The 144,179-nt window shown below is 37.0% G+C and overlaps 5 protein-coding genes and 1 non-coding gene across 7 annotated transcripts; 3 read left to right on the top strand and 3 right to left on the bottom strand.

The window, feature by feature from the left end:
* Window positions 1–11,841: 11,841 nt before the first annotated feature.
* LOC131151814 (uncharacterized) lies at window positions 11,842–37,731 on the top strand. 2 transcript variants are annotated; one of them, XM_058103235.1, is made up of 3 exons: window positions 11,842–12,053; window positions 12,361–12,568; window positions 37,168–37,731. In XM_058103235.1, the coding sequence occupies exons 2-3, from the start codon at window positions 12,377–12,379 to the stop codon at window positions 37,522–37,524; spliced, it is 549 nt and encodes a 182-aa protein (XP_057959218.1). In that variant the 5' UTR covers window positions 11,842–12,053; window positions 12,361–12,376; the 3' UTR covers window positions 37,525–37,731. The 2 variants fall into 2 exon arrangements, with proteins under 2 accessions (XP_057959218.1, XP_057959219.1); XM_058103236.1 differs by having other exon boundaries at window positions 11,873–12,053; window positions 12,365–12,568.
* Window positions 37,723–46,732, bottom strand: LOC131151815 (guanine nucleotide-binding protein subunit gamma 1). Its single transcript, XM_058103237.1, has 4 exons — window positions 45,981–46,732; window positions 38,177–38,229; window positions 38,021–38,065; window positions 37,723–37,937 (listed from the first exon to the last, which is right to left on the bottom strand). The coding sequence occupies exons 1-4, from the start codon at window positions 46,113–46,115 to the stop codon at window positions 37,853–37,855; spliced, it is 318 nt and encodes a 105-aa protein (XP_057959220.1). The 5' UTR covers window positions 46,116–46,732; the 3' UTR covers window positions 37,723–37,852.
* An 8,894-nt stretch (window positions 46,733–55,626) lies between these two features.
* On the bottom strand, window positions 55,627–55,734 carry LOC131152490 (small nucleolar RNA R71). The gene has a single exon (XR_009135989.1). It is a non-coding gene; the product is annotated as a small nucleolar RNA R71 (small nucleolar RNA).
* An 18,754-nt stretch (window positions 55,735–74,488) lies between these two features.
* Window positions 74,489–75,171, bottom strand: LOC131150538 (uncharacterized). Its single transcript, XM_058101310.1, has 2 exons — window positions 74,674–75,171; window positions 74,489–74,617 (listed from the first exon to the last, which is right to left on the bottom strand). Exons 1-2 carry the CDS (start codon window positions 75,169–75,171, stop codon window positions 74,489–74,491), a joined length of 627 nt encoding a protein of 208 aa, XP_057957293.1.
* Window positions 75,172–95,538: 20,367 nt separating this feature from the next.
* Window positions 95,539–101,152, top strand: LOC131151816 (protein LIKE EARLY STARVATION, chloroplastic). The gene is made up of 4 exons (XM_058103238.1): window positions 95,539–96,225; window positions 97,855–98,489; window positions 99,899–100,089; window positions 100,536–101,152. Exons 1-4 carry the CDS (start codon window positions 95,676–95,678, stop codon window positions 100,909–100,911), a joined length of 1,752 nt encoding a protein of 583 aa, XP_057959221.1. The 5' UTR covers window positions 95,539–95,675; the 3' UTR covers window positions 100,912–101,152.
* Window positions 101,153–101,802: 650 nt separating this feature from the next.
* LOC131151818 (2-methyl-6-phytyl-1,4-hydroquinone methyltransferase, chloroplastic-like) lies at window positions 101,803–105,974 on the top strand. The gene is made up of 3 exons (XM_058103239.1): window positions 101,803–102,870; window positions 103,809–104,115; window positions 105,618–105,974. Exons 1-3 carry the CDS (start codon window positions 102,311–102,313, stop codon window positions 105,771–105,773), a joined length of 1,023 nt encoding a protein of 340 aa, XP_057959222.1. The 5' UTR covers window positions 101,803–102,310; the 3' UTR covers window positions 105,774–105,974.
* The last annotated feature ends 38,205 nt before the right edge of the window (window positions 105,975–144,179 follow it).

The raw sequence follows: 144,179 nt of genomic DNA on the forward strand, positions 1-144,179 counted from the left end.
CCTCGTCGACGAGTCCTGTAGAAAGTTCGTCGACGAACTTCAACCCTTGTCGACGAATTTCAGGCTTCCAAAAATCCTCTCTCGGTATCTTCTCATAGGCGAATCCTATCCTCGTCGATGAGCTCCTATTATACCCTTGTCGACGAGTTCCCTGTATTCGTCGACGAGGAGCTGAAAAATTCCTCGGGATTATTCTTTCCAAAATGCAACGTCGTTGATGAACGCAAAGCGTTCGTCGACGAAGTCGACTGCCTCCTTCTGTTTTCGGTTTTCATTTCCCTTTCTTTTTATTATTTAAATACCATTATTCTTCGGGTTGTTACATTCTCCCTTCCTTATAAAATTTCATCTTCGAAATTTGCTATTCACGTAACTTGTCATCCCTTAACAAGAAAATGGTCTACTTATTTTATTACTTACCCTCACTTATGACGGAGGAATACCGTGGTTACATTCCGAGTCCTGGGAGATTACATATACAAAAGGAAAATTCTCCCAAAACTAAAATGCTACACTAATTAAACCATTACATGTACCTGCAAAAGAAATACTACCTAACTACTTACATTTTACCCAATCAAACTTTTTGGAATAAATGTGGATACCTCTACCTCATCTGCTCCTCGAATTCTCAGGAAGTCTCTTCAATTGTATGATTCCTCCACAAAACTTTTTGTGACGCCCCGATTTTTGCACAAATTTTTTTTCTTTTAATAAATAAATAATCACCTCATAAATCCACAACATCCACAAATCGGCCACGTCAACAATCCTAGTACCATTCATACGACCCAACCCGCATTGGATACCGGGTAAAAAGTATTTTATTAAACAACCTAACAGCAGAAGCCAGTATATACACATAAGTCAGAATATAATACCCAGAGTATCAACATACATAAATACACAACACTATCTCATACCCAAAAATAATACAATCCTAGGAAACCACACCTCCCTAGTCAAAACTCACCCTGTATCTCAGGGTCCCAGCTCCCTATGATCACAGAGCTCTACCACCTGGCCTATCTCTGTTCCCTGAAAAATTCAGATAATTTGGGTGAGACACATCTCAGTAAGAAGGAATAGATTATTTACAGTGTGTGGCCAAATGAGTAAAATTATAATACACTTTACTTTTCAAATCACCATTTCATTTGAGAAAATACACTGATATTCACAAACACATAAGCATATAAATATACAACACAAGCTTTTATAAGCTTAAAAATCATTTATCAAATTTAATGATTTCCAACACATATTTACACGCGAAGTTCCTGAGAATAGGGAAGATTACCCGCCCATACAGGTAGCTTCCCTCTGCCCTAACACGTTATGCAGCCGAGTATAGCCACATCTGATACCCATCAGGGCACTCACCTTACTCAGTAAGCCTTCAGGCGGAGAGTTTCACTTCGCTTTAATTATTTATATTATTAACTCACACTATTCCATTTCTCAATTTTATCATTTTTTATTTCTCAATTTCCATTCTTTCTTTCATTTCTCATTTTAGCCAATTTTATCATTCTTTCACTTTTCATTTCCACTTTACTTTCCGGCTCATGAGTATCCTCGGTATCAAATACCAACATCGTGTCTGTAACTCATGGCCACCCTGAGGATCTTTCTATACACGCCATGCTTCCCCCCATGGTCAAGGTTGTGCGGCCCGAAGGCTGGATCTAACCGCGGTTGGCCGACCCAGTTAGATCAAATATCATATCACATATCGCGTCTGTAGTACGACTGGCCGGCCTAATACCCTGATCCGGACTCAGGGGGCCCAACAACCCTACACAATGGCACAGTCGACTGTCACGCCACACGCTCCAAGAGTCCGTGTGGTTGCACTAACACCACTCGCAACGGTACCGTGCTAAATATCATAATCATCCAACAGGGTTTACCACCACATACCCGCAATCATTATGCGGTATTGGCATTTCATCAATTATATTCCAGTATATCACAATTCAGTTCAATATAAATATTCTCATCATTTTCTGTGCACATTTCATCATCTCGTAATATCATATATCATATTTCATGTATTTTTCACATTTTCCCAAAATACTCATTTCTCATGCAAATAATTTCCACTCACAAATAAATACCACATTTCATTATTTTCCAATATCAATAATTCACAAAATCCCATTTTCCAGACAAAACATTTCTACTCATATAATAATACCATTTTACATTATTTTTCACTAATCAGATCAGTAATTCTCATTTCAATATTTTCTCAGAAATTATACATTATTATATTTTATACTCCAAAATATCACAGTTTACAATTACTCAAATGCCACACAATTTATCTGATATTTATATCATAATAATTTTCAAACAAAATATCATATGCTCAATTTCACATATTCATTCAAATAATAATTCTAAAAACACTGCTATAATTTATTCCCCTTACCTAACTTACTGAGAGTCTCCCTAGAATCCCAAATTCTACACCCTTGGCATCTGAAATTCAACTCCTGCAATTTAAATTTTTCCCAAATTAATTAATCTATTTCTCCAAAATAATACCCATCTAGCCTTCCCTAGACTTCATATACCTCAAATTAATATTTAAACTATTATTTAACACCCCCACTTAATTTTCTAAAATTTTCTTGCGGGTCCCAAAATTACACCCGCGGTGCTCACTCGGACCCTAAATTCCAGAAATCCTACTTCAACCCAAAATGCTCAATATTTTAGCATTTCTAAATTAATGTTAATTAATTAAAAATAAGCCCCTTAATAATCGCCGCACCCCAAATTTGGAGTTTTGGCTCGACACCCCCACGAGAATTTCGTCCCACTAGACTTGTAGAGAATCATCCCTAGATTCTCGTGGTGGTGTCCGTTCGTCAATTGGGCTTATATTTTGTAAGAAATTAAAGAAAAAGGGGGAAATGACTTACCCCAGGGAATACTCTTACGCCGCTCCTACCACCGATCCGCTCCGGTAGAATGACGGCAGCGGCGAATGGAGTCCAGTGGTATTTTCGAATTTTCGATCGGGCGAAAATCCGTCACGAAATCGAGGAGAGAGGGAGAGAGAACGTGAGGAGAGAGAGAGAGATGCAGAGAGTTACAGAGAAAAGAAAAGAAAAGAAGAAGAAGAAGAAGAAGAATAATACTAATAATAATAATAATAATAATAATAATAATACTTGAATCTCCTGAAGCTTTTGAAGCTTCAGGAGGATAAATATAATAATAATAATAATAATAATATTTAATTAATATTAATAATATTTTTTTTAATAAAAAAAATAATTTTAGTTAATTAATTTTTTTTCTTTTTCTTTTAAAATTCGTTTAATTAATTAATATTTTTTTAAAATTTTAATTTTATTTTTTTATTTTATTTTTTTATTTTATTTTTTATTTTTTATTATTTTTTTGGAATCATTCTATTAATCTTTTATATCTCTTTTTGGGGTTTTTACACTTTTATCTTAGGAATCTTCTTGTTACATAGTTCCTGCACTTTCCTATCCAGAATCTGCATTGGTACCTCCTCATACACCACTGAATCACTGAGCTCTAATTCATCATAACTGATGATATGAGAAGATCTGGGACGTATTTCCTCAACATAACAATATGGAATATGTCGTGGATCCTAGACAACACAGGTGGTAAAGCTAGCATATAGGCTACCGGCCCCACTTTCTCTAAAATCTCAAATGGACCTATAAACCTAGGACTAAGTTCACCCATCTTTTTGAATCGCATAACCCTTTTCATCGGAGCTATCTTCAAAAATACATGATTACCCACATCAAATTCTAAATTCTTGCGGCGATTATCAGCATAACTTTTCTGTCGACTCTGAGCTGCACTGATCTCGTCTCTGATAAGCCGAACCTTATCACACGCTTGCCATACAAGCTCTGGTCCCACTACTCACCGCTCACCCACTTCATCCCAAAATAAAGGAGAACGACATCTCCTACCGTATAAAGCCTCAAACGGTGTCATGCCAATGCTGGTTTGATAACTGTTACTATACGCAAATTCTACTGATGGCATGAACTGAGTCTAACTACCCCCAAAATCCAATACGCACACACGAAGCATATCCTTTAATGTTTGTATCGTTCTCTTAGTCTGCCCATCTGACTGAGAATGGAATGTCGTGCTAAATGACAATTGAGACCCTAGTGCTTCCTGCAGACTCTTCCAAAAACGTGATGTAAAATGTGGGTCTCGATCTGACACAATCGATACTGGCACCCCATGAGAATGAACTATCTCCTGAATGTAGATCTCCACTAAACGGTTGAGGGAGTAGCTGATCTTGATAGGTATAAAGTGGGCGGTCTTAGTCAAACGGTCAACAATCACCCAGATGGCATTCTGGCCATGTAATGCCATTGGCAGTCTTGACACGAAGTTCATAGATATATGATCCCACTTCCACTCTAGGATAAATAACGGCTGCAATTGGCCTGCCGGCCTCTAGTGCTCAACCTTTACCTACTGGCATGTCAAACACTGGGCTACATACTCGACAATCTCTCTCTTCATACCACTCCACTAGTACGACTCTCGCAGATATCTGTACATCTTTGTATTACCAGGATAAACTATATACAAAGATTTGTGAGCCTCCTCTAAAATAGTCTTTCTTATCTCTGTATCGGCAGGAACGCATAATATGGAATGGAACTGCAAAGCTCCGTCATCTGCAATACTGAATTCCTCCCCCTAACCATTTTGCACTTTATCCATCACCTCTGCTAATTTTAGATCTTCCTTTTGAACAGCTTTAATTCTTTCTTGCAGAGTAGGCTGCACTACTAAACTGACAATGTGAGCTTGAGAACTACTCTCAACTAATTCAATGCCGAAACTCTCCAGATCCCTCATGATCGGATACTGGATCTCCATTGTCATCAACGTTGATTCCTTGTACTTCTTGCTCAATGCATCAGCTACCGCGTTTGCTTTCCCTGGGTGATAACAGATGGTACAGTCAAAGTCTTTAATAAATTCCAACCATCTTCTTTGCCTCATATTCAGCTCCTTCTGCTGAAAAAGTACTTCAAACTTTTATGGTCGGAGAAGATCTCACACCGTTCGCCATACAGATAATGCCTCCAAATTTTCAATGCGTGTACCACTGCAGCTAATTCAAAATCATGCGTAGGATAGTTCTTTTCATATTCCTTCAACTATCTGGACGCATACGCCACTACCCTGCCATGCTGCATCAATACACAGTCAAGTCCCTTAAAGGACGCATCACTGTAAATGACATACCCCTCACCCCATAATGGGATAACCAATACTGGTGCTGTAACTAATCTTTGCTTCAATTCTTGAAAACTCTGCTTATAGCTGTCGTCCCACTCAAATCTGACATTCTTCCTCGTCAGTCGTGTCAAAGGTCTTGACAAAGCTAAGAATCCCTCAACGAAATGGCGGCAATAGCCAGCTAGCCCCAAGAAACTCCTGATCTCCTAGACATTTCTTGGTCTAGCCCAATTCACTACCGCCTCAATCTTGTTAGGATCCACATAATAATCGTCTCTAGATACAACATGCCCCAAGAACATGACCTTCTCAAGCCAGAATTCACATTTACTGAACTTGACATATAACTTCTTTTCCCGAAATTTCTGCAAAACCTGCCTCAAGTGCGTCTCATGCTCCTAATAGCTCATTGAATAGACCAGTACATCATCAATAAAAACAACAACAAACTAGTTTAGGTATTGGTGGAAAACTCTGTTCATTAAGTCTATAAATACCGCAGAAGCATTCGTCAAACCAAACGGCATAACAAGAAACTCGTAATGCCCGTAATTGGTCCTAAAGGTCGTCTTCAAGACGTCTTCTGCTTTCACTTTTACCTGATGGTAGCCGGATCTAAGGTCAATCTTCGAATACACCCGTGTTCCCTAGAGCTGGTCAAACAAATCGTCGATATAGGGCAGAGGATACTTGTTCTTGATTATCACTTTATTAATCTCCTTATAGTCCATACACATCCTCATAGTCCCGTATTTCTTCTTCACAAATAAAACTGGAGCTCCCCACAGAGATACACTAGGTCGTATGAAGCCCTTATCAAGCAGATCTTGCAACTGATTTTTCAATTCTGCCAATTTTGCTAGCGCCATCCAATAAGGTACTTTAGAAATTGGCGCTGTATCGGAAGGTTGATCAATAGGGAAATCTACCTCACGGTGGGGTGGCAAGTCTGGTAACTCGTCTGGGAAAACATCTGTAAACTCCTTTACTACAGGCGTGCTAGCAAGTTTTAGTTCATTCTCTGACATCTCCTTCACAACAGCCACAAACCCCTAACAACCGCTCAACAATAGTCTTCTGCCCTCCTCAACCCATATCTGATGGGGAGCTTGTCCACGCCAGGGCACTATATGATCGACCTACTACCACGTATTATCTGAATAGGTGGTTGCACTTTGTAAACTGTATGTAGCTACAGTACCGTGCTCTGCTGTATGATACAATAAGGTATGATACTATATAATATATTTCTATATACAACTAACTGTTTTACCATGATTTCGTAATAACTGTATTAACCATGACACTGTAATAAACTGTAACAGTATCATCTGTATTTCTGAACTGAACTGTAATCTGTAAGTCATGGTACTGAAAATTGTAGAATCATGGTACTGTAAACTGTATAATCATGGTACTGAAAACTGTATAATTATGGTATTCTGTAATTACTATAAAACATAATCACTGCCTGTATATTCTTAAATCATATCCTGAAAATACTGTAAACCATTTTTCTTTACTATACCCGTATCCTCAAGTCACACAGAAATTTTAAACATACTATACATAAATGATAAACTGTATAAATTTCTATCGTGAATAATCATCTGATAAAAAACGTATAGTTTATATTGAAACATAGTAAAATTGCCTAGCATAGCATATTTCCCTTACCTGATTTCTGTTAAAACTCTCATACTGTAATGGGTCCTACACCCGCAGGGTTCTCCACTCAACACCCTTAAAACCACATTTGTCAGAATAGAATATCAATATTTCTTGGCCTACATTTCCTACAACTGCCAGAAGGCCAAAAACTACATAAAAGACCTTACCCTGGATTTGGGATGAATTCCAACTTTGTCCCACTGATGATTCGCTCCGGCAGACTTGTAGAGAACTCCACTAGGAGCGTCGTGGTGGTCTTAGATCGTCGATCCGGCGACTGACGAAGCCGAAATCGAAGAGAGATGGAGGAGAGGCCGTAGGAGAGAGAGAGAAGAGAGTGGCGATGATTTTTTGTGATTAAAATAAGTTTAGGGCTATTTATACTACGGGCTTCATCGATGAGCCATGTCATCTTGTCGATGAGCCACGTCATCTCGTCGACGAGTCCTTAAGTAATTTCGTCGATGAACCTTACCCTTCGTTGACGAAATTCAAAGTAGCCCAGATCCTTCTCTCGGTATCTTCTCGTTGACGAGTCATAGTTTCGTCGACAAGGTCCCCTTATGCACTCGTCAACGAAGTCGATTGCCTCCTTCTGTTACTGTTTCCATTTCTCTCCCTCGTTATTATTTAAATACTATTATTCTTTGGGTCACTACAGCGTGTTTGTCACAGGATGTGTCTTATATGCATATCTGTTAATTTATGTGAATACGGTTAATTAATAAGATAATTTCGAGGGCTTACTGAGAAAAGTGAGTGCCCTGGTAGCAATAATGGTACTAGAGTAGAGGGAAGCTACTTGTATAGGCGGGAAATCTTCCCTATCTTCGGCTAATTGTGTGTGTGAGTGTAAATTAAGAATGTTTTCATAAATGTGTTTATCTATTTAGTGAACTGGTTATTTTCTGTACACTAAATGCATGCTGGCCACACACTGACATTAACTTAGTATTTCCCTTACTGAGTTGTGCCTCACCCCTACTTTACAAACTATCTTTTTAGGAAATCCTAGAGATCGGGTCTAGCGGGTTAGAGGAGCCGGGCTAGAGGTGTAAATTCATGTAGGTAGTGTGTAGATAGAGATTTTATTTTTGTTTAGTTTTATGGGATGTAGTTATGTAAAAATGGATACTTTTGTGTATACAGATAGTTAGAACTCTGGTAATGTAATTTGAGGAATTTATATTTTAAATTCGTTGGGTATGTGGGTTTTATATTTGATGAATAAGGTATCAGGTACACTAACGTCACTAAAGTAGCACTCCGGGCCCACGTGGCGGATCGGGGTTGTTACACGTTAGATTTATGAATCAGGCGACAAACGGCGAAGAAATCAAGAGAGAGAGAGAGACCTACAAGTTCTAGAGAGAGAGGGAGAGGATATTTGAGATTACTTACCTCCAAAGCAACCCATTTGGATATTTATAGCCATTTGATTCAGTTGGACTCGTCGACGAGGCCGCCCTTGTCGACGAATTGGTGTCCTCGTCAACGAGTCCGCCATTACCTTCGTCGACGAAGCAGTGACCTTGTCGATGAGCTCGAGGTTCCAGATTTTCCAAAACCCCTCGGGATCTCCTCGTCGACGAGACACTAAATTTCATTGCCGAGAAAAAAAGGGACTTCGTCGACAAACTCTGGCTTCGTCGACGAAGCTTGTCCAAATTACCACTTTACCCTTTTTCGAATACTTAATCCACATATTATGGTTTAGATTCTTACAGGGTGATTTCGAATAATCAGTGTTTCATTCGATACATTGCATGCAATCTCCATCCACAATCGTGCTCCTTACACCTAGCAACCCATAAATCTAGGGTAGATCGCACGACGTGGAAGTCATGGTGAGTTCGAGCGTGATACATTCGCACTGCCGCGATCAACTGATCCTTCGACCCGAAGAGCATCCCCCTACTCAGCTCAGAGGATTCATCCCAATGAGTCACGCGTATAGGTAGCTCATCCACCACAGTTAGATCTGCAGCATCTAGGTCAATATAACCATACATCGGCGGCTCGTCCATAAATTGGGCATCGAGCGTTGCATCATCCGTGTCATGAGGGGGTGGGTTAACATCATCGGGGGCCTCATTTAACCCTTCACCCATTTCCTGCTCGTACGTGTCTTCATTTTCAAGATGAACATCGTTCGTAATGTTCATGCTCTCGTCAAATGCGTCATTCGCAATGACAAGCAACGATGCTGGACCCTCTGTTGGGTTTTCTTCGCAACCTTCCCGCGGATACGTGTCAGGAACAGGTGCTTCGTACACCGGAGGCTCGAACGAAGATCCTGGATATTCGTTAAGCTCGACACTAGGCATACCGCAAACCTTCGCACTCACATTGAGATGACGTGTTTGTTAGGTGTTTTCCTCGACTTCATCCAAATGCTCGGTAGGCGCCTCTAGCTGCGTAGCCGTAATTACACCCATTTAAGAAATGGTTTCGACATATAATTGCACCGTTAAATATGTCGAGCCTACGCAGTGTGCATCCAACACAATGCGCAGACCATAATCATCAGATATGTGAACAACCTCGTAGAGGACTGTATTATTGAACCCTCATAAAGGGTATCTTGCGGTCACCCGCAATGCATATTGATTTAGATCAATATGCAAATATTTATATATTTTCGTATATAATTTATTTAATTTACACCTATGACCAATTTGAATTGGTCAAACTGGCGGATTACTATAACTAACATCATCTGCTCCAGTTATGATGTCCCTCCTATGTACAACAATACCGTCACCGGAGCACTGCTTGAGTTTCCTGCCATTTAGATCGGCACTCGAGAAATAAAAAAAACTTATGCAAAACAAAATTGTATGTATAAGTGCTACGTCTTACTAATAGTAATCAATAATTAATTTTATTAAGTTTAGTCATCTTATAACTCTATTATGATCATCAAACTCTTTTATAGCTTTTAAACCTTTGAGTACATAGATTTTGAATAAAAATAATGATACTTTTATAATTAGAAACTTAAAAGCTAATTATTGTAATTTTTAATGCAAATTTAATTATTTTCTATTATTTAAATTAATATAATATTATTTAGTAATTAACAATAATCTTATTCATTAAATTAGTATTTATAATTTTGTAAATATTAATTTAAATTTATACATAATTCTTATTCATCATTACATACTTGAATTAAGTTTCATTGATAATTAATACATTATAATATATAATAAAATAATATATAGCAATTTTTAAATATATTTTGAATAAAATTAATAATTCTTTTACAATTAGAAACTTAAAAGCAAGTTATTTTAATTTTAAATGAAAATTTAATTATTTTCTATTATTTAAAATAATATAATATTATTTATTACTTAACAATAATCTTATTAATTAAATTAGTATTTTTAATTTTTAATATTAATTTAAATTAATAAATAATTCTTACTATCATTACATAATTGAATTAGGTTTCATTAATAATTAACAAATTATAATATATAATAAAATAGTGTACCACTATCTTCAATAATATAATATATGATTTTTAAAGTTCTATATATTACACGCAAAATTCTAAGCAGTTTCATATACAAAAATGGATACATCCATTTTCAAAAATTTTTGAATATGCTGCCTTTTTTTTTTTTTTATACAGATTCTGAAAAATTTCTACAAGAGTATAATTTTTGAAAAAAATGTTGCAATTTCAGCAACAATAATTAAAATTCATTACTATTCCTTGAAAGTTAATGAAAAAGGTTGCGCACAATCATAACAATTAATGAAATTCTAAATAATTTAAAAATATGCAAAAATAAATAGAAGTTCATGGCAGGAAAGGATTCATACTTAATAATAAGTATGGATATTAAATTCATAACAGAAGTTCATGGCAGGAAATAATTCACGGTAGGAAAGGGTTCATAAACAGAAATTAATGTCATAATTTCATAACATTATAAACATAATTATAAATAAAAATGTTCATATTTAATAATAATAATTTAAAACTACCTCTTGTTCTTCCATGTTAATATTCTTGCACAAACAATATGCACAAAATAAATTACAAAAAATTTACATAAAATAAACAAGAAATACATATGAAATACATAAATGAAATACATGAAATACATGGTAGGAAAATCAATATTAAATTCAAGGAAATAAAAAAGAAAATCAGAATAATCCTAACCTCAGTGTTGGGAGTTTCCGGTAAATGCTTCCAATCAATAATAAAAGAATTAAAACTTGAATCAAAATAACAGATTCAACCAAAATAAAAAATATGAGCAGGAAAGGGTTATCTATGAATCATATACCTCTTCTCCTCCTTTTATGCCTTCACCCCAACGTTCGACAAGCAACGGTCGGAGTCCAACGGTGACCTGCTCTGCTCTCCCATCCAATCATCCGGTAGCACTACAAAGTGAAGTCGCCTCTGCAAAGTGCTGCTCCTCTCTTGTTGGTTCGTCCGCGAGCATAGACAAGGAAGAAATTTAATAGGCAAGCAAAACTCGTTGGATGGTCCAGCGAGTTTTGCCACACGTTAGAAGACGGATGGATCAACAAATCCAAATTCAAAGCAGATCTTGCTGGTTGAACTAGCAAGATTTGCCACGCGTCAAACGCTAGATGGTTGAATAATTAATGTTCTCAAGAAAATCTCGTTGAATGAATCAGCGAGATTTGACACGTGTCCACTGCACCATCTTTCATGTAAAGTAAATCTCGCTACTTGAAATAGTGAAATTTAAACAACTCTCGTTACTCAAATAGCGAGATTACGTCAAGATTATTGAGAAATATTTGTTAGAATTAGGTATTATTTAATATTTAAAAAAAAAAAAAAGTTAAAAAAGGAAAAAACTCTAAGTACACGTCAGCTGCCACGATGGCGCCGACAACACAGGTTTCCACCACTTGCTCCGACTCCGAGGCCATTTTTCAAATTAAAAAAGCAAATGGAACCACAAAATGTACATATAGGGCTTCTCTGGTTTTAATTTCTTAGTTCTATCAATTCTCGCAATTGCAGCCAGATTAAATCGTCCTTTGTTCAGCGAACAACATCACCCTTTGTTCAGCGAACAGCATCACCCTCGATCTCCTTCCTGGTACTACCTCTCACCCTTGGTCGATTCCTTTTCTCCATCTTTTTTCTTTTTGTTCTAATTCTCTGTCAGATCTGCAAAAATCGCCAATTCTCCTGTTTTTGCCCTTTTCAGCTTTAAATTAGATCCCTATTTGCACCACTTCTTCTGAAATTATAGCTAATTGTGTGTGTGTATATACATATATATATATATATATATATATATATTATGCTTACGTAATTATTGGTTGTGTTTCTTGATGTGTTTTGATTTGTTTTGTTTTTTGTTTTTTTGTTTTTTGTTTTTTTTTATGCTGTGATTGAGTTAGGTAGGTAAGGTAGGAGATGGGAGCGTTGATATCAAAGTTTTGGTTCATGCTGTTTCCTGCAAAGGAGTACAAGATTGTTGTTGTGGGATTGGATAACGCGGGGAAAACCACAACGCTTTACAAATTACACTTGGGAGAGGTTGTCACTACGCATCCTACGGTGGGGAGCAACGTTGAGGAACTTGTTTACAAGAACATTCGATTCGAGGTGAGTGAAAAAGCTTTGAGCTTCCAACGTTATTATTTAATTTTAATCCGATTAACTTTTGTGGGGTGATTTTATTTTATGAACTTTGTGTTCTTGGGAATTTATGTCTGGCCAGCTGCTCTACTAGAGAGGAGATTTCCAAAACTTGGGATTGGGCGTTCCTTTTTTATAAAACATTTTTATCAATCAGGGTTATGTTGCAAAGATGGAAAATGATGGAATTATTAGTGGATTGTCAAAAATTTATGATTCTGTGTTTTACGCCAATTATGCTTGTTGCTTGCTGTGCATATGTTTATTTTGCTGGAAGTCTGTTGTGAGGTAAAAAAGTTTAGAAATTTTGCACCATAATGCATTAGAAAGTAGAAATTAATGATGAACTTTGTATATGTCCACTTCGTTGCAGCTTTCTACCTTATATATGCAAATGTGAGACATATGTAATGAAGGGAAGTAGCCCTTATATGCTATGATACATTTAACTGGAAATTGCACTCTCCTCATCATCATGTATACCGCTTGTAAATTATCAAGCAGCCAAGGAAGGCTTTCATGTTGGTTTGAAGCTGGCTTTGTGCATCCCATGATAAAAGTATAGATTGATATGAATTTGTTTCTTTAAACATTTTTTTCCTACACGTGTTATTAGTTATTTGCTAAAATATAAATGTCCTATTCATGGAAATAACTAAAAAAAGTACCATTCTTTTACAAGCAGAGTATATATATATATATATGTATGTATGTATTGGTATGATGAAGATAATAAAACTAAATTTGAATTTTCTTGGATACAATAGTTTTTTAATTTTTTAATTTTTTAATTTTTTTAGGGTATAAAAATGATTCTGTGCACTTCAGTTTGATAAAAATGTGTTGTGGCAGCATAAGTAAAGTTGGTTTCAGGATACTACAGTTTATCTAAATACTGTACTGTCTCTTGCAGTACACATGGTTTCAGAGTATATATATATGTATGTATGTATTGGTATGATGAAGATAATAAAACTAAATTTGAATTTTCTTGGATACAATAGTTTTTTAATTTTTTAATTTTTTAATTTTTTTAGGGTATAAAAATGATTCTGTGCACTTCAGTTTGATAAAAATGTGTTGTGGCAGCATAAGTAAAGTTGGTTTCAGGATACTACAGTTTATCTAAATACTGTACTGTCTCTTGCAGTACACATGGTTTAGTTTGGTTTATGTTAAGAACTAACCTGTGAAAGACATTTGGTTGGTTCAGAACTTAGAACCGAAGCATGTGTAACTTAAAACGGAAGCAGTAGTCAGACATATTCTTCCAAGCAAGGACTGAAAAAAAATTTCTGCAAAAATGACCCAACAAGTGTACAAAGCAAAATAGAAGTTCAAAGTTGGAAGCAAACATTGATCAACTAAATCAATGAAACAGGAAATAAACAACTATAAAACCAAGCCTTAGTCCCACTAGGTGGGGTCGGCTGATGGCTATATGAATCCTTTTCCGTCAATTTATGCGATCATGAACCATTTCTTTTGATAGATTCAAGGATATTAAATCCTACTCACTATCTTCTCTCAAGTTATTTTAAGTCTACCCCTACCCCTTCTATTGCCCCCATCAATAACTAAGTAACTCTTCTTCATAGGTGCACTATGTGGCCTACATTGCAAGTGTCCATACCATCTTAGTTGTCCCTCACTTATCTTATCTTCTATAGGAGCTACACCTAACTTACCATGAATATGTTCATTCCTTAATTTATCTTTCAATGTTATACCATTCATCCATCTAAGCATTCTCATCTTGACAACTTTTACTTTTTGGATATTATATTTCTTCGTTACCCAACATCCGATCCATATAGCATTGCTGGTCTTATAGCTGTCCTATAAAACTTCCCTTTCAATTTTAAGGATATTCTACGATCACAGAGCACACTTGAAGCATTTCTCCATTTTACCCAACCTGCTTTAACTCTATGCATTACATCATCTTCAATTTCTCCTTTAGCATGCATAATAAATCCAAGGTATCGAAATCTACAAGTGCTATTTTCTTCTTCATCATCAAGTTTAATGTTATCCCCAATATTCCTCCTATCATTACTAAAATCACATTTCATAAGTTCTGTCTTATTTCTACTTATCCTAAAACCTCTAGATTCCAAAGCTTATCTCCATAATTCTAACTCAATCTCTACTCTGTTCGTAGTTTCATCAATTAATACAATATCATCTGCAAACAACATACACCATGGAACCTCTTTTTGAATACTCTCAGTCAATTGGTCCATCACTAAAGCAAAAAGATAAGGACTGAAAGTAGATCCTTGATGCAATGAAACAGGCAATAAGGTTTTTAAATAACTTCAAAATGCATCCATTTGATTCATTAATTTCACATACTAATTTGCTCACAAGAAACCCTATAATCCAATCCATTTTCCTTTCAAAAATTAGCAATGTCCACTCAAACATAAATCAGAACTGAGCTCAGGAAACAAAATAGAAAAAATAGACTTAAAACGTGGAAGTAAAATGATTTTTTAGATTCCATACACTGGAGAATGGGCTGTTTGGTCAAATTGGTTTGATTCACGTCCATTGTTCATGGTGGCTACAGTCAGCTAGTAGTGGTTCTCCAATATGCAAGAGCTATCTTCCCTCTTTTTTCATTAATCTGTCTCTCTTTATTTTAGAGCGGCAGCAACAAATTTCTTCCCCTCTCCCTCAAAAAAGAAAATTTTTTCTTATGGTTCTGCTACTCTAGCTGCCTTTATTGCAATAAATGAACTATTGTTCCCCCTGCTTCTGCTATTGTTGTCCTCTTTGCAGCAACAACAAATTTGTCTTTTTTTTCTCTCCCCTCCCTCCATCAGATTGAAGTTTGGGTTGTGATCAATGGGATTGGAACTGGATAAAGAGCTCTGCATCGGTGTGAGATAGCAACGGGAAAGGGACAGGGATGGGGATTACTGTAGTGGTGGCAACAGAGGATTTGTGCTGGAACAAATTTTGCTTTATACCAATTTATGTAGGATAGTGAAGAAAGAAGAAAAGTCAGAGAAAGCTAAGACAATTCAATTAATCCAAAATACCCTAAAGAAAACAAAAAAAAAATTACAAAATAACCCCAAAGCAATTAAAAGATCAAAATGAACTCCAAAACAAGTGCTGGCACCGGGGGAGTCATTGTGGAGGCTTGGCATACATAAGTGGGCAACATGTTATTAAATTTTGTTAATCTTGGTGATTCAAATTTTGAGAGGCGAAATAGAAATTCAACTTCAATTTCATTTTTTTTTGGGAATTTTGCTAATTTCTGCTGAAATTTTGGATATTAAAATTAAAGAATTAGAGAAAATGGCAAAATGGGGCTTTGCATTGGTTCTAAGTTATCCCAAAGTTTCATTCATAATTTCTATAATTTACTATTAAGTTTTTGTCATCCATTTAAATCAAATAAATTTTTTGCAATATTTTTGTAATTTGAGACCTTAAAATTTATGTTGAAATTGAAATTTTAGCGGGAGTTTGATAAAATAACTGCTAATTACAAAATTATGAATGAATGTGTTTTCTATTTTAACCAAATGAACAAGAGTAAAGTTGTTTGTTAAAAATTAAGAGGCATTTGCACAAATGATTTTTTTTTTTTTAAATTTTAAGAAAAATTGTGCCTCTCAAATATAAAACATAAAAACCTTAGCTAAAAAGCATTTCCTTTTAATACATTGTTATAAAATATAAAATATTATTTACCATGAACAAATTTAAAAATTACTATTTCTAATTAACCATTCAACTATCTTCCCCAAAACCCCTCTCCATCTTCCGTTGTTTGTGGTGGTAAGCCCTTGGGGGTGGTTCTTACTTTGATTACATTCTTTTAATGGGTTTTCTTAGGGAAAATAGAAGAAGAGTCAAGGAGATCCATGCACCCAAAATTCTTAATCATGTTTATGAAATCAACATCCAAAGACAGGCATATTTGTGGAGGCCATGTGTCATGAGTCAAGCTTGTTAGGGGCATTATGCTTGCCTATGACCACTAGTCTTGTGTGCATGGGATGGGTAACCATCATATAATAGCAGTGTAATTTTGATTCTTTTTGGCATTTTAGAAGAAAACTGGGCTTGTCTTCCCTTGGTGGAAGACCTTTTAGAAATATCCTTTGTAGGTTTTGGCAGAAGAAAGGATAGGGCAACTTTGTGGAAGTGTGGCTTATTCTCTGTACTATGAGGTTTATGGATGGAACGTAATACCTAGATATTTTGTCGGAAAAAAATAAATTAGATGTTGGTTTGGGAAAAATAAAATGTTTGGCCTCTTTGTGGTGTGCTGGGTATGGATTTTTTAAAGAGGCAAGTTTTCAGGAGTTGCAAAGAGATCGGAGGAACAAGTTGATTGGATGATTTTTTCTTGAGCATTTTTATGTTTTTGTTTAGTCTTGGAGGGTCTTAGTTTGTCTTGAGAGATTTCTCATTCTCGCTCTTGTAAATTTTCTTTCTATTAATGATATCTTCTTTTGATACATAAAAAATAGGATAATTCCTTAGTCAAAAAGGGGAATGACTCCTCAGTTGGTTTGATGTTTCATAAACCTAGAGTTAGAATAACATAAAAAGCTCTTTAGGGATTGTTCATCAATTATTGTAAAATTCACTAGCTATTGTAACTGTGTTTAGCCTATTTGCTTTCCTTGTAAAGTGCACGTTGCCTACTGAGGTGTGAATAATGAATTACGTTGAATTACGGTTTACTTTGTATCCCATTGCTCTCATGATTGCTTATTTCGTATTTGGTGATTGTGTATTTGTTCATGTGATGAAATCGTGATTCACTTTCGGTTAAATAGTTAAACTAGCGTGCAACAACTAGTGCTGCTCAGCCGTTCGCAAGGTGTTATAAGTGTTCTGTTCGTGATAGTTGATATTAGAGTTTGGTTAATTGTGCTTCATGATTTGGTTGGCTTCGGATTGTGGGATTGTGTGAAGCATCGGTAAGAGAACCATGTCACACGCTAGTATTGAGAAAATTGATGCACTAGATGGTTAGGTTGAGATAACCAACGATGTGGTTGTAGAGATTGCCCGACTTCTGGAGCATATTGATTTATTGGAGGGATCCCAAAAGCAACAAGGTTCCATTAAGGAATTGACTAGAGATTTCTGTGGTACGATAAAAGCACTACAACACTAGATGGGGAGCTTACTATCTAGATGAACTTGATAGCTTCAGTTGTCAAGAATTCCAATTTTGTTTGCTATCTAGATGAACTTGATAGTTTCAGTTGTCAAGAATTCCAATTTTGCAATAGTAGAATATGGAAGAATAAGGGTGTAAGAACCTAGAGCATATTGGGGTGCTTGTGATGCTAAGAAGTTGGAGAGCTTATTTGACATGGAGCCTTACTTCTAGGTGGCAAGGACTGATTCAAAAAGTATCCAGGGCGAATGTGTACTTGAGTGGTGACGCTATACTATGGTGGTGTACCAACTACAACGAGATTCAAAACAAATTGTGTGTAATTTGATGGTTGGAGGCAAACTTGAAAAGAGATCTCAAGGCCCAATTCTGTTTTGAGAATGTACAGTGCAATGCTCTGTGCAAACCACGAGAACTTAAGCACAAGTATAGTGAGGAAGTATGTGAAACAATTCTCTACTTTGATGTTGGATATTCGGGAAATGTTTCCTTAAAGGATTGAAATCGTGGGCAAGGGTTGAACTTCATTGGACTTGTCTGCGGCAAAGGTCGTTGCGGAGCGCTTGACTACACTGAAGAGAGTTTCACCACCCAAGGAGAGTTGTTCGTCAAGTGGAAATAGCAAAAAGTCTTTAAAGAGAAGACCCAAAAGTAGGGGATTCGACACTAGGGCATCAACTTTAAAGGAAACTTGATCAATTTAGTCATTTAGTACATCCAATGGTAAGGGTAGGTAAGCATGCTTCTTGGCCCTTACTGAGTTGCGAAATGTCCTCAGAAGTTATCACTTAATGACTTGCAAGCTTCCATTGCGGAGGGGACATAAGGTCAGGATAAGGACGAGGGGAAAACCCAAGGATGGGTGTAATGTGGTTCAATGCCTTGTAGAGGCAAATGAAAGAATCGAAAGTTGATTACGCGTCAAAGTTGCATAATTAGGTGTTTAAATGCGTTAATTAAATATTGAATTTTACTTAAATGCCTAGTTATGTGCAATATTTTAACATTGAGTTCAATTGATAATATTAAGATAATTATCCTATCTTTGCCGTAAATTTATGAACATTCGTGTTTAATTATTGTAGGGCAATTTTCAGGAATTAAAGGAGAAACAAATATGCAAATAAATTAAGGTGGCCGTGCACAATAAAACAAAGGAAAAAAAAAGTGCTTTGAAGGACACAAAAAATACATGCATGCAGGAGATTGAAGAAAAAGCAACTTTTGAATTATTAAATTATATTGCAAGTTGCATGGGCCATGCAACTTTGGCCCATAAACACATGTAGCCCAAAAGAAGAAAGGAAAAGCCATGCAATTCCAATGAGGCTAGGGTAGCAAGTTAAAAGAATAAAGAGTGGGCCAACATGGAAGACTTTAAAATGCATGGTTTTAAATTGGAATTGGAGTGGGCCAATTAAAGGGAATTTAAAAAGGAAGATACAGCCGTGCATATGGGATATATATTAAGAGGATAGGATTTTAATTGAAGAGTGCAGCGTGCATATGTGTCACAGGGAGGCTGTGCAAAATTAATAAAAAAACAGCATGTGTGCTGTGTGCATTTTTGAAAGTGGAAGGCAGCAGTTGCTTGGTGGGAGAGGTGTTGTGTGCATGATTAAATAAGGACAGCCACTTGGAAAAGAGGCAGCAACATGGGCCATTCGGTCATGCAATAGATGGCCCATGCGCATACAAGGAAGACCCATTCAGCTAGGGGTATTTTCGGCCAGCCTCTTTGGGAAATTAGGAGGGTTTTAAGTAAGGAGCCCGTAGAGTTTTGGGGGTTGGAGGCCATGAGTTTGAGAGCAGCAGCAGCTGAGAGTTTTGGGGCATCCTTGTGTAATCACAAGGATTAGAACCCTCTTCTCTATTCTTCTCTCCTTCTTCCCTCTCCATTCTTCCATTCGTTGTTCTTGTGTTCACCATTTTGGAGTATATTTTGAAGGCTATTGAAGGGAGTTTGCAAAGCTGCGGATTGGAGTTATTGGGGCAGCTGAACTTAGAGAGGAATCCCCTCCATTCGGCCACACCACGAAATCTTCTCTCCTCTCCTTCATTCTTTCAACTTTTGCCCTTTACTTGCTTTAATTTCATGTTTATTTCAATTCCATATTTTGATTTATTGTTGGATTAAGTTTGTTTCATTTAAGTTGTTGGTTTGAGTTTGTTTTATTTAAGTTAATGTTGGATTGAGAATTTTATGGTTGAATGTTTTATTTGATTAATAAAGTTCTCATCTTTGGTTTTTGTCAGAATGTTTAAATGTAGGATTTGGTTCTTTGTTTGAATGTTTAAACGTAGGATTGTTTTATTCGTTAAATTTTGTTGTCATTTATTTTATTGTTTGGATGAATCATTGAGTGAGTAAGATTGGTTGTGTTGGTTTTGCGTAGTTGTTTAGGTTTTATTTGCATTCATGAGATGTTTTAAAACACAAAAAGACTAAAATTTGGAAGTAACAAGGTTGCACACAAGATGTTTGATCAAATGCCCGTTAGAGCATGAACACTTATTTGGCCATTTATTGTTAGAAATAGTGGATTAGATGATGTTGTTGAATGTGGTTTAACTCCTTGAAGCAAGGATAATCACTATTCATTGAACACACAACCTTAATTTCTTATGATTTAGGGACAAAAATAGTGTTGGTGACACGGACATTAGCGCGTGAATTTTTGAACTTGTTGTGTAACTATATTTTATGTCTTACTTGGGTTATGAACATGCTGCGTTTTAATTTCATTTAGTCCATTGATTAGATAACTTACCATCTCATACAAAATCAAGAAAAAGAACCATCTTTGGATCATGTCCGAAAACCCCATTCCATTGCAAATACCATTTTAGTTAGTTGTAGTGTATTAATTCCTTTCATTTTGAGTAATAGTAAAATTTGGAATAAACATACACTGTTCCTTGTGGAGATGACTTAGGGACTTCCCTTAATTACTACTTGTTGACGCTCTTATACTTAGGAGTTAATCTCTAAGGTGTTTTTAGAGTCAAGTCAAGTTTTTTATTAAAGCAAGTAAAGGGGAAAAGATGGAAGAATGAAGGAGAGGAGAGAAGATTTCATGGTGTGGCCGAATGGAAGGGATTCCTTTCTAGGTACGGTTGCCTTAATAACTCCAATCCACAGCTTTGCAAACTCTAAGCCTTCAAAATAAACTCCAAAATGGTGAACACAAGAACAAGGAATGGAAGAATGGAGAGGGAAGGAGGAGAGAAGAGTAGAGAAGAGGGTTCTAATCCTTGTGATTACACAAGGATGCCCCAAAACTCCCAGCTGCTGCTGCTCTCAAACTCACGACCTCCAACCCCCAAAACCCTACGGCTGTTCCTTAAAACCCTCCTAATTTCCCAAAGAGGCTGGCCGAAAATACACCTAGCCGAATGGGTCTTCCTTGTATGCGCATGGGCCATCTATTGCATGGCCCAATGGCCCATGTTGCTACCTCTTTTCCAAGTGGTTGTCCTCCTTATTTAATCATGCACACAGCACCGCTCCCACCAAGTAACTGCTGTCTTCCACTTTCAAAATTGCACACAGCACACATGCTGTTTTTTTTATTAATTCTGCACAGCCTCCCTGCGACACACATGCACGCTGCACTCTTCAAATAAAATCCTATTCTCTCAATATATATCCCATATGCACGGCTATATCTTCCTTTTTAAATTTCCTTTAATTGGCCCACTTCAATTCCAATTTCAAACCATGCATTTTAAAGTCTTCCATGCTGGCCCACTCTTTATTCTTTTAACTTGCTGCTCTAGCCTCATTGGAATTGCATGACTTTTCCTTTCTTCTTTTGGGCTACATGTGTTTATGGGCCAAAGTTGCATGGCCTATGCAACTTGCAATATAATTTAATGATTCAAAAGTTGCTTTTTCTTCAATCTCCTACATGCATGTATTTTCGATGTGTCCTTCAAAGGCTCTTTTTTTTTTCCCCTTTGTTTTATTGTGCACGACCACCTTAATTTATTTGCATTTTTGTTTCTCCTTTAATTCCCGAAAATTGCCTTGCAATAATTAAACATGAATGTTCATAAATTTACAGCAAAGATAGGAAAATTATCTTAATATTATCAATTGAACTCAATGTTAAAGTATTGCACATAACTAGACATTTAAGTAAAATTGCATTATTTAATTAACGCATTTAAACACCTAATTATGCAACTTTGACGCGTAATCAAAAGTCAACCTGACTAAAGGGTTAATATTTGTGGATTCGTATATTAATGTAAAGAGTAACCATGATATGGTGGATACTGGGGTTACCTATAACTTTGTCTCACACTAGAAAGCGCAGAGACTTAACTTAAAGTTGGAGGGCTTAGGATGCATAAGAGTGAGTAAACTCCATTTTGGTCAGCCTACTTTGGAAGTGGAAAACAATTGACTGTGCAGCTTGGACAGTGAGCAGGACATGCAAATTTCATGGTCATTCCAATAGATGATTTTCGCGTGATATATAGAATGAAATTCTTAAGAGAGACTAAGGCGGTAGTATTGATGCTTTTGTTGATTCCTTTACTTGGTAGGAAATCATTCTCGCATGATTGTTGCTAAAGAAAGGGGATGAAGACAAGTTCCTCTTAGTCATGCAACGCAAGAAGGGATTGAGAAGGATGACATATCTTGCCTTGTTGGTGGTTGATGAAGAGGTTCATGAAGATCGAAGACAGCAGCAAGTGGCCACTGCCATCTAAGATGTGTCGGAGTAAAAAATTGTAATGGCAGATAAGCTACTACACAACTTGCCTCCACAATGAGGTATCAAGGATGAGATCGAGTTGTTACCAAGGGTGGAGCTTCCTGCTAAAGGGCCATATAAGATGACACCTTTAGAGTTAGTAGAGTTGAGGGAACAACTTGATGAGTTATTGGAAGTGAATTATGTTCTTACAAAATGAAAGCATCGTTCGGAGCATTGGTGTTTTTTCAGAGAAAACATAGTGGAAGCATGTTTATGTGACCATTCAATGTGTCTCAATTTTGTTTCAACGCCTAAAACGAGCTTAACGACCAAGAATTGTCCTTTTGAGCTTGTAACAGGGCACTACTGTTACCTCACGCAGAAAGAGTTTGAGAGCATACATCTTCACCAAACAATGGAGACAGGACGTCGCCCAAGTCTACCTTGAGAAAGCTTCGAAGTGGATGAAGAAGTGGGCATATTAAGGGAGAATAATGTTGTGCTTGAATGTTGGTGACTTGGTGCTTGTTACGCTCTACTTGTAATAGATGAAGTCACTATGAGATTAAGATAAGAGACTATTTCACAATTATGAAGGTTGATCCTCTGGCTTGGATGAAGGTGCATCTTGTGCCTCAAGCTATTCATCGCCGATATTCAACCATAGCACCAGTGAAGACCTACAAACTGACAAATGAGAGATTGAAGATATCCTTGTAAACAGAGAGTTCACATCAAGAAGGAAGGAGTTGCACGAGTTCTTAGTGAAGTGAAAAGCCTAGGAGATGAACAAATGAGCTAAATGATAGTAGAAGGCATGGAATTGTTTGTGGACAAATATGAAGAGTACTTAAAGAGTTAAATTCTATGATGACACTGATCGCATTAGTGGGGGAAATGTCATGAGCCAAGCTTGGTTAGGGCATAATGCTTGCCTACGACTGTCTAGTATTAAAAATTGGTGTGTAATGGTTGTTATGAACCTTATGTAACGTTATTGGTGGCTTTCGAGACCATTACAGGGCGATATTTCGGAGGTACGCTAATTCACAGCTAAATGGCCATGATGGAACATTGAGCCGTTACAGTGCCAGATTAGCTGTGAATGACTAAAACAGGTTTTCTAGTCCCATTTTTGCATTTTCCCATCTCTTTTCCCTTTGTTGAAGCTTAGAAACTCAATTTTAGGTTGGTTTATTTAGTTGGTTTTAAAAAAAAAAAAATCATTTTTTGATTTATTTTCCGTGACATTTAGTATGCATTTTTTCAATAACTACCATCAAAATAAACCCAACATTTTCTCTTATTAAATTACATATGTTCGTATTCTAAGTTCTTTCAATTTTGTTTATTTTTGTTTTTCTTACACCTAGTTTGGAGACAAAAATAATGATCTATTGTCTACATTTTTGTTCTTGTTTTGCATGTGAACATTCTATATTTTATTTTTTGGATAACAAAAATTCCATTGAAGACTGAAATAGTATTAAAATGACATTTTATTTTATATTTATTTATATTTATGATTTCTTAGTTTGAATTTCACTTACAATCAATAAAGTAGTGAAAAGTAGCAAATGCATGCTTCTTCTCACCAAAGGGTGTCCCTAGGCCATAGGACCCCCTGCTTTGTGAGGGTAGGGGAGGGTCGTGGTGGTTGTCATAATGTATGCAGCTTTACCCCTACTTTTTTGCGCAGAGAGGTTGTTTCCTTAGACTTGAACCCGTGACCAATTAGTCACAAAGGAGCAAAATTACCGTTGATCCAAGGCCTGCCCCATGTTTTGTCTCACAAATAGCAACTAAAACAACCAAGATGACATGCAATACTTGTATATGTTACATTTTTTAAAAATTGATTAAAATGTACTAAAAATCATTTAAAACATTAGAATATAGGTTTTTAGGATAAAAAATATGAATCTATATGTTTTTCAGAAGTTTGCTAATGCAAAAAAATGAATTCATGGACTCAGTGATCGTTACCCATTACGTAATGTCTGTGACCGTAACTATTATGTAGACTGTTATTGTTATTTGAAATTAAAACCATCCATCTGACCATTTGTCTTGTGTGTGTGGGATGGCGAATCGCCATCTAAATGGTAGTGCATGTTTTATATTTTGAGTAGGATAATGCCTTGGTTAAAAAGCGGAGTGTGACTCCTTGATCAATTTGATGTTTCTAGTCTTAAGAGCTAGAATAGCATAGGCGAAGGTGAGTGTTCATCAATCATTGGAAAACTCATTATCTATTGTAAACGTGTTTAGCCTACTCGCCTCTCCCACTAAACACACATTGTCTACGAAGGTGTGAATAATGAATTATGATGCATTACAATTTTCCACGTGACTCTTGTTTAGTTTCATAATTACTTAATGCTTTTACTTAATTTGCATTTGATGGTTGTCAATTGTTTATGTTGAAACAACGTTTACTTTCAACTCACTAGCTAGTCTGCTACAACTAGTGCCACACGACCCTTCACAAGGTGTGAAGTGTTCGACATATTACACCATGGATGACTATGTTGCTACAGCTTCCGCTTGTGGGGGAGGTGGGGCTTCCACAACCTGAATATATTGGCCTTGGGTGTGGTGGTGGCTCTCCGCATTTTTAGTAACGTCAAATTTGAGGACAGTTGCTTGGATGTTTGTTGAGGAAGAAGAGGAATATGCTAGTGGGTTGAATTTGGACATGTAGAGAGTTCATTAGTGCTAGAGCATAGAAAAGGAGGAGGAGGAAGACATGCTTGTGAATTTGGGAAGGGTGGGGTGGAAATTGCCATAGAAGATGGATAATTTTTATAATTTGTGTTTTTTTAGGGGCAAACTTGCCCAAACTCACCATTGAATTACATGCTAACTAAATAAGTACTTAGCTTATGTTTGGTTTGCGGAATGCCTAATCTTAGGAATAGATTAGTTTCAGTAGGTTAGTTACAATTAGTTATACAAGAAATTATGTTGTAATTATAAATAAAATAACAGTGCGAAACATTTTACATGTCCACAATAAGGAATAGATGAGGAATAACTATTACCAAAATTTCATCATGGGGATGTTTATTCATTTATTATTATATGTTGAATGAAATAATTAGGAATATACAAGGAATAGCTATTCCCTTGATTCCCAAAATTTAAACTATATTCTATCTTATTTCAAGGAATAACTATTTCGTTGAACCAAATGAGCCATTAGGGATTGGCTTCGCTAGAGGCAGTTAAGAAGACATACAAAGGTTAACTAGACAACTCCAATTCACTTAATTTTAGACTATTAAGAGCCTAAAGTGCAAGCAATCCTAGTCTTTGGTGGGCATCAACTTGACCCAATAATGTAAGTCATTAGGCCTTTCGACTGGGTGGAATTTTTTGACAGTATCCCACTCACTTTTGAGTTTCAACCATCCGACTTCAGACAGAAGCCATTCTTAGTTCTTGCTACGAATCATGATCCATTTCTCAAGAATGGGAAAGCTCATGAACCATGAGAGTTCATTCATCTATGGGAATAACATTTGTTGGATCCAACACTCCTTTTTTATGGGGCCAATGCTTGAAGGATTGCGTGTGTGAATACTCAAGCCCAAGTCAAACCATTGGCTCCTTGCTTCTGATAGTAGGGGAGTCCTCATAAGTGGATTTAGCTTTATGCCATTAAGTTTTGGGCCCATCTATGTATATAAGCCACTTGTCCTATAGTCAATTTTTTTTTTTAATTTAAAACAATCTCACAAGTGTAATTTCTCAATAGTAACACCTTAACTATAAAAAAATCATAAAAATGTCATTTACCTAATTAAAGCAAAATTCCTGATTTCTAAGGGTTTGTTTGATATCATTGTTGTTTTCTATTTCTGTTTCTGCATAATGAAAAAATAAATTGTAAAAATGTATTTGTTTTTGTTGCCATTTTTCTGTTTCTATTGTTGGTTTTTAGCTGTTTGCGAATAAATTGAAAACTAGATTTATGGTTTTCAGTTGTTTTGACAACCTGGCAATTTTACTATCTAGAAATAGTTATTTTGGATTAAATCAATCATTTTATACACTTTTAAATAAAAATAAAAATAAAATGATCATATGAATTTAAATATAATTAAAATAAAACTGTGCATAAATTTCAAAAAATAATAATGATAAAGTCAGTTACAAAATATTTTTATTATTTTTCAATTGTTTTGTCCAGTAAAATTTTTACTGTCAAGTAAAATTTGTTTGTATAACAATTAAGTTAAATAGTTATAATAATTTTAATTTTAGTTATTTAATTTTTTAATGTGTATTTTTTTAAAATTTTATTATTTTAATCATATTGTTAAAATATTATTTGATTTAAAGATGAAAATGAGAATTTTTCAATTAAGCTTTTAATTTGTTTTAATTTTATAAATATTAACCCAACAAGTTGCTGGTTTTTGGTTTTTAGTTTTTAGTTTTGTTTTTGATTTTTGGTTTTCGCTTTTGGTTTCGGTTTCGGAAATTTTGGACGGTGATACTAAACGATCCATAAATCTTTGAGTAGATTGTGATCCCTAAAAATTATCTATAGGCAGTTCCCCATCAGTAGCTTTCTATTTTCAGAGAATTGGTTTTGTAGTCCTTTTTACTGCCCAATCTTGGTAATCTATGAAAAGCAATTCTTCGTCTAGGAGAGCTGTAATCTGAAGCTTATTTTTACAATGGGAACCTTCAACTTTAGTCGTCTTTATTTTTTGTTACAATTATTATTGTCTTTAATGAATTAGGAGTGCATACTTCTATGATATATATATATATATATATAGTCTGATAATCAAAGAGGGAAATAAATGCAACCACGTCTTCTATGATATGGCAGCAGATAATTGGGCAACATCTAGACATCTAGACAAAAGTATGTGGTTATAAATATTGTGCTTCAAATATGAAGGATGACAGCACTGTCAGACTGATTAAGTTAAGAGGTATTGGCTGTTATCTGAACAATATGCATTAAAGTTGCACATCAATGCATTACTTAGAAAGTTACTTGCTAGCAAATAAAGTTCCAATTTTGTAATGGATTTTATAACAAAAGGGCGTATGTGGTGGTTATTTCGCATATTTTAGAAGCAAGGATGATTGAACACTCAATGCTACTATTGTTACTACTTCAGAGGTTTATGGTCCCTTTGCAAAGATTGGACAGCTGTACTGTACGATAGCAGCCTCTGAACTGGTATGCTCTACTGCCTTGAATTTGTTTTCTGGAATTGGGACATTATAGTGGATCTTGAGGTAGATACATTCCGTCAACAAAAATAATGTTAGGAGGAAAGCAAGCTATTCAGGTCTCTCTTGTTACTTGGGATTCTCAACTAATCCTTGTTGAATTTGCAGCATGTGGTCATCTTGTCTTTGGAATCTTGATGATATCTATATGAAGGCTTTATGGAAGACGCAGTGTCAATTTACGGGAGAAGTGCTTTCTGACAGAAAAAGTTAAGAGGTTTTGCATGTGGAGAATATTCTGAGGAAGATTGCAGCTAATTGAGAATATTTGTCATGCTCTTGAAATTGCAATGAATCATTTTTTGTAGTGGTCATCTTCAAATATTCTAGTAGAATATGCAGCTTGAGTTGGGTCATAGTAAAAAAGTGAAGTTTCCGTACTGATCTCCATGGGAGGATTACATCTCTCTTTAATGTTTCCTAATTCTTCTCTTAGTTGCTTATTCCAAGGTTATCTAGTGCAAAATCTAGAAGAAACTTCATTAATTGGGACATGGATGAACTTATAAGCCGTCTAGGCTACCTAATAGGTACTTTTTACATGAAACTTCATTCATTAGGACATGGATGAACTGATAAGCCGTCTAGGCTACCTAATAGGTACTTTTGACATTCTAAAAGGGTTTCTAGAGCCAAATTCCCATCCCATTCATTTTTTTTTTCCTTTTGTTCCTGTTAAAGATTGAAAATCTTTGTGCAGTCAGTTATATTTCTCTTTTAAAGGATTGAAAATCTTTGTGCTTGCATAAAAATGATCCCTATAATCTTTTTGCCTTTTTTGCATTGTCAGATGGACATGTGTTTGTAGTTTCAAATGCAAGCAATTTTTTAGAAAAATATTTGAATGTGTCGAACATATTGGTCTCAATGCATTTATTACCTGGTTTCTAAGTTGCAGAACTTATACGAAGTTCCCTTAATACCAAGGAAAGGTCTTTACTTAGGCAATTTGTTAGTGAGGATGGAGCATTGGGCATGGTCCCCTTTTGCTAGAAGAAGCTTGTTTCCTATGAAGGGGTCAACGCCATTATTTGGCCTTTTATTTTCTTTTGAAATAGTTTTGGATGCAATACAAGTACTTGTTATAATTAACCATGTTATGTAGAGTATACACCAATACACAGCGGAAACACAAATTGAATCAGAACGTGCAATGCAGCAATCAATGATGAACAATACGTAAACACTCAATCACAAAGAGAATAAAGGAAAGCAATAAAAACACACAACACAAGAATTTACATGGTTTGGCAATGTGCCTATGTCCATAGGAGCAAGCGGCTGATTTTCACCATCAATCGTAAAAAAAACTACAATCAAGGATTACAAATATTGTTTTATATATTAACCCTATGTGTACAGAAGACTTAGAATGTATCTAAAACATTTCTGTAGTAATCCCCGGAGGAAAATCCTCCGAAATCCTCAATCTACTGATCTTTGTGATTCAAATCTTGTAGATAGCGCCGAACAATACCGTTGAGCAAACCATCGATCCAACTGTCGATGGTTTCTTCCTACAGCTCAGCTACCTTGATCTTGCTTCACCATGCTTTTCCTTGAGACGTATTCCACTCAATATGAGACACATACTCCAACAATCTCTACCTTGGCGAATATTCACCACTTAGGAGAAATACGAAAGCATTACTTGAACTTGTTCGTTGTAACATACTTTGTCAACATATCAGCTGCATTTTCAGACGTGTGAACTTTCTCAAGTAGTAGCTCAACAGAAGCAACCAATCCCCTGATCCTATGAAACCGTACATATATGTGTTTTGTCCTTACATGATACATCAAGTTTTTTGCCAAATAGATGACACTCTGACTATCACACTGCAGCCGAACTTCACCTTGTTGGATACCTAGCTCCTTGACCAATCCTGTAAGCCACAACACTTCCTTGGCAGCCTCAGCCACTGCCATGTATGCCGATTTAGTAGTAGATAAGGCAACGAGCGACTACACCATAGATCTCCAACAAATAGGTTCTCCCGCAAGGGTGAATACGTACCCTGTGGTAGACCTCCTGTCATCCAAGTCCCCTGCGTAGTCAGCATTCACATAACCTAACACTGATGGATCACCCTGTTGTCTATTGAACATAATGCCATATCCAGTTGTACCCTTTAAGTATCTGAGAATCCACTTGACTGCATCCCAATGCTGTTTACTCGGATTCGAAAAAAAACTTGCTCACCACACTGATAGCATGTGTCAGTTCCGTTCTTGTACATACCATAGCATACATCAGACACTCCACTGCACTGGCATCGGGTACCTTTGACATGTCATGAACCTCATCGTCCGTCTTTGGGCACTGCCTGAGCGGTAGACAACCTAAAATGATTCGCTAACACGATGTACTCATTGGTTTAGCATTAATTATGCTAAACCTCTCCAAAGCCTTCTCCACATAACTACCCTGAGATAACCACAATCTCCCTGCAGCTCTGTCCTTGTGAATCTCCATTCCAAGAATTTTCTTGGCTGCACCAAAGTCTTTCATGTCAAACTCTTTACTTAACAGAGTCTTCAACTGATTTACCTCAGTCATATTCCTTGCAGCAATCAGCATATCATCAACATAAAACAACAGAAATATGAGTGAATCGTCCTCAAGACTCCTCATATAGACGCAGCAATCGTACTCACACCTCATGTAGCCAATACGGATCATGTAGGAGTCAAATCGTTTGTACCACTACCTCGGAGACTAATTTAGCTTGTAAAGTGACTTCTTCAGTTTACAAACCAAGTGCTCCTGTCTAGGTTGGCAAAACCCTTCTGGCTGTGACATGTAAATCAGCTCCTCCAAATCACCATGGAGGAATGCTGTCAATTTTGCTCCAAATGCATGTCGTAATGCGCCACCAATCCTAACACTACCATGATGGAAGTGTGTTTGACCACAAGGGAGAAGATTTCATCATAATCAACTTCTTTCCTCTGCGAGCAACCTTTTGTTACCAACCGAGCCTTGAAACTTTTTTTTTTCCCTGAAATCGCTTCTTTCTTCCTGTACACCTATTTGCATCTTATCGCCCTTTTCCCTGCTGGAAGCTCCACCAAATCTTAGTTTGGTTCTTATGCAGTGATTCCATCTCCTCCACCATAGCGCCCATTCAACTACTTTTCTCCTGGTTGTGCATTGCCTCCTGAAATGTAGTAGGATCCTCGCTACTAGTGATAAGTGCATAAGACGCCAGATCATCAAAACCGTACCTGGGCGGTGGCTAGATAGTGTGTCTGGGTCTATCTATGACTGTACTATGATGCCACTGCTGGTCTCCCGAGCTAGAACTCTCTACATTTTGACCATTGTCATCTCCACTTTGAGTCTCTAACTTCACTTGCACCACACGCTCATTGCTGTTGGAGTTTTTTAGCGCCTGTTTCTCTTCTTCTCCTTAAGTACGCTACAACATGACTTTCTCATTGAAAACCACGTCCTTGCTGATCACCATTTTTTTTGCCACCGGATCCCACAGCTTGAACCCTTTTACCTCTTTTTGATATCCTAGAAAGATGCACCGTCTATATTTTGTCTCAAGCTTTGATCTCTCCTTACTACAAATGTGCACATAGGCAGGACACCCAAATACTCTCAAACTAGAGTAGTCTACCTCGTTACCTATCCACACCTCAGCAACTTTCCCATCTTGTGATGCCCTTGGTGATTTGTTAACCAAGAAACAAGTCATACGCATCGCCTCGGCCCATAAATTTTTAGCAAGCTCAGCATTCAACCTGAGACACCGAGCCTTTTCAACTAGGGTTCGGTTCATCCTTTTTCCACACCATTTTGCTGTTGTGTTTTGCGTACTGTAAAATGTCTCCTTATGCCATGGTGCTCGCACAACTCTCTGAAGCTCAAATTTGTGTACTCAGTGCTATTGTTTGTCCTGAGGCACTTAATCTTTCTCTCGGTCTGGTTTTCCACCTCAGCCTTCCACAATTTAAACTTGGCAAACGTCTCCAACTTGTGCCGCATGAAGTACACAAAGACCTTTTGTGAGTATTCATCATCGCCCCCCCGCATGTAATCGAGGATTCCTTCCGTCTTGTGCGTGGCTGCCAAGAAATGGACCCTAATTGTTTCCCAAGCACACAATACCTGCAGAAATCCAGCTTGCATGATTCGACCACTTTCAAAAGATTTCTCTTGCGAAGCTCCTTCATTCCATGCTCACCCATATGCCCTAACCGCATATGCCATAAGACAGTGCCGACTCGAAACTTTGCAGCTGCGGCTCCACCTACAATTGTAGTACCTAGCAATGTATAGATATTTCCTGGTACTTTTTGCCCCTTCATTACAGTTAGAACTCTTTTACTCACCTTCATTACGCCACTTTCAAATTTGTAACTAAACCCCGTTACAATCTAAAGTGCCTATAAAAATCAAATTCTTCCTTAACTTCAGTATGTGCCTAACATCAAATAACATCCTCACCACACCATTGTACATCTTGATTCTGATGCTCCTCATTCCGACAACTTTGCATGAAGCATTGTTTCTCAATAGAATAGTTGCAGAATTCACCAATTTGTAAGTGGTGAACTAGTCTTTCTTGCACGTCATATGATAAGAGCACGCCGAGTCTAAAATCCAAGAATCTGAGAGACCATCTAAATCGAATGAAATTGAGAGCATATCACCATCACCGCTCCCAGAGTCTCCTTCTTCCATGACATTTGTCGTGTTTGATGAACCTTCTTTATTTTTAGCATTCCACTTCTTCCTTTCTGTACAATCCGGTTTTATGTGCCTCTTTTTCCCACACTTAAAGCACCGTACATCCTTCCTCTTCCTAGAATTCGACCGAGCCTTATTGTTACTCGGTCCACCCTTGAACTTGCTTCTCCCACGATCTTGATTACCTTTCACCACAAGCCCTTCACCTTGAGAATTCTCGTTACTGACCTTCTTCCTCTGATGGAAACTTAACAGGACACTTGTGTATCCTCCCAACTCCAACATTTCTTTACCCCAGGTCAGAGTCGTAACCAGATTCTTATACGTAGGAGACGTAGGTAGAGAACTCAGCAACATGAACGCCTTGTCTTCGTCCTCGAACTTCACATCAACCCGCTTCAGATTGTTGATGATATGATTGAATAAGTTGATTTGTTGATTCAGATCCAAACCGTCTGCCATCTTAAGCCTATATAGTTTCTGTTTAAGATACAATTTGCTCATCAATGACGTGGACATATACCGACTCTCCAGTTTTAGCCAAATTGCTGCCGGCGATTCCTCATCCATGACGTGATACATCACGTCATTAGCTAGACAAAGCTTGATAGTAGTTACAATCTTCGCTTCCAACTCCTTCCAACTCATGCCGTCCATGCCTTCCAGTTATTTTCCATATAGTGTCTTCACCATACCTTGCTGCATCAAAAAGTCCTTAACCCTTCTCTTCCAAAGTCCGGAATTTCCCGTTCCATTGAACTTCGTTGAAGAGATCCTAGTTATTGCAACCAATAGCCTTTATACCAATTTGTTGTGCAGAGTATATACCAATGCGCAGTGGAAACACGAATTGACTCGGAACGTGCAATGCAGCAATCAATGATGAACAATACGTAAACATTCAATCACAAAGAGAATAAAGGAAAACAATAAAAACACACGACACAAGAATTTACATGGTTCAACAACGTGCCTACGTCCACGGGAGTAAGTGGCTGATTTTCACCATACATTGTAAAAAAAACTACAATCAAGGGTTACAAATATTGTTTTATATATTAACCCTATGCGTACAAAAGACTTAGAATGATACTTCCGTAGTAATCCCTGGAGGAAAATCCTTTGAAATCCCCAATCTACTGATCTTCGTGATTCAAATCCTGTAAACAGTGCCGAACAATACCGTCGACGGTTTCAACAAACCGTCAATGGTTTAATGCTGAGGATGAAGGATGCAGATTGAAAACGTTGATGGTTTCCTGAGAGCAAATCGTCGACCAAACCGTCGACCCAATTGTCGACAGTTTCTTCCTGCAGCTCAGCTACCTTGTTCTTGCTTCACTATGCTTTCCCCTGAGCACATATTCGACTCAATATGAGCTACATACTCCAACATTAACCATCCAATAAGCCTAACTCTTGTAAGTGGTCATGACGGTTAATGTTTATATAACCTAGTGCTCATTCTGTTTATTTATGTAATATATCAACAACATTGGATGTTAAAATGAGGATTGTAGGTTGGTGTGAAATTGATGATCCAAAGTAAGATTTTTCAAGGTAAAGTATTGCTTGTTAATGTTGAGTTTTATTGTTTCCTTCACTTAAAAAGTACTAGAGGCAGTAGCAGGTTATGTGTGTGCAGGCAACACGAGCATGATCAAAATTGGCAAGAGAAACACTGGTTATTGGCAAGGCTACAACATGAGGGATTGCCTAGTTTGGGTCTTGATATTGTTCTTGATGTCAAGTATTTAAGCTGTAAGTAATATTGTGAGGTAAAAAACTGAAAAAAAGAAAAGAAGATAAAGATGGTTATACCTTAGGATGCCTGATGCGCCCATGTATGTTAAGTTCTATATGGAAATCTTGTTATATATTTTAGTAAGATTAACCTTAATCATAGTGAGTGATAATAATGTATTATAAGATAAAAATACCTTTTTATATTATTTTATAAATATATTAGCTTAAAATATACAAATATAACATAGCATATTATATATAATATATAATTTATGCTAATATATACACATATAATGGAATATATTGTATAATAGACGGATATAATATTTTTTTTAATAAAAAAAGAAGATGTTTTAGAAAGAAATAAGGTTGTGTTTGGAGCATAGATTTCTGGCATTGGATTTGGATTTTTGTGAATTTGGACAGAATACACCACAGAAATCCAAATCCAAGGCTTGAATTCCAAGCTCCCAAACACAAGGTAAGAGAAATTACAACTTAGGCAAGGATATTATAAGTCCTCCAAAAAAATTGAAAAATCAAAATAAGAAGAGGAACAAAGAAAAATAATAATAATAAGAAAAAAAAAACTTACAAGACTTGATCAAGAAAATCCTTCTTCATGCCTTTCCATTGTAGCTGACTGAGCACTTCAAATTAGCTAGTTCTTTGTGGCCCTTCTCCTTGTACCATCATTGACCTAAACTTAGTTCCCTCCAGGATAGAACAGCTGTAAACCATTCTTATCCATAAATTGTTGAGTTTCTAAATCCTTCCCAGGAATTTCCTCCACAGGATAGGCAGCAGATCCGTCCTTACATGCTTTTTATTCATCCCATCATCCTCAAAAATATAAATCCTCTATAATCCTTCCATCTGTAGATGGAGGTACGTATGAACTATCTCTGAGCATATCAGGTGAGTTAGAACCATATCCATATTGTTCTTGAATCTCATCCAAAAGTAGCCACCCCTTCCCCCTCTCCCTCTCCCTCTCCCTCTCCCTCAGTGAGGTTACATTAAAACTCACTGACGACTCAACTCTCATTGTCCAAGAGATCTCATATCTTCTCCTTATCTTTGCTAACCTTCTTGCCAGTTGCACCGTCCTAAACATTTGGATCTTCCACAAAATGCAACTTTTCTTCTGTATCTCTCCTTAAAATCTTCAGTACTATCCCACTAGAATACCCTCATTTCTCTTCAAGCCTTTCCCTTATTTCCACATGCATTTGTACCCCCTTCCTATGAGCATAAACCTTTTGGGCCCTAATTTCTCCCCCTCAAAACCATCATTTTTCCTCTGAATCTTGTCTAGACCAGATTCTAGGTCCTTTGTGATGCTCCCCTTCCCCAGTCAACAGCCATAGCTGGAGATTTCACTTGTTCTCTCCTCTACTTGAGTTTCTTCTCCCAATAAGTGACCATGCATATAATATGTTATATTAAATTATATTATATAAAAAAAGGTGCCCTTGGGCCATAAGGCTCCATGCTTTGCGAGGGTAGAGGGAGTGTCATCATAGTGTATGCAACCTTACTCCTGCTTTTATGTAAAGAGGCTGTTTCTTTGGATTCTAACTCGTGATCAACTGGTTACAAAGGAGCAACCTTATAACGTTCATCCAAGGACTGCCCTCATTATATAATACCATATATTGGCATATTTTTATTCTAAGTAGCTCAATATTGGGGACATTCTGGTTCCATAAAATTGGATGCTGATGGGAATCAAATATTCCATAAGCCTGGGGTTGGGTATTGGATTCTACATTCCTATAATCCTCTAGAAGATTCCATGAACCAAAGGACCCTAAGAGTATTTTTAGATGAAGAATGACTTCACATCTCTTAATGGCTTTAGATGGAAGCAGCAATAATGGAACTGAATACTGGTTGGGTAGGTCATTCATCTGTTACGATTTTATTAGTTAAAAAGGAATAAATCTTCATCAAAAGTAGAAGCCCTGTGAGGAGAATACCTGTACATTAATTTTGTACAAAAAATTCGTTCTTCTGTTATTCCGTTATGCTTTTCCCTTTGTCAATTATGTTGTCCTCCCCGCAAAGCATCAATAAGGCAAAATGATGAAATTCAGTGTGTTATTTTATCAACATGTTGATTTATGTGCATAAGCTCTACCAATGTACAGGATGTGGAATGTTGCTACAAGCTGAGTGGTAAAAAGCCAGCATTTCAAGACTCATAAAATTGTTGAAGCTCTTTTAGGGTGTGTTTGTTACTTGTAGCCTAAAGTTTGGTGTATTGGAATAGGATGGATTGGGAGTGGAGCATGATGAATTAATTATATGGCGAATATGTAAAATTGTGAACACCAATTCCACTCCATTCTTGCATGCCAAACAAATCATGCAGGAAAGCTGTTGAGCAAGTCTGAAATTAGTGTCAAAGACTTGAATTCTAGGAGATTCAAGAAGTGGACCATGTAATGCAAAACTGTTTGAAGCTCTTTATGGTGAGTTTGCTTCTTGTAGGAAGCTGAAGGAGTTTGAAATTAGTGGCAGACCCAATAGTGCCCTTGGTGTATTTTATCCGAACTCTAATGATTACCTGGACTTTAATCTTTGTAAATTGCCCTGACATGGCTTATTCTACTGGATATATAGCCGACTTCATTTCTGTCAAGATATCAGAGTTTTGAATGTTCGTTTCCTCCCTTGACGTACTAGCCTGTTAACATCTGCTTTTAGTGTGATGAGGGCCTCAATGGGAGTATGAACCAAAGTATACGGAAGGAAATGGCATCAAACTTGTCAGTCTCTAGTCATTGTCTCATTGATGACCCTCAACTCTGTAGCTGCACCCTGGCTTTTCTTCCACGTTTTAAGATTTCATTTTTTTTCCCCAGTGTATATGCTAATCATACTTCATGGTTGTAGAAGGCATGCCACTCGGTTGCTTTATTGTTTTATTCCTGGGCTGTAGGCAGCTGACTATTTTTGTTTTCCATTCATTTGTTTCTATCAGGTTTGGGATTTGGGTGGGCAAGAAAGGCTCAGGACGTCATGGGCAACATATTATCGCGGTACTAATGCCGTTATTGCAGTGATAGACAGCACTGATAGGGCCAGGATCTCCATTATGAAAGATGAACTCTCCAGGTTGCTCCAACATGAGGATCTTCAACACTCTGTCATACTGGTATTTGCAAACAAACAGGATCTTAAGGATGCCATGACCCCGGCAGAGATCACCGATGTCCTCTCACTTCACAGTATCAAGGATCATGACTGGCACATCCAAGCCTGTTGTGCCCTCACAGGGGATGGGCTGTACGATGGTTTGGGATGGATTGCCCAGCGGGTTACAGGAAAAGCAAGTTGAAAACACTGAAAAGATCAATCTTTTTTTCACATTTGTTCATGGGTTGGAGGGATGCATAAAATGGAAGTCTTTTGTAACATTTGACAATTATTTTAAGTAAATTGGGAGATTGTCCGTTTAATTTGCACGGGAGAACAGGAAAACAGTCCAGCCTTCTGCACAATGAATCATTTGATTTGCATGAAAAAAAAAGGTCAATTTTATGCACAATGGAGCATTTCATTTCACATTGAACAATAAAGTTTGCTCTAAAATGGCAAGTGTAATGTAACAATAGGCATAATTGCATAATTTGTGATGGCAGCTTTCTTGATATCTTGGCGAATCATTACAGTATCCAGCATTGGCAACCTTTTGAATCTTGTGGACCTTCAAACCATCGATCCCAGGATGGATTTATAGGGCTGACCGTTCTGTTAAACCAGAGTGAATTAGAAAGAAGGTATAACCATTAAAAAAACATCAATACAGATAAATGGCAATAAAAGAGATTTACACTGGTAGTAATGGGTCAGGCTTTGTTTCCACATTAGCCAACAATCTGATGAGCACCAAACAAAAACGAGGTTTAGTTAGTAGGTTGTGCGGTAGTGATATGCATTAGTCTGATAATTACAGCATCATGGATGTTCTCATATTTTTGGTAACTTACTCCTTGCATGCTGCAGATGCTTTTTCAGTTTTTTCAAGCTGTTCCAGCTCTTCCTGTTCATAAATAAAATGCATTACAAGAAATTGAAACTTGGAAATTACACTTATCCAAACTAGGTTAGCTGAAACTGCCTATATATCTCTTGAAGCTAAAATTCAAAATTGGTGTCTTCTGGTCCTAGCTGTGCAATTGCTGGAAACACAAAAGAAACTGACAGTTCACTGGAAAAAATGAAAACATGGGTTCCCAAAAAAAACCATCAGATATAAGTACAGGGTCTCCAAGCTGATCTTTTCCTCCAAGAGTTCTACTACATATGATTAAAACCTTGGTTACTGGAAACTGGTTTTCCACTATGAAACTTGGTGCTAAAGGCTTTGTCTATTGCATCAACGATTCCCTAATCACTTATAAACCATTGCCAACAGAATCTCATAGCACGCCAGCTTCTGCTAGCATCAATTGAGAGATGCAAGTGTCTTCTCTTCACACTGGACAGCAGGGATGAAAACAACCATACTGCAATTTTGGAAGAAATTTGATTGCGTAAACTAACACGTATGGTATCATCCGGAAAAGATATCCCCATAAGGTAAGTTTTAGCAGCCACTCATTCTTTTTTTCATTTTTCTCAAACCCTGTCGTGAAAACAACAAATGGGGTTGTTTTAATGAGACATTCGATCTTTTACCAGTAAAATGACTAGTAGCAAAACAACCAATTGCTGGAGGAGCACATGTCCAGGAGAAGTTGTCTATGAAAATGGTACAAAACCGGTAAAATGTCCCCAGGGAAATGTCTTGACAGCTATTCAAAGCATCTGACAAATATGTTGCCCCGGTGTAACAAGCAAAGAGATGTGTAACTGAAACAAGACCCGTGAAACAGAGGTGGATAAAGAAATTAGAGAAACCCAACAAAAATTCACCTGAATGCATGAAGAACCCCCTAATTTTCTTCCCTTCTATTATAAGCACATCAAGAGCCTAAATAAGGAAGCATTTCACCTGAGTTTTATGGTTTTTTGACAGAATGGCTTCCCTATTTCCGGGAAGCCTTTCCATCAGAAAACATCACAATATTTTAAGTGTTGTCACAGTCCAGAAATGCTTTATGCAATTTGAAGTATATGTGAAATTTCATAGGGTTTTCCACAAACTGCAGGCCTCTGAGTATCCACAAAATATGATATAGATTTAACTGAAAAAAAAGGCCGAAAACCCATGCCATACTATGAGGAAAGTTATCAAATATATAAAGAAAAAAGGTTTCCTATTATATCCTTATTGATTTAGTCTTCACAGTTCATACATTAATCCCAACACTTTATCTGCTCCAACACAAGGAATCAGCCTACATTTCCCTACAACAACAAGGGGTGGCATGCATTCAGATGAAGGAAATTGACATGTTCAGAAATGGAGAGAAGGCCCCCCATCCACCATATGCTACTATAACTGGGAGCTTCTTGCATTGGTCTGACCTTATCTGCTCCAATTTAGTTTTGTATGATAAACTCCCTCCAAACTGGATATACCCACAGGAACATAACAGGCGGGAAGCACTAAAGCCGTCACAAGTCTCTGAAGCTGTAGAATGCAAAGTTTATTAAGAAAAACGAAGGCTGCAATTCCTGAGGCCATTTGAAACATGGCAATTGTCTAAGAAAATCCTAGGTAGTCTTATATAAGCTTAAAGCTTGTTGACCGCCAGACATAGTCAACTATCCTACTGACTCATGGAAATATTTAAAACCCATGGATGAATGGCTCCACTTTAGTTCGAAGCTCTCCGCTCCCAATAGGGATGGTATCCAGTGTCCAAATGGATAGAGAGAATTACCAAACCCAGCTATTCTACTACCTACATAATTCACGTATACAGCAATTGCTTTGCCTTCTGATTTCTGGGCACATAAGCAATGTAACCATATTTTAAGATCCAAAGTAGTTCATATATTAAAAAATCAACTGTTTCCTTATTCATTTCCATTGTTACATGGGCAAGATTCAAGAGAGACTCTAAAGACCATACTGAATGGTCATTGTCATTGTAGTATCAAAATTTTGCACTACATTTTTTGGAACAAGAATTATTCCGCTTCTTGGTTTCAAGAGCATGAGGAAATAAAACAACACCTAAATTGGGATGATGGCCATGGTCAATTTTGTTCATCTAAAATCAATTTACTTTAAAAAATGTTAACAGAAAAATGTATCCAAGAGGGTATAGTTGCACCTGAAAATTGAATAAATCAGGATAATTTTACTTGATCTAACAAATTCATAATGATAATAACATTTATTCCAAATCATCCATAATATAATCTATAAATAACTAGGGACATAAGCATAAGAAAAATTGTGAAAATTGAACACCATCAAACAACTGCAGAAACTGCAAGCAAAAATTCCATTAAAACTAGAACAAGCGGTCAGCTGATTAATAAACTAGAACTACCAAAACATCACAAGCAAAGAATGTGTTCCAGCTCATGAGAGACGAACCTAGTTTGGACATGGAATTCGCACGTAGACCTTTAAAACTATATATAACTTCTTAGATTACCACTTGACTTAAAGGCACAATCTATTAGTTTGCAGGCTTAACAATGCATATGAAGTCTTTACAGTGCCATCCACGTGCAGCCTGATAGCGCGCCGAGAGGTACACAAGCAATGAATAAAACTTATTATGGGGAATAAGATCATTTCAACAAACAGATGGACAAAAAGAGACCTAGAATCATTTGGCAAGCATGGCTCTGGTACCATGTTAGATTAACACTTCACCTGAAAGCTGAAGCTACTATTTTGTGGTCCAACAATGTACATCAAGCCTTAACATGACTTTCTAGGAACTGCTAAGGTGTTTTAAGTCTAGATATCCCAAGTTTATACTTCTCATCTCTAACCAACCCACCTGGAGGGACTTAGGACTTCTTGTTTGTTGTTGCCATTGTTCTTTTTTAAATCATAGTGTTGTATTTGCACACAAGTCACATGTGCACAGCCTCAAGTACTATATAAATTCAACCAATTTCTTTGACCTATAATTAATCCTACTGGTGAAACCTGTTTTATTTGAACCTAAGAGGCCTCATACATCCATGCTAACCTCTACAAAAATAGAAACAACAATCAGGCCTTAAGTCCAACTAGGTGAGGTCAACTACATGAATCCAGTCCCACTATTCCACAAAATCTAAGGACAGAATCCTCCAAAAGTTGGAGTGTGGTTAAGTCCTTACTATCTCGGTCCAAGGTATCCTACGCCAACCCCTCTCCCTCAAACTACTATCAATAGAAGGCCATAAATTATGCCTTGTTAATAGCTATTAATCTAGGCTGTATATATTTTCTTAAATAGGAGAGGATATTTAACTTACCATGTATAGCTTCCTAAAATCACTCTATGTAAATTAGCTGGCTTACCATATATAGCTTCCTAAAATCACTGTGTAATTAACATGTATAGATTTAAGTTTTCTTGTATAACTAGCAGTCTTGCCTATATAATGAAAGACCTTCCCAAAAGAGAGGACAATTCGAACCATTCTATTAACCACCACTAACGTTAACTAGTTCACTCCTTATTGGCACGTTATTTGGCGGACGTAGAACATAGCAAGTGCCCAAAGCCCATGACCATCTTAACCACCATTCCCTTATCTACTAGAGGTGCTAAGCCTAACTTAGCATGAATGTGTTCATTGTTAATTTATGTTTTGAGTTATATCACTCATCTACCTTAACATTCTCATTTCAACTTTTACTTTCCATGCTAACATATACTATTCATCGTTATTTAGGAGAATCCCTTATTGATAATCATCCGTGAGATGGTTTTCAATCATCTTTTTGTTTCCTTACTATTCCTAAAATGTTTTTTACTTTTAAAAATTTTGAAATTAAAAATAAAAAATTTCAACCAATTGGTTACTTAGTAAATTTCTGTTCCTTAAAGAACTGCCCATAACCTTTAAAAAGTGTATATAATTAGCTATTATAAGCCTAAACTTTTTTAAAAAGCATCTATAACTACCAAAACTGTTGAGCACATGCAAACGCATGTGCTTGCAACTAGCCAACTAGTGTTGAATTATATGACCACATCAGTTCTATCACCCACCCCCTCTAAAATAATATCTGTGCAGAATATAATTTATATTACGCCAAATTTCTAAAGAAATTATATCACGCAAATGCATGGTCACTTATTTGTTGCCAGCTCAAACTGAATTCAAACTATCCCTCCCTCGGAAATTGTGAACAATTTAGACTTTTAGATTCCAATAAATTAGGCATTATACCCAGCATAAAAAATCAACTGAAATATACTTTCCTCACTGACTGATCAGGTTTCTCTAAATTTTGATAAAGGTTGAATTAGAAACTTGAAAACTGTAATAAGCGATTTTTAAAATGTGCTTGTAAACTTTACCTCAAAAGAAAAACATTATTTCTAACACTGAACCGTTTGGAAATTGAAAAAAAAAATCTAAATTTTGTTTGGAAGAAAATTTCAGTCTTTTAAGAAGAGAAATGTTCTGCATCAACAACTTGCAAAAATTTAGAGAGAGAGAATAACTTTGAGATCATGAAGAAACATTTGGAACTTAAACAGAACAAATTAAATGCGAAGATATCTGGAAATAGGCAGTAATAATGATAAAAGTGATGCATTAATATATATTTAAAAAAGATTGCTACCAATAAAGTAATGATGTACTATGGAAACAAATGAGCATGCAGAGAGCTTGCCAATTTCCATCTAAGTTTCTGTCTCTGTTTTTTTAAAGTAAAATCTGTGAGCTAAGATAAGAATAACTATACAATGCAACTACCAAATATACAACCTAATATGACTCCAGATGTCCACGTTGTTAAAGTTACAAATTAAAACAATAAGAATATGGCTGTCAATATTCTGTGCTTATCAAGGTAGTTAGAATCGGGATTCTAAGTGGGATCATTGGAGGGGTCTGCAGGATCAAAATGTAGAATTGGATCGAGAATTGTAAGATTCTACTTTCGATGTAAAAAAAAAACTAAAAGATTATATATGTGGAACTTTAGGACAAGTCTTAATACTAAAAACTTGGTTAGTAAAAGAAGTTAAAAATATAATAAAAAGTTCAAACAATAAAAGAGTAAGAAAAGGAGAAGGAGAAAAAAAACGCTCACTATTGAGCCTTTTCAAGAAGCAAAAAATCTGTTTCAAAGCATACCTCTGCAGCTCTGCTGGGCCTGCTGGCTTGGCTCTTTTCTTGGCTGCCGCTGATCAAACAAGAACTGTGTGTTGAAAAGGACTGATGTGTTCTTGTCGAACACCAAAGAAGGAAGAAGACTGAGGACTGAGGGCAGAGTTTTTGTCAATCCCAGGAACTCTAGTTGTTGAACACCAAAGAACTGTTGATCAAACAGCAACACTGCTAGCTGCTGCTGATCAAACATCAGTTACTAGATGGAGGGCTCTATGGTTGTCAAACAGGAGAGAAATTCAGGTGCTGGGTTGCTGAATTTCAATGAGTAAATGACTGAGGTGTCGCTTAATTTTTTCGTTGATGAGAGTTTGGGAGCCACTTTGCCCCAATTCTAGAAGACTTTGGACTCAACATAAGCCTTTTGAGGCCTTTGGGCGAATAAAAACATGTATTGGGCCCCATTATTGAAGCCCAAAAAGGAAAAAAAAAAATCCCAATCCAGGTAAAAGAGTGGGATCTGTATGATTCTACTTATGATTCTACGATTCCGATTCCAGATTCTACCAATTCTTTTACAATTCTACTTGATTCTGATTTTTGTTGTGACTTGGATTGATTGGGTGAATTCGGATCATAGTACAATCCTATGATCTAGATTGCGATTTTAATAACCACGGTGCTTATTACAACTGAGAATGGGTAAAATATACATTGAAGATAGTTTCTTCTTGCTTTCAATTACATAAGCAAAAGCACAGATGTCTATCATCCAATAAAATGAATGGACTGATTATTTTTTAACAATTGCTGATTTTAACGGCTGAATTTGGATATATGATTAAAACATTAAATCATGATTACATTTCATTTATACATTCTTTATAAAAGTTTTTCAATAAGATATTTGGTTGTTAAAATACAAATACTAACATGCCCCATACAACATTTAGTAGAATTCTGAGACTTTTAATGCTTGTGCATAAAAAAAATATTGCAAACACGAAGGCTTAGTTCGACTAAAAGCCCTAAAGTCAACCGAAACGTGAAGTATTACACATCAAGTTGTAAGGAATTGCGGAGAATATGCTTCATGCTCTAAGTCTTACCTTACAATTAAACATGCAACACAAACATTGGCCAAAATTTTGTAATTCTTACCACAAGCTTGGTGCCTAAGACTTTATTATAAACATTATAAATTGTTACTTTCATTAACTACAATTCATTTCTTTTTCCACAGAACATGGAGAACATGTCATATGTTTGAATCGAAAATCAATAAAATGAATAAACAGAGATTGTTAAAAACTCCACCAAGAATCCAAGAGTCGGGAGATAAGAAAATCACAATTTTCAAGTTGATGACCTAACTCAGATCCCACTAGGAGCCAATCCAAATCTGTTCTCAACAGAAGTCTCATTCCTCAACCCTCTCTCCCTCAACCTGACCCCCTATTTTCATAAAAGGAATTTTCTTCAATGTAATAGAAATCTAAATCAGTAAATTGCTCATCCAAATAAAAAAAACAGTAATAAAAAAATATGCATCATCCATGTGATCAGATCCATACTGTTGTTGCTTCATAAAACCTAAAGAAACAATGGCTATTCAATAGCTAAATTACTAGAAAATTGGAACCCCGTTATGTACAGTGACAATATACCTCACCTCCAGGTGAACTACTTACCTCACTACTAAACAATTGAGTCCGCTTCCCCAGAAAGAACATGGCCAAATAAAATACACAACAAGTCCTTCACATGTCTCTTGCAATCACACAACTATGTATTCAGAAAACAATACCTGCTGCCACACAAGCGCACACAATTGAACTGTTCTTACCACGAAGAAGTAGAGCTACAAGGCCAAAAGCTAAGCATCAAAATCCCTCCTTAAAAAGCCTGGCCTGAAACCAGATCAGAAACATCATGTAAACCTAAAGTTCACAAAACTTCCACCATAGGACCACTTGTCCCATATACACCAGAGAATACCTATAGCATGGTCCACACAAAGTTCCAAATCTTGAATTCTGGTAACCATAGCAATGCACTGAAGGACTGACCAGTACCCAATTACTGCACCAGTACAGCGGTGACCAGAAGTACATACACAGCTATGTAGATGACCCCAACAGTGTGCAACTTTGACCAATTCATTGATCTTTCCACTTCAAAAAGGACTTTAAAAACTTTATAAATTCAAACACCAACTTCATACAAAAGAACTGCCCAATGCCCATCCTCATCTCACAATTCGACTAATGCAACTTGGTATCCAATAAAGTTAATAAATACCCAAAAATTTACAAAAATCATACTGCAGGCATACAGAGACAGGCAGACAGGAGATGACCCACATCAACAACATAACCATCACAACATTTAATTCAAGATAAAGCGTTAAACCAATGCACAAACCATCTCGATTTAAAATTCGATGAGGGCTGACCAAAATTCTAACAAAAGCTACAGAAAACCAGCAGAACACGATAACTTAGAAGATCAAAACAAGTACAAACCAAAAAGACAAAGAAAAACAGAAGCACAACACCTCGACACCATCAAAGTCACAGACAAAGATGGAGTAGTACTAACCTCCAAGAACCGAGCCTCCTGCTCCAAACGCTTGACCTCGGCCAGAATCCGATGCTTCCCCCGCGTATCGGCGGCCGCCAGGGATTGCGCCCGGTGGGTCATCGGACTCGCCGTCTCGGACCCACCCGATTCCATCTCCGCAGACAAAACCCTAAACCCCTCTGTGTCACCCACCAAACCCAAAAATAAAAAAACACAGAAGCAACACCCAGATGATGATCACCACAACCCCATTAAAGAACAACAAACAGAAGAACCCAAAACTGTGATCTTCATGGTCCCCATCTCACTCCTCCAACTTTACTCCATTCCACAGTTGAACGGATCTGTCAGAGCGAAAAATTAGAGAGAGAGAGAGAGAGAGGGAAATTGGAAAAGAGAACTTTATTTTTTCCCTACGGAATTGTCGTGGGGTGCACAGTTGTGTGACATCTGAAATGAAAGATTGTATTCTTTTTTGTTCTCATTTTCTGCGACTTTTTGTCTCTGCGCTGTGTCCGTCCTTTCAAGTGGTCAGTCCATTGGGTGCTTCGGAGCGTGATATTCAGGCGTTGACGGGGCGCGTTACGTTGCGGCAATCACGCCACGGCAGCCGCCGACCTGTTGGTGCGCTGCGGACGCTGTTTATTTCGAGTCGCCGGCGTGGGATGTCTGACACGTGGTGGCGTGTGGGGAGGACTGCGGTGGCGTGCTGTTCTCAAGCGGGATTTGTTGGTTTCTTGAGTAAAATTTGCGAGGAATGTCCACGCCCCTTCTACAGATGCCACCTTGAAGCTTTTGCCCGCGCATTTGTTAGAAAATATTAAGAGAAAAACTAAAGAAAATTGTTATATATTTATTTCAAAAAATGGAAAAATAAAAGATGAAGTAAATTAATATAAATATATTTAATAATTTTTTCATTTTTATTTTTTTTAAAATAATAATTATAGAACAAAATCAATAATTTTCACCTTTATATAGTTTTTTATACAAAAATAAAATATAATAAAATTCAATTCTTTCTTATTTTTCTATTTTTATTTTCTCAAAAGATATTAATAAAAAATATATCGCGTGCATGAAGACAGTAGACATACTATTTTATTATTATAGTTTGTAATAGTAATCTTTAAGATTTTATGTTTAAATATTTTCTTCTGACATTTGGATGGATGAGATAAAAATTAAAAATTATAGATTTGCAATATTTGGAAAACATGCAATAGAGACTTCAATAGTTACATCCTTTTGTGCTAGTTTTTAAATGAGCTCGTGAAAGTGGAATGATAATTTTACTAATTTAATATTTTTTTTACCCTCAGTTGTTAAATATAAATATAATTATTTATTATTATTACTATTGTTGTTATTATTTTTATAGTGTTAGGATTAGCTACACCCACAAGATAACTTATCATTAAGATCAACATACAACTTGAACATTTTAAATTTACTTAATTGTTTGATTAGATATTCATGGTAAGGAGTTGTTGTTGATGTCGTAAAGATAAATAATCAAGGCTAAAAGATACTAACTTCTCCTGAGGTTTGGCAAAAAGATGGCGACCTCCTTTGAGGTTTCAAAAATTTTAGAGACTTGGCCTGAGGTTGGTTAAAAAGATACAAACCTCTTTGATATCTTATAAAAAAGGAGCATCGGGGATTCAACTCTAGGTAGATAGACTCACGGAACCAGCGGTACCTATGGATGGTGAGAGTTTACTCTGTGAGCCTGTGGGAACCATGGATGGTGAGAGTTCGCTCTGTGAGCCAGTGGAGACTGTGGATGGTGAGAGTTCTTAGTGAGCCAGCGGGGATCGTGGATGGTAATGGAGATGTGTCCCAGGGGTCGGGTTGGCCGAATGTCCAACTGATGCACATAAGATGTATCCGCATCCAGACTTTACCTTGATCAGTGAGATTTGGGGGCGTAGGATGCTGCTCCGTAGGTTTGGTGCCGCACCAGGGGGTCCGAAAGGCTTGTTGGTGGTTGGAGTTTTTATGTAATCCAAAAAAAAAAAAAAGATAAGTTTTTTTCAGGGGAGGTCCGTGACATTTTTAAAATCTCAGGAGAGGTGAAAATCTTTTACCCTTAATTATCAATTTACTATTAGACCCTCTACTTTGAAAACACATATTTATTATATCATTAGATTGAAAAGTTATGAGAAGATCGAGTTAGAATCATGAATAGTAATACTTAAACAAAATTGGCAACTTTTTAGTTTCATTTCTTTTGCTTGGTAAACTAGCAAGTTGATTTAGAACAAGATACAACTTGAACATTTTAAATTTAATTCATCGTATGATTAGACATTCATGGTACTGAGTTGTTGTAGATGTTGTAAAGATAAATATTCAATTTACCATTAGACCCTCTACGTTGACTACACACATTTATTAATTAAAATATCATTAAGTTGAATATTTATGAGAAGAGTTATAATCATGCATAGTAATACATGAAAAAAACTGATAACTTTTTATTTTTATTTCTTTTTCTTGGTAAATTGGCAAGGTGATTGTATAATGTCTATAGATTTTCTTGAATACTTGTACAATGAAATTGGTAAATTGAATGAATAAAATAATATATTAACTATTTAATAAAAAATTAAGCACATTTTGAAATAATGATGTGAATTGAGGTGGGAAGATGGTGAATTGGGTGAAATGAACTCGTTATGTCAGCCTTTGTTAGAAGTATAGGAATAGTTATATATCCTATTTCACAGAGTGCCCAGTGAAACAAGGGGTAGGAGAGAGTCGTAGATACCATAAAAGGAAGGAGAAAAGAGGGAGGTGAAAGGACTTAGATTAGAAGAGGGAGGAATGAGATAGAGAAGAAACCGATTGAGGAGATATTATGAAGATAGGAGAGAGAGCAAAAGAGGGATAATGAGGCACTACAACCTATTTTAGTCTTAGGCTATTCTAATATTGATGTATGAAATTGATTGAGTTCCTTTTACAATTGAAAATAAACACATATTTATGCTGTCCTCAAGTCAAATTTGGATTACAAGAAATCCCTTGACAATAGCTCCTTTAATAAATAAAACAATAAAGGTGCATACGGTTTGATAATAAAACCTAGCATAAATAGTCACTCCTATATAGTTGATTTTTTATTGTGGTTGACTCTTACATCCTTCCCTTTTTTTTTTTTTTTTGGTGCAATCCTTGTTTAGAATAGTCTTGACTAATTTTTTGCATGATATCCATTGTAAGGTGACGCATTTTGTTGCGGACTTGAAAGTTGTACTAATCTCTTATAATCTCATAGCCTATAGAGCCTAAACTTCAACCTTCCTCATTATGACATTATTGAATAAGGCAATATTCGCCCCGATGAATGAGATTTAGGCGAATGCATGTTTCTTTTGCGCCCCACTATGGCGATATATACTCCAATAGGTGAATGGATTGGGAAATTAGTCTTGCCTAAGTTGGGCGATGTTTAACTTGTGTCTTGTTTGGGTGACCATTCACTTAGTCACTAGGGCGGTTAGGTGACTTCTTAAGTGACTAGGGGATCTCTGTCACCTGATAAATTAATCATCATATTGCAAAGAATTTTGGCTTTTCTATGTTCTATTTAAACCCCTTTCAAATAACTCCATTTTATTTATTTATTTTTATTTGATTTTCTATTTTCCAAAAATTGGTTGGAGAGAATCTCCAAATTGCATTTGGTTTTCCATTATTTTAGGTTTTTTTTAAAGAGAAATATGAGATGATCTCATGTGGCAAAAAGGTTAGATGGATTATACTATGATTAAAAGAGAAGGGGGGGGGGGGGGGGGATATGGTGTGGGTGAGTGAATGGAAGTTTGGGTGAGAGCTTGAGGGAAAAAAGTGGGTGTGTGCACTGTGCATTTTAATACATGTGTGTATGACTAATTGGTGAAATGGGGGCTTAGTAGAGTGTGGTGAGTTTTTAGGTGATTAAATGTGCTAAAAATGAAATTGGGTGAAATTAAAAATTGTATGTATTGCGAAATTGTGTGAGTTGTGGGTGCATATTGTGCAAGAAATGAGTGAATTGGGTTTTAATTTGGTGAATATGGTCTTAATTTGTGTTCAATACACTAGTATGATGTCAAATTGAGTTTCAAATATAAATATTTTTTTAGGTTTGATTTTTGGGATTCAAGGTTCATTGGAACTCAATTTGAAAAAAACTGAAGTTCAATTGGGCCTTAATTTTAAAAATTGTGGTTTAGTTTACCCTAATTTTGCAATTAAATGGTTATGTGAGCCCTAATTCTGAAAATTAAGGTTCTATTGGGCTACAATTTAAAATTTAGAGTTAAGTGGAGTCTCAATTTTAAAAATTGAAAGCAAATTCTATGAAAGTGAAGTTCAGTGCTTTGAGTTTGATGTTTTTATGCATGTTATGTTGGTGAAAATGTCATGAAGGTGAAGTTAATTGATTTTGTGCTATTTAGGCGTAGTAGCATATGCACACAATGGAGAATCACACCCCTTTGCCTTTCATATTTGGGAAAAATGGGAGGATGCATGAAGAGAATGACGCTTCAAGGGAGGCTGAGTATAGAAAGACTCTAAAAGAAGCTACTAAAATAGAGGGAAACAGGGAAAACTAGAAGACAAAAAGGGATTTTTTGTGTTTTAGTACTCAAGAAAGCACATTTTGGTTTTCTAATCCCTTAAGAATTAAAAAAAAAATGAAAAAGTTATGAAAGTTTTTATTCAATCGGAAAGAGACTAATTTACTAAAAAAGAAAAAAAAAATGCAAAATGCAGGCAAGATGCAATGAAAACGACCAAGAGGGCTCACCAACCCCTTAAAAGGGATGGAAAGACCCTGAAAGGTGTCATTGAGGACTCAAAGTAGATCTGGACAGAATTAGGTGTATGCACTAACCTTTAGCCCTTCGATTCACATGAAACATGAATAGGTTGAAGGCATGAAGTTGAAGCTCTAGATCTTTAGTGTAATTGGCCTTTCAACTCTTCGAACATGAGCATGAACTTCAAATCTTCGATTGACCATCATGTTGAGGATATTGAGGATTCTATGTCTTAATTCTAGGAGGATATTCTATATATACTTTCCTTTTGTCTATCCTCTAATTAATAGGACATTAATATGTAATTACTCAGTGTAATCCTTAATTTATTATAAATACACAACACTCACCACTTCAGAAGAGTGTGGTAGTTTTCAAACCTTCTCATGGTATCAGAGCCATAACGGTCAACCCTAATTTCTTATTAGGCGCTGTTGCCGCAACCCCACTTGTCTCCCAACCCCAATCTCTTTCCCCTCTACACTCCTAGTGTTGCCTTCCCTTCAACAACCTCACAACCCTAATCTCTTTCTCCTCGACACTCCTAGTACCGCATGTCCTCCACCAATATCTCGTGCGCGTGCCCAACTGCTGTTCATCAAGATCTCTCTCTCTCTCTCTCTCTCTCTCTCTCTCTCTCTCTCTCGTAGTCAATCTTGAAGCAAATCCCTAACCCCCAAATCCTTAATCTTCTGTGCACTGTCTCTTTCTCCAGCATCCTTCGACCGACCACTGTCCCCCCTTTACCCTGCGTGCAGTTGATTTTCTGGTGCAATACCCTGGTCTGCAAACTCTGTCGCAGCCGACAACCTCTATCGAAACTCCATTTGGCCCCTCTTTTTCCCTTTATGCTGACGATTTTCAGTGAAACACTCTCTGTTCGCAACCTCTATCGCGACTTGCAACCTCCATCGTGGCCTACAACTTCCATTGCAACCCTGCCTCTCCGTCAACAGATCTTCCAGCCACCTCCCTCCACTTCTAGCGTTGCAACCTCTGTCACGACGTCAACCAAAGCTTGCGGCCAGAATGCGGTCAGTGCAGTGGCCTATACCCCCTTGTTGTGTTGCCATTGTCACTACCCCTTACTATCGCCAACCTATCACTCATGGCTGCCGAACCCTCCTCCACTCTTCTTCCTTTCAACACTATAATCCACATGGTTACTATCAAACTCTCCTCTTCCATCTATCTCATCTGGAAGAGTCAATTGCTCCCTTTATTGGAGAGCCAAGAACTAATCAGCCATGTAGATGGCACTTTTGAGCCCCCACTCCGTTTTGACCCATGTAGACTCTCAGACACCATACCTTAAACATGCGGTGTGGAAAAATACAGACAAACGTCTCCTAAGCCTTCTTTTATCCTCCCTTAATAAGGAGGTCATGGCTGAAGTTGTGGGTTTATATACTTCACGTGAGGTATGGGTTACCTTGGAGAACACCTTCAGCCATCGCTCCAAGGCTCTTGAACTCCACATCAAGGATGATTTGCAGCTAATGAAATGCGACACCAAGTCCATTTCGGAGTATGCCCAAGCTTTCAAAGCTCTCTGTGCTCAAATTTGTGCTATCGGAGGACCCGTTGATAGCACAGACAAGGTACACTGGTTCTTCTAAGGTCTCGACTCAGAATTCTCGAGTTTTTCCAAAGCACAAATGGCTCTCACCCTATTACCTTGTTTTGCTGACTTGGTACCCAAAGCTGAGAGCTTTGAGCTCTTTCAAAAATCATTAGAACCTGCTGCCCTGCCCATTGCGGCTTTCACTACTACCCATCATCACCCTGTGAAGCCGAATCCAAGGTCCAATTTCTCCCACACTAAACCAGGCCGAACTGGTGGCTATGGATGAGGTCAGGGACACTTCTCCTCTGGACGACGTTCCTCGCATTGCCAAATATACCGCATGGAGGGTCACTATGTAGATCGATGCAGCAAACGATATAATCGACGTGGTCATGCCTCTGAAGCTCAACTTGCCGAAGCCCTCACCTCCTCGTGTTCCATCTCCAGATATAAGACCTCAGATTGGTATTTAGATATAGAAGCTTCGGCCCACATGACTCCAGCTCAATCCAACTTGAATCAGTCCACTTCTTATACAAGTAAGGGTTGTGTTATTGTCAGAAATGGTGCTTCCCTACTTATCACCCACATTGGTAAAATTTCCCCTTCCTCTAATTTTTAACTGTTAGATGTTTTGGTTCTCCCTCACCTCACTAAAAATCTGTTGTCCATTAGTAAATTAACATCTAATTTTCCATTATCCGTTACATTTACTAATAAATTTTTTATTGTTCAGAATCACCAAACGGGATGGGTGGTGGCAACTGGTAAACAAGATGACGGCTTATATGTGGTAGAACGTGGAAATTCCTTTTTTGTTTCTGTCCTTCACAATAAATGTCTTCATACTTTGTACGATTTATGACATGCTCACCCTAGATATGTGAATCATTCTGATTTCGCGTCAAAATTACGTAATTAGTTGTTTAAAATCATGTATTAAAGATTATAATTTTAATTAAATGCTTAATTATATTCAGTATTTCAATATTGAGCTCAATTTACAAAATTTGACTTTCTCAATTTACAAAATTTGACTTTTTATTTGATAATTTATGGATTTTTGTATTTAATTATTGCAGGATTTTTTTTTTTGGAAATTTAAAAGATAAACAAAAAGAAAAAAAAATTGTGTGAAGCCTTGCCATGCATTAATGGAGCTAAACAAAGGAGAGGGCATGGGCCATGCAACATGTAAGGAGTAATCGGGCTGTGTACGTGAGCATGGGAGCTACTAGGCCGTGCCATTCACGTGGCTACATTCGCAAAATCCAAGGTGGGCTGTGTGAAATGTGGAGAGTCGTGTGCTATAGCCTATGGGCTGCCATGTGTGCATGCGTGAACAAGGAAGGCCCAAGGAGTGGAGGACGTGCATGGGCCATGCATGTAGGCCCATGCATGAAGAAGCAGGGGCTGGCTGTGAATTTCTTGGGGGGCTTTTTGTGTGTGCCTTTGCAAGAGAGGAGGACATTTATTAAAAAGGTGGGGCTAGGGTTTTAGATGCTGTTTTGGGGAGTAGGGTTTAAAGGCGCAGTGGGTGGAGTCTTCTTTTGAGGACTTGGTGCACCGCACATAAGAAAGAAGGGGCTCTCTCTAGGGAACCGGGCAACAGCTGTTCCCGCTGCAATTCTTCTCTTGCCTATGGCCTCTCCTTCATCTCATCTCTCTCTCTCTAATTAATTAGTTTTATTTACTTGTTATTTACTCCAAAGTTATTTCAATAAATATTTGAATGTTTAGTCGGGTTTATCTCTCTCTCTTTGTGCTATTTTAACAATTGTTAGAGTATTATTAAATTCAGTTTGTTGTTTTTTATTTAATGTCGTTGTTGGAATGAGTTCTTGTTTGAATTATTTTCATTATTAAAGTCAGTTTGCTTTTTTTATTTATTTAAAGTTACTATTGAAGTTAATATTTCTTTGAGCATTTTTATTATTGAAGTTTAGCTTACTTTTATTTAAAGTTTATGCTGAAATTAAATGTTCGTTTAAATTGCTTAATGTGTTAAGCTTATTTTATTGTTGAGGAATTTTTTATTTAGGTTAATTTTTGGTTTATTTCTTTCACTCTCTCTCTTGTTCTCTTGTCTCTTTAATTAATTAGCCTGCTTAAATTTCAATGTCATTTTAATATTTAATGGAACTTATTATTGTTAGTTTAATTTTCATGTGAGCTCATTTTAATGTGGATTTAAATTGTTAAGCACTAGGTTGAGTTCATTTTCGTTTAAGACTCTGTTTAAGTGTAGTTCATTTGCTTGTTTAATTTCGTACTATTTATTTTATGTTCTCATTATAGGTTTCATTTTGCTTTAATTTCGCAAGAAACTTTCAAAAACCCTAAAATTTTGAATCTGAATTATGTTCAGTAAAATGTTTTCTCATTTTATTCTTTATGTTTTACACGAGTTTGAAATTGATCTACATTTCTTAAGGAGATGATTTGACCTTTTGGGTTAATTATTACACGACCAAACTCCTATACTTGGGATAATTTTTGCACTGCTCATTTTAGAGTGAGTTAAGTTTTTGGCGTCGTTGTTAAGGAATCTCCAAATTCAGTTTCAAACTAGTGTTTTTTCCTTTATTTTGACTTTTCTCATAATCTAAAAAAAAAAAAAAAAAATTATAATAAAACAAAGAAAAAAAAAAGAAAAGAAAAATTTCATGAGTAGCTTTACCTCTGTTGCATTTTTGTGTGTTTTCTGCTGTGTTGGTGAATGACTGCTGTTTGGATTAATGTTTGATGTCTTGGATTAGAAACATTTCAAATAGACTGTACAAAATTTCACTTAACACTAGTAGTGACACACACAACACATAGTCAGATAGTTCTTCTGTCTATTTTGCAAGTGAGGATTCTAAACTTGATTTATACAATCTTTTTGTGGAAGAAATTTTTGAAGAAATTATGGTTGCACTTGCACCACACACTCTTAAAGACTTTTTATAGCCTACGTATCACTACACCATCTTGTATTGCTTTGCTTAATGATGCACCGAATGTCACAATTAAGCATGAGATGTTGTCAGTGATACCTTAGTTCCATGGGATGGATTCTAAGAGTCCTTATTAGCATTTGACAGACTTTGAGTTGGACTGTACCACTTTTATTACTAGAGCTGGAACTGATGAGTATATCAAACTTCGTTTATTTCCTTTCTCTTTAAAGGATAAGACAAAGATCTGGTTTAATTCTTTGACGCCTAACTCTATTTCTAGTTATATTGATATGCAGCATGAGTTCTTACATAAATTTTTTCCTTTTCAAAGAACCCAGTTCCTATAGGAGAAAATTAGTCAGTTTTATGCAGAAAGATGATGAGACTTTCCAGGCTTGTTGGGAAAGGTTCAAGGAGCTCATAAATATCTGTCCACATCATGGGTTTGAGTCTTGGAGGCTGGTTAACTATTTCTACACAGTTTTTACTCCTGAATGTAAGCAGTTTGTTCAGACTATGTGTAATGGGGAATTCTTTAACAAGGAACTTGATTAAGAACTGTCATTTTTTGATTACTTAGCTAAAAAGGCCCAACAATGGAATACACGATCTGATCAGGCACCAACGGCGGTACAACCTCTCTGAACAATTGGTGGTGGAAGTAAATATGAAGTCAAAGAGGAAATTGATGTCCAAGCTCGTATTGCTGCTTTGGTTAGGAGGGTAGAGGTTATGAAATTAGAGAAGGTGAAAGCTGCGAAACCAGTTGAGGTGTGTTCTCTTTGCGTTGATTCTAGCCATAAGAATTGGGATTGTTCGATTATGCCAGTGTTGGAGGAGAGTAGGTCTGATCAGATGCAGTTAGAGAATTGGGTTAATAGAGCACCAAATCAACATTTCTGGAACACTTACAATCTAGGATGGAAGAGTCATCCAAATTTCTCATGGAGGAATGATTAGTCTAGTCAATCTTCTTTGTAGTTTCAACAATCTCCTTGGTCTTATGTGCCACATTAGCAATCGACATATGATCCGATTGCTCCTCAGCACCAGTATCAGCCACATCCAATTTCTCAACACTATTCACCTCCAGGATTTCAATCGAATATAGCAACCGCTCCACCGAAGAAGTCTTTTGATGATTGTATGACACAAATGGCCAATACACTTCAGCAATTCATGAAGATTAAGGTCATAACTTCCAATTAGAACACTCAGGCCATAAATGAATTGCGCAGAACCATTCATAAGATGAGCACACAATTGAGTACCCTAGAGAAAGGGAAATTTCCAGCACGACCTCAACCTAATCCTTAGGTATACCGACAACAACAACAATAGGTACATAATGTCTCAAGGGATTCTATTAAGACATCGAAGGCTGTTATTACTTTAAGGAGTGGAAAAGAAGTTCCTTGACCTGAGATATCCATTGAGAGACAAACAGCTGTCCCGACACTTGAAGTTGCAACTGAGACAGATGAAACCAAAGAAAAATAAGAGGAAGCAAGCCTAGAATTGAAGAAGTCAATCAATGTGGAGGCCGAGACTAGTAAAGAGTACCGACTTATGGTACCTTATCCTCAGAGGTTGACAGTTGGCCAGAATAAAAAATATCACATTGAGATTCAAGAAATCTTCAAGCATGTGAAGATTAATATTCCACTTTTGGATGCCATACAACAAGTTCCTTCGTATGCAAAATTTTTGAAGGATCTGTTCACAGTGAAGAGGAAATTGAATGTAAAGAAGAAGATTTTCTTAGCAGAGCAGGTCAACGCATTAATATTGAGTGAAACTCCTTAGAAACTAAGAGATCCTAGTTCTCCCACTATTTCCATCATGATCGGTGAATCTTGCATTATGAGAGCTCTACTTGATTCGGGGAGTAGTGTGAACTTGCTACCATTCTCGATATATGAGCAGTTGGGATTGGGTGAGCTGAAGAAGACGACTATGATGCTATAGTTGGTCGACAGATCAGTGAAGGTATCGCGGGGTGTTATTGAAGATCTATTGGTTCAGATGGACAAATTATATTATCTAGTGGACTTTGTAGTTTTGGATATGCGATAGTCGGTCTCCACCATTTACCAGGCACCTATCATTCTTGGATGCCCGTTCCTTGCTACCTCCAATGCATTGATCAACTTTTGGAGTGGAGTACTAAAGCTCACATTCGGGAATATGACTCAGAAGTACATGCAATTGATGTGATAGATGACTTTGACATTTCAGACCTGTTATCGGTACTTGATTCTAATAGTGCATTTGAGAATGACTCTTCCGAGCAGCTTGATGTTTTTGATGAGACAGTTCCTTTGTTTAGAAAGTTGATAGAATTAGAGGGGCAATTCACAGAGATAGATGGTCACTTTCAGTTGTTAGATGCAAGTTACACGAGTAGTTGGCATAAGCCAACTTTTGAAGCTCTTGACTTACCAGAAGTCATGAAGTCATTGAAAGAAGAAGTCCCTACACTTGAATTGAATCCATTACCTGAGGACTTGAAGTATGTCTTTCAAGGCCCAGTTGAGGGCATATTCTCGGTGGTCATTTCCTCTCATCTTACTTCGAAGCAGGAAGTTGAATTATTATAGTATTAAGGCAACATTGAGGAGCAATAGGCTGAATTATTGCAGAATTCAAGGGTATTGACCCTTCAATCTGTACCCACAACATCTTTCTTGAAGGAGATGCAAGACCAGTTCATGATGCATTGCAGAGATTATATCCCACCATGAAGGAGGTGCTGAAATGGTTAGTTGCAGACATCATTTATCCTATCTCCGACAGCAAGTGGGTAAGCTCGACACAGGTAGTTAAAAAAAAATGGTTTAACTGTCATTGAAAATGCTAGTGGAGAGTTGATCCCATCTAGGAAGGTGACGGGTTGGATAATGTGCATTGATTACTGTAAGTTGAATTCGGTTAGTCGAAATGATTATTTCACGTTACCTTTCCTAGATCAGATACTTGAGAAAGTAGTTGGTAATGCTTTTTATTATTTTATGGATGGTTTTTCTGGATACTATCAAATTATCGTAGCACTAGAGGATAAAGAAAAGACCACCTTCACTTGTCCCTTTCGTACTTATGCTTTCGTAGAATGCCATTCGGTTTATGTAATGCACCTGCTACTTTCTAACACTGTATGATGAACATTTTTTCTGACATGCTAGATGATATGTGTAAAGTTTTTATGGATGATTTTTCTATGTTTGGTAAATCTTTTGATGTTTGTTTGAAAAATTTTACTGCTATTTTGAAAAGATGTGAAGAGAAGAATCTATTGTTGAATTGGGAAAAATGCTAGTTTATGGTAAGTAGTAATTTGGTACTTAGTCATTCAGTTTCTGAGCGCGGTATAGAGGTTGACAGAGCTAAGGTAGAGTTGATTTCCTAATTACTGCTCCCCAAGACAATAAGGGATATCTGGTCTTTCTTTGGCCATGCTGGCTTCTATAGGCGTTTCATTCAAGACTTTAGTAGTATTTCTAAATCATTGTGTGCTTTATTGCAAAATGATACTAATTTTTTGTGGATTGATGAATGCCAATAGGCCTTTGAGACCCTTAAGAAACACTTGACAGTTGCACCCATTATGCAACCTCCTCGATGGGACTTGCCTTTTGAAATTTTGACTGATGTTAGTGATTTTTCTCTTGGTGTCGTTCTTGGTCAAAGGGTCGATAGCAAGCCTTCTATTATTTATTATGCAAGTCATACTTTAAATGATGCTCAGAAAAACTATAACCCCACCGAGAAGGAGTTGTTAGCTGTAGTGTTTGCTTTAAAGAAATTTTGTTTTTATATTATTAGGTCACATATTATTTTTACTGACCACTTAGCTTTGAAGTACTTGTTGGCAAAGAAGGATGCTAAGCCCAGATTGATCCGATGGATTCTCCTTCTTCAAGAGTTTGACATTACCATTTGAAACAAAAAGGGAGTTGAAAATGTTGTAGTTGATCATCTTTCTCGTTTACAGCTACTTGATGTATCTTTATCTCTTCATCCCTTAAATGATGATTTCCCCGATGAGCATCTTTTTGCAGTGTCACACGCTCCTTGGTTTGCGGATATTGTGAATTATCTTGTCACTGATCGAATGCTAGAACACTGGGCAGCTCAGGACAAGCATAAGTTTCTTGCAGAGGTATGACACTATTATTTAGACAATCCTATTCTGTTTAAATATTGTTCTGATCAATTGGTGTGTCGATGTGTGCTTGATGATAAGTTTACCTCTGTGGTGCATTTTTGCCATAGTGGAGCATGTGGAGGCCACTTTGTCTCAAAGAAAACTATTTCAAAAATTTTGCAAAGTGGACTCTATGTGTCTACTATGTTTAAAGATGTTGAATATTTTTGTAAAACCTGTGAGCCCTGTCAGAAACTTAGAAAAATTACAGCAAAGAATGAAATGCCTCTTTCCCTTATTTTAACTCTTGAAAATTTTGATTGTTGGGGAATTGATTTTATGGGTCCCTTCCCGAACTCCTTTGGGAATTCTTACATTTTAGTTGCTGTAGACTATGTGTTAAAATAGGTGGAAGCCAAACCTTGTAGGACAAATGATCATAGGGTTGTCATCCGATTTCTTAAAGAATTGTTTGCACATTTTGGCATGCTCAAGGCGATCATTAGTGATGAAGGGTTGCATTTTTGTAATAAATATTTTGAAAAACTCATGCAAAAATATGGAGTGACCCACAAGGTCTCTGATCATTTACCCTCAAACTAATGGTTAAGCTGAGTTGGCTAATAGAGAGATTAAGATCATACTTGAGAAGACGGTCCATCCTAATCGGAAGGATTGGTCAGAAAAATTAGTTGATGCACTCTAGGCCTATAGAACTGCATTCAAGACAAATTTAGGGATGTCTCCCTACAAGTTAGTTTACGGTAAGCTTGTCATTTACCTGTTGAGATTTAACATCGTGCTTTATGGGTTATAAACATATTAACTTTTCACTTGATGATACCAAAGGTTTAAGAAAGTTGTAGATTTGTGAGCTTGAAGAATTCAGGAGAGAAGCCTATGACAATGCTTGCTTAGCAAAGGGTCGGATGAAGTTGTTGCATGACAATAAAATCAAAGACAAACAACTTTTCCCTAATTAGTAAGTGCTTCTCTATAATTCCAGACTGCTTCTTTTTCTTGGGAAACTGAAGTCCCGATGGGGTGGCCCGTACATCATTAAAGAGGTCCACTCTCATGGAGTGGTAGACATTGTAGATCCAAAGAATGGAAACAGCTTCATAGTCAATAGACAACGTCTCAAGCCATTTATGACTCCATTCAATCCACATGAAGAGGTCTTGCTTCTGCAAGACCCTAGGGGAGTCCTCTAACCTTTCTCTTTTATTGTCTTTCTTTTTATTTTTCTTTTCGTTTTATTTTTTCTTATTTGCATCTTTATTTTATTTTTCTGCTGCATTTGTTAGTTGTGATTTTTTGTTGTTTTTCTATTGGTTTACTTTCCCAAGCACATATTTTCTATTTCCCCTATGCTTTCACATTGAGGACAATGTTTTATTTTAGTTGGAGGGAGAGAATTTGCATGTGCAATTGTGTGTTGCCTTCTGATGAGTTTTAATGTGACATTTGCATGTTATGTTTGCATATGTTAGGTAGTTTGGTCCTCTTTGGGAAATATTGCTATTGATCTCAGAGCATGCTGAATTCCTTATTTGTGAACGTTATATGCCAATTTTTTTTTTTTTTTAAGGATATGAAACATGTAGGATGTAGTGCAAATCAGAGTTTAAATCAAAAGAAAACTTTATCCATTTCACTTAGTTTTAACCAAGGGAAGGATGTTGAAAGTTTTACTAAACACACACTACACATGTCAGAAGACTTAGAAAGACTACCTTAGATAATTTTTGGTTGACATATACTTCAATTGTTTGGACTCTAATGAACCAAATCCTAATGGCTTAGAAAAGAAAGGGAAAAAGAAAAAGTTTGAAGCAAATGAAAATAAGAAACAAGCCAAAGATCAATTGTGAAAAGAAAAGAAGAAAAAGAGAGAAAAGAACAAAAAAAAAAAGAAAAGAAATAAGAAGAGGGAAATAGCTGTATATTGGAAAGAGCTACCTATTACCGAGGTCCTAACTAAATAACAAAGTGGGTGCCTTCTAAAGTGTAGTAGCATGAAAGCTACCATTGTACATTCATGCACTGGAAATGGCTACCTGCTACCAGGGTCCTAACTAAACAAGAAAGTGGGTGCCTTTTAAAGTGTAATAGTGTGAAAGCTGGCAATTCAATGGTTTTGAATTAGAGTAAGACCACGTGGTTGTCTCAGATTAACTATTGTGATTGAAACCGTTAATGTCTATTGGTAGTCAATCTTGAAATTCTAACCTTATTCTCATGCACGCGAGCTTTGTTACACTCTATTACTTTGGTTGATTTACTAATTGGTGTATAAATCTCCCAATTGATACTTAATTTGGATGAATCTATTTCTTGTGTTCCTAAACTCATTAAGCATATTTCATGGCATGTGATTTTCATAAGTATTGAAATTATGGTTGCTACTCCCCTAGTTTGATTACATTTACGTTATTTGCTAGAGACTACCAAAACGTTAGTTGGGAGGGTGTGATTACGCGTCAAAGTTGCGTAATTAGGCGTTTAAAATCGTACATTAAAGATTATAATTTTAATTAAATGCCTAATTATGTTCAGTATTTCAAAATTGAACTTAATTTACAATATTTAACTTTTTATTTGATAATTTATGGATTTTTGTATTTAATAATTGCAGGGTTTTTTTTTGGAAATTTAAAAGATAAACAATAAAAAAAAAAAAAAAATTTGTGTTAAGTCTTGCCATGCATTAATGGAGCTAAACAAAGGAAAAATATAATGCTGTAAAATAATAAATAATTTCATGGAAAATTCTAACTTAGTTTATCCCCTTACTTGGCTTACTAAAAAGCCCACAAAACACTCCGTCCTACACCTACAGTGTTCCTAGCACAACACCCTGAAATTAATATTTTCCCAACAAAACTTCAGTATTATCTTTCCTAACATATTCTCCTCAACCAATAAAACTAAAATTAACTAACTTACCAAAATTTTGGGATGGTTTCCAAGTTAGCTTAACAAACGATCCACTCCCGCAGAAATAAAGAGAAACTTCCCAGGAATAGTATATGGTAGCTTCGGATCATCAGTCTGACGAATAATCAGGCTAGAAAATTAGAGAGAAGGTGAGGAGGGAAAAAATTTAGAGAGAGAAACTCCACATGCAAAATTTCTTGCCAAAAACCCAGGTTTAGCATATTTATAAAATGCAGACTCGTCAACGAGCCACGTCATCTCTTCAATGAGCACAAGAAGGAGTTTCGTTGACGAGCACTTATTCCTCGTCGACGAATTTCAAGCCCTGATATACCTCTATCCATAATTCCTCATCGATGAGACACGTGTCCCCATCGACTATCCCAATAAGCTGATTCTGAAACCTTTTAAAATTTCCTTTTTCTCCCTCTTTATTATTTAATTTATATAATTTTTTGGGTCTCTACACATCACTCTTTGTTTTTCATAAGCAGTCTGACCTGATCTATTTACTTCTCTATGTTGATGATATCATTATTACATGCAACAACTCCTCTTTTCTTTACAGCTATACTTACAAGCTCAATTTTGAGTTTGCTACTAAAGACTTGGGTTCTCTCAAATACTTCCTTAGTCTTGAAGCTACATCCACCATTGATGGTCTTCTTATCACTCAGCTAAAATATGCACAGGACATTCTCACGCGAGCTCAGTTACTTGACAGCAAACCAATTCACACCCCCATGATTGTTTCCCAAAACTTCTCTGCTGATGGTCCTCTGTTTTCGGATCCCACGCTCTATATATCTCTCGTTGGTGCTCTTCAATACTTGACTATCACATATCCTGATATTGCTCATGCCGCCAACTCTGTTAGTCAATTTCTACATTCTCTGACTAAATACCATTTGCTCGCCGTCAAACGCATTCTTTGGTATATTAAAGGGCACACACTGCATTTTGGCCTCATTTTTGGTCCATCTGCTGCTCCTAGTGCTTTAGTTGCTTACTCTGATGCAGATCGAACAGGATGCTTTGACACTCATCACTCTACTTCTGGTTATTATATTTATCTTGGCGACAATTTGGTGTTTTGGAGTGTAAAGAAACAACCCACTATTTTTTCGCTCAAGTTGTGAATCTGAGTATCGTGCCTTGGCTGAAACGTCCCTCAATTTCTTAACATAAAATATCATATAATAAATAAAATGGTCAACCCGAACCCGTGGGTAGCGGGGACACCTGTCAAACACAGCGGAAAACCTAACAGCAGTAAACATAAAATCTCAAACATCCAATCATAAAACATAATACCAGAACTTTCTATAACATCAAAATACTATTATGATATACAACCTCCAAAAGTCAAAATAACACTAGGATTAAATAACAAAAACTCCCGATCCTAGTTCAATGCTTACCCTTCTAGTAGGGAAGCTCCAATCACTCAATGGCGGCTCTAGCCCGCCGGTCTCACTGGATTTCTTGAAAATCAGTTAATGTTCGGGGGTAAGACACTTCTCAGTAAGGGAAAATAAACTAAATACAGCTGTGTGGCAACATGAATATTTAATGCATTTATACGTATACAGTACATTTCATAATTCTACAAACATCATCATATCGTACTGGGTAAACATATATTTTCACATCTGTTAATAATTCATATCATACATAAAATCATTTGTTATAACTGTAGTACTGAAGACAAACTCAGGATGACTAGCTAGCTGGTGTCATGTATTACCCCCCATGACGGGTTGTGCAGCCCAAGGCGGGACTCGACAATGGCTGGCCGACCACTGCCGAATCAAATATGTCTGTAAGTACAATGAGCCCGCCACACCCTGGTCTGGACTTCCAGGTGGACGTCCACACTCTACTGAAAGCCACATCGACTATCCATCTCCCATCCCCTCGTGGGACGGTAGCACTAATAAGGCCTCGTGCCAAAATGAATCCATAGCTACGGTACCGAGCTCCTGGTCTAAACTAAACTAACATCCTGGTTGTGAAAACATATAATACATGATCACACGTAACATCATTACGGCCTCGTGCCGAAAACATAGATACGGCCTCGCGCCGAAATCATACATATGGCCTTGCGGCAATAATATAAATACGGCTTCGTGCCAATAACATAAATACATGGCCTCGCGCCAATAACATAAATACGGCCTCGTGCCGATAACATAAATATATGGCCTCGTGCCAAAATTGTTTCAGGTATATATATACTGAAAATACATCATTTATTACATAATCGTCAAAACCATCACAACATAACTCATATTTTCATAATACCTGAAATCATGCTTGGTTCGTAAAATCTTTCACATCATAATACATTTCATATAAAATAATATTCATGCCACACATATGCTGTTAAAAGTCATACTTCATATTCTAAAATCGTGTATTCCTTACATCTCATACATACATATACATTTTAATCATCATAGCAGTATTTTCCCAATCGTACATTTCATTTGTAATACACAATATAACATATGCTTTTCTGAAAATAAATTTACTCATAATCAATAATAATTTGTATGGAAAATTACTGCTTTAGTTTATTCCCTCACCTGGCTATTGAGAAATTCCTTAGAACCCAAAATTTCACGCCATTGGCGCCCGAAATCTAATTCCTGCAATTTACATTTTCCCCAAATTAATTAATCTATTTCTCCAAAATAATACTAATCTAACCTTTCCTAAGCTCCATATACCTCAAATTAATATTTAAACTATTATTTAATATCCCTATTTAATTTTCTAAATTTTACCTGCGGGTCCCAAAATTACACCCGCGGCGCTCACCCGGGTCCTAAATTCTAGAAATCCTACTTCAGTCCCAAATGCTTAATATTTTAGCATTTCTAAATTAATGCTAATTAATTGAAAATAAGCCCCTTAATAATCGCCGCACCCCAAATTTGGGATTTTTGCCCGACACCCCCACGAGAATTTCGTCCCACTAGACTTGTAGAGAATCATCCCTAGATTCTCGTGGTGGTGTCCGTTCGTCAATTGGGCTTATATTTTGCAAGAAATTAAAGAAAAATGGGGAAATGACTTATCCCAGGGAATACGCTTACGCTGCTCCTACCACCGATCCGCTCCGGTAGAAATGACGGCAGCGGCGAATGGAGTCCAGTAGTATCTTCGAATTTTCAATCGGGTGAAAATTCGTCATAAAATCGAGGAGAGAGGGAGAGAGAACGTGAGGAGAGAGAGAGAGATTGCAGTTGCAGGAAAATAAATAAATAAATAAATAAAGAAGAAGAAGAAGAGGATAGAAGATAAGGGGGGGGGTGAATAATTAATTGAACTCACCTGAAGCTTCTCAGGTGAGTTTGATATATATAATAATAATAATAATAATAATAATAATAATAATAATAATAATAATAATAATAATAAAAATTTAATTAATATTAATAATAATATATTTTATTAATAAAAATAAAAATAAAAATAAATTTTTAATTAATTAAAATTTTTTTCTTTTATCTTTTTCTTTAAATCTGATTAATTAATTAATTAATTTTTAATTTTTTAATTTTAATTTTTAATTTTTTTTTTTTGGGTTTTTACATCGGCTCTCACTGTTGTCGAAATACTTTGGCTCACACATCTCCTTCGTGATCTCAAAGTCCCTCTTACGTAGTGGCCTCTTTTACTCCGTGACAACAAGAGTGCAATCTACTTGAGTTTCAATCCCATTTCTCACAAACGATCCAAGCATATTGAGCTCGACTAAGACTTTCTTCTTGAACTTGTTCTTGCTAGCCAGCTTTGCACCCAGTATGTGCCTTCTCATTTGAAAGTTGCCGACATCTTCACCAAAAGTGTGTCCAGACCTCTCTTTGACTTCTTCTGATCCAAGCTTCACATTCGTTCCAATCCGACGCTTAGCTTGCCGAGGGGGGGGGTGTTGAGGATATTGGGGATTCTATGTCTTAATTCTAGGAGGATATTCTGTATATACTTTCCTTTTGTCTATCCTCTAACTCTTAGGACGTTAATATGTAATTACTGAATGTAATCCTTAATTTATTATAAGTACACGACACTCACCACTTCAGAAGTGTGGTGGTTTTCAAACCTTCTCACATCACAAACACAAACATTTGAACATGAATGTAGCAACCTGAAAATTCTACTGCTCTGATACCACAACCGTAGCAACTTGAACCAGGTGGGGCCCGGAGTGCTATCCTCATAACATATCTCTCCTATACCATATATATAACGACCCGAACCCGAAGTGGGGTACCAGGTATTAAAAAAAAGCATGCACTGGAAAACATTTTATAAAACCTTAAAAACTATACCAGAGTTCTAATACAATCATAATTACACCTGTAACCCCAAGCATTCGTATTACATCCCCAGTAAATCAAAAAATATATCTACACATAACCGTGTCTCACCAGCACTTACTTTAAACTAAAACTATCTAGGTCTCGTCCTAAAGCTTTCTAAGCTTGATTCCTCGTATTTCCTGAAATGTTAAAATTATTGGAGTGAGACACTCCTCAGTAAGATGGAATAGATTATTATCAGTGTGTGACCATATGAGTTATGATACAGTTAAAAACACATCCATTAATTAATTTAACTTTAACTGTGAAATCATGTAAAACTGTACTCACAACTATATATTTGAGAATACTTACATTTTTCCCCAAAAACATGCTCTGACTTAATAAATTTCTTTGTGTACATAAATTCACATATATGCATAAAAGAACCTTGCTGAATGGATAATCATATAACATCAAGTATTAACCCCACATGATCGGGTTGTGTAGTCCGATGACTAGACTTAGCCATGGCTGACTTATCACTTGGCTAAGTCAAACATACTATACTCTTAAGTACGATTTGCCTACCCAGCTCGTCCGGACTCTAGGGGCTACTATACTCTTCTCTAGCCAAATCGACTATCAATCGCCTACACTTTTACAGCAGTGTTGCTGCACTAACATATCTCTATAGCTATGGTACCAAGCGTCCTTTACATCTCTGGTCCATCTGTGACGCCTCGAAACCCGCCAAGTGGGGCCCGAGTGCCACGTGTTTCAATCACCTGCATCTGATACCATAATTATCATGCACGCAGCGGAACATAAATAAATAACCTCAAATAAATACCAGAGTTCTATATAACAACCAAAAACCAACACTACAACATCCAAATATCTATCTCCACAACTAGTATTTAAAACATAATTTCGTACAAATATATCTATACATATATCAGTATCTCACAATGCCCCAAAAAGAAACTACCACAAACAGTCTCAGCCTAGGCCTTCTAACTCGGTCTTTAGAAGAACCTGAAAAATTGTTAATCCACTAGGGTGAGACACTTCTCAGTAAGGATGGAATAAATTATAACAGTGTGTGAAAAATGAGTTTTAATATTTACATATCAAAATAAACTGCTTCTCATATAATATCAATAACAACTGAGAAAATGTATCATTAATAACATTCCCAACATCTAATATCACACACATCCAATATGCACAAGTACATAATTTTTATGCAGGCGAAAGTCCCCAAGAATAGGGAAGATTACCCGCCCATACAAGTAGCTTCCCTCTGCTCTGGTACTAAAAACTACCTACCAGAGCACTCACCTTACTCAGTAAGCCCTTAGGTGAAGTATTACCTCGCCGCCAGTACACACATCTTTATTATTTTAAAGGCAAAGGTTTTCGAGGATCGGGATGTCTACCCGCCCATACAAGTAGCATCCCTTTGCACTGATACCAAGAAACTACCTAACAGAGCACTCGCCTTTCTCAGCAAGCCCCTGGTGGTATGTTTATCTCGCCGTGCATTCACAATATGTTATACCATTATTTTTATGCTATAATTAAATTCACATGCGCACAACACATCCACACAGGAATCGTGCATCTCATACTTCATTTTCCAATGTCCTCAGTACGTGACCCACACAGAGCAACTGCGTACATGTTAGTACGTGGCCTACACAGGCACCTACGTACTTCTTATCTACACGTGGCCCACACAGGCACCACTATCCACACAGGGTACATAGCATGGCCCACACAGGCGCCATTATCCACACAGGATATAACGTGGCCCACACAGGCACCACTACCCACACAGGGTATATAACATGGCTCACACAGACACTATTATCCACACAGGATATAACATGGCCCACACAAGCACCACTACCCACACAGGGTATATAGCATGGCCCACACAGGCGCCATTATCCACAAAGGATATAACGTGGCCCACACAGGCACCACTACCCACACAAGGTATATAACATGGCCTGCACAGGATATAACGTGGCCCACATAGGCACCACAACCCACACAGGTTATATAATATGGCCCACACAGGCGCCATTATTCACCAGTATCCAATCTCCATGACCTACCCGTTATACATCAGTAGAACAAGCTCCTCGACCTGCCAATATCATATCATGATTTACATCTAGGTTATATAACAACCTCCTCATGCCAATGTTATATTGAGATGCATACGAATAACCACATAGTTAGTTCACATAGACGCATTAAATCATTTCCACACAGGAATCCAACATATTAATACATTCTCACACAGTAATCTAACAGATCAATATATTTCCACACAGTATCCCCATAGATCAATACATTTCCACACAGGAGTCAAACATAACAACTCATTCATCATGCCATAATCATTTCAAATACCCCCACATGCAAACCCAAATACCACAGTAATTAATATTCAATTTATTAGGAAAAATTACTCCCATGTCACACGAATTTAATATCATAAACAATTATCCCAAATATAACCTTAAACCAAAATCATCATTTTCCCAGTAATCAGGCTATTCTGAAAATCATATAGATAAATAATAAATTTCATACGCTTGTAAATAACCAGTTCACCTTAATAAAATACTGATATAATTTTATTCCCCCTTACCTGATTTTCTGATTCACGCCTGCAGGGCTCCCAAAATTATACCCGCAGCACTCACGCACCCTAATTGATCAAATCAACCCTAATAAAATATTATTTTAATATTTCCTAATTTATAATAATTAAATATCAATTAATTTCTAAATAACCCATTTATCCTAGTTTTGGAGCTATTCTTACAACGACCCCATGAGAATTTCACTCCACTAGACTTGTAGAGAATCATCCCTAGATTCTCATAGTGGTGTCTGATCACCCATTTGGTTTAAAATTTAAGAAAAATTGAGATAGAAATGAAAATTTGGCTTATCCTAAGAGATATGCCCACGCTACTCCTACGACAAATCCACTTCGATAAATATGTCGGTGGCGAAGAATGAAGTTCGGTGGTATCTTTGGATTTCCAATTGGGCGAAAATCGGCAGCGAAATCATAGAAGAAGAGAAGTGGAGAGCGTGAGAGAATATATATATATATTTTCTCTTTCTTTCTCTTTCCTTATGGTTCAGCGCGTGAATCTTTTTTTTTTTTCTTCTTTCCTTCTGTTTTGTTACAGCAGGAAAACTTAAACACTAAGTTTTCTTTTTTTTTTTTCTTTTTTTTTCCTTTCCTTTATCCTACTTTACTTACTTTATTATATACTTATATATATATATATATATATACACACACAATCCTCAAATTTCTTAATTTAATTAATTTTCTTAATAATAATTAATTAATTAATAATAATAAATTTTTTTAATTAATAATTTTTTTTTTGGGTCGTTACACCATCAGTGTTCTTAAACCATATAATGCAATTTATAAAATAAAAACAATAATATGATCTCATTTTCATAGGTCTGTATAAAATTTGACATGTTCACAATTCTGTACAAAATTTGTCATATCATATCTCGGCATAAGCCGTCTGAACTCGGCATAAAGTCATCTGAACTGTCATTTCATTATTATATAAAAACTATCATGTTTAATCATACAATAATAATTATTCTCATGCCACACGATTTGATTGATAAATCATAATATAATAACTGCTCGGGAAAAATATATTTTACTGAAAACAAGGGTATGATTAATTTCACCTATTTAATTTAATTCCATTATATTCCAAAAATCCGATATAATCAAATCCCCGCAATTTAACTTAATCTAAATATATTCCCCAAAAACTCGGTTTGATCTAATCCCCGCAGTTTAACTTACCCCAGGCATATGGGAATAATTGAATTTAAAAAAATGTAATTTAATCAAATCCTTACAGTTTAATTTAATTAAAATATATTTCCTAAAAACTCGATCTGATCAAATCCCCGCATTTTAACTTAATCTAAATATATTCCCCAAAAACTTGATCTGATCTAATCCCCGCAGTTTAAATTACCCCAGACATATGGGAATAATTGAATTTACAAAATAAATTTAAATCAGGAATATATTTTCAAAATAAACTGATATAATTTATTCCCCTTACCTTAACCCTGGAGTGGTGTCTATGACGTCCAAACGACGAATCCACTCTGGTTAAAATGTTTAGGGGTGGAGTTAGGACTCGGATATGATGTTCGTTTTTCGATTTGGCCGAGAAACAACCAATAAATCTAGAGAGAGATGAACAGAGGAGAGAGAGTGGTGCAAAAGGGGGTGGGGGCTCTCTGGATTTTGATTTCAATTGATTGAAATCAATCTCAGGAAGTTTACTTCCTGAGTAAGTATATATAAAATATTATAATATTATTATATTATACTATGTTATTTAGTTACTAATAATAATCATATTTATTTAATAATAATAATAATAAATAAATAAATAACTTTTTTTAATTTTTAATTTTTTTTGGTTCGGTTCCTACAATGAATACGAACATGATGAACATTTGAACACAAAGATTCTTGAGTCTCGAACATGAACATAAACATGTTGCACTTGTAACTTCGAGCCTTTACAGCTTCACCTTCATGCACATTTGATGCTTTAGATTCCAAAACCCTAACCCTAAGGCAATAGACTTGAAACTTTCAGATTTACGAGTGGGTGGAAATGAGAATGTGGGATTTGAGAAATTTGGCAATGATTGTATGGGGTTAGGTTGCTAGGGTTGGCCAGTTGGCCTGTGGTTGGACTTGGGATGGGCTTGGCATGACTATTACATGCAACTTCGACTCTTTTTTGGTTTTGAATCGAGCAACCATTATAAAAATCAAAAACTGAACATCAAACTGAAAAATTTGTGAAAAGGAAATTCAATCGAATCAAATCGATTTCGAAAAGGAATTGAACCAAAAGTTTATTATGGTTTTTTTTGACCTAGGTCACACCCGGTTTTGATAATGAAAAATACTCTAATATTTGATGACTATCAAGTGTATGTGCAGGTTTTTATTAGAAAATCAAGAAATGACACTTGAAGCAAAGCATGAAGACCTTGAAGACTTCTTTCATGTTGTAATTCATTTTAATTCAATGAGGGTCTGTAATAGTAATTAGGAGAAAAAGTCTGTAATAATTATTTGCATATCATGCATATAGGATCTGTAAGCTCAGAAATGTCGTAGATTGACCATAGGGACCGAATGACCTTAGGGGTCGACCGACGCCAGGTTTTTGGGCGTACTTGGAAAGACCTTAGGTTCCTACACATTGTACACAAAGTCCCCAATATCACTTAACATATCAGGGGAAATTAATTGAAGTGAAAATGAACTTAATAGGCATAAAATGAGAGAGGTCGGGCGACTGAACCCCAAAAGTTCAAAACTCCTCGGGCGCCCGAATTGCTCGAAAGTCAGCAGTTTGACTTGAGGTTTGGGTTACCGAATCTAGAATGAATGCATCTTCCTCGGGTGACTGAACCCTTAGAAAGAGACTAGTCACCAACTCGGGCTATCGAAATTCTCAGTTCAAATGAAACCTCGGGCGACCGAATTGGTTAGTTTGGTTAACCGAACTTAATACTGGGCACTTGAACCACGCACCAATGTTTCTGGCTTTGGTTTAGCCAACCGAATCAAATTTTGGGCACCAAAACCGTTTAAAAGTAAATTATTGGCTGAGTTTGTTTGAGCGACTGAACTTAAGTTCAGCCACCCAAATCTTCTCGGGTTATTTAATATTTACAGAGGTTAAAATGTTTTTAATCAGGATTAATTTTTTTAATGTGTTTTAAAATAATACTAATAATACCCTACATGTCCTAAAAGGTTATATTTTTGCCTTGATCTATAAATATGAGTTCATTTGTGAGGTTTAAACAGAGATTAAGAAAAATCATTAGCCAAAATTCTCTCAAACTCAAAATCCCATTTTGCCTATAATGCTTCAAAACACTCTCATACCTTCATTCCATTGATTAATCTTAACTTTGTGAGAGTTCTTACTTGGGTTATTGCTTAGTCTTATTGATCATACTCCCATTACTTTGCTTGGTTGATTGGTATTCATTTTTGGGGAGTTAAGTAACGTTTTCCCCACATATTTTATTTAATAAATCTTGTGTTGGGAAAAACCTAGTAGCTTGAGGATTTTTGCATTGTTATTGTAAGATTCCTATAACTTTGATTTTGTTGTGTAAAAAATATTTCCTACAAGTTATAATATTTTTCAAACTATTCTTGTGCTCATCTCATTGAAGGAAATCTTTTGAAGATAGTTTGATTATCTGATTAGCATCATTGAAACTCTGATTTATTATTGAGATTTGATATTTATTGTTTCAAAGAAATAGCTTGATTAGAACACTCTTGAACATATTAGTGATAATACTTTATTGAGTATTGCTTGCACAAAATTACATCACTGAGCTTACGCTTCCTATACTATTGATGTGTGGTTGATTGATTATCATTTAGTACATATCTGCTTATCGGAGAAGCATTATATTGTATACAATTTGTATTGTAATTTGGTTGTATTCCAGGCGTGGCCTGAAGGGGCGGTAATCCAGCCTGTAAGGATTGTTAGGGTCTTTTCCACCCTACAAAGAGAATTTGTAAAGGTTGAGGTCACCCCTGTGCTAATTGACTTGATTGTATTAGGTTCCGCTCCACCCGTTAAGTGAGCATTATTGGAATCCTCGGGCTTGCGAGTTAGAGCGGGGACGTAGGCACAGTTGCCGAATCCCGATAACATATTTGGTGTTGATTTTATTTTTCGCAATACTTTCTGCACTTGTATGTTTATACTTATCGTTTAAATATTTGATTGAGATTGTGAATACATAGAAAGACCCTAGGTTTGTGAAATACTATTTGTTAGATTAGTTGGACTTAGGATTAATTTTTAAATATCCAACTCACCCCCCTCTTGAGAATACACCAAGGCTAACAATTTTTATCAATTTTTGTACAACTTTAGTTGGCTATTTTTAAAGTGTGATATTTTTTCATGTTTTTATAATTTAATTAGTTTCATCAATAATGTAGGCCTCCTCTCATCTTGCCTTAATATAAGATAAATCACTTAAAATTTTGTCTTTCAAATTTTATATTTACATTTGTGATTTGTATATTTGGCAACTATCGCAGTATTTTTACACCTAACATAAATAAATACAGAATTTTTTGAAAACAAAATTATAAATTTTTCATGAAAATAAATATAAGTAAAATTTTATATATATATATATATATATATATATATATATGTATATACACATTTCTTACCTTTAATTTATAAAATTTGGAATTGCTACAGAGGAATGTCAAATTCTAATTAATCATTGAGTCTTCGAAAAATATATAAGATCTTTACTTTTAAACATAACAACATTTTTAATTTAAAAATAAATAAATATTATATTTAGGAGCAAAAATTATAAAAAATTTAAATTTAAACTTTTATGTATTTAAATAAATATTTCAATTTAAACGCAATCAAAAGATTTTTCTCAACTTACAAAAAGTCGGTTCAGATGATAAAAATATAATTGTTAAATAATTAAAATTGCATAATATATTATTGTATGCGCACATAATTCATTAAAAAAAATTAGAAATAATTGCAAATTGGAGAAAGAATGACATGCCGGGCTGCATGGAAGCCTCGTCAAAATGATAAAATCTTATAAACGTGCATGGCATACACGTGTCCTTTTACACCGTCACGTACGCCCACGTGTCTCTCACACGCACTATTTTTACCACTTCACGACCACTTTCTCTGCTATTCCCAACTTCACTTTCAGATCGATCCCAGCGGCAACAATGTCCGGCATCTCTGCGTTCTCATCCCACCTCATCAAGAGATCTTCTCCTTTCTTCTCATCCTTGAATCACGAAACCACACCCAAAACCACAAATTCCCCACTCATATCCACCTTACACCCAATCTGTACAAACAACAGCCATGGCCGCCGGCAAAACCCGAACCCCGTCTTCCTCTCCGGGGGGCAACCGCTAGCCTGCCGTGACCCATCTGAATTAAGGACGGAGTTCCCCTCTGTTCCCGAATACGAACCCTCCGTTCCGCGGGAGGTACCGGGATTCCCCGCTTCGCCGGAGTTTGATCCCAACGCACCGGAGGAGATAACATTTGATCCTCTGCCATCCTTGCCGGGGATGGGACCGGGGCCGGAGTTTCCCGTACCGCCGATACCTCAGCATCCGGGGTTGGATATTCCAATTCCGCCGCCGCCGGATACTTTGCCGGGGCCTGAATTCCCTGGCCCACCGATACCGCCGCCTCCGGGGCCGGATGTTCCTCTTCCCCCGCAGCCAGACGCTGTGCCGCCGACGTCGCCGGACGTCTGGCCCCCGGACTCGGTGCCTCCGCCGTCAATGCCGCCGGGTATTGAGGCGCCAGGAGGTTCATACCGGGCATCTGTTATCTAGAAATTAGTAGCGTACGGAGGATGTAATTAATTAAGGGGCGTTCAGGTTAGGATTAATAAACATATCGAATTTGCTTTTAACTGTGGCGTGGGAAGGAAATTTTCTCCAGAGATTGTTGGTTGGCTGAATGTTATTGTATGAAATATGTATTTATATTATTGTTTCTAGGCTACAAAGGACCCGTTGTGAAAAGCATCACAGGATGCCCATGCAGCCATTTCATGAACCTCAAAATAATTTCATGGAATGTTAGGGGACTAATTGTGGGATCAAGAGAAGTAGAATTAAGCATATGTTGGAAATTTGGAAACTAGACATGTATTGAGAGCAAGGTGTTGAAATCAATATGGAAAAATTGTGAGCAAGGTGTTGAAATCAGTATGGAAAAATTGTCACGTGGAGTGGGTAGCTTTGAATTTGACCGGGCCTGTATTTTGGTGGCTAGGAATTCTAATTTTCTCCAACATTAAGAGAGAATAATGGAAATTTTTTCGTCTCCATTGTTTTTCAAAATGTTCTCACAGGTTGGGAATGACTCTCACGGCAGTGTACCGACCCCACAACGACCAAGAGAAGTCTAAGCTTTGGGCTAAATTGGCTCAAAGTATGGAAAACATAAAGTCACCTTGGTGCATCTACGGAAACTTTAATGAGATCAGATTTTCTAATGAAATAACTGGTCGATTGGACCAAAATAATCCAATCCATGCGTTCATTTCTCCCATTTCAAAATGGGAGCTTATTGATTTATCATTGAATGGGGTGGAGTTCACATGATCCACCAGTCAAAACATTCCCACCATGTCTAGACCGGACAGATTTTTGATTTCTCCATACTGGATAACCAAGTTCCCCCAAGCGTGCCATACTGCTTTGACTCGCTGCATATTTGATTATAATTCCATTTTGTTAAATTGCAGAGGCATCAATGGAGGATTGGTGGAAGTCGATGGATTTCAGAGGATCAGCCTATTCCCTTCTTGCTAAAAAACTTAAGGCTCTGAAGGTTCTTCTGAAAAATTGGAGCAAGGAACAAGCAACAACAGATTCACAGAATAAAAAATTGTGGTTAAGGGAAGTGGGCTTGTGGAATAGTAATTTGGATACAAGATAAAGTTTCAAAAGTGGAAGGCAACATAAAGTTTCTTGAGTTGTTGGATGGAGAAGAAGACTCTTGGAGGTGAATTATAGTTGAAGGCAGGAGACAAGAACATCGGTTTCTTCCACAGAATGTCTTCAATGCACCGGAAGAAGAACTTTATCTCAAGAATAGTAATCAGTGTTGTGCTGGGCAACCAGTTGGGTTGTGTCAAACACTTGAATATATAAGAAATTAAAGTAATGCATAAATTAATAATAAAATAGTAAGAAAGAATAAGACAAGAAATTAATGAAATTCAGTATATAATTATCTACGTTTTCGGGCGCCGACGATCAATCTACTATGTCTTGACAAAGTATAATTTTGAGATGTGTTTTACAAATGGAGAGTTGAGTTCTTTGTATAGATTTAACCTCAAGTCCAAAAAACACTTCTCTCCAATGTGGGACAAATAATACAAAAATTTAAAACAATTTTTTATACCAATGTGGAACTATTCTACCAATATGGGACAAAAAATAACAAATTTCCACCTTGAGGATAAATTCAACAAATTTTTCAGTCACCAACATTTTTTAGAGTTCCACATCATCGGTGCTTTCCAAAAATATTTAGATTTGTAGGATATTGATAAGTCCAAACAATGTTTGAACTTGATTGTTGTCACAATCTTGATCAACATATTTGCGAGATTTTCAGTTGTAGCAATTTTCTGAAGAAGTATCTTGCCTCTATCAATAATATCCCGCATAAAATGAAACTGAATGTTGATGTGCTTCATTTGTGCATGGTAAACTTGGTTTTTTGCCAAATGAATAGCATTCTATGTAATGACCCGAAGAATAATGATATTTAAATAATAAAGAGGGAGAGAAATGGAAACAGTAACAGAAGGAGACAGCCGATTTTGTCGACGAACAAGTGACTAGGAGAATTTATCAGGTTCTCGTCGACGAACACAGGGGATTCGTCGACGAGGCTACAAGAGGGCCTCATCGACGAAGACAAGTTTCGTCGACGAGAAGATACCGAGGAGGATTTTTGGGAAGTCTGAAATTCGTCGATGAGGGTGCAGGTTCGTCGACGAACTTTCTACAGGATTCGTCGACGAGGTGACGTGTCTCGTCCACAAATCCGATTCTATAAATAGTTGAAAGTTGGATTTTTACGTAGAAATTTATAGAAATTCACTCCCTCTCTCTCTCCTACGGTTCCACCTCCATCTCTCTTCGATTTCGACCCCGTCGTTCGTCAAATCAACGATCTGAGGCCACCACGACGCTCTTGGAGAAGTTTTCCCTAAGTTTGCTGGAGCGGATCATCGGTGGGACGAAGTTGGATTCATCCCAAATTCAAGGTAAGGTCTTTTAAGCAAAATTTGGTTTAGTAGCAGTTGTAGAAAATGTAGTAGACGTAGAAATAATGATATTTTGTTATGAGATTTATGGTTTTCAGGGTGTTGAGTGGAGAACCTTGCGGGTGTAGGACCCTTCATAGTAGGGAGATTTTAGCAGAAACCAGGTAAGGGAAATATGTTATGTTAGGCAGTTTTAAAATGATTTTCAGTATGAAATGTATATTTTTATCAGATTATTATTCACAGTAGAAATTTATACAGTTTATCAAGTATGTTTAAAATGTTTTAAAATTACTGTGTGGCATGAGAATATGGATATAGTACAGAAACATGTTTTTATAATATTCTTCAGAGCTATGTTTTACAGAATATTTAGACAGTGAATATATTTTACAGTAGTTGCAAAATACCATGATTATATAGTTGATATAGATACAATTTAAAGTACCATGACATATAATTTTACAGTTCATTTCAGAAATGCAGTTGATACATATACAGTTTATCACAGCGTCATGGTTAATACAGTTATTACAAAATCATGGTAAAACATATAATTATATACAGAAATGTATTAGATAGTATTAGACCATGTTGGACCATTACAGTTTACAGAGCACGGTACCGTTGCTACATACAGTATAGAGTGCAATCACCTATTTAGATAATACGTGGCATAACAGTCGATCGTGTATAGCCCACGAGTGGACAGACTCCCCATCAGATATAGGTTGAGTAGGGCTGATCTGACTGATGGAGTATAGTGGTTTATCCTAATTGGCCAGCCAGGGTAGATCCCGTCTACGGGCCACACAACCCTATGATGAGGGGTTAAGTCATGACACACAGTTATCCATAGGGAAGTTTTCAGTTATTATATGTATATATAGTTTTACAGTAGCATTGGGTGTACTTATGTATAGTAGAAGTGTTATGAATGGAAAACCTATAAAACAGATATGTTAAGCAACATGGGTACACGTGGTGGCTTTACAAGATATTTGTACTTGTATTCTCATATTTAGTTATACATGTTTATATAGAGACAAATTTTCATCATAATATAACTCATTTGCCACACACTAACAATAACATATTTTGTCTTACTGAGCGTCGTCTCATCCCATTACTTTAACATTTTTTAGGTGATCCAGGTAGGCGAGCAGATCAGGCTCGCAGGTAAAGCGACTTCAGTACTATCCTGTCAGTAGAGAGTGAGTATTTTTTTGGAGTATTTATGTATAACTTTAGCCCAGTTGAGGGGAATAGTCATACGTGTATATTTTGGGAATATTTTAACACTCTGGTATTATATATTTTGAATATGGTTATATGAATTTAGCTTCTTGCTGCTTAGGTTGATAGTTTGGTATCAGAGCATTATAAATCTCATAGTATATAGAAAAAAAAAAGGTCAAAACTGGAAAAGAAATAGTAGGTCTTTACAGTTTGGTATCAGAGCCTAGGTTGCTAGGTTCTGTAGACTTTAGAGTGTAGCGGAAACAATACTAGAGTATAGGAAAGGATTTGAGGTTTGTTCTGTGGTCTGGGTATAGGATTACCGTGGTGGTTTCTGTGTTTTTCCTTTGGTGATGATATCAGGAAAACCATAGTAAACTATTGTCGGGTCGTGTGTCTAGGTGACAAAATTGGATATTGAGTTAAGGTCAGGGAAGGTAGTTAATTTTCATCTGGTATAGGATAACTCTGTGTAGGAAATCGATTGCTTATGTAACGACTTGACAAATAATGGTATTTAAATAATAAAAGAAAGGGAAATGGAAACTGAAAACAGAAGGAGGCAGTCGACTTCATCGACGACATTGCATTTTGGAAAGGAAAATCTCAAGAAATTTTTCAGCTCCTCGTCGACGAATACAAGGGACTCGTCGACGAGGGTATAACAGGAGCTCGTCGACTAGGATAGGATTCATCGATGAGAAAATACCGAGAGAAGAATTTGGGTTACTCTGAATTTCATTGACAAAGGGTAAGGTTCGTTGATGAAATTACTTAAGGACTCGTCGACGAGATGATGTGGCTCGTCGACGAATCCCGCAATATAAATAGGGATTAAACGTGATTTTCAGTCATTTTTTTCTGCACAAAGCTCTTCTCTCTCTTACCCTTCGGTTTCTCCACCTTCTCTCTTTAATTTTGGGCCGTATTTCCTCCGGTTTGATGATATAAAGCCACCACGACGCTCCTGGGAAAGTTCTCTGCAAGTTTGCCAGAGCGGATTGTCGGTGGGGCTGAGTTGGAAACCATTCCAAATCCAGGTTAAGGCTTTCTACTAAGTATTTGATTATTTGATAGTTGTAAAAAGTGTTATATGCATAGAAAACTAAACTTTTGTAATGAGGAATGCTGTTTCCAGGGTATTGAGTTGGGAACCCTGCGCGAGCAGGACAGATTTTCTTAGGGACTTTTCAAGAATCAGGTAAGGGTATAAATTAAGCTAGTTCTTTTTTAAGAAAATGTATGTATATATAGCATTTGATTTCAGGAAAGTAAATATGTTCATATATATGATTTATATTTGAGAAAACACTGTTGAAAATAATGGTATGTTGAATATATGAAAAACTTGTTTAGTGTGACATGAGTAGAAATTAATACGAAATACTATTTTTGGGAATGTTAATGATACGGATTTTTATAATGGAAAAACAGGCGTATGAGCCGAGATTTTTATATAATTTGCCGGCGTACGGGCCGTGTTATGTGTATGATTTGCCAGCGTACGGGCTAAGCTATGGATATATTTTGCTGGCGTACGGGCCGTGCTATGGATGTGATTTGCCAGCGTACATGCTGTACTATGATATGATTTGTCGGCGTACGAGCCGAGCTATGGATGTGATTTGCCAGCGTACAGGCTGTGCTATGATATGATTTGCCGGCGTATGAGCTGAGCTATGGTAAAATGTGTAATACCAGCGTACGGGCCGATGATTTTCATGATATACTTATATATGCAAATGATATGATTGATTTAATAATTAATGATATGAGATATCCATGTATCACAGTTTCAGTATATGTTATATGATATCAGAACGTGGTTGGCTTGGTCTAGGCTAGCACTTGTATGGTATCGTTGCTATGTGTCCATAGTCTTCGTGATCATGATATTTGTGTTAACACCGTTGTATGGAGTGGTGTGAGATTGGATGGTCGATGTGGTTTTTAATAAGTGTGTGAGTGCCCCTGGTGTACGGACTAGGTCTGGTAGACCCATCATACTTACAGACTGTACATTTGACTTGACAGTGGTCGGACAACCATTGTCAGGTCTCGCCTTCGAGCCACACAACCCAGTCATGTGGGGGTAATACATGACAACAACCAGTTAACCTACTAGCAATGTTTTTTGTATTATTATTATATGAGATGAAATATGTTTATGAAAATGCAGTATGCTCTGCCATGTTTTTGATGATATATATGTTTTCCCAGATTTGACAAATCAGTTACTGAATATGTTCTGTATGGTATATGTATAACACGGAATACTCAAGTTGCCACACACTGGTATTAGTTTATTTCCCTTACTCAGAGTTGTCTCACCTCAAAATTTTATAAACTTTTTAGGAGCCCTAGATAGGAGAACGGGAAAAGCCCTGCTGATTTAAAGCTGGTTGTCTGCCCTCTTTGAAGGGTAAGTTTTAGTAGGGATAGTTGGATTTTGTGGGAAGTGTCCCTAGATCTAGTATTTGAGATGTATATACTGAAATACAGTGGATATAGTGACCCTGATATTTATGGTAATGTGATGGATGTTTTCGTATTTATAATATTGTGATTGTATGTTTCCTGTTGCTTAGGCTTCCGTTATGTGTTCTGATGTATCCCTGGTATCCACGGGTCCAGGTGGATTATGATATGTTGAACAAGGATTTGTGATATTGATTTTATTATATAAAAAAATATGGAAATTAAGCAGGTCATCATAGTTTAAGTGTGTTTCGTGTTTTTAGGATGGACCCGGGAAGTAGTGGTACGAATGCTGGGGAGGATAGGCAGGAACTTCCAGCATAGGTGGAGGAGATACAGATGTTGTGCTGCGCATCGTCACTTAGCAGGGGATGACTGAGATGGCCAGGAGCTCTGGGGAGCATAGCTATTCGATTGAGCAGTTTATGCGGATGAAACCCCCATCTTTTGTTGGAGGAGATGACCCGATTGTAGTTGAGAATTGGGTCCAGGACATCAAAGAGTCGTTGGCAGTGCTTCCTTGTTCGGATGAGTAGAAGGTAGTATTTGCAGCATTTAAACCGACAGGGGAGGCGAAGCGCTGATGGAGGTCAGCGCGACTGATAGAGAAGCAGAGATTAATTCCAGTGCCAGTGACTTGGGATCGATTTAAGGAGCTGTTCTTTGAGCGATATTTTCCTTCTATCGTTTGAAGTGCGAAGGCAATAGAGTTTCTGCATCTGGTACAGGGGCAGATGACCATATCTCAGTACGCAGCTCAGTTTATCGAGTTGTCACGTTTTGCTCCACATATAGCACCTGATGAAGAGAAAAAGTCCAGAAAGTTTGAAGAGGGATTGAGGCAGAATTTTTTTTGAGCAGGTGATTAGCTTTAGAACTCAGACATTTATGGAGGTTGTAGACAGAGCTGCGATCATTGAGAGTGGTATATAGAGGGGTATAGCGGCTTAGAGTCAGAGAAAGAGGCCTGCGCCTTAGGGCTTTCAGGCTGGCTCCAGTAGGGGTCCATGGAGAGGAGGTCACGATAGGAGAGATTAGAGGTAGATGATGGGACCTCGGGGGAATCAGGGTGTGCCGATCGTCCCGGTATGTCAGACGTGCGGAAGACGTTATTTGGGGGAGTGCCGGGTAGGGAGAGATGTATGCTATCAATGTGGGAGACTCGGCCACATGGCACGTGCATGCCCAGGACTGCCAGACTAGGTCTCAGCTCCCAGGCTCTATCAGGGAGGATATCAGGTTCCTCGTGGAGGATAACAGAGGAATGTGGCCCCGGCGAGGGTTTACGCATTGACGCCGGGTGATCCTGAGGCTGCAACGGATGTTGTGACGACCTGCTTAATTTCCACATTTTTTCTTCATATTACAGAATCACAAAACTCAACTCAACAGATCATAATCCACCTGGACCCTTGGGTACCAGGGATACATCATAACACATATTGGAAGCCTAAGTAGCAAGAAACATACAATCACAATATTATAAATACGAAAACATCCATCACATTACCATAAATACCAGAGTCACTATATCCACTGTATTTCAGTATATACATCCCAAAAATAAGATTTAGGGACATTTCCCATAAAATCTAATTGTCCCTACTAAAACTTACCCTTCAAAGAGGGCAGATAAACATTACTAAATCAGCGGGGCTTTTCCTGCTTTCCTATCAGGGGCTCCAGAAAAGTTAATAAAATTTTGGAGTGAGACACCTCTTAGTAAGGGAAATAAACTAATACCAGTGTGTGGCAATATGAGTAATCCGTGTTATACATATACCATACAGAACATATTCAGTAACTATTATGTCAAATATGGGAAAACAAATATATATCATCAAAACATGGCAGAACATACTGCATTTTCATAAATATATTTCATCTCATATAATAATAATACAAAAACATTCCTGGTAGGTTTGCTGGCTGTTGTCATATATTACCCCCACATAACTGGGTTGTGCGGCGCGAAGGCGGGACCTGACAATGGTTGGCCGACCACTGCCAAGTCAAAAGTACAGTCTGTAAGTCTGATGGGTCTGCCAGACCTGGTCCATACACCAGGGGGGCTTATACACTTCTTAAAAACCACATCGACCATCCAATCTCACACCACTCCGTACAGCAGCGTTAACACAGATATCATGATCATAATGACCATGGACACATAACAACGGTATTGTGCAAGTGCTAGCCTAGACCAAGTCAACCAGGTTCTGATATCATATAACATATACTAAAACTGTGATACATGGATATTTCATATCATTAATTATCAAATCAATCATATCATTTTGCATATATACGTATATCATGAAAATTATCGGCCCGTACGCCGGCAAATCATATCATAGCGTAGCCCGTACGTTGGCAAATCACATCCATAACTCGGCCCGTACACCGAAAAATCATATACATAACTTAGCCCGTACGCTGGCAAATCACATCCATAGCACGTCCCATACGCCGACAAAATATATCCATAACTCAGCCTGTACGTTGGCAAATCATACACATAGCACGACCTATACGTCGGTAAAACATATAAAAATCTCAGCCCGCACACCAATTTTCCATCATAAAAGTCTGTATCATTAACACATTCCCAAAAAACAATATTTCATAACAATTTCTATTCATGCCATACTAACATGTTTTTCGCATATTTAACATACCATCATTTTTAACAGTATTTTTTCAAATATAAATCATATATAAATATATTTATTTTCCTGAAATCAAATGCTATAACAATATACATATTTTTCATAAAATACTAGCTTAGTTTATCTCTTGACCTAATTTTTGAAAAGCCCTTAAGAAAATCTGTCCTGCACCCACAGGGTTTCCCGTTCAACACCCTATAAATGGAACTTTTTCAGAACTAAAGTTCAGTATTTCTATATGTACTACGCTTTCTTCAACTGTTAAAAATCTGAATATTGAGTAGATAGCCTTACCCTGGATTTGGGATGGTTTCCACCTTAACCCCACCGACGATCCGCTCCGGTAGATTTATAGAGAACTTTTCCAGGAGTATCGTGGTGGCTTCAGATCCTCAAATCGGCAGAAATTCGGCCCGAAATCGAAGAGAGAAGAAGGAGAAACCATATGAGGAGAGAGAGAGAGAGAGAAAGAGATTCTGCGTAGGAAAATGAAGTGAATCACGTTTAACCCTATTTATACTACGTGATTCGTCAACGAGCCACGTCACCTCGTCGACGAGTCTTGTAGAAAGTTTGGAACTTCAGCCCTCGTCGACAAATTTTCGGCTTCCAAAAATTCTCTCTCAGTATCTTCTCATCAACGAATCCTATCCTCGTCGACGAGCTCCTGTTATACCCTCGTCGACGAGTCCCCTGTACAGATGTAGTGACTAGTACATTTACTATTTTATCACATTCTATTATTGTTTTATTTGATTCAGGTACTACTCATTTCTTTGTCTCTACATCATATGTTAAATTATCTAGAAGTGAGATTGTAACGACCTCAAATTTCTTAATATAAAATGTAGCATAATAGATAGAAAAGTCAACCGGAACTCGTGGGCAACGGGGACACCTGTCATTCACAGCGGAAACCTAAACAACAGTAAGTAAAAATCACATTCTCAAAGCTATAGAATACATAATACCAGAGTTTACTACATCATTAAAATACTGTATTTTACACAACTTCCAAAACATCAAAATAACTCTAGGATCAAGCAACAAAAATATCCTGGTCCTAGATCAAAGCTTACCCTTCTAGCAGGGAAGCTCAACTCACTCAATGGTGGCCACGACCCGTCGATCTCTCAGGGTCTCTTGAAAAATTAATTAAGTTTTTGGGGTGAGACACATCTCAGTAAGGGAAATAAACTAAATACAATTGTGTGACAACATGAACATTTAATGCAATTATACATATACAATACATTTCATATATTTGAAAACATTCATCATATCGTACTGAATAATCGTATGCTTTCATATTTGCTAGTAAATCATATCATACATAAAACGTCTGTTATAATTGATAATACTAAAAATATACCCAGGATGAATAGCTAGCTGATGTCATGTATTACCCCCCATGACAGGTTGTGCAGCCCGAAGGCGGGACTCGACAATGGCTGGCCGACCACTACTGAGTCAAAAGTGTTTGTAAGTACGATGGGCCCGCCACACCCTGATCCGGACTGCCAAGTGGACGTCCACACTCTACTGAAAGCCACCTCGACTATCCATCTCCCACCCCCTCGTGGGGTGGTTAGCACCAATCTGATCATAGATATCTGATCTATAAGCTAGGGTACCGTGCTCCTGAACTGAACTAAACTAACATCCAGGTTCTGATAACATATAATACATAATGATATAGCATCTTTCATAATTTCATAAATACGGCCTCGCGCTGAAATCATACATAATCATGGTCTTGCGCCGAAATCATACGTAAATACAACCTTGTGTCGAAATCATAAATAAATACGGCCTCGTGTCGAAATCATATATAAATATGACCTCGCGCCAAAATCATACATACATGTATATCATTCTGAAAATAATCAATTCATCATGTATTTTCAACATCATAATGTACTGTATTCTTTCATAATTTCTCAAAACATACTTCATTCATATCATTATCATATCATGATATTTTTTCATGAAAATAATATTCATGCCACACATTTGCTATATAAAACTGTACATTGTATTCTAAAAATTATAATTTCCGGCATCTCGTACATATATATATACATTTCAACATAGTAGCAGTATTTTCCAAAACGCGCATTTCCTTCGTAATATACAGATATCATACATACTTTCCTGAAAATAACTTTTCTCATAAATAATAATAATAATTTCCATGAAAATAACTACTTTAATTTATTCCCTTACCTGGCTATTGAGAAAAGCCCCTATAAACTTTGGTCTCACACCTGTAGGATTTCCTAATCAATACCCTAAAAATGAAAACTCTCAATACTAAACTTCAATATTTTCACATGTATATCATTTCTTATAACTACCGTAAGACCAAATTTAGTATAAAAAGCCTTACCTCAACTTTGGGATGATTTCCAACTTGCTTTTACCAACGTTCCAACTTGCTTTCACCAACGATCCACTCTGGCAGATTTGGAGAGAACTTCCCTAGGAGCATCATGGTGGCTTCAGATTGTCGAACCGGCGGAAATCCGTCCCAAAATCAAAGAGAGAAGAGAGAGAAATCGTAGGGAGAGAGAGAGAGGGTGACATTTTTCCTTAATTTTTAAGTTTAATCCGGGTTTTTGATATTTATAGGACTAAATTCGTTGACGAGCCACGTCATCTTGTTGACGAGTCCTTCAATAATTTCATCGACGAAACCCACTCCTCGTAAACGAAATTCAGACTGCTCAAAACCTTTCTTGGTATTTCCTCGTTGAAGAATCTTATCTTCGTCGACGAGGTCCTCTTATACCCTCGTCGACGAATCCCCTGTATTCGTCGAAGAGGCCCTGGAAATTTCTCTCGGTTATTCCTTCTAAAGTGCAATGTCTTCGACTTCCTCCTTCTATTACTATTTCCATTTTTCACCCTCTTAATCATTATTTAAATACTATTATTCTTCGGGTCATCACAGAGACCCAATTATTAGATATGGAATTGTTAGTAGTTACACCGTTAGGGTCAGTGATATGGTGTTAGAGGGTGCTCAGAGGGTATCCTATAGAAATTCAGGGGAAAGTGCTACCAGCAGACCTGATTGTGTTTGAGATGTGTGGGTTTGATGCAATACTAGGTATGGATTGGTTGGTAACTAATAATGCCAGTATTGATTGTCATAAAAAAGAAGTAATTTTCAGACTCCCTGGAGAGCAGCTCTCATGTGCATGCTCCCTTGCAGATGGTATCAGCTGTATAGGCGATTAGACTACTCCAAGATGGAAGTCAAGGGTATGTGGCCTTTGTAAAAGAAGTGATAGAGAATGAATCGAAGCTTGATAGTACCCCAGTCATACGAGAATTTCCAGATGCTTTTCCAGAGGAGTTACCAGGGTTGCCTTCCTAACGCGAGGTGGATTTTCCCATAGATTTACCTCCAGGGACAGCGCCGATCTCTAAGGTTCCTTATCGTATGACTCCAGTTGAATTAGAAGAATTGAAGAATCAGTTGCAAGACTTGCTGAATAGGGGATTTATACGACCCAGTGTATCTCTATGAGGAGCTCCAATATTGTTTTTAAAGAACAAAAACGGATCTATGAGAATGCGTATTGATTACAAAGAAATCAACAAGGTTACTATTAAGTATAAATATTCTCTACCCCGTATTAATGATCTGTTTGATCAGCTCCAAGGTACACTGGTGTATTCCAAGATCGACCTCAGATCAGGTTATCATCAGGTGAGAGTAAAGGCAGAGGACGTTGCAAAGATAGCCTTCAGGACCAGGTACGGGCACTATGAATTTCTCATTATACCTTTTGGTCTAACGAATGCTCCAGCTGTGTTCATGGATTTGATGAATATAGTTTTTCACCAATATTTAAATCAGTTTGTGGTAGTTTTTATTGATGATATACTGGTATACTTGAGGATTTTTGAGGATCATGAGGTGCATTTGAGGCAAGTACTGCAGATATTTAGGGAAGAGAAACTCTATGCCAAGTTTAGCAAGTGCGAGTTCTGGCTTGAGAAAGTTATATTTTTAGGCCACGTAATCTTAGGAGACAGTATTTCAGTGGATCCCAACAAGATTGATACAGTAGTGAATTGGGTCAAGCCAAAGAACGTGCAAGAAGTTAGAAATTTCTTAGGATTGACTGGTTATTACCGTCAATTTGTCAAGGGATTTTCAGCTTTGTCAGGACCACTCACGTGGTTGCCCAAGAAAAATGCCAAATTTGTGAGGGATGAAGAATGTGAGCAAAGTTTCTAGGAACTAAAGCAGTGACTCGTCACTGCACTAGTACTGACGATTCCATCAGGAGGTGATGGGTATGTGATTTACAATGACGCATCTTTGAAAGGGCTTGGTTGTGTACTGATGCAGAGGGTGGTGGCGTATGCGTCCAAATAGTTGAAAGAGTATGAAAAGAATTACCCTACTCACGATCTGGAATTAGCTGCGGTTGTACATGCATTGAAGATCTGGAGACATTACTTATATGATGAGAAATGTGAAATATTTTCTAATCACAAGAGCTTAAAGTACATCTTCACACAGAAAGAGTTGAATATGCGTCAGAGGAGATGGTTAGAACTCATCAAGGATTACGACTGCACCATTAGTTACCACTCAGGTAAAGCAAATATGGTAGCTAATGCACTAAGCCGTAAATTAGAGGATACAATGAAGTTAGCAGCAATAATTCAGCACCAAATTCATATGGACTTGGAAAGGCTTGACGTGGAGTTAGTAGCAGATGATCCTTAGGCATTTATTGCCAGTCTGGTTGTACAGCCTACACTATATGAAAGGATTAAAGTCGCTCAGGGGAATGATCCATAATTGATAGAAGTGATAGCCAGAATATAGGATGGTTAGGGAGAAGAATTTTGCATTTTTGACGATGGGGCTTTGAGATTTCGCACTAGATTGCATGTGCCTACAGATGATAGCATCAGGAGGACGATTTTAGAGGAGGCACGCAGATATCTATACACTGTTCATCTTGGCAGTACGAAAATGTATAGGGATCTACATGAGTATTTCTGGTGGAGTGGCATGAAGAGAGAAATAGTAGAATTTGTACGGCAGTGTTTGACGTGCCAGCAGGTTAAAGTTGAGCACTAGAGGCCGGTTGGTCAGTTGCAGCCACTTTTCATTCCCGAATGGAAGTGGGACCATGTATCCATGGGTTTTGTCACTGGGTTACCGCCGGCGCCGCATGATCAAAATGTCATCTAGGTAATTGTTGATAGGTTGACAAAGACAACGCACTTTCTGCCCATTAAGGTTAGCTAGCCTATGAATAAGTTAGTAGAGATTTATATACAAGAGGTTTCCCTCCGAATACCCAACCATCTTAACGTTCACATTCAAAATTTGAAATCATCCTCGCAGTCCTGAGTCCATTCGTCGACGAATAGGGTCCATTTGTCGATGATTATTGTCCATTATTCGACGAATCGGGCATATTCGTCGATGACTTCTGAATGTCTGAATTTTATCTGCTCTCAGTATCTCCATTCATCGACGAATGAGGCCCATTTGTCGACAAATGCCTATTGCACAGTACCAATGACTTTACACATATATTTTTCAGCCATTGTTTATGAACTCTACCAATTATAAGAGCCACAAAAACACAGCAAAAATGGTTTCATTTGAAAGATCTTGGGTGATAAAATGGTTATGAAACTCCATGAGTTGTTTCATTTTTTTTTAATTCTCCATCGGAAAAATATGTGGTAAAATTAAACCTAAAATCTATGAAGGAAATTGTGTAATTTTCTAACCAACCGTTGACGATTACTGTATTCCCATCGATGGTTACTTCGGCGGTTTCAGATAGAAACCTTTCCAGAAGGAAAAATCGTCGATGGAGTACTAAAATTGTCGACAGTTTTAGCAAACCATTCTTCATATCAATGAAAGTATTATGCAAATTCTATAAAATTTTGATTAATAATTAAAAAAAAATTATTCAACTTTGATAGAACACAATTTCTTCTTCCTTGCCGTGACTCATGATCGACGGTGAATTAAATAGTTAAGGCTTACAATTATTGAATGGATGCTCTCACACATAATGTGGGCATTTTAAAACTATTTATTTATTTTATAAGATTTAGGTTTTGTAATTATTCATCCATAATCATATACTAGTATATTATTAATTTATACATTGTATAGAAGAACTAACCAAAACGAAAAATTGAAAACTTCTCACACCATTTTTTTTATTTCAAGAAATATACACCTTACAATTGTGTGCAATGACTTTTCATATTTTAAAATTATTTCATAATCAACTTATTTGTAATGTTTCTCGAAAATTTTCCTCTCAATATAAGTGACTAAACAAACATTCATCTCATATTCATTTAATGTTTAATATGAAAAGAAGATAGCAACTTTGGGTTCACTTTAAATTAGGACTCTCAATAAAATAACTTCAATGTTCTAAAATATATTATGAAATTTTCAGAAAGAATGGATAGAAATCTAGAAATCCAATTTTATGTATTTGTATGTCACTCAAATAAAACAAAATTGAATTAGAAAACAAAATTGAATTAGTTCCACAAATTTTATATTTAATTATTAAATATATAATAATTATGGAACGCTAATTATAAATTATATAATTTATATTAAATTATTAATTAATTATATAATTTGGTTAAATCGGCTAACCAAAATGTAATTTCTCCATAACCGAACCACAAACTGAATAACCAATTTTACCAAAAATATACAATTGAACCAAACCGAATTAAAAATTAAGTGAATAGAACCGACCAAATTTGGTCGGTTATTTTGATTAATTTGATTTTCACCGAATTATGCACACGTTGCCTAACTTAATTAAGTATTGAACCAAAGGCATTAAGGCAGCCAAAATCCTATTTGCATCTACCTCATGGTTAGTATAAATTATATATAAATTATTAAACTTAAACATAATTTCTATTCGATGGAAATCACGTACAAGTTTCCTAATTCATTTTTTTTTTTAGGGATATTATCATTTATAGTGAAAATGTTAGATAGGGTGTGAACATTTTTTCATATTAGGTTTTGATTCTAACTTTTGGAGAAATAAATCAATTCACCCATAACCCTCTGATTGACCCACAGCTCAACAACCGGTGCTCTTAACTGACCCACTAAGGATTTTAATGCAACCTTTTGACAAATTTTAATAGAAGTGTTCTCTTAAATTGTCTCTAATGTTGAGTCCAAAAGAATAATTTTTTAAAGAGACTTTTTATAATTTTTTATATTTAATTGGGCACGCTAAAATAATTAATCAAATAAGTTTTATGCTTTTATTGATCTTTAATCTCTTATAGGAAAATTAAAAATAATTTATTAAGAGAGTATCTTTACATGGCTCTGATTATTAATCTTGAAGATAAATATATCTTACTAAATCAATACATGATATCAACTTTAAGTTGAGTAACGACTAGAGATGTCGGTGCAGACAAATGGAAGTTGAGATACTTTTCATAAATCTCTCTCCTAAAAAAATGCTTTCAATTAAAGACTTCAACTTGCATGGAAATGAAAATAAAAAGATTTTTTAAAAATATATTTATGATGGTGATTAAATTATGATTATTCAAAGTTACTAATTCGTATGCATTGATGTGAAAATAAAAATAAATCAAAATTTCATTTTCACAGATTGCGTGAGAAAGTATGGTGGTTGAAATTTGGACAATCATTATATTGACCCGTCCCAAATACTAGGGAGGTTGAAAAAGTAAAGTTTTTGACAATTGAGAACCGAAGGTCACTCCCTTTCTTTCTTTCTTTTTATTTTTATTTTTTACTAAATTATAATTTTAAGTACTTATTTTTGATTTGTGAGGATTAATGTTGAATGCGTATCATTTTAGTCGAGTCAAAACTTTCGAAGCAACATTGAAGGCTAACAAAACTAAAGACATATTTAATTGTGAAAAATAGTTTTTATTTATTTTTTTAAAAAGAATTATAGAAAATTTTGTTAGTTCTTAAATTTTTTTTTAATAGTTTTACAACATTTGTATAAAATCATTGAACAACAATAAAAAGTCTTAGACATCATTATTTTATATTTTTAAAATTTTTAAATAATTATAAAATGGCATCTTATTTTTTAAAATTTTAAAATTTACATAGAAAATTTGAAAAACATCTTTTTATTGTTTTTTAGATCTCCGACCTCTCACTTTACATTTAAGAGTATGAATTTTAGATGTGTCGGCTTCAAGGGGCACGAGATTAGTCACGTGGACCGTAAAACGGACACGTGGAAACCCGATGCGTAATAAACAAAAAAGAGTATGAATTTTAGATCTTTGATTTTAATTAGTATGGAGTATATATTGAGTTTTTTTTCAAATCTATATCAATCCAATCCAACTCCTAAAATCCATAATCTGATGTACCCTTATAGAATTTTTGAAAAATGAAAGAAAGTTGTCTTTAAAAAAAAAAAAGAAAAGAAATTGGTTTTGAAATTTAGAAATAAAAAATAAAAAAATATTTTGAACAATTAAACAAACTATTTATTTTATACTTTTTTTTTATATAAATTTTGAAAAATTTAAAAATAAGTTGAAATTTGTATATATTTTTTAAAAAATTAAAATAAAAATAAAAATAGAAAATGCATTCCACAATTAGGGTTGCAAATGAGTCGAGTTGAGTTTTAGCACATTTAAGCTTAGCTTAGCAAAGGAAGAGATAAGCTAGGGTTCAGACTCGCTTGACTCAAGCTTAGAAAGTTGGGCTCAAGCTCAACTCAAAATTTAAATTATTGGTTTAGACTCGATTAGAATTTAGTTCAATTTTAGACTAAATCGGGAATCGAACTAAACATACCTTTAAATAAATCTAATATTTTGAAACCAGACTCTAATAGCAGGGTGTCACGGACCGCCAATTTCAACCCAATTAACGGGCCGTGCGGCACCCATTGAGGCTCACCCTTGATAGAGTCAGCCAATAACACACATTTAATTCGGCTATCATGAACACGCGAAAGGTTACCGAAAGCCATCACAGGCATGAAATATTAGTTCCAACAATAATGAATTCATGAAGACAAGCTACCTTCATACTCAATGACATGTGAAACTAGTTGTCATATTCAATCACCAAGACAACCACACAAGCCATCATCCGAGTTATTCAACATCCAATATAAAAGTCCCTGGTGAGGGCAAGTGAAGACATCTCTACTCCCCATTTAACTGAGGTCACACTATTAATCCCTAACATTCTCCCCCACTCGCTCTATCAACGACCTCGTCGATGTATTTGTAAGAAGACTTCCCACTCTTGTTGTTGATGACCTTCGTCATTGACTACATTTATACCCTACATATTTTATCTTGATTTTGTACAACTCATCCACGGTATAAAAGAAATACAACTTCCGACTTGTAAAGAACTGAAAAGTGATACAACTCTACCCACTGTGCGAAGTAACTACTACAACTGATTGGTAAAGAATTGAAAAAGGATAGGACTCTTTGATAATGTAAGATAACTACGACAACAAACAGTTAAGGATTTGAAAAAAGATATGACTCATCAACTATGTGAGGTATCTACGACTACTGACTAGTAAAGAAATGAAAAGGGTATACGATTCATCCATTCCAGTTGGTTGTCTTTTGGGTATTGAAATCTACTGAATCTCACATTAAATCATCTTTCAAGTCATCAGAGGCTTGCAATTATCTATCTTAACTTGGTCAGAGCATGTAACGTTCACCCTGCCTACCCCTTTTTGCACATATGGTGTGTCACCTTGCCTACTCTTCCAGGTACTTAGCAGGAACCATTATCCAATCTCTACCATACCAACGAAAGCATGCATCATTTACCCTTCCAACCCTTTTGTACTTGGTGTGACACCTTACCTACTTTCTCAGGCACTTGGTGTGAACCATTACCCTTTCTCTACCATGCTGACGTACAGAGCGTGTATCATTCACATTGCCTTCCCTTTTTGCACTTTTAGGTGGCACCTTGCCTACTTTCATGCGTGCTTGGTGTGAACCATTACCTTCTCTATGTAGTCTTACTGGGGGTCCTTTGCTCACTTATCCATCAAATTGTAATGGATTTTCCTTTTATACTCTGTACGAGCAATATAGCAAAGATCTTAATTAACTTTCGTAGGGCGGCTTCAATCTCTATTGGCGTAAACCCTTGGGGATTCTAGATTGCATTTGACCTTGATGTCTTTCAACCTATTCAAGGGTTCTGACAGCTCAATATTCTCAGATAGACCTCAAGCTCTATTGGTCTGTTTCTCACAGGGAGGCCTTAAACTCTATTGGCTCTATCCTTGGGGACCATGGATGGATGGCATCACGCCGGCGATATAATTCAGCCTATTCAAGGCCACAACTCAATACTCTTTGACAGACCTCAAGCTCTATTGGTCTACTTCCCGTAGGGAGGCCTCAATCTCTATTGGCACTATCCCTTTGGGACAATGAATGACATCACACCATCGATATGTTTCAACCTACTCAAGGTTTCCAATAACTCAATATTCTCTGGCAGACCTCAAGCTCTATTAGTCTGCTTCTCTTAGGGAGACCTCAAGCTCTATTGGCACTACTCCCAAGGATTATGTATGTCATCGCACCCTCGTTAAGTTTCCAATTGCCCAATCCTCCTTTGAATACCGCAAGCTCCGTTTGTCTTTCTCCTTTGCGAGATGTGAGATGGCATCATGCCCTCAATGTATTTCAACCTTTTCTCGAGGCTTACAACAACTCCATACCGGGGGTTTTCATACATGGAGTGACTTACTCCAGTTCCACAATTGTATTTTCAAAATCAACTTTCTCTTTGGCGACCTCAAATTCCATTGACACACCTTTCTCTTGAGTCATCCCTTACCTTGCATGCCTCCACATTGTTCTGTTTTACAAAATTTTAAATTCTCATTTTCCAATTCACAGTGTTCACGCCCATCGGGCTCACGCAAACCATGCTTTGATACCAACTGTCACATACCGCCAATTTCAACCCATTTAACAGGTCGCACGACACCCATCAAGGCTCACCTTTGACAGAATCAGTCAATAACACACATTCAATGACATGTGGAATTAGTTGTTATATTCAATCACCAAAATAACCACACAAGCCATCATTCGAGTTATTTAACATCCAGGATAAAGATCTTTGATAAGGGCAAGTGAAAATACCATCACACTAACAACCCCTAACAAGAAGCTTAAAAAAGATAACATAGATAGGCCTACAAGCAAGTACACCCATAAAGGAGAGGGGGAAGATGGACATAGTACAAGTACATCATGGCTAACCTGCCTCGCTGGGCCGGCCCATTACAACAACCAAAGACAGGTAAATCCGTTGAATCCCGTTCAACGGCATCAACACCTTCCTCCTATTTCAAGAAATTTCAATCTTTATTAAAAAAGAAAAAGAAAAAGAAAAAGCAAAAAAAAAAAAAAAGAGAAAAAAAAAAAATGCAAGAAAGTGAGAGAGAGCTCCCCCGCTCTCACGCAATCTTTCCTACTTTAAATTCCCACCGTCACCACCAGGCGCCTGCTTCATCTTCTCCCCGCTCTCTTCATTTCCATACTCTCTCCAAGCTGCCACTGCAAATCCCCATTTCCCACCAATGGCTTCTCACTTGGGCACCATCGCCCTCCTCCCCATTTCCCAGAGGAGCTGTCAATCTTTTTTGCCGGCAAAAGAGCTACTGGAGCCCGCGCGATCGACCGGACGAAGAAGCGGCACACGCAGAAGGAGCTTGAAGATCAGGGTTTCATATAGCGGGGAATCGTATCTGAGCATGTGGAAGAAGGCGGTGGAACGCGAAAGGAAGGAAATGGAGTTTCAGAGGATATCGGAGAGCTCGCGAAGCGTGGGTGATGAGGGGAAGGAGAAGGAGGGGAAGGAGGAGGGGGAAGAGGAGGAGGAGGAGAGCGCGGAGGATATGGAGAGGAAGAGCAACGAATTCAGGAAGATTCTGGAAGTTTCTAGGGAGGAGAGAGACCGGATTCAGCGAATGCAGGTGATCGATCGGGCAGCGGCGGCGATTGCGGCCGCTCGTGCGGTGCTTAGCGAGGGTAATTCTTTGCCCAAAGGGGATTCGGGTGATTCCGGCTCGCCGGGGAATGAGGATTCCAAGAGCGAGAGCAGGGAAGAGGACGGGACTCAGCAGGGAGGTAATTAATTTATGCTTGCTTTGTTCTTCGTACTGTTGGCGTTTTGAATTGGTTTGGGTTTTGCGCTCTTGCTAGGTTGCATTGTCTGTGTTTTGCTAGGATTTCAACAATGGCGAACAATAGTTTATCCACTAACATTTCGTTTATTAGTTTTGATGTTTGTAGCTGCAATATCATTTGTCAATGAGATGACATATTGATGTGAGCTTTTTCGTTAGCTATATTTCTAGATATGGGAGAGTTGCTGTGGCTATTAAAGAGTTTGGCCAAGTACTTTCTCATGGGCTCATTTCTTTTTACATCATCTTTTATATAAGATATATATATTTTTTAATAATGACAAAATCGGCTTGTAAATCAATATAAAAATTTATGTTCTTATTGACTCTGACTGTATTTTATATAAATGACACGAAATTTATATCTAAGATGATGGTATGTTATTCTTTTTTGAATACATATCATACATATAGAAATAAAACAATAAGTCAATATACTTTGTTTAGCATTCCCTAAAGTATGTTTGAAATGATTGATTAATTTGTAAATAACTGAAAAAATAACCACTGAATACAAAAACTATACCTCTAACTATATAAATAACATCATCTAATGTTTTAAGAAAATTTCTTAAAAATAAAATATCACAAAAAGAAAGTTAAGAAATCCCTTATTAAATTAAAAATTTTTGGATATATTTCTTTAAAAGTTCAAATTTATTTGGTAATAGTTACTACGGACATTCTTAAAGATAAAAGATAATTTTCTTAATTAAATGGTATGTCTGTGAACTATCAAATTTTAACAAAATCTTGTACAATTTATTGCATGGAAAGAAGAGAAAACTCTAGCTAATGACTATTGCAAATCAAAATATTATAATAATCTATTCAATTTATTGGAGAAATGAGTTTAATGAAATTTGTAAGGCTATCAAAAAATTTTAATATTGTAAAAATTATCTATCAGTAATGAACATGGTAATAAAAGTGATTCAATGGTAAAATAGATTAACTCGGTATATTTGAATACTAAGTGAGTTTCCTTATATTGAATTAAAGTGGGTTGAATTGCAAAAGGGAAAAGGCTAGTAATTTTTTATGATCCTGACCTAATCTTATTTTTTCCCTGTTGGTTATGGGTAATTGCTGTTTGTGATTTCCTGCTCATACTAAGGAGCATATTTTCCAGTAGGGATATTGTTTGTATATTGAATGTCACTGTCTCATCAGTATAAAGTATTAAAAAGAAATAAATTATAGAAAACTAAGCAGATGATTACGGCTTAGGTATTGGTTATGTTATAAAGCAGTCGTCCTTTGCAGCTGTCAAGATGCTCCATACTAGCGAGGTTGCTTGTAAATGCAGCTGTTAATCGTTATTAATTTGAGAAGTGCTATCCCAAATAATTTTTTGCTTACCTTGAAAAGCCAATCTCACTTATCCTATTTCAACATAAAATGTGATTACAATTTTTGGATAAACTGCTTGGGAGTCAATATACTTGGAAATATGAGCTCAAATGTTGGTCAATTCATTGAACATGATTTGTTTGTCATATATAACTATATCTTTTATTGTAGTTATGTGAGGCATTATTTTTCAGTTTGTAATCTGTGAATTTACCAGGAAGGCAGGGTGAGAGCTTTTCTGTACCTAATTTTGGAACTTCTGGAAGTGGAACACCAGGTCCAGACTTTTGGTCATGGACACCTCCTCCAGGTGATGAGAGAAAATCAGAGACAGTGGGAAAAACTTCTTCAGACCCAGTTATGAATGGTTCAGTTATAGAGAAAGAGCGGTCTGTAGATTTTCTATCCTTACCACTTGAGAGTGTACTTTCAGACCCCAAACCCCCTCTACCACCTCTTCAATCATTGATGGATGTAGAAAAAGTTGAAGTCTCAAATTCCCATCTGGAAGCACCTTCCGTGGAAGAGGAACACAAACTTGGTGTTCTGTTTTCAGCGCATGCAATAGAAGCAGCTGATGCTCTTGATAATGTGGATGAAGCATCATCTAATGGAGTGAATCCAGATGGATCGAGGTGGTGGAAGGAGACAGGAATTGAGAGACGACCTGATGGCGTCATTTGCAAATGGACATTGATGAGGGGTGTCAGTGCTGACAAAGCCATTGAGTGGGAAGAGAAGTTTTGGGAGGCTGCTGACCAGTTCGATTATAAGGAACTTGGTTCTGAGAAATCAGGACGTGATGCAGCAGGAAATGTCTGGCGTGAGTATTGGAGGGAATCAATGAGGCAGGTTAGCGAGAACTGAACTTAATTTGGTTCTTGTCTTTTGTTTTTTGTTATATTTCAAAATGGGTGAAAGTATTGTTTTATTTGTTAATAGAAAAGCATATTAGGCTTTATAGTTTCCAGTGGGTTATCATGCAAAAGATGTGAAAGTTGGTTTTAAGATTCAAACTTTAAGGGCGAGCCTTGTTCAACGGTCAAAATGTTATATCCAAACTTGGTGGTCATGGTCAAATTTTGGAAGCAGCATCTACTATGTGCATCATGCCCTCCACCCTAGATGGTTTGGAGCCCTGGGAACTGGGTGCTATATGCATTTACTTGCATTGTTGAGAAAAAAAATAAAAAATAATCCACTGTATGCCCAGAGGTGAGGTCAAAATAGAATGTTTTCATCACAGCGCTAAAAGCAAACGTTTCTGTCCAAATATGCGAGGAACTTATGAGCCTCATTTATAAACCCCTAAGATTAAATTTTTTTTATGATCCTTGTGAGAATGTTAATATTAAGAAGCTTAAATGTATTTTTTTTATTCTTTTCAATTTTTTTTTGATTTCATGTTTATAATAAGAATCTATAATGAGTAGAGTTCTTGTTATGCCATTGGGTGAAAAAGTTGTAGTGAGTTCACCGATACCTTTTTTTTTTTTTGTGGTTTTTTTTGTCAAAATCATTGTCCGTAAGAACTTAAGAGTACATACATGATGCACTAAAGATCAGTTTATCAATGTTAAGCCCAGTAGCCCCATTCCTAAGCTGCCAATAGTTCATGCGCATCCCTGCCCCTGATGTGTTATAGCATACAAATATCCTGTGTGTTCCCCTTGAACCTGGAATTTTTTTATAAGATTTTGCATGATATGGCAGCATCATTGAGGGCATTTAGTCAATTAGAAAAAAAATAGGATGCTCAGGGACAGGGTGTGCTCCTCATTTTCTCTTTGTGCCTTTTTGTCATAGAAATGCTGGGTAAACTTTAGGAATTTTAAAACAAAAGGATTTGATTCTATTTCTTATCTTTTAAAACTGTGGAGTTATATGTCCTGGCTGCATGAAATCATTGGGTTTTGTATAGTGGATTAAAGAATGATCAATGATATGAAGGTTTCAGAAATTATTTATCATACATGTGTGATATTTTATTTTTATTATATATGTGCAATGAGGGGGAACCTTTACAAATGATAAGCTTGTTACACTCTAACCTGAAGGTTGCTGGTTCAAGTCATTGAAGCAGCCTCTCCAATTGCGGAGATAGGATTGCATAAATCATGTCTTCTCATTAGCCCTATAATAGCGAGGGAGCCTTGTATATTGAGTGTTGCATTTTGTGGGTTTTTTATTTTTTAAAATACATTTGTTAAATTTGAATTACTTATATTAGCAAACTGAACTGTGGGTATTTTTTTGTGTAGGAGGGAGAATTCATGCATCTTGAGAAAACTGCAGATAAGTGGGGTAAGAATGGAAAGGGTGATGAGTGGCAAGAGAAGTGGTGGGAACATTATGATTCCTCTGGACAAGCAGAGAAATGGGCACACAAGTCGTGCAGTATTGACCCGAACACACAAGTTGAGGATGGTCATGCTCATGTTTGGCATGAAAGGTACCAACAATCTCCAAAAATTCTTTCGAATATCCAAATTCTTCATGTTACATTTCTTTGAAGTTGGCTCAGGTTCCAAGAGATTGTTCAGGACCTACTGAAGTCACCGAAGGATTTAATTTTTTTTTTTAGGAAAATATAAAATTATCAACGGTTCCACAGCTATTCCTACCCAAAGAAAATATAAGAGAATTGGGTTTCTTTAGTTTAAGATGCAATTTTGAGTTTTTTCACCATTAGCGTTGATAAGAACTAGAACATGACTGGTTTTGATCAGACTGTTTGTAAGACTTCGATCTTGCCCTCCCATTTTTCACAAATTGTCATTTTGATAAAGTACTGATATTGTGATTCACAATGAGTTGATCAAGTCATTATCCTTGATCAGATTATATTTCCAGCAAAATGTTCCAGTTTTTCTATGCTTGAGCATTCATTTTTGGCAGGTGGGGTGAGAAGTATAATGGACATGGTGGTAGCACGAAATACACAGATAAATGGGCTGAACGGTTTGAGGGTGATGGCTGGACGAAATGGGGTGACAAATGGGATGAGAACTTTGATTCCAATGGTCATGGTGTCAAGCAGGGGGAGACATGGTGGCAAGGCAAGAAGGGAGAGCAGTGGAATCGCACCTGGGGCGAGGGCCACAATGGTTCTGGATGGGTGCACAAGTATGGGAAGAGCAGCAGTGGGGAGCACTGGGACACCCATGTGGAACAAGATACATGGTATCAGAGATTCCCACACTATGGCTTTTTCCACTGTTTTGAAAATTCAGTCCAGCTCAGGGAAGTTCAGAGGCCATTGGAGACATCATGAAACACTTTGTCGTGTTGTTTTCATTCCTTTGTTGGTTTGGACATGTTGAGATATATCATAGGCAGTTGCAGGCAGAGAAAACAAGCGTTGTACCACAAAACTTACGTATATCTTCTTGTGAATAATCTTGATTTCCATGCCAATAATATTATTATATTTCTTCCATGTAATCTCCTCGTTCAGTGTAATACTGATGTGTTTGTAACAAAGAAGTTTAATAATAGTTTCTTTTGTTCCTAGAGACCTTCATCCAAATGACAGGGAATATGTACTCGTATGTTTTAGGGACAAAGGGGAAGCCTACTTACTAGTTGTTAGCTGCATTACGATAATGTCAAAATGCCAAAGCACGAATGCTTTTGTATGCATGAAAGGGCAGAAGCTGTATAGGTGATGCATCCCATGATGTAACCGGGTATTTTAGTCTTCCTAATTTTGCTTTTCATTATACGAAAATTATCACAAAGATTTTTTCATAATTGATGCAATATGTGGCATATTGGGATAATGAGATTTAGATTCAACCAGTTATAATAAATTTTGAGATTTACATCACTCGTGACTCGTGAGTAATTCTTATGATGAATTGAATCTAATATTTTCTTGTAGAGCTAGCTGCTAGAGCATTTTAAATGTATCGTTTAAATGTATTTCCGCTGTACTATATTCTCATAACCCATTCCATTTTCACTTAGTACAAAATCAAAACTGAATTGAATATAATTGATATTAGTCGTCTCTTACTGTAGAAAAATTTTTGGTGTCACCATAGATTCCAAAATTACCCACCACTGGCTTGCCTCCCATAATTTTCACAATATTTTTGTTAATGAACTCTTTTGCCAACTTCTTATTATTATTTTTTTAATTTAAATTTTTTGGAGGAGGAACGGCGTCGTTAAAAGGAAGTCATTTTGTTCAGCAAAAGGTCGGGGTTTTTCTGCAAGAAGCAGTGCTGGCCTACTTGGGGTGGTGAGACCCAGCTACTTCCCCCAGTTCACCTGGTAGTTTCAACGTGTGGTGGCTATTCCACACACCCCCTAATCCTCCGTAATCCTTTTCCCTCCCTCCCTGAAATTGCAAATAATTTCACAATCAATTTCATTTCCCCTTCCCCACTTTCCCACATGCCAAACACATTTACGATACATATACCACTTCCCATCGTGTTGAATTATCATAACCCACATGATTCTTCCGGCGGAAGAGCTTCGCTGTAAGAAGAAGAACTGTGTCTTAGCTCTATTATAGGCTTCAACGTCCTACCCAAACCCAAATTGATAGATTTCCTCATGTTCATGTGGTTTTCTTTCTAATCTCCAATCCCGGCTTCTAAGGCCCAAAAAACGAGGGCAGAAAACGCTTTGCCTGTTGTGGGTTTTCTGTATTTTATGATTTCATGGCTTCTTCAATGCTCAATGGAGCTGAGAATCTTAGTATCACCAGAAGCCTAGCTCCAAATGGGTTGTTTTTTCTGCGGTCGGATCTCCATGGTAAGTTTTCTCCAAAGAAGGGTTTGGTTTCATATGGTAGGAATTCCAAGACCAGAACCTCATCACCCAAGTGCAGTTTGTCTGCCTCAAGGCCTGCCTCTCAGGCTAGGTTCATACAGCACAAAAAAGAGGCATTTTGGTTCTATAGGTTTTTGTCAATGGTGTATGACCATGTCATAAACCCTGGCCATTGGACTGAGGATATGCGCGACGATGCGCTCGAGCCTGCTGACCTCTATGATCGGAATATGAGAGTGGTGGATGTGGGTGGGGGAACCGGGTTCACCACTCTGGGCATAGTTAAGCATGTTGATGCCAAAAATGTGACAATTCTGGACCAGTCTCCTCACCAGCTTGCCAAGGCCAAGCAGAAGGAGCCCTTGAAAGATTGCAAGATAATTGAAGGGGATGCAGAGGATCTCCCATTCCCCACTGACTATTTTGATAGATACATTTCTGCTGGAAGGTGCGCATATATGTTTGTATTTATGTATATATGTGTACACATGTGCGCTTGTATTGTTTGAGGTCACTCTATATCTTGGTCACACACGGATTGGCATTTTTTTTTATACTAATTTTGAGTATGAACCCAATACCAAATATGTGTTATTTATATTGTTGTTACCCTATATATTGCTCACACAAGGATTGGAATTCAAAGGTTCTAAACTATTATCATTGAAGTTTGAGGTGGGCATCCATTGCTTGATTTCATTAATTTGAGCATGAGCTCTGGAGGAATGAAATTGGAATTTGAAAAATAAGAATAGTATTACAATGAGGTTATCAGTCATGAGTTTGAATGATACACAACATCAGAAACATATCACTTCTTCCACTAACAATTTCAAGGTTTTTGAGGATTGTGTACAAAATGCCTGGAAGTTTGATATGACTGGTCTAATCAGAAACTTGCTTACCCAAAAGCTTCAATGTTGAATACAAGAAGAAATATAAATACTTTCAGCCATTTATCAATACTTTCACTGATTCATCTGTCATATGGGTTTGTATTGAAATAGCAGCAAACAGGCTTGATGTATATAACTTTTTTCTGGTAATCATTTCAAGTTCTAGGAGATTGGTCTTCTACCTCATCAAAATTTAAATATATAGAAACTTGTAGATTGTATACTTAGTCCTAGTGTCCATCAGAAAAAATGTTAAAACTTCTATATTCTTTTGAATTTGAATACAGGTGTGCGAGATCAAAAAATTCTGGTGGTATATATTAGGAAGAAATTGATTAATACATTGAACAGTGTCGTTGTTAAGGATTTTTAAGTGATCAAAAGACAGCTAGCTTATATTTTAATTTTTTCTGGGATAGGATTCCCACCTTTATGTTTTCACTATGTCCCATCTCTGATATTGATGTAATTCTATGATTGCCCTCATCAGTATTGAGTACTGGCCTGATCCACAGCGTGGCATTAAGGAAGCATACAGGGTACTGAAAATTGGAGCAAAAGCCTGTATAATTGGTCCCGTGTACCCAACCTTTTGGTTGTCTTGCTTTTTTGCTGATGTGTGGATGCTCTTTCCAAAGGAGGAGGAGTACATTGAGTGGTTTCAAAAGGCTGGTTTCAAAGATATAAAACTGAAAAGGATTGGTCCAAAATGGTATCGTGGTGTCCGTCGGCATGGTTTGATTATGGGTTGCTCTGTGACAGGTGTGAAGCCTTTATCGGGAGACTCTCCCCTCCAGGTGACAAACTTTCCTATTTTTCATTATGTGCCAGTAATTTCACAGCGAAAAATTTTGTGAAATCGTTAATTTTGTTCCTTGATTCCTTTTTGTTTGTGATCACCTTATTTTTATTTTTATTCAATTGGAAAACATTTCCCACGTCCATAGCCAACTAGTTGTTGTTTGTCGATAATACATTGTATTTTAGAATGCTATTTGTGGTAGGGTGAATACACCCTCAAGGAAATTACATAACAGACCTTGGAACGACTTTGCAACCAAAATTCTATAGTATTTCATCTTCTGCATACTATTGATCCAACAAATATATTATGCAGCATGCAGTTAGCATCATTTATAATACGTGATTGAGAAAACTTTCCTCATGTGAAATGGATGGTTAGCAGGTATACGGGGAATTGATGTTTTCTTAATTTTTCCAGTGTAAATTAAAACAGCAAACTAAGGTCCTCAGTTCATAGTGCTAATTCTTCTAAACTTGCTTGAGAGCTAATTCTTCTAAACTTGCTTGAGATTGCATCAGGACTTCAAATCAATGCTATCATTATCTTGAAACTAAATTTTAAGCCATAATAAGTGTGAGTTCTAATATTTATTAATAAAATGTAGGGAGAATTGTATACTAAAAGGATGGGAAACTATTATTATTAAAAAAAAAAAAAGTTGTAACATCCATAGCACAAAGCTCCTCCACATCATCGGGGGTCTGAGAAGGGTAAGGAAAAAAGAATATACAACCCTCCAAAAACCAAGGAGATTAACTAACCTGTGGACAAGAAAGAATGTTGTACTGGCTTTGGAATTTGTCTCTTTCCCCTCACTATAACTGACCTAGTTTTTTTAATCAACAAAGAATAAAAGTGTGTTGAAAGGCAAACTTGTTCACCTCTAAGTTATTGAATGCATGAGCATGGAACTTATTTATCAAAAGAAAATAATCACTGATTGGATTGCAGGCAGGCTTTGTAAGGGGGCTCATTAATGGATTACGAGGTTCCTAGTAATAGGAACACTCCTAAGCTATTCATTTTCTAAAAGCTGTACGAGGAGCATGCATATTTCATGACCTTGAGACTCGAGAGTCGGTTTGAGGAGCTAGTTGTCATTCGTCTCCTCCTTTTGATCCCCTCATTCCAAGATTTATTTCCCATGTGAATATAATTCTACACTCATCTAGAATAGAACATGAGGAGATCTTGTATCATCAGTTTCTCCATTGTCATATTGATGATCAGCCAATGGTGCGTGTGCATGCGTTATAGGATTATGGAAAGCAGAAAATAAAGAGTTGGTATTTGGTCTTTGACCACTTATTATGTTGAAATTGTGTTGTTTTTAGATTCTTTAAGATTTCCCATGTGCTTGTTCCTCTGGTTTACAGCAGCCTAGATAAAAGAGCACAGCTTAAAATTCAACCAGCTATATATTAGCTTTAGGACTCTTGAATCATTGCTTTGTCTTTCTCATTTGAGACTTCTCATGTGCCTATCTTAATGCAGCTTGGTCCTAAGGCAGAGGATGTGAGTAAGCCTGTGAATCCATTTGTGTTCCTTCTGCGGTTTGTTCTTGGTGCAATGGCAGCAGCTTACTTTGTGCTTGTTCCAATTTACATGTGGCTCAAAGATCAAATTTTCCTAAAGGGTAGACCTATCTGAAAGAGATAGAATGGGAAGTGGTCTGCCAATCTCTGAAGAGACTGCCTCTTCTTGTTCACTGATTATTGTGCATTCTTTTCTTTAATAAGGGATTGTATGCAACAGGGCAAGCCGTCTTTGACTCCTACATGTGGCATTGTAACTCTTTTGCTGGAAAAAAAATGTCCTGAAGTTTACAGGGTTGATAAGGTCGTTAGACAATTTTGGCCTATTTCTTTTTTCAAGATACCTGAATATAATACACAAGAAAATCTGTAATTTAGGTAACTAATGTACTTGTTTACATAATTAGAAAAAGAATACTTAAATAAAAGATAGGAAAGCGATTGGTCCAAGATAAATGCTTGGTGAGCTCCACTACCAACATTATTTTAAAGGAAAATGCTTCGAGTCAAGCCCATGTGATATGCAAGGAGAAAAGACTATTTCTTCCTTCCTCGCCATATATGCGGCGTGGGCCAATGATGGTTGAAACCCTACGATACTCAAAATCACTCCATTTTAAATGAGAATGAAGTTAATTATAAAAGAAGGATTTAGGCGATCTTCCTTTCTCGAATAACATCAATTTGTTAGGTCTATTAGAGGCTCAGTAGTCTTGGGTTATCCCCGTTCCACGTTTGTTTTCACTTCATCATTTAAAGTCTGGCTCTTTATGCTGGAGTCTCGAGTTCTAATAATTGGGAGGTCCCTAAGAGACCATCACACATGTGATTACAGTATATTTAGTGCAATTGATCCTAATTATTAGGCTATATCTCACTTGGGAACTTGGGTTTGATTTGACTATTGAGTTAGGGACAAATACGTCAGAGGGTAGCCCTTTCATAAGACTGGAGTTCACAAATCATAGAATGTTATATTAATTCTTTTGGACTTGCTAAAGCAATGTATGAACAAAAGAAACATTTTACTTGTGCTGATTTAAGTGTTAACATGATGTTTTTGTAATTAATAGATTCTGAATCCTAAATGAAGGAATTGTTTTTTAAAAGTCTTTTCTAGATTTAGATTAGAATTTAAAATACCAAGCAATTATAGCTTTGAGTTTATATCCCGTCATTTTATGGGTTGTGTGATATGTTTTTATTTTTATTTATTTATTTATTTATTTTTAGGGCCAAAGGAAGGAAGCTTGGGTTAATGGATGAAGAAAGCACATATATTGTTAAATTAAAATGTGTGTTTGTGGGAGGAGGTGCTATCGATGACCATTTTGTTCGAATGGCTAAAATGCTATATCTATCCGTTTAAAACTTGTCCCCTTCCCTTATTTCTCATCTTTCCCTATATATCACTTCTCCATCCATTTTTTATTCTCGGTCAAAAATTCAAAAACTTCAGTTTATGGTAGAGGAGAGTGAAGAATTTGCTTGTACAGCAAGGGATGGTGAAAGTCTTGTATGGTGTTCAACCGGAAGGTATGAATGAGACAAATTGGAGAGAATTAGAGGTAAAGGCTGCTGCTACAATACGATTGTGTTTGGCCGACGAAGTGCTCTATTATGTGGTGGAAAAAGATTCTCCAGCGGCTGCTTTTTTAAAAGCTTGAAAGCCGGTACATATCCAAATCTCTTACTAATAAATTATTCCTTAAACAACGTCTTTATTGGCTTAAGATGGTTGATGGTTCGAACTTAAATCAACACATCAACGCATTTAATCAAATCATAAGTGATTTAGTGTGTGTTGATGTAAAGTTTGAAGAGAATGATAAGACATTGATGCTACTAAATTCCTTACCAGCAACTCACATTTATGAATATTTAGTTACCACTCTTACATGGGGGAAAGAATCTCTTAACTAAAGAGGTGACAAGTGTCTTGTTGAGATTTCATCAAAGGCTGAAAATCTACGATGAAAACTCACATGGAGAAGGACTTGTGGTGAAAGGTAACTATGAGCATGGGAAAGGAAAATTGAGAAATGGATCAAGTCAAAAATCCCGTACTCAATCCAAGAAGAAAAATGATACCTGCTGTTATAAGTGTTGTAAAAAGGGGCACATTAAACCGAATTGTCTGGATTGGAAGAAAGGAAATTCTGAAAAGCATTAAGGGACTTCAAAATCAGCAAATGTGATTCAAGAAGAAAATTCAGTTTGCAGTGATGGTGATGTACTTTCAATTTCGTCGGGGTAGGATCACTCTACGGACTCATGGATTCTAGATTCGGCATGTTCTTACCATATGACTCCAAACAAGGAGTGGTTCAACACTTCCAAGTTGGTAAATTCAGGTTTAGTTCTTATGGGCAATGATGTTTCTTGTAAAATTATTGGCATTGGAAATGTTAGAATTAAAATGTTTGATAGTGCTGTGAGAACCTTGAGTAATGTAAGACATATACCAAAGCTACGGAAGAGTTTCATTTCACTTGACACCTTGGATTGTAATGGATTCAATCACAAGTTCGAAGGTGGGGTTATGTAAGTATGGAAAGGTAATTTGACGGTGATGAAATGACAAAAGTTAGATGAAAATATTTACACACTGTAGGGAATTACTGTTGTAGGTGGAGCTGCAGCCGTAGATACTGAATTTGATGAAACTGTCTTGTGGCATATGCGTCTTGGACATATGAGGGAACATGGTATGAAAGAACTTCACAAGAGGAAATTATTGAAAGGTATGAAAACATGTAAGCTGAATTTTTGCAAGATTTGTGTTCTTGGGAAACAAAACAGGGCGAAATTCAAATAAGCTATTCACAAGATGGAAGGTATTCTTGATTATATACTTTCTAATGTTTGGGGTATACTTAGAGTAGCATTAAGAGGTGGACATGTTTATTTTGTGAGTTTAGTTGATGATTACACATGAAAATTCTGGGTATACTTCATGCGGCACAAGTCTGATACGTTTGTCAAGTTTAAGTTGTGGAAATCTGAAGTAGAAAACCAGACGGGGAGGAGAATCAAATGTCTCAAGTCAAACAATGGGACTGAGTACACCGATTCTAAGTTTATGGAGTTTTGTGAGCAGTAGAGCATTAATAAAAACTTTACTGTTCATCGGACACCTCAGCAAAATGGTGTGTGACTGAAAGGATGAACTGAACTCTAGCTAAAAGAGCTCTGTGTTTCAGGCTTAATGCAGGGCTATCGAAAAACTTTTGGGTCGAGACAGTTAGTATGACTTGTTTCTTGGTAAACTGATCACCAAGAGCTTCACTAGAGGGGAAAGTGACAAAAGAGATATGGACGGGAAATGCAGTAGACTATTCTAGATTGAAAGTATTCGGTTGTCCACCTTATTTCCACATGCCTAGTGAGGAGATATAGAAACTTAACGCAAAGTCTAGACGTTGCATCTTTTTGCAATATCAAAGAGGTGTGAAGGGGTTCAAACTGTGGGATCCAATGACAAACAAGGTGGTGATCAGTAGGGATGTAGTTTTCGATGAGAAAGCTATGGTGAAGCGTACTCAAGAATATGATAAACAAAAACAGGAGACAGAAAATTGGAGCAGAGATGAACATGTTGTGTAGGTGGAGTTAGAAACTCAGAGCAACGACAATGATCTTGGTCCTTTGATTCCAAGGAGTTTTAACTCAAGAAACCAACAAGTCGACAATATTTCTATACAAAGATCTAGACGCACTATCAGACCTCCGCCAAGGTATGGATTTGAAGAGTTAGTATCTTATACTTTCATTACTAGCTGTAATGATCCAACTACATTTCAAGAGGCAGTGCACGACCAAGAGAAAAGTAGGTGGATGGGTGCTATAATTGAGAAAATGAAATTGTTGCATGAGAATCAAACTTGGGAGTTAGTGGAGCTTCCAAATGGGAAGATGGCGATAGGTTGTAAATGGGTATATAGGAAGAATGAAGCAATTTTAAAAAATGAAGGAGAAAAATTCAAGGCATGATTGGTGGCAAAAGGGTAATCATAGAAAAAGGGAATAAATTATGATGAAATCTTTCACTTGTGGTTCGACACACTTCCATCAGGGTAGTGTTGGGGTTAGTAGCTCATTATGATCTGCATTTGGAAAATGGATGTGAAGACGGCATTTTCTCCATGGTGACTTGGAAGAACAGATTTATATGGTACAACTACAGGGATTCAGTGAACTAGGGAAATAACACTTAGTTTGCAAGTTGAGGAAATCTCTTTACGAGCTAAAACAGTCTCCAAGACAATGGTACAAAAGATTTGATTCATATATGATCAAGATTGACTATAAAAGATGTGAATATGACTACTACGTGTATGTGAATAAACTTGATGATGGTTTTCTTATTTTCTTGTTGTTGTATGTCAATGGCATGTTAATAGCTGCTATAGATATAACTGAGGTAAATCAGTTAAAGGAACTGTTGCATAAAGAGTTTGACATAAAAAATCTTGGTCTAGCCAAGAAGATACTTGGGATGGAGATTCGTCGAGACAGAATTGCAAAGAGGTTGTGGCTATCTCAGGGCGGTTATGTGGAGAAGGTTTTGGAGAGGTTTAGCATGACTGATGCTAAACCGGTATGTACACCTCTAGAGATTCATTTGAAATTGTCTATTACTGAATGCCCAAGTACGGATGATGATATCTGGGATATGTCAAAGGTCTCCTATGCTAGTGCTGTGGGGAGTTTAATGTATGTCATGGTATGTAGAAGACCAAACTTAACACATGCAGTGAGTGTGGTGAGTAAGTTTCTTTCTAATCTGGGTAGACAGCACAAGGAAGCCGTCAAATGGATTTTTATATAATTGTGGGGTACTTCTAGTTATGGCATCATATTCGGCAAGTAATAGGTTAGTCCATCAGTTGTGGGGTTTGTTGATGCTGATTATGCAGGGGATATGGATGATAGAATGTTTATAATGGGTTATGTCTTTACCCTTGTGGGAGGACCTATATGTTGGAGGTCCATGGTACAATCCTTGGTAGCATTGTTTACAACTGAATTTGAATACATGACAGTTGCCGAAACTGTAAAAGAAGCCTTATGACTTATCGATTTGGTTAAAGAGCTGGGTATACAACTATCACCATCCAGAAAGACCTTAAAAGAACCGATAAATATATCTTCTCAAATTAACTCCCTTCTCAAAGGCAAATTAATGCTCTCTCAAAAAGTTGGACAAACTAACTATTACCCCTTTACTTAAATGAGAGAAAAAATTCTTCATTTATTACAAATAACTCCACTCCTTGAATGATGGATTAATTATGAAGCATGGTACATAGACCAAGCATGAGAATGGGAGCCTTCATATAGAACTAGACCATCATAACAACATGGCATACCAACTAATTCACATGGCATTTCCTCACAGATTTAATTCGGTGTAGTTCTTCTCTTTTTTAGCCCAATTTCGCTGGGGTAGATTTTGGGAAAATGGATTTTGAATATTAAATTTAAATTTTGAAGAAATTTAATACAAATTCTCACATATGCAAATTTAAAGTCCATGACTTGTGCTCCTCAATATAGGTTAGACTCCCGAAATGATTGTTCTATCAATATTTTCTACTTCTATCTATTTATTTTTTTCATAGTAGAAGATATTCGAAAGGAGAAATTATGCAGGGATCTTTCCTCTCATGTGTCTATATTTTGAATATTAAATATATGGCTTGGTCTTTCATTCATTAAAATTAGACACATATAAAGAGGTCCACTGTGAAGGAGCTCATGAGGATGCTACCATTAAATGTATTGGCCAATGGTCCATTTGCTTTGGTGGACCTGCAATGGAAGTGTGGAATAGAATCCAGCAACTTCGCCCTCAGTAAGCAGCATGGACGACCAACAGACATAGCGTCCAGTTTTGGAGGGTTCAGGAAAAGGAATGAAATTGCAGTGTTTGGGGGAAAAGAAATTTCAGTACGTAAGCATGGAAAGAAGTTACTATTTTTGACAGATTTTAGACATGCTGTCACTAAGCTGAGAAAATGTTCTGAAGACAACGAAGATCCATATGCATGTTTCATGATTGGTCGCATTACCATATGAAGTGTCATATAAACAAATATACACCACCCAAACGAGGAGAACTTAAAAACTGCCCAGTTCTTCAGTATTAGTGCTTACAACTATTGAGGAAACCAGGCCCCTCCATAGTAAATTCAGCATGACCTTGGCTCCCTCATCTCTTGGCTAAAGCCAGCACTGCTCACAGGACTGAGCTGTGATGGCTGAGTCCTGCTCGAGGCAGACTCTGGACTATCTTGATGATCCAAGGCAGGCAGTGTACCGCTATTTCCATGAGAAACAATTACAGATTTTCGTCTCCTAGTAACTGGAGCTAGTCGGATGCCACCAGGAGGGTCAAGTGGTGATCGCAGCAGCTCCTTGGCCGGCCTTGCACCACCTTTGCTTCGAACGCCATGTTGGGCTGTTAGTTTCCTTCTTGTCACGGTTGATTGCTTCTGCTCCTGGCCTTGATTGTGGATTAAGAGTCGTGTGCGGTATTTGCGATGGCCAACTGGGGAGGTACTCCTGCTCCAGATTTTTCAGTAAAAACAAAGACAGGGCAATCTAATTGAAGGGTCACATAGGCAAGAAGATTTTTTTTTTTCATAGCAGGGTCTGATCATATAGGAGTAAAAAAAAATAAATTTTTTTTTTTTCATAGCAGGGTCTGAACATATAGGCGTGATGACCTCTCACCCTAATTAAAGCATTTCAAGAAAGATACCCAAAAATTGCAGTCCGCATAATTCAAGGAATTTCGCATGAAATTGAATTATTTTTATTTATTTTTATTTTTGGTTATTTCCTCTGTTTGTGCTCAACTGCAGAAGTAAATTTGAACTCTCAAGTCAGGTCCTCAATTCCCCCAAACAGAGGCATTTCCTCAACAGCTCAGTCAAGTTAAGGTTTTAAAAGGTTCTTCAAACCAGTACAACAACAACAACAAAACAAGCCATAAGTCCTTTTCAAACCAAAGTGCTTAGATGAATTTCGAACTCTTAAAAATGTGTTAAAATCTTTTGGCATTTGTCATCGCATCTCTTGTCCCCATGCTCATTCCCAAAATGGCTCAGTTGAACGAAAACATAGGCACATTGTGGAAACTAGTCTTGCCCTTCTTGCTCATTCCTCCTTACCTCAATCCTATTGGTCAGATGCCTTTGTTACTGTTGTTTTTTTAATTAATCGTCTACCCTCTCCCATTTTAAATCACAAATCCCCATTTGAGGTTTTATTTCATTACAAACCTGGTTATCTTTTTTTAAAAACTTTCGGCTATCAATGTTGGCCTAATCTTAGGCCATATAATCAACACAAAATGGACTTTAGATCCCTTCCTTGTCTTTTTCTCGGCTACAGTTCTTCTCATGATGGTTATCTGTGCTTTCATGTCCCTACTGGCCATATGTACATCTCTAGGGATGTTTTATTTAATGAATATGTCTTTCCCTTTGCCGATTCTAGCTTCAGCTCACTTCAACAAAGTCCAGCCTAGCCCACTCCGTCTCACACTTGACTACCCTCTTTCAGTCAGCCCATTAGATATTCCCCCACTTCTATATCCCTAACTAGGCCCGGCCCATCAACTCCTCCCAGTAACACTGGGCCTCCAAAACACTTTTCCATCCCTCGCTCCCAACTCCAGCTCCCACTTGTCTCACCTGCTCCTGTGTCTTCACCTCAACAATTCACTAGGGCTTCCCTTGACTCCTCACCATCACCACAGTCTCGTTCGCCCTCTTCTTCTTCTCCCTCTGCGATTCCTACCACGTACCTTCATCCCATGCACACAAGAGCCCGAGCACAAAAAGCTTGCCTAAAATTTGAACTGATGGCATCATTCCCTGGCCTCCGCCTCGCTCCCATACCACTACTGTTGCTGTCCCAGAGGAGCCCACCTCTGTTACTCAAGCCTCTAAATTTCCTGAATGGCGGCAAGCGATGCAGGTTGAGTTTGATGCCCTGATGTCCACAAATACTTGGTCCCTTGTTCCTACCCCCATTCAACATGTTGTTGGCCGTCACTGTATTTTTAAGACTAAGCATTTGTCTAATGGCTCCATTGAGAGACGAAAGGCCCGCCTGGTAGCCAAAGGTTATAACCAACTCGAAGGTTTGGACTACACTGAAACTTTTAGCCCTGTGATCAAACCTACTACAATCAGGTTAGTTCTCTCCATTGCAGTCTCGTCTGGCTAGCCGATTCATCAATTAGGTGTTTAGAATGCCTTTTTACATGGCAACTTAGATGAGCAGGTGTTCATGACTCAACCTCCTGGGTTCATTCATCCACAATTTCCTCATTATGTCTGCAAACTCAACCATGCTATCTATGGTCTTAAACAGGCTCCTTGAGCCTGGTATGCTAGGCTCAGCTCTCGGCTGCTAGAACTTGGATTTATTGTTTCCAAGTTAGATACCTCCCTATTCATTTATCAGCATCAATCAGTAACAGTTTACTTTCTTGTATATGTCGATGACATTCTGATTACAATCTCCAGTTCGAATGTTATATCCCACTTCATCTCTGCTCTGACCTCTGATTTTCCTATCAAGGATCTGGGATCCTTACACTACTTCCTGGGTGTCGAATGTCATCATACCTCCGCTGGGCTCATGCTTTGTCAACGGAAATATATCTTGGATCTACTTAACAAGACAAATATGATGAACTGCAAACCAATCACCAGCCCTATGTCCTCCATAAAATTGTCTGCGGCTGACTCTACTGCTGTTCCAAATCCTACGCTATATCGAAGTGTAGTGGGCAGCTTGCAGTACCTTCTCTGTTGGGAAATAAACCGACCAGGAGTAACAATCACACACGAAGAAAAATTCAAACACACACAATGAACACCGGATTTACGTGGTTCGGTCCAAACTGACTTACGTCCACGGGAGCACACCACTGCACTATAATCTGGGAGAAATAACACACGGAGGAGCCACTGCTCAACTCTCTCTCTCACCACAACTCTCTGCTCTCTGCACTTCTCTCTGCACTCTCAGTACACAGCACACCTCTACTCACGCAGCTCACTAAATTCACACATCTCACAACTCACAGCACATATATATATACATGAGAGGGAGTAAAAATCAAATATGGTGGCTAGAAAATTCAACAAAGCCTGCAGAGCAGGTGGCCATCCATCTCCAGTGTCAAAGATGGTGGCTGGTTGTTGCGGCTGTCTGCGGCTCCATACCTGCAGAATTCAACAATCTCCCACTTGGAGGCAGAGACAGCATCTCAACCAGTGTATATGCAAATGTTGTGCTCATGTATGTCTTCAATCATGAAGACCAACTGAAGTTGAGCATAACTTCAGTTTCTCTCTCGTTGCCACCTTCTTGTCTGCTAGATTTCTGCGGACTAATCTGATGGCTGGCATCTTCACAAGTGGTGTAAAAATGCCGGTGTAGTCAATCCTTTTCTTCTGTTCAAAGCCTTTGACTACCAACTGAGGCTTGTACTTTCTGGAGCCGTCATGCTCCTCTTTGATTCTGTACACCCACTTGTTGTGAAGGGCCTTCTTACCTTTGGGCAACTCAGCTAGTTCCCACGTTCTGTTGGAGGTGAGGGACTTCATCTCGTCCTTCATTGCAAGCTCCCACTTGCTCGCATCTCCTGCCTGACATGCTTCATCATAGCATTCAGGCTCTCCTCCATCTGTAAGAAGTAAATAATCTATATACCTTCTGTTTGGTATATGAGGCCGAGTAGATCTCCTAAGCTCCGGAGCTGGAGTAGGAGGCGGTGGTGTGACGAATTGCTCCACTGGTTCCTCTGCCTGAGGATTCTCGGCATTTTGCTGTTGTGTCCCGACACACTCTGGGACATCATCCATATCTGCACAGGTTGGTTCTCTCTGAATTGGTTCGGTGGATTCAGCTGTGTGCCTATCTTTGTACATCACTTTTTCATCAAAAATCACATCTCTACTTCTGATCACCCTTTTATTTTCATCATCCCAAATGCGGTATCCAAATTCATCTCCACCATAACCGATGAAAGTGCATTTCCGGGATTTCGGATCCAGCTTATCCCTGACATGATCATTGATATGTACGTATGCAACACAACCGAAAACTTTCAAATGTGAAAGTCTTACCTCTTTGTTACTCCAAACTTCTTCTGGTAGGCAATAGTCCAATGGTACTGAAGGACTTCTATTAATCAAATAAGCTGCTGTGTTGACTGCATGTGCCCAAAACATCTTTGGCAAGCCTGACTGCATACGCATGCTTCTGGCTTTTTCTGTCAACGTTCTGTTCATCCGCTCGGCTACGCCTTTGTGTTGAGGCGTACCTGGCACAGTCCTTTCCATTCTGATGCCGTGCTCATAGCAGAAATTCTTGAACTCGGTGTCAACATATTCTCCACCGTTATCAGTTCTCAGCCTTTTGACTTTCAAACCAGTTTCGTTTTCTACCATCGCTTTCCAATTTTTAAAAGCATTGAAAACATCAGATTTATACTTCAGGAAGTAAACCCATACCTTCCGTGAATGATCATCGATAAACGTGACGAAGTAATGCTTTCCTCCTGTAGACGAAATGGTTGTTGGTCCCCATACATCTGAATGGACTAGCTCAAGTTTCTCCTTCTTCGGGGTACTGATATTTGTCTGGAAACTAACTCTTTTCTGTTTCCCAAATATGCAGTCCTCACATGTGTCAATCTTCACCGACTGTAAATCACTCAACTTACCCTTTGAGTGCATCACCCTGAGTCCTTTCTCACTCAGGTGTCCAAGTCGTTGATGCCATAGGTTGCTATCATCATTTCCTGTAGCAACTGTAATAGACATACATGTATCAGGAGTTACATAAAGAGTGCCACTTTTCTTACCTCGAGCAATTGTCAATGCACCCTTCGAAATCTTCCATTCATCACCAATGAAAGATGTGTTATAACCTTCATCTGCCAATTGACCGACTGAGATCAAATTCTTCCTCAGGTCTGGAATATGTCTGACATCCTTCAGCTTCCATACTGACCCGTTCATTTTGATCTTCACTGTCCCCTTACCGGCAATGTCGCAAGGATGATCATTGCCCAGATATACTTTACCGAAATTACCTGATGTATACTCCTCCAGGCAATCTCTGCTGCAAGTGGCATGGAATGAAGCTCCAGAGTCTAACACCCAAGACTCCTTTTTGCTCTCCAAAGAGCAGATCAACAAATCATCGTTCTCGGAAGCAATATTTGCTTCTGTCTTTGCCCTCGTATCTTTCTTCTGACTTCTGCACTGGTTCTTGTAATGACCAGTCTTTCCACAGTTCCAGCACTCAATAACTTTTCTGCTCTGAGAACCTGTGTCCTGAGTACCTCTGGAATCTCTGGATTTGGACCTCCTAGTCCTGGATCTGCCACGATTGTTAGATCGTCCATGCCCGCTTCCCTTTCCTCGGCTTTCCACATTCAAAGCTGAACTTGAAGTGGAGGCATTGTTCGATTGCATTCTGATCTCCTCTGTCAAAATCATGCTGATAACCTCGTCGTATTTCAGCTTCGATTTTCCTGCAGAGCTACTGATCGCAGTTACAATAGCTTTCCAACTCTCAGGCAGCTGGTTGAGAATTAATAGAGCACGGATCTCACTGTCAAAGGTAATCCCGACCGAGGCGAGTTGATCTGACAACTCGTTGAAATTATTCAAGTGCCTGCTGAAATCTCACCTGCAGACATGCTCATTGTAAACAGTCGTTTCATGAGATGTACCTTGTTTGCGGCTGATGGCTGCTCATACATGTTCGATAGCGCATCCATAAGGGACTTGGTGGTTGTCAAGTGCTTGATGTTGAAGGCGACAGACTTTGCCAACGTTATCCTCACAACTCCGAGGGCTTTTCGGTCAAGCAACTCCCACTCGCTCTCCTTCGTGGAATCTGGCTTCTCCATCAGTGGTAAGTGCAACTCCTTACCAAACAAGAAATCCTGGATCTGCATTTTCCAGAAACCGAAGTTCGTGCCGTCAAACATCTCGATGTGAGAGCTCTTCTGGTTCGACATCTCGATTCGCTAATCTAGAGATGGAATTAGCTCAATCGGACAGCACGGTTGGATCCGAAACGGCCGAAAACCCTAGAAATGGTTTAAGTCGCTCGAAAAACGGACCCAAAATGGCTTCAAAAAGCCAAGTCAAACTTTCGGTCAAACCTGGTCAAAACTGGTCAACCCTGATGACGTGGGACCCACTGCTGACGTGGCACTGTGGGGTCCACTGCTGACGTGGCACTGGGGCCCACTGCTGACGTGCGCGCTGACGTGGCGTGGGACGTGGCGGCTGACATGGCAGCTGACGTGGCGGGCCCTAGCTAACGCGGCGCTGACGTGGACGCTGACGTCAGCGTCTTCAACCTTCCGCTTGTCGCCGGACGTTCGCCGGCGCGTGGGGGCGCGTGAGGACCACTCCCGACTTGTCGCCGGCGCGTGGGAGCGCGTGGGAACGTCCTTTGGACGTTGGCGGCGCTTGTAGGCGCGTGCGGCTTCGTCTGAGCTCTGTTTGAGCTCCGGTTACTGCCGTTGGCTTCGTCTCGCTGAGAGGAGTTCGATGGTCGCCTCAAAATTAAATTTTGAGCTACTGGATAGGGGCTCAAAATCCGGGATTTTTTTTCGATCTGGCGATTTTACTCCGACCAAATCTCTGATACCAATTGTTGGGGAAATAAACCGACCTGGAGTAACAATCACACACGAAGAAAAAATCATACACATCCACAAGGAACACCGGATTTACGTGGTTCGGTCCAAACTGATCTACGTCCACGGGAGCACACCACTGCACTATAATCTGGGAGAAATAACACACAGAGGAGCCACTGCTCAACTCTCTCTCTCACCACAACTCTCTGCTCTCGGCACTTCTCTCTGCACTCTCAGTACACAGCACACCTCTACTCACGCAGCTCACTAAATTCACACATCTCACAACTCACAGCACATATATATATATATACATGAGAGGGAGTAAAAATCAAATATGGTGGCTAGCAAATTCAACAAAGCCTGCAGAGCAGGTGGCCATCCATCTCCAGTGTCAAAGATGGTGGCTGGTTGTTGCGGCTGTCTGCGGCTCCATACCTGCAGAATTCAACATTCTCTTCACTAGACCGGACCTAGCGTTCTCTGTCAATCGTGTTTGTCAGTTCATGCATGCTCCAAGCTTATCTCACTGGCAGGGTGTAAGCGCATCTTACGCTATTTAAAACTCACTCTGAATTATGGTTTACTGCTGCAACCCTCCAACACCTTATCCCTAGCTGCCTATACCGACGCAAATTGGGCAGGGTGTCCCGATGACAAAAAATCAGCCGGAGGTTACTGTGTTTTCTTTGGTGGCAACTTAGTTTCATGGAGCTCAAAGAAGCAATCCACTATTGCCAGATCCAGCACAGAGGTTGAGTACAAGGCCCTAGCTCATGCCACTTGTGAACTACTGTGGTTACAATCCCTACTCTCTGAATTGGGTGTTTTTCTGTCCACATCTCCAACCCTTTTTTGTGATAACTTGGGAGCAACTTACTTGTCTATGAATCCAGTTATGCATTCTCGAACCAAACACGTTGATGTTGACTATCATTTTGTTCGTGATCGAATTCAAGCAGGAGCTCTTCAAGTGTCTTTTCTTTCAAGCAAAGATCAACTGGCTGATATTTTCACAAAACCCTTATCTACTTCTTGATTTGCCTCTCTCCGTTCGAGTCTCACTGTTTTTCCACACATGTTTGGCTCGCAGGGGCGTATCGGCACTACTCAACCACCCTTAACTCAAGAATAATTTCAGCCCAACTAATTCTTGTCTGTTTCTAATATTCTATTCTTTCCGTTGTTATTTTTTGTTAAGTTTGTTACAGGAAAGATTCTGCTCTCTACCTCCTCGTGTATATATATAACCCTTGTACGGAGTTTACTGTGCAATGTGAAAAGCAGCAGAATTCACTTTTCTCTTTGTCCACTGTATCTTCTTTATTTCTTTTGTTTTCTTCTTTTCATCAATAATCAGCTAGAAGCCTAGCAACTTAACAGGTAAGGTGAAATCTGATTAAGGTTTCAAATTAATGACTCTATTAATCAATGTGCTCATATGAGCTTGTTGAAGAATAACCCAAGAAATTTCTCACTCCCTTTACCAATCAAATAAGAATTTATTTATTTATTTATATGAGCTTATTGCAAACACTCAAACACAGATGTATATGCAGTAAATGTGGTTGAAAGCTAGAAATAGGTCTCATACTCGGTAAATTAATAAATTTCTCCCTCAATCTCTCTTGATGCAAGTATCCAGATGCATGTGTATACAATGGAATTTTTACCTACGAGAGGAGTTAAGAAATTTAAGTGTGTAGTTCTTATAATTCTATGTTCTAATTTATATTTTTGTTTGAATTCCTCCTTGCTCCAGAGAGAGAGAGAGAGAGAGAGAGATAAATAGAAAGAACCTAGAAAGATTCTTTTCTCTGGGGAAGCATGGGAAACATTCTGGTGGTGACGGCTTGGAAGGGCTCTTGTGATTTTCATTATGCCTATCATTTCAAGTTCATGATTAGATGAAAAGAGATTTAACAATTATGGTTCCATCCTTACAACCTCTGTTTCCTGTCACTATCGCTGCACTCAAAAGACAGACTATTTGAAGAAGAGCTACGGTATGGATGTTCATTGGAATCACAACCACTGAGATAGTGCTCTCCTGTGTCGTATGTTGAACCCAAATGTAGGTTCCTGTAAATCAATTATTCCAAGGGAGGTTACTCCAATGAATGTACAAAATACTCAGTCGTCTATTCATCAACACAAGAATAAATAAAATCAATAGCAGATGCACCTGAATTTATTCAAGCTATCATGAAAATCATGATCGTTGATGGGATCTTTATCAAATTTAGTCATGATCTTGTGCCTGACTCCTGATAGCTCCTGGTTCTCTGGCATTAAGTGTTTCTTTGCAGTCTTCAGTTTCTTGCTGGACAGAAATTAAACAATAGAACGTTTAAGCATGATTAAAATGGCAATTGCATAAATATTGGCCATTTAATTTTACCAAACTGTGAACTTTTAGACTTGGGCCTTGACCTTCTATCACATTTTTTTCGCCCTTTTTCCCTTTGTTGATGCCTTTTTTTCATATGTCGGACCCTGCCTCTTGGTGAAATTTCAGTCCTGGAACGCCTTCTATGTGAGGATGGAGTTGATGATGAAGAACCTGAATCACCTCTGGGTGAAGCATAACAACTACCAGCATATGAAAGAGATCCCCTCGGAAGTTTGCTTCTCCTCTTGTGTTGCTTGTCATGTCTCTTTGATTCGTGCACCCTTATTCGATTTAGGTTCGAGATTTGACTTGAGGCTTCTGATGAAAAATCTAAATTATACTCGCCATCAGAGGCATGATCAGAACTGGCACCACTAAATATAGATTTCTAGGTTCGTTTCTTTGCAAACACAAAATACACCAGTCAACTATTTATCAACTCGTGAAGAATACCTTGCTCTGTATCCATTGAGTTAGGTATTTCATTTTCAGAAGCTTCTCCACAAGCTACAAATATTACAAGATGTTCAGGTCCCCCTGAGAGTGATGTGTCCACTTGTTCAATTTTCCAAACACAGCATGCTTCCTGATAGTCCATCAAAAAGTGAATTCTGAAGTCCCATCTCCATTCTACTTGAAAATTAATGTGAACAGGCAAATGGTAGCAGGTCCAAAAAAATAAAAAATCACAAGCAACAGAAGATGGAACAGATGAGAATACACATTTAACATTTGACACTTGGCCACAGCAAATAATTATGCTAATTTATACCCATTAAGTTGTGGTTGACGACCAAAGGTGATAAAGAATTGTGACCCATTCCTATTTGGACCATCATTTATTATTGAAAGAAGACCGGGTTCATCATGATTTAAAACAAAGTTCTCATCTGCATATACGAGAACAGAAGTTAAAATGCAATTATCCAATTTAAAATCTGATCCATTGTCCTACCACAAATGTGAAGAAACACATGGAGGTTTTGTGTATGGTGTGTGTGTGTGTGTGAGAGAGAGAGAGAGAGAGAGACCATCGAATAGCCCTCCATAGATGCTCTCCCCACCACTGCCTAAACAGCATAAAAATGGCTGGCATTTACAAGTCTTGGATTGAAGAGAAAAATGAAGCAGCAACAGAAACATAACCAAAATTAAAAACGGAAAAAGAAACATAGATAATTATAAAGTGTACCATTTTCCTTCGAAAAATCACCACCCTGTAGAGGATGCAAGAAGTTGGCTAAGCTAACAAAACTTTTGGATGATGTAACAAATTTCAAAGGGAAAAAAAGGGAATTGCTCTGTGAAACAATATGCAATCTTCTTTCTATTTTCACGAACATGGCATATAACCTCCAATCACTGGTCCTATTTGCATTTTAAGTTACAATACTTTTTCTTTGAAGATGACACTATATCCTTCCCAAAATGACACTATAAACATTTGAAATCATGTTAGTGCAGACCATTATCATGATGTCTAACTTACAATACTTTTTCTTTGAAGATGACACTATGTCCTTCCCCAAATGCATATTTAACAAAACAACAAGAAGAAGCCTTAAGTCCCACTTAAAAATTTAATTTTGTTTATTATAAAGTCCAACTTTAAAATATAATCTTATTAATTATAACCATCTCTCAAATAAATAATTCCTTATCCTCAGGAATTCAATAGACAGAAGAAAAAATTGAGTAATCTACACACTCCAAAAAAAAAAACAATTTACATGCTTGCTCTCAATTCTGAAAAAAGGAAAAATAAAAATACTGTCTGTGATATAAGATATAGTCCCAAAAACAATTGTTTTACTTCTAAACTCATAAACAATGATCTGAGAAACCAGTTAATATGCAAGCTGCAGAATCAACACGATCCGCCGGAGAAACAGCAGCAACTGCACGATGATCCATCAGACGCAGTTGGAATGATGTCTACATCGTCATCTGGCCGAACAAGACAAAGCACCCACTCCAGCAACTGGAGGTTGCACTGGAGCATGATCAGCCCCACCGTGATCTTCTTGTTTTCTTCCTTGAACTGACTTAGGAGCTCATTTATTTTAGGCCTACTCCTATCCCTTTTAATACTAGGCACAATAAAAATATTCATGAAAATCTATTGTCTAAGTGACAATCAAAAGAAAGTTACCAACAACTATTTAGAACTTTCCCCTAATTTCAAAAGCCAGCCTATAATAAAAATAGGGTGTTAAAGCCAGTAATGAAAAATAAAATAAAATAAAATTAAAGCATGAAGAGCAGAGAGAGGATATATGCTTTTCCTGTTATACACACCAGCAAATACAACGAGAAGTAGGAAATACCATGAAGAAATGCAACATTAATGAAGCATATATAATTAATCATCTCAAGGCAATGGCAATAGACAACAAAATAACTAATTTTCTACTTTCTTTCTGAACTCGTAACATACTTGAGCCATTAACCCCTTAAAGATGCAGAAAAAAGTTGTTCCTTTGTAGTAAAGAGGTTTCTTTGTAGAGGCTCCAATGCCCTTCTCACCTGCAAGATACTTCCATTTAACTTAATCAAAGAAAACTAAATGATTAGGCACTAGCAAAGGATCAGAAAATTCAAACCATGATCATTCAACTCTACTTAATGCTCCAGATTCCCCGTCCATTCAAGGCTGCAAGAGTTGAAATGGAAAAAAAAAAAAAAATCCTATATTGCAGATATAAAATTGTGTAACTAGAAGGTCCCTCCCCAACAGTTTATGTACAAGAGTAAAGGCACCTCAGCTGAGAAGCACACACGAGGGTCTCATTTTTAAGATTCAAAATGCTTTCTTAAAAACAGTTTGGACAAAAAATTAAGATCTTGTTGTAAAATGATGCAGGGCACACCAGTGCCGGAATTGCATTGATAGGAGGAGTGGCTTTCAAGGGTTCATAACTTGAAATAAATAAACAATTGGCAGCAAGATACCTGTGCAGAGTGCTCGAAAATTCTGTGTTGTCTTTGGAGCAACATTTGCTAGAAGCTGCAATCTCACATATATATTATGCAGCCAGTTATGATAACTCAATCATATATTTATCATGCTTGAATACTAGAAAAAGATTTAAAAAATTAATAAGAGGAAGACAACGAGGAAATATATGACCTAGAACTTACTTCTATAACAATTCTTTCTGGGGGAGCCCCTCCAATAGATATGTCCAAAAATTTTGTTCATCTCTCCACCAGCTGTATAGATGCTAAGCAACAACCACTATTTCAATAAAAAAACCATGGGACACGAGCACTAATTTTCGAAAATTTATCCATTGCAACTATTTTAATACATGTCTTAGGGATGCTGATTAGCTACAAATGCATGCTAAATACCTCCCAGATATTTAACATGTTTTGTTATGTGTGCATGTGCATGTGTGAGAGAGAAAGAGAGAGAAAGAGTGCAGGACCAGAATACCTAAGAGATAAGAAAGAGAGTTCTGTGTAAAATTAGTTAAAACCTTTTGACAGATGTATAGTATGGTAAAAACTGCTTGAACTAAGAAATTTCGCAACAAGCATCAATGACATTAATCTTAATTGGAAAGAAAGAATCTTCAAAAAACATATTCTGTATATATTATTAGAGATAGCCGTTCCAGTGCAGATTCTTGTTATATTTGCATGTGACTCTTATACTTAGTGCGATTCACAAACAAACGAAGAAAAACATGAGTTTTGAAGTATTCCTAAGTGGCAGCAAAAAGACTCTTCGACGAGTATCATGTACTCGTCGACAAGGAGATCCAGAGAGCAAGAAAAATTCAGAGATCCTGAGATAACGAGAGCAGAAAATGGGCTCGTCGACGAATGCCCTATTCTCATCGACAAGTGTCCTTGGTCTCGTCGACGAATCACCTGTTCTCGTTGAGGAGAAGTTCAAGGTTGCGAGCAGTTTTTTGAATTTTGAATTTGAACGTTGGGGTGGTTGGGTAATTGGAGGGAAACCTCCAAAATACTATTATATATGTCATTATTGGCATGTATTGAGGGTGAGAGTGATCATTTGAGAAGCGTATTGTGTACTTTGTGATTTCCTTAGTGAAATTCTTGTGTCATTTCTTCCGTGGATGTAAGCTTTGCCGAACCACGTAAATGTTGCTGTTGTTCTTGTTGTTTATCACTTTTTGATTGTGTTTCATTTACTTGTTATATTTATTCCACTGTGCATCTTAATTATTCAATCCATATCACAACAAATTGGTATTAGAGTGATTGTTTTTATGGCATCAGGATCATCTTCTGCAAGATTTGACATCGTCAAATTTGTTGGAACCGAAAACTTTGGTTATTGGCACTCCATGAACACGAACTATCTCCTAAACATATATCTCTGTCAGGAATGGCTAAGGCTCTACTTGATACTCAATCGGAAGGAATGGATGAGGCAACATGGGTAGATTTGAAAGCAAATGTCGCTTCTACAATATGCTTGTGTTTGGCCGACAAAGTACTCTATTGGGTGATGAAGGAGGATTCTCCAGGAGCTATATGGCGAAAGTTAGAGAGCCAGTAGATGTCCAAATCTCTTAATAATAATTTTTTTCTTAAGCAACGTTTGTATTGGCTTAAGATGGTTGAAGGATCATACTTAGATCAACACATTAATGCTTTTAATCAAATTATTAGTGATTTGATGAGAGTTGATGTTAAGTTTGATGAGGATGACCAAGCTTTGATGTTGTTAAATTCTTTGCCCTCGACTCATACCTATGAAAATCTTGTGACCACTCTTACTTGGGGAAAAGAAACTCTTGATCTAGAAGAGGTAACAAGTGCTTTGTTAATTTTTCATCAAAGATTGAAAATATGTGATGAAGGAGAAAGACTTGTGGTAAAGGGTAATAATGAGCGAGGCAAGGGAAAATTCACACATGGATCAAGTCAGAGAGTCCGAAATCAATCCAAGAAGAAGAACGAAATCTGGTGTTACAAATGCGGTAGAAAGGGGCATGTGAAACCGAAGTGTTCGTATTGGAAGAAGGGAAATTCTGAAAAACATGAGGGTACTTCTAAATGCTAGTTGCGTACCCATAGTCTCTTGAAAACTTTTCCAGAATCATGAAGTAAATCGAGGATCTCGGTCTGAGACTATGGATACTAGCACTCCATGAACACGAACTATCTCCTGAGCATATATCTCTGCCAGTCTGTCTATGGAATAGCCGACTTTAATCGAAATGAAATGAGTGGTCTTCGTCAAACGATCACCAACCGCCCAAATCACATTCAACCCCTATCACGCTGGTGGTAATCCCGTAACGAAATCCATCGAAACGTGATCTCATTTCCACTTGGGAATAAATAGTGGCTGCAACTGCCCTACTGGTATCTAGTGCTCAGCTTTAACCTGCTGTCACGTCAAGCACTGTTGTACAAATTCAGTTATCTCTCTCTTCATTCCACTCCACCAGAAGCACTCCTGCAGATCCCGATACATTTTAGTACTACCAGGATGTACGGTGCATAGGGATCTGTGAGCCTCCTCCAATACAGTTCTCCTACTCTCGGTATCTGCAGGAACACAGGGCCTAGTACGGAACCACAAGGCTCCGTCATCTGATATGCTGAATTCCTACCTTGACCAACTCGCACCCTAGCCATTACCTCTGCCAACTTTGCATCATCACTTTGGGCTGCTTTAATCCTTTCGTATAACGTAGGCTGAACCACTAGAGTGGCAATGGCTGCCTGCGGACTTTCCTCTATTAATTCTATGTCGAGCCTCTCCAAATCTATCAAAATTGAATGTGGAATTTCCATGGCTGCTAGTACTGGTCCCATTAATTTCCTACTCAAAGCATCAACTACCACATTTGCTTTCCTTGGGTGGTAACTAATGGTGCAGTCATAGTCTTTAATAAGCTCTAGTCACATTTTTTGTCTTATATTTAGTTCCTTCTACGTAAAGAAATACTTCAGGATCTTATGATCCGTGAAAATCTCGCACTTTCCACCATATAGGTAATGCCTCTAGATCTTAAGAGCATACACCACCGCAGCAAGCTCTAAATCATGGACATGATAATTCCTCTCATACTCTTTAAGCTATCTATATGCATACGCAATAAACCTGTTGTGCTGCATTAATACGCACCCAAGTCCCTTCAGGGACACATCACTGTATATAACAAATCCTACCTCCCCTAAAGGAATAGCCATTACCGGAGCTAAAACTAACCGCCACTTTAACTTCTAAAAACTCTGCTCACGGTCATCGGTCCAATCAAACTTCACATTTTTCCTTGTAAGTCGTGTTAATGGACTAGACAACCTGAAGAAGCCATCCACGAAGCACCAGTAATAACCTGCCAATCCTAGAAAACTCCTAACTTCTTAAATATTTCCTGGTCTCTCCCAATTCAATACTGCTTCTATTTTACTCGGATCAACTCACACTCCCGCTTCAGAGATCACATGGCCGAGAAAGGTAACCTGCCTTAACCAAAACTCACTTTTCTTGAATTTTTCATGCAATTTTCTTTCCCTTAATACCTGCAACACCAGTTTCAGATGATGCTTATGCTCCTCAAAACTTCTCGAATAGACCAGTATATCATCAATGAAGACAACCACCAACTGGTTAAAATATTGATGAAACGCTCGATTCATTAGATCCATAAATACTACTGGTGCATTACTCAACCCAAATGACGTCACTAAGAACTCGTAATGCTTATATCTAGTTTGAAACGCGGTTTTTGAAATATCTTCTGTTATAACTTTCACCTGATGGTAACCTGACCGCAGGTCAATTTTGCAGTAAACCTAGGTCCCCTGTAGCTGATCAAATAAATCGTCGATCCTAGGGAGAGGATGTTTATTCTTGACTGTCAGTTTATTTGTCTCCCTATAATCGATACACAACCTCATGGTCCCGTCCTTCTTTTTCACGAACAGAACTGGTGCTTCCCAGGGCGACACACTAGGCCTGATGAAATCTTTATCCAGCAATTCCTGTAACTGTTCTTTCAATTCTTTTAACTCTACTGGGGCTATACGGTAAGGTGCTTTAGATATTGGTGCAGACCCTGGCAACAGATCTATAGTAAATTCAATTTCACGGTTAGGCAGTAAACTAGACAATTCTTCTGGAAAGATGTCTGAGAATTCCCTTACTACTGGTATGTCAGCTTATTCCAATTCTTCTTTCGGAAATTCTTTTATGTATGCGACATACCCCTGGAAACCGTCCTGTAGCAGTCTCCTCACTTGAATAGCCGACACTAGTTGTGGTGAGGCACATACGCGTGAACCCACGAATCTGAATTCTAGCTGACCCGGAGGTCTGAAAATCACTTCTCTCTGATGACAAACAATATTGGCGTGATGAGTTGCTAGTCAATCCATGCCGAGTATCACATCAAACCCCTGCATATCTAGGACCACGAGATCAGCTGGTAGTATTCTCTCCTAAATACTTATTGGAAAATTCTGAAACACCTTCCTGCATCTCATTACAAATCCCATTGGCGTACCCACGGATAATTCTTCACATAATAACTGTGTCTCCACCCCAATTATTCTGACATATCCCGTTGATATAAAAGAGTGGGTAGCACCTGAATCAAATAAAACAATAATTTTATATGGTAAAGCAATAATGGTACCTGTAACTATGTCTCCAGCCGTCTCAGCGTCACCCGGAGTCAACGCATAGACCCTCGTTGGCGCAGTATTCCTCTGCTGACCTCCACGGAGCACCTGATATCCACCTTGAAATTGTCTGGGAGCAGCTGCATAATTCGACGACATCCGACACGATCGAGCCATATGGTCAGGCTTCCTGCAACGATAACAGACATTCTCCCCCAACCGGCACTCACCTAGGTGTCTCCGTCCACATATGGTACAAATGGTGGGAGGTTGACCTCCCTGAAATCCACCATGCTCTACCATATGTCTCTGACCTCTGCCAAATCTACCTCCTCTTCAAGGGCCTCGGCTGGGACCCGCCTGAAAGCTTGAGGGTGCAGTCCTCTTCTTTTGAATCTATGTTTTAGTCTCTTTCGGCAGACTCTCCTCTGTTATAATGGCCTTGTCAACCAACTCTACAAAATCCTGGATCCTCAGTACCGCCACCTGCCTGTAAATATCTCGCCTCAAATTCCTCTCGAACATTCTGGCCTTCTTTACTTCATCGGGGACGATATACGGGTAGAAACGTGAGAGCTCAATAAATTTTGCCACTTATTGCTAGACTGTCAATGACCCCTTTGACAAACACAAGAACTCCTGTACTCGAGCCTCTCTGACTGAGGTAGGATAATATCTATGAAAGAACACGTCCCTGAATTGAGCCCAGGTCAGGGGTACTGGAATCGCCCTCTGCTCCTCCAACAACTTGGTGGCTGCCCACCATCTCTCGGCCTCCCCCGCCAGTTTGTACGTGGCATATAAAGCTCTTTGCTCGTCGGTGCAGTGAAGTACTGTCAGAATCTTCTCAACCTCCTACAACCAGTTCTCCACCACTGAGGGTCAACTGCTCCAGAAAACACCGGTGGGTTCATTTTCATAAATTTCTCTATGGTACATCCCTGAGACAGCGATGGACCTCCCTGTTCCATAGAGGTCCGAACAATCTCATCCATAACTTGTTGAGCCACACTATGTAGCACAGCATCTGAATCTCTGATGCCTGCTCCAGAAGGAACCGCTCCATCATCTCCACTAGCGTGAGTGCTACTACCCCCTGGGTCCATCCTGCAAACACAAAAAACACCATTTCAAAATCCTATTTCCCATAAATACCTAACTTATTCTATTCAACTAAAACTTCAGATTCTTTATTAACAATTGCTCATGTTCCTGACCCCAAATCAAATCTTGCAATCTAAACACATGACTTATCAACAGTTTACTATGATTTTCCTGGAATCGTCACCCCAGAAAAAACACAGAAAAAACACAGAAACTACCACGAAAGTCCTGTATTCGGATTACAGAATAAAACCTTAATTCCTTTCCTAAATTCTGGTATTGTTTTCCGCTGCACTCTAGGGTCTGCAGAACCTAACAACCTAAGCTCTGATACCAAAAATGTAACGACCTCAAAATTATGTCATTTTTTTATATCATTATATATATTACTTAAATATCCCTGTTATAGACTCTTAGGCCTTAGATAGGCGCTGGATCCAGTAATTTTCCATATTATTTTTACATATACTAGTATCACTTCCCCAAAACTCAAACTCCCTGTACCAACTTACCCTAAGTACAGAGCAACCAAGGGACTCTTTAACCGCGAGCCTGATCTGCTCGCCTAGCCGGCTTACCTGAAAAATGTTAAAATGATGGGATGAGTTGACGCTCAATAAGTGGAAATATGCTATTACTAGTGGGTGGCGATCAAGTTGCATGTCAATAATAATAACATAGAAATTGTAAAGCTGACAAATCAGTAAAATTATCTTTTACGTTTATTGTAACTTAAAATATAATTGTTTCATTTGATCTTTCTATTCTTCATACTGCTATACATTATATACATCAAATGCTATAAAAATTGTATATATATATGCTTTTCCATGGAAATCTGTATGTCATGATTTGATCCCTCATGACAAGATTGTGTGGCCCGTAGACGGGATTTAACGCTGGTTGGACTTTCAGGTAAGTCACTATACTCTACACTACCTCAGTCCGGCCAAACTACATCCACTCCTAAGCACGGAACTGAAACTGCTACCTCGTCAAACCAGCCCCCTCAACCCAATTAGGGAGTGCCATCCTCTTCGAGTATGGTTTGACGGTACCCACACACTATCTGAACTATGTGGTTGCATTCTATTCTGTATATAACAACGGTACCGTGCTCTATAGATTGTATCTGTCTGTAATATCTCATCAGGGATCTGATACTATATAAATATATATACTATAATTATCTTTACTGTTTTTATCATGTTTCCAAAATAATCATAACATTATAATTCTGTACTGTAAATACTGTAATATCTGAATAACATGTCTGTAGCATCTTGATGCTATAACTATATATTCTATTTGTATTAACTGTCCATATAAACTGAGTGTTATGGCATTAGGAAAACATGACATTATGTAAATACTGTATATACTGATCTAAGTAAACATATGTGAATTTCAGACTGCTCCAAAACCTCTGTCGGTATTTTCTCGTTGATGAAACATGGTTTCGTCGACGAGGTCTCCTTATGCGCTCTTCGACAAACTTCCTGTGTTCGTTGACGAGGCCTTATGTAAATCTTCTTAATTATTACATCCAAAGTGCAATGTCGTCGACGAACGCTCCGCGTTCGTCAACGAAGTCTACTGTCTCCTTCTGTTTCTGTTTCCATTTCCCTCCCTCTTTATTATTTAAATATCATTATTCTTCGAGTCATTACATGTTTCCTCATATGATATTATCATTGAAATGAGTACATTATGATATAACGAAACTCATACTGTCACATACTGTAAATAATTTATTCCATCTTACTGAGAGGTGTCTCACCCCAATATCTAAACATTTCAAGAAATCATGATAGAAGAGTAAATAAAACTTCGAGATAGAGGAAGTTGATACCTTGATAGACAAGGTGAGTGTTGTGAGTGAGGGATATATGATTTCCCTAAAGTTTTTGGTTGATTTTGGGCATGTGTTGGTTATGTGTGTATATATAGATGGTAGACCTCTGGTTATTTGTATTTTGAATGGTTTGTAAATTTTGACTTCCACTATTAGGGCTGTTTGTATGACTGTTTACCTGACACCCACTATAGGTCAGGTTATGTTTAAATGGTATCAGAGTTTTTGACGTCGCTGATGTTTGATTAATATTTATTATTTATTAGAGAAAAAAATGGTATGAAAATCGAGATGTCACAGATGTGTATGATATTTTGAATAAATTTTGGGTGGAATATATTGTAAATTGATTTTAACTCTAGTATTGATTTGTACAATGAGTTGTGTGTGTGCTTGTAAGGTGGTAAGAGTAACTTTTTATATATGTTATTAAAACGTACAGAAAAGAAGCCTTGTATATAAAATAACAAACATAAATGTATCATTTTTCGTTATGTTTAATTTACAGAATGGTATAAAGTAAGAGAGAAATGAAATGAAAATTTAATTGAAAATTATGACAAAATAAACTGATAAATTTGATTCTATTTTTGTTAATTTAATTCATTCTTACATACCAAACATGCAATTAATGTAGCAGTGTGAATTTGCTCTTTTAGTTTAGTTATGTAGTCCTGTATTTTTAAAATTTTTAAAATTTATTTATATATATTTTACATATTTATTAAATTAAATTTTCAGAGTCCACAAAATAAAACGCTTACTAGAATTACAAATCCGGAAAAAAAAAAAAAGAAACTGGTAAAGAAAATTAAAAATTAGTATTATTACCTAACTGGATTCAAAAATATTATCTGACTTACTAATAAAATATTTCGGGGGGGCAAGATCTGAGAAAATGGATTGGCAAATTATTTATTTTATATCGAAGCATAGAGCATATATATATAGCCCTATGCATTTGCTGAGATTTGAAATCAAATTGTCCCTTTTCACAAGCAGCCATGGCCACCGCCGTCTATAGATCTTCTATTAACAATTGATTCTCATTACCAAATAGTTTAAAGAAATATAATTGACAATTTAGGGTTTAGAATGACTTAAGGATTGCTAAATGTCGGCAATCTATAAATTTATGTTTTTTATATTTAGATTTTTCTAAATTTGGATAAACTATATGCGTATTTTATTTAAATTCACACAAATCTTAATTCAAGATCCTAATTACGAACTCCTAAACATGGGATCTAAAGCATTTCAAAATATCAAACCAAATATACATCAAGCCTCACAGACCTCCACTTGATACTCAACAATTTGTTGGGAAAATTTGTTGAGTTCTCTCGAGTACATGCACCATCCATTTGGTGGATTTTGTTTCTAAAACTATATGAGGTTCAATAAATAAATGATTGCTCCTTTTATTTTTTTATTATATAGGAACTCCAACTACCAATGAGCTCTTCGGATCCCGTGCGATACTAGACTTATGGATCAGCGTTCTCCGCCCTAGAATTATTCTTGTTGTTGTTGTTACTGTTGCGGTTGCGGTTATGTTGTGGTTGGTAGCTAGAAATGGTTGTTGCACCTCTAGGGTAAATTTTCCCAGTGTCTCAAGCAGATGCACCACTTTATTTGGTGGATATCAATATCAAACGTAAATGAAACCTACCACATAAATTATGGTAATGTTTTCAATACATGTGTGGTCGTCATGCTGAAAAATTTATGTCTATAAGAGAGAGAGAGAGAGAGAGAGAGAGAGAGAGAGAGAGGGGTAGGTGGGTAGGTCCACTTGAAAGTGAGGATTGTAGGTTTGGCAGAGAGGAGAAGATGGATGAGTAGCTCCAGCTGGGCATTCACACATGATCTGTTATATTATATATTAAGAGGCTTAATTGCCATTCATGGGGATTGGAGAAGCCTTTACTTAATTTTAATTCAATTAAAATCAAACAAAAACAAATATAAATAAATTACCGGCAAAATGATGTAATTTATAGAAGAAAATCAAATAATGATAATTAAAGACGAAGACTTGGAATACTCTTCTTAACCATACGAATGAAACATCTCATTTTACTCGACAACGCATCACCTACAAAATATCTTCTCGTATTGTCACCCTTGTCTTGACGAGTCAAGAAATCCACCAACTGATTACCTTCTCTAAGTCGGTGCTTTATAGAGAACTGAAAAACCTTGTAACTTCTCTTTTAACAATTTCCAAAAGTCTCATAAGTATTACGAGAAACAAATTTCATATGTGAGTCATTCCACCACCAATTCCGAGTCACTTTTAATACAAATATTCTGATATCTCAATTCTTTATAAAGTCGACTACCACTAATAAGATCCCGTGAGCTTATTTAGTATTGTTTCTATTTTTTAATTTTTTGCTTTTATTACGATTTTCAACTATTTGCGAAAAAATTAAAAATCAGATTTCATGATTTTTAGTTTTTTTGACAACCTATTGCCAATTTTATTTCTATGCCTAGAATCAAAATTTTTGATTAAATAATTCATTTGGTCTACACAGTTTAATTAAAAATAAAATAAAATAATTGTATGGATTTCAAATAAAATTAAAATTAACATGCCTATAAATTTAAAAAATTTAAAATCATATGCAATAAGATTATTTTGTAAAGTGAATTTTGAAATATCAAAGTTAAGTAAAATAATTATAATAATTTTTATTTTTATTATAGTATTTTTTAATTTATATTACTTTGCACTCTTATTTTGTAATTGCTATTTGATTAAAACATAAAAATGAGCATTTGTTTAATCAAGTCTTAAACTTTCTTTAATTCTAAAATTTTATCCAAATAGGTTGTTGATTTTTAGTTTTTAATTTCAATTTTTAGTTTTCGTTTATGATTTTTATTTTCATAATTTTTAAGAGTTATTCCAAACGAACCTCTTTAGTTTACCTAACGTTTGAAAATTTAGAGTCTAAAGTTTAAATTTAAATTTACGTAAAAAGTATAGGTATTTAAATTCATATTCAAAGTCTGAAATTTATTATCCAAACACAACTTTTACCCCATTAATCATTGTACTCAGTGATTATATCAATATTATTAGTGCAAGGCCAATAACAACTGCATGTACAGTAGCTATGGTATATGTGCTTTGGGACCCCATCATTGCATAGTTGCATAGAGTTTTTATTATGTTACATAAATCAAAGAATAGGTTCTTGTTCTTGTCAAAATGAGACATGTACTTGCTTAACAAGTTACATTCTCACAAACAAAGGTTATAAGGAGCCAAACTTAACTAACCAAACTATAATTGATCAACCTTATTCATTTATACAAATAAACAACCTAAACATGTTCTTAACTAGTCAATCTGCTAAGCTACTCACGAATATTTTGGTTCTTTTAGAACCACTTAGTGTGAGAGGCAAGAGGTTCCTAAGATTTTTAGGCAAAAGATTAAAAGGGCTATTACTAATACTACCTAAGAATTTCTTTCCCCATACTAAGCCAGCCTATTGACCTTGAATCTTGGCCTTATCACTAAATTCAAGTTATGGAGTTTGGACTTGTTGACACGGATCTTAACAACATGTTAACCAGACATATTTTAAAAACAAGGGTAAATAGAGAAAATTGATTCATCGATTTCCTAGTTTACCCATTTTTATTTAAAAACAGAGTCATCACTTTATTTTTATTTTGAAAATGTTAAAAATAAAAGAAAACTTTTTTAAACGATGAAAGTATATTTTTTTAAAGGGAAGATAACCAATTAATTCCCATAAATAGAGAATTAATCGATTATGCACCTTATTAACACCTATTTTACGAATGGTTACTGCAATTATATGTGTATGCGTGTGTCTCCCAAATAAAATAACCTTTTAGAAAATAAGTTTTGAAAAATTTGCAAAAAAAATAAAAATAAAAATTGAAAGAGCAAGAGGGAGCACTTGACCACTCATAAGGATTGGTCGATTGCACTTGCTCTTAGGTTGAACTGATCAAATGCTTGTAGCAGAGTTCAAACTTTATTATTTTTTAAGGAAAATTTTATTTTACTCCATGTTGGTAGTCATTTTTTGACCAAGCATTTCATAAACTAATTGGACAAGTTAAGAATTGAGTTAACACAAGAAGGAAAGAAAATTGTAGAGGATGGTTGACAAGTCACTTACAACGATTGATCAATCCTTGTCCTCCTTGTTTTTTCGCGTATGCATCAAGAGCTTTTGGCACCACCTTCATCGCAGTCAATCAGTCCCATTGGTGATCAACTAGTTCAGTTAATTTTTAAAATTTGAATTCTTTTAATTTGACTAAATGATAATTTGAGGGCGCCAAGTGTCTTAATCATTGTCATGTGTTAGACAATGAATTAAGTTTTTGTTGGTTAATGGTTGGCAATTATGGTGGTTGAAATTTTGAATTAAAAAAAAAAATTCAAATCCCCGTTTCCCTCCACTATGCATGGTCTATTAGAGAAACAATGCATGACCTATTTTGTGTGCACACTAGTGGCGAATAAGGTGACTTTACTGCCGAAGGGTTTGTGTTTTTGGGTATATGTTGTGAAGGGATTTATTTTGGGGCATTTAAGAGATTTTAATTCTCTATCAATCATTTCATTCATTCTTTGGATGTGTGTACATTTTTGAATGCATCTCCCACTAAAAATACAAGTCCTTATGAATTCAGGTAAATCTTATCATCTTTCTCTTTTAAGTTCTAATTTTTGTGTTATAATTTTATATGCACGTATTATTTTATTGCGTTTTTCTCATGTCGTATGATTTTCTAAGTATTTTCTTTAGTGTTGTTTAGTGTTTCAAATGTGGTCTGCATAAATATTTTAAAGCCATATTGGCTTTGATACTACTTTACTCAAAAATATACATTTTTGGAAAAAAAAAATGATTTTCAATATCTTTCTCATCTTTTTTCTCACATATGCATGTAGCTTTTTTTTTTTTTAATTGACATATCATCCATGATAGGATTAGACAAGATCCATATGTAGGATTTGTAAAAATTACATGAAATTTTGAAAAATCATGAATATGCATGCAGGTGGTTGACCGATCTCAAGGGCACGGTCAATCGGCTCATTCTCTGCTAACAATCTACCAACCATTTGGGTGCAGTAGATTTCAAAGGTTGTTCATCACTCTTTCTTTTGGATTTTTCTTAAATTTTTGAGTCAATGATTTGTTTAAACACCCACTAGAGTATATTACCTCACAAATTTAGGTTAATTCGACTACCTTCCTTATAAATTCATGTCAATCATATTTCCTTCCACTAGAAATTCAAGCCCTCAAGAATTCAAGTCAATTTTATTACCTTCCTCTTTTAGTTTGTAAGTTTTGTGCTGTAATTGTGTACACATGTACGATGTTATAGTGTTTTTCTTATATGGTATATTTTCCTTAGTATTCTCTCCTCCTCCACCTGGACCCAAGGACTTAAATTTTGATTTCGATGGAAATTTTGATTTTGATTTTGATGTCGATTACGATTTAAAGAAATTACGGAAATTTATAGTAAATGATGGAAATTTACAATAAAACTTTAGGAAATATTAGAATAGATGATTATGCTTAATATGGTATCAAAATACATTAAAAAAATGCATATATGACAAGTTTCTAGTGTGTAGGATATTAAACTGCATATCGCGAAACAAACTATGAACTGAAGAATATTCAAATGATTATAAAGTTTTGAAACTATTCCTTTAAGATTTAAGGCAACAAATTATCATTTAAACAACTACATTTTCAATAAAAAATATACATTTAATGATCTAATACCACATGGACTTTCTTGGTGGCTCAAAGTCATCTCTCCTATCCCTATCATTAGGATTTCGAGATGACATATATTGTTTACAATAATCACTCCATGTCATATAATTTCCAAAATATTGAGTATAGGTGTACATGTGTTGTTCATACTCCTCCGTAGTCATCTGGTTCATGGCAGTTTCTACTCGGCAAGAAGATCTTCGTGTGCTAGGATTTCTTCTTACAGGTTCTACTTGTTGTGTATGTCCATAGAATTGTTTTGCATTTGCATACTGGTCATACTCATACCCATATTCTTGACCTGTTTGTCCATACCCATAGACATGTGGTTGCCAATTTCCATATTGTTGTGCCTGCTCATTTGCATGTGAAAACGGTTGGCCATATGTAGATTGTGAGGAGCTGTTCTGTGTATATTCATAACCACCATAACTATTAGAGTTGTGCTCTATTCCTATACTCATAGATTCCATACTAAGGGAAAAGGTATCCTCTTCTATTTGATGCAACTTCCCTTTTCCTTTTCTACGACTGTACTGCCTATCAATTGGACGTGTTTCTCTTTGTGGACCCTCATCTTCTAGTTGGGAAGGACGTGTATATTCCACTTCTGGTCTATAATCTTGCCATCCTTCATTTCCTCCATAGTCCCCACCATCACCACCTTGCCCACTGCTACCGCCGGGGTTAGATCCGTCACCACCAGCATCATCGTCGTCATTATCATCATCACCACCAGAGGGCATAGTGGATGAAGTTCCATATCTAGATCCAAGATTCATTTGAGAATCATCACTATTAGATATTACTTCTTCTACCATTACCTGATTAACATCGATGCCAAAGTCATCTTACGCATACTTGGCCATTTGTGGATGGGGACTTCCGTCTCATTCATCAAGATGGGATGGCCTAATCCATTGAAAAAGTGGATACTCATCTTCATCACCCAATTCAACTGATATGTCAAGAAGGTCCAGGGGATCTTGTTCAGCCACTTTGTCCATTTCGGCCTCCATATCTCTTATTCGAAGCTTCATGTTGTAATAACAAAAAACAAGCTACTGAAGTCTACTGTAGGCTAGTCTATTTCTTTGCTTTGTGTGAATGAGTGCAAATGTACTCCAATTTCATTCACAAGCTTATGAAGATGCGGTTTTGTGACAAAATGCGCAATGCTAGCTTTCTTAGGATTGGAGCACTTGATCCATACATCATCCACCAAGCAGCTGTGCAAGATGTTTTAAGAACACAAGTTAGTATTTACTACTTAGTAGATTGTACTTGAAGTTTGTAATTTTGTATTGTACATTTATATAAAAATACTTACTAGGTGCCATGGTTGCCCTAGCTGCTTTAGCAGCTGCTTCTCCAAAGCTTCTTTTAGCATCTCTAAATATAATAATCTAAAAAAAATATTGTTATTGAATAATTAAACATGGATTAAGATTTATTTTCTTTAAATTTTATTTTAAAAATATACATCATTTCCAATTTGATCCAGACCCGAGGAATGTGGCTCAAGGGTGTTAAAAACTTTGTGAACTGCATCAAGAGAATAAGGATCTTCCCCAACACCTTCTTTGTATTGACATTTTGGATTTAGGAAATAAGCTGCCAATTAAATAAAGTAAAATATAAATATGTAATAAGTATTTTGATATATGAATTTCTTGAAATTTATAAATATTTTATACCTGCTGCATGAAGAGGATGTTCAAGGGTTATTTCCCACCGGTCATTGATGACTTTGAGAACCCATCTTGCACTTCTTGCACCTGTTTCAATGGCCTCTTTCATCACCCTTATTACTTCAAACACAACTCCTAATGTTGGCCACACTTCACTGTCAACTATACGCAATACTCGATATATAGGCTCATAAATGTTACAAATTTTTGTCACTCTATCCCAAAATTGATGGTTAAGAACTGTACTTTCAATTTCTCTACCCATTTTTGTTCGACTAAGAGTATGCTCAGCCCATTCATCATATGTGAATAGAGATTTTAAACCTACTTTTTTTTTTTTTTTGTAGGCTATCAAGTGCAATGTAGTTTGTAGCAAATCGTGTGGCCCCTGGATGCACAATATCCCCTTGACAGTGCTCCCTCATTTTAGCAAGCAACCATCCATGATTATATATAAAATTAGTGATCTGTCTCCCCTGCAAGATCACTATGCTTATTGCCTCTCTTTTTTCGATCTCTTCAAAAATGAGATCAATACAATGAGCGGCGCAAGGAGTCCAATACAAGTTGAATTTTTTCATTAATTTTAGACCCGCTTTCTTGTAGGCACTACCATTATCGGTCACCACTTGGACAACATGTTGCTTTCCTACCTCTTGCACAACATGTTTTAATAAGGAATATATGTATTCATGGTCTTTTATTTTGTCAGAAGCATCGACCGACTTTAGAAAAATTGTGCTTCCTTTTGAGTAAACCATGAAATTTATTATGAACAATTTTGTAGGGCCTGTCAATCCATCACACATTATAGTGCAGCCATACGTGGCCCACTTTTTCTTCACTTCTTGTACGTGGTCTTCCATTTCTTTTACCTCTAAATCAAGGTATTTTGTTCTGATTTCATAGGGTGTTGGTGGATCGACTCCTGTTCCAGCTGATTGGCAAACCCCATACCATGTTTTTAAAATGAGGTGATTTTGCCTTCTTAGGTGGAACATTATCATATATAAAAAACTTCGAAATCAACCTATTCATTTCTTCTTTTATTTTACCTCCTTGAATAAATTTTTCAAGTTTCTTTGTTTCGCTGCATCTGACTTGTAATGTTGAGAAGACTTTGAAATATATGACTCTATTTCTGGCTCTCTCACACTTTGAGATCGCCTCATCTGAGGTTGCCTTGCATTACTACCAGCCCCTGAACTGCCTCCTTGTTGCCTACCTGCAAACCTACTAGATTGGTCTCTTTCCCATTCCGTCTATTTTGAAGCATAGAATGTTTGACGATATACAGACCTTTCATAAGAAGAAATGTCAGGCGGGTATGCAATATCGCCAACATCATCAACTTCATCAATTTGTTGTGATTGCATCAAGTTCTCACATAATTCATTTTTTATTTGATCCATTCTTTCTATTATTTTGGCCTTAACTGTTGTTTTTCTTTCTAAAACAATTATTATTTCCTGCTTAACTTCTGGAGGTACTTTGTCACAGAATTTTATATTATGCTGCGAGTCGTAATTTGCTAGGTTCATTTTTAATCTTGTTGCACCACCACTTTTCATTTGTATTCCGCAGTATTTGCAAATAAATCCATTCTTGACATTGGGCATCAGGTATCCATGTTCCTATGCTGGATCTTGTTTTCTTCCTTCAAACATTTTTGTAGATAATTTTACTTTCCTACAAGGTAACAATGAATCAAAAATTAGGTGTTAAATTAGTTACCAATTTTAAAAGAAAATTATTTGAGATGATTTATTATCAATATAATCTCAATAAATAAGACAAACATTAAAATATTAAATTAAATTTACAAAATTTAATGATAATGTACAAAATTACCAATAAATTATGGAAATTAAATTAGTCAAATAAATGAAATAATTTAAACTATATTACGCTAATAAGTACTTTAATTTATTTAATTACTAGGCTATATTGATTAGATGTTAATTTACTCTAAATTTATAATAAAAAAAAATTATTTGGATATTACTCTATAATTTTAAAATAAAAATATTTTGATGCTAAATAAAGATAAATTAATTACTAAGAGAAATATTAAATTATTAAATTAAAATTACAAAATTAATGATAATTTTTAGATAATTATTATTAAGTAATAAAATTTTAAAATGAATATATTTAAATAAATAAAATAATTTATTAATTTATATTATAATAAGACAATAATAGTAAATTATTCTATTTAGTTTAATTATTAAATTTACTAGTTATTAACTCATTATTTATTATACATTTATACTAACTTATTATTTAGTATACTAGTAAAGTAGTAAGTAGTAACTAGTAAGTTAGTAACATTAACTAAGGGGTAAATAGTAAATAGGAGAGGAGGGCATTGCTGTAAATATATTGGGGGCAAGGTGGATTTTGAGTAAATGAAAAAACTTAAGAGTTAAGACATCTTATTTAAAATATAAACCAGCCTTTAGGCAGCCCTTTTATTTTGTGGAGCTGCTGTTGCTCGTGGAGGGAGGGGCGACAGAGGCTCCAGACTCTCGTCCCTCGTTTCTCGTCTCTCTTCTCTCGGTTTCTTACTCGCAGCTCTGAGAGAGCCTCGGCAAAGAGGAAGATTGCAGGCTGGAGTTCTTGCAGCTGGCTGCGACTGTGTGTGACGCCGACACAATGGAGGTGGAGGGGTGAAGCCAAAGGCTAGAGGCAGAGGCTCGAAGGACTGGCAGGAGGGGATTCGAAGGCTAGGGCTTTTTAGAGTTCGAACTTCCAAGGTGGAGGTAGGAGGCAGCAGAAATTTGGAATCTGGGGTTTTTTTTTTTTGAAGTTTGAAGATGGAAGAAGAAGAAGAAGGCTTTTGAGAGTTTGAGCTTGAGGTATGTATCCGAATGCATGTTAATTTATAGAAATAATTTGTGTAGTGGTCGGTGGAATTATTTGGTTGAATAATTGATCTGCAGAGTGCAGAGTATCCTTGCGAGATTTTTTTTTTCACTGTATAAGCTCACGGGTTTCACAACGTGCACAATCACGTGGGAAAAGGCAAAAAAAAAATCTGAGAATACTCAAAATAGTGCTCAAATTCCTCCCTCCAATTTATTTTTTTTTCTTCCACATGATTTTCTAGGAAATTTGGAAGAATAGTCGAAATTTTCGAAATTTCGAACGAAATTTGGCCAAAAGCTCGAAATTTCGGTTGAATTTTTTCAAAATTGAATTTGTCTCTCAATTTCCTTTCGGGACCCCTTGAAATTCAAAAATTTCGGTCGAAATTTTAAACATTTCGATCGAAATTTAAGTCCTTGCTGGACCAGACAACAGGAAGCAGGCCTATCGGACTAATGACTAACCCCATAGATCAACACGTATCATTTTTTAGTGTGTTTTGTCCTCACTCAGACACTTTTGAGAAAAAAACTTTTCGATAAGGTCATCCATCTCAAGATTACTTCAAGCTAAGCATGGCTTAATCGTGGAGTTCTTATGGGAAGACGACTCTCGAAAAAGAAAAGGTGCCACCTTGTTGATATGAGTAGTAACATCAAATCTTTTTTTTAAGCCTTTCTTCCATGGGATATCACATTCGACCTGTTTTTTTTAACCTACTTTATAATCAATAGTGGCTTACTACATGCGTCAATATGGTTTTTCATTTTCATATCTGCCTCCTTAGCGGGTCGGGTCGGGTTAAGTCAGGTTTATCCAGCAGATATCCGCCAACGCGCTTAAGGTTTTTTTTTTCTATTTTTTTTTACAAACAATGATAGTTTTATTCACATAACTGAGCTGTGAATACTACATGCTTTAAAGAGGATACAAGTAAGGGTATTTTTAAACACGATTACATGTATATAGGTAATAATAAATAAGAAATCATAATCATATGTTTTGAGATAAAATTTTCATTGTGACATCAAGTTCCATTGAATCAAAAGGCTTTAATTTGTTAGCATATATGATCATCAAAATAATTTGACTTTAGAGTCTTGATGATACTCTTTAGTGTTGTGTTGTGATGATTTGCCTCGGATCTTCATCATTTGAATCTGTAACGCCCAAAAAATTCTACTATATTTTTTTCCACATAATAATAATAATAAATAATAATAACTCTACTCTGATACCATAAAACCCAAACTTGAGTCAACCCAACAGACCCAAAGGGTCCCCAAGGATAAACCTATCCATATAATACCAACTATGCAGCGGAAGCCATGATTGTACTTGACCCTAATACAATACCAGAGTTTTAGTATAACCAAAATACACATATAAATCTCAACAAGAACCATAAAAGAATCTCTAGGGTCACTTTTTTTATTCACAATTGTACTTTCAAATGGTAACAACTCTTTGAAAAAAATCTTTTTTTGTCTTTCCAAAAAAAATTAAAATAAAGTGTGAGTGTGTTTTTTTAAATAAAAAAGTGAGCTAGATAATCATAGTTTAGTATATACATTCCATTTATTTTTCAAAATAGTTCCCAGACTAGTTGGCCAACAAAACGGGGCCACCCATATCTGCTGTCAACCTCCAAATCCAGTGAAGGGTATTTCCATGGATCTATATAGAGGTGTGTGAACCTTAGAAAACTCACTACTTTAATATTGCCTCATTTTCCTTTATCTTGAAACAACACACGAACTAAAAGAAACACACATAAAAAACCAATGAAAAGAAGGATGGATAACTACCCAGCAATTACCTATGCATTGCCTATGAAAAGAAAAAAATAAAAAATAGAATAGATCCCTTTTGATCTTTCTAGTGTTGGCATCAATATTTGAGCACTCAAACATAGCTTCTAGGAGCCATAGCATTGCTCTAAATAAGGGTTGGCCTCAGAACTCTAAGTTTCGGTGGAAAACATGATGGTGAAGATAAGGTACGATGATGAAAAATTATTGTTTAAAAATGTTGGGATTGTAATATCGTATTATGGAAAATCCAAAGTTTTAGAAAGGAGGACCAAAAAGGGAATCGGGATTTGAACACAGAGTAAGTGAAATAGTGATTTGAAAATAGGAGTTTGGGATGAGAAGAATGGTGAAATGGCATGAATTTAGAAATTATAGGCTTAATTTCATCAGCCTATTAACATCGTAGAAAAAAAATTGGAAAAATACAATATTTTTGGGATTTGTTTTGAAAAATATTTTAGAATGAACAAAATTGAAGACTAAATAAACAACACATGGTCATCCGTCTTCTTATGGTCGGATTTATAATCTTCTCAATCATCGATTTCGTAAAGGTTAAGAACATCTGTCATGTCTAGGGGATAAGGGGAAAAAAAACCTACAATAGAAATCTCTCATGTTATCTCATCATAACTAGAAACAGACTGTGGGATATCATAAAAAAGTTATATTCTGAGATTTT

The sequence above is a fragment of the Malania oleifera genome, chromosome 3 (assembly GCF_029873635.1).
Source record: "Malania oleifera isolate guangnan ecotype guangnan chromosome 3, ASM2987363v1, whole genome shotgun sequence".
Classification (NCBI taxonomy): Eukaryota; Viridiplantae; Streptophyta; class Magnoliopsida; order Santalales; family Ximeniaceae; genus Malania; species Malania oleifera.

What these genes read in the sequence shown, in the direction of transcription:
- LOC131151814 (XM_058103235.1), top strand. Translation starts at nt 12,377, where the DNA reads ATGGGAGCGTTGATATCAAAGTTTTGGTTCATGCTGTTTCCTGCAAAG. An exon ending in ACAAGAACATTCGATTCGAG is followed by an intron (nt 12,569 to 37,167) that starts GTGAGTGAAAAA and finishes TGTTTCTATCAG; the next exon opens with GTTTGGGATTTGGGTGGGCA.
- LOC131151815 (XM_058103237.1), bottom strand. Translation starts at nt 46,115, where the DNA reads ATGGAATCGGGTGGGTCCGAGACGGCGAGTCCGATGACCCACCGGGCG. An exon ending in AGGAGGCTCGGTTCTTGGAG is followed by an intron (nt 38,230 to 45,980) that starts GTTAGTACTACT and finishes ATTTATGAACAG; the next exon opens with GAAGAGCTGGAACAGCTTGA. An exon ending in CCTGACCCATTACTACCAGT is followed by an intron (nt 37,938 to 38,020) that starts GTAAATCTCTTT and finishes CTGGTTTAACAG; the next exon opens with AACGGTCAGCCCTATAAATC.
- LOC131150538 (XM_058101310.1), bottom strand. Translation starts at nt 75,171, where the DNA reads ATGCCCGGTATGAACCTCCTGGCGCCTCAATACCCGGCGGCATTGACG. An exon ending in GTTGTTTGTACAGATTGGGT is followed by an intron (nt 74,618 to 74,673) that starts GTAAGGTGGATA and finishes TCGTGATTCAAG; the next exon opens with GATGAGAAGAAAGGAGAAGA.
- LOC131151816 (XM_058103238.1), top strand. Translation starts at nt 95,676, where the DNA reads ATGGCTTCTCACTTGGGCACCATCGCCCTCCTCCCCATTTCCCAGAGG. An exon ending in GGAGGGAATCAATGAGGCAG is followed by an intron (nt 98,490 to 99,898) that starts GTTAGCGAGAAC and finishes TTTTTTGTGTAG; the next exon opens with GAGGGAGAATTCATGCATCT. An exon ending in GCTCATGTTTGGCATGAAAG is followed by an intron (nt 100,090 to 100,535) that starts GTACCAACAATC and finishes CATTTTTGGCAG; the next exon opens with GTGGGGTGAGAAGTATAATG.
- LOC131151818 (XM_058103239.1), top strand. Translation starts at nt 102,311, where the DNA reads ATGGCTTCTTCAATGCTCAATGGAGCTGAGAATCTTAGTATCACCAGA. An exon ending in AGATACATTTCTGCTGGAAG is followed by an intron (nt 102,871 to 103,808) that starts GTGCGCATATAT and finishes TGCCCTCATCAG; the next exon opens with TATTGAGTACTGGCCTGATC. An exon ending in CGGGAGACTCTCCCCTCCAG is followed by an intron (nt 104,116 to 105,617) that starts GTGACAAACTTT and finishes ATCTTAATGCAG; the next exon opens with CTTGGTCCTAAGGCAGAGGA.